General features: G+C 41.1%; 7 protein-coding genes across 11 annotated transcripts; 4 read left to right on the top strand and 3 right to left on the bottom strand.

The window, feature by feature from the left end:
• The first annotated feature begins 496 nt into the window (after positions 1–496).
• On the top strand, positions 497–10938 carry LOC119723124 (F-box/WD repeat-containing protein 9-like). Of its 3 annotated transcripts, none has more exons than XM_038193666.1 (11): positions 497–560; positions 1384–1652; positions 2683–2801; positions 5710–5852; positions 6726–6854; positions 7144–7259; positions 7407–7498; positions 8894–9039; positions 9384–9497; positions 9981–10070; positions 10569–10937. In XM_038193666.1, the coding sequence occupies exons 2-11, from the start codon at positions 1399–1401 to the stop codon at positions 10737–10739; spliced, it is 1374 nt and encodes a 457-aa protein (XP_038049594.1). In that variant the 5' UTR covers positions 497–560; positions 1384–1398; the 3' UTR covers positions 10740–10937. The 3 variants fall into 3 exon arrangements, with proteins under 3 accessions (XP_038049594.1, XP_038049596.1, XP_038049595.1); XM_038193668.1 differs by lacking the exon at positions 497–560 and adding an exon at positions 561–621 and having other exon boundaries at positions 10569–10938; XM_038193667.1 differs by lacking the exon at positions 497–560 and adding an exon at positions 617–671 and having other exon boundaries at positions 10569–10938.
• A 35169-nt stretch (positions 10939–46107) lies between these two features.
• Positions 46108–62995, bottom strand: LOC119723123 (transmembrane protein 8B-like). The gene is made up of 12 exons (XM_038193665.1): positions 62783–62995; positions 61891–62059; positions 60767–60974; positions 56886–57028; positions 54313–54605; positions 53575–54041; positions 51739–51944; positions 50792–50934; positions 49434–49612; positions 47890–48043; positions 47397–47497; positions 46108–46619 (listed from the first exon to the last, which is right to left on the bottom strand). Exons 1-12 carry the CDS (start codon positions 62856–62858, stop codon positions 46320–46322), a joined length of 2439 nt encoding a protein of 812 aa, XP_038049593.1. The 5' UTR covers positions 62859–62995; the 3' UTR covers positions 46108–46319.
• A 1440-nt stretch (positions 62996–64435) lies between these two features.
• On the top strand, positions 64436–87308 carry LOC119723122 (serine palmitoyltransferase 1-like). The gene is made up of 14 exons (XM_038193664.1): positions 64436–64641; positions 66292–66399; positions 68196–68290; positions 68944–69037; positions 69808–69880; positions 70583–70715; positions 71729–71858; positions 72872–72961; positions 73184–73291; positions 74850–74945; positions 84485–84636; positions 85671–85791; positions 86423–86496; positions 86901–87308. The coding sequence occupies exons 1-14, from the start codon at positions 64558–64560 to the stop codon at positions 87001–87003; spliced, it is 1461 nt and encodes a 486-aa protein (XP_038049592.1). The 5' UTR covers positions 64436–64557; the 3' UTR covers positions 87004–87308.
• A 1849-nt stretch (positions 87309–89157) lies between these two features.
• On the bottom strand, positions 89158–96599 carry LOC119723121 (F-box only protein 4-like). Its single transcript, XM_038193663.1, has 7 exons — positions 95934–96599; positions 95074–95285; positions 93920–94140; positions 93581–93656; positions 92077–92294; positions 91215–91384; positions 89158–90583 (listed from the first exon to the last, which is right to left on the bottom strand). The coding sequence occupies exons 1-7, from the start codon at positions 96288–96290 to the stop codon at positions 90503–90505; spliced, it is 1335 nt and encodes a 444-aa protein (XP_038049591.1). The 5' UTR covers positions 96291–96599; the 3' UTR covers positions 89158–90502.
• A 13-nt stretch (positions 96600–96612) lies between these two features.
• LOC119723120 (probable 60S ribosomal protein L37-A) lies at positions 96613–99896 on the top strand. The gene is made up of 4 exons (XM_038193662.1): positions 96613–96718; positions 97779–97914; positions 98662–98746; positions 99557–99896. The coding sequence occupies exons 1-4, from the start codon at positions 96716–96718 to the stop codon at positions 99624–99626; spliced, it is 294 nt and encodes a 97-aa protein (XP_038049590.1). The 5' UTR covers positions 96613–96715; the 3' UTR covers positions 99627–99896.
• Positions 99897–101216: 1320 nt separating this feature from the next.
• On the bottom strand, positions 101217–107522 carry LOC119723119 (armadillo repeat-containing protein 7-like). Of its 2 annotated transcripts, XM_038193659.1 has the most exons (7): positions 107187–107521; positions 106465–106563; positions 105577–105645; positions 104630–104696; positions 103525–103595; positions 101789–101880; positions 101217–101662 (listed from the first exon to the last, which is right to left on the bottom strand). In XM_038193659.1, the coding sequence occupies exons 1-7, from the start codon at positions 107293–107295 to the stop codon at positions 101546–101548; spliced, it is 624 nt and encodes a 207-aa protein (XP_038049587.1). In that variant the 5' UTR covers positions 107296–107521; the 3' UTR covers positions 101217–101545. The 2 variants fall into 2 exon arrangements, with proteins under 2 accessions (XP_038049587.1, XP_038049589.1); XM_038193661.1 differs by lacking the exon at positions 105577–105645 and having other exon boundaries at positions 107187–107522.
• Positions 107523–107700: 178 nt separating this feature from the next.
• LOC119723118 (5'-AMP-activated protein kinase catalytic subunit alpha-2-like) lies at positions 107701–128814 on the top strand. Of its 2 annotated transcripts, none has more exons than XM_038193657.1 (15): positions 107701–107884; positions 108892–109033; positions 110795–110888; positions 111640–111784; positions 112150–112237; positions 112488–112557; positions 112686–112734; positions 113825–113933; positions 114737–114839; positions 117053–117167; positions 119160–119269; positions 121488–121530; positions 123258–123427; positions 125538–125709; positions 127906–128814. In XM_038193657.1, the coding sequence occupies exons 1-15, from the start codon at positions 107707–107709 to the stop codon at positions 128151–128153; spliced, it is 1836 nt and encodes a 611-aa protein (XP_038049585.1). In that variant the 5' UTR covers positions 107701–107706; the 3' UTR covers positions 128154–128814. The 2 variants fall into 2 exon arrangements, with proteins under 2 accessions (XP_038049585.1, XP_038049586.1); XM_038193658.1 differs by having other exon boundaries at positions 107703–107884; positions 119196–119269; positions 127906–128812.
• Positions 128815–136471: the final 7657 nt, after the last annotated feature.

The following is a 136471-nucleotide window of genomic DNA, read 5'->3' as shown; positions in this document are numbered from 1 at the left end:
AATAAAATAAATGAAATGAAATGAAAACTCCTATCCTAAACGGGGCCGGGAGAAATATTAGAAAAGATTTGAAAGAAAATAACTTCCACTGGTATATAAAAATGTGTGCTCTACCAATAATATAGCAATGAAAAAGGGAGAAAAAAACACTTTACATCAGCCTTTCGGTTCCAAAACAAAAATATTTTCTTTTATAGTTTTAAATGGGTTTTTTTTAATCAAACTGGCCCAGGCTAATTTCCAAAAGTGATTTAGGGTTTGCACTTCAATTTGATGCTTTCATTTCATTTTCAATATAATTTACAGTGTTGTAAATAATCCTTGCCAATTATGCAGTAATATTCACGATTGATAATGATTAAATTAGGATCATTCGATTGAGGTCATCAGCTCAGTATGATGATTGTTGCTGGAAATACATGTACATCAGATATGAAATTAAGCGGCCGAAATATTAAGACTGAGCTCATTTTGCCGAGTGAGGGCGCTATCTCCAAAAACAAACGCACATGCCACATTCAGTAACCGCTTTGGTGCGCGCGGTATGGGTCGTGTAGATGGTGAGTCATTGCGTTTGTTTGATATATTTTTAGCTGTTTGTCATCGTGTTTGTGCCAGCGTGTAAGTAGCGGCAATTTTGCATTTATCTTATTGGCACCTGGACATCGGTGGTGGGTGGATGAGTTTATTTTGATGCGAATGGGAGATCATTCTTGAATGAAATCGTTTGTTGTTTGTGTGTGTGCAATGCCAGTGTGTGTGATTCGCTCATCCATGTTCTTCGTTTTTTTAATTATTGCAATATTGGTTTATTCATGGTTTATACATCGAATCCTTTATGCATTGTGTTTTTACTTTTACAATTACATTACAGTTCAAGGCATGGAAAAAAATGTTGCAACATGATGCCACTTCAGTGGTTGTGTACAAAGTCTTGGAGATCAAAAAAATTTTCTGAGTATTTCCTAACAAAATTGAAAATGTTTCTCGGTCCCAGATTCATGTCTTATCATCATTTTTGACTGCGCGTTATTCCATGGAGGAAGGAATTAATTCCTTCCTCCATGGTTATTCGTAGCCTTGTTGCCTAGTCTGGTTCAGTGCTAAATATCGTTGTGATGTTGTATTCAGGGGGCGGGGAATCAGACCTAATGAAACGTCGGACTTTACTTCCCTTTTAGAAAAAAATCCTACGGAGCCACGAACTACAGATGGCAACAAGGCTACGGCTATTGGGCAGTCATTTTTGCAATGACTGACCTTCATTGAGATGATGCATGAAGAAAAAAGTAGCGTCAGGTTGCAACATTTTCTCCCAAGGCATTAACAGTTAGAATGAATGTTAATCATTTATTGCTGTCACTGACTGTCATACATGTGTAGAATTGAGTTCGCAGAATGTCGCCCCCACACACTGAAACGGGCAACTCGCCCGTCCCTGTGCCAGAGGCTTCCCCAATGGCTCAGAGTGCAGCATCACCTTGCCAAGAAGGCGATCAATCTCTGGACGACAGCCAAGACCTTTCAGCATCCATGTCTCAAGATGAAGATGTTGACGGAGTCGATCTCGTTAACAGGGATGCAGGCGGATGGACCCTGCTCACCCTCCCCCCGGAGATTTTGCTTAATATTATCTCCTTCCTCGATGCAAGGTAGGGTTTAAAAGACAACTGTTTTCCCCTAGTGCATGTCATTAAGGAGTTTATTCTGGTTTCATCTAGAAGTTGTGATTTTCTTTAGGAACTGATCCCAAGTTTACCCATATAAATTTGTGGGGAAACGTCAGTAAGATCACTTATGGGCTCCGTGCACAAGTACCCCCTCAACGGCAAGAAATGGAGAGTTGGGGGAGACCACTAGGAGTGACATTCGAATGCATTGCCGACGCCGCCTGATGCTCACGCCAAGACGCTATGGCTTTGTGCTCACTCAGTCTCAGAATAAAAATAGCAGTCCTTCTGATTTGAAAAAAAAACAGGTGTGTGGAAAAACGCACACCTGAATTTTTCTAGGCGTGTGATTTTTCTAGACGTGTGATTTTTCTAGGCGTGTGATTTTTCTAGGCGTGTGATTTTTCTAGGCGTGTGATTTTTCTAGGCGTGTGATTTTTCTAGGCGTGTGATTTTTCTAGGCGTGTGATTTTTTTAGGTGTGTGATTCTGTGGTCCAAGCTGGGACTGAACAATTTGGGTTTTTTTTTTTATAATATTCATCTTGGTTTACAATAAAGCCATATTCTCTTCACCGACGTACTTTACTTTTCGCAAATTATGAAGTATAATTATGCCGTAAATGTATGCCGAGGTGTGTGGTACTGAGGGATTCAGGCGTGCTATTATTCACACTTCTCAGGAAGCATTTAGGCGTGTGATGGCGTGGGGGTGTGATTGCACGCCTCAAAACAGAAGGACTGAAATAGGGTGTGCGTACTTCACGCTATATGTATGCGCACCTGTATGCACAGGTGGTGTGTCCCATGTGCTGGGCTCTTGAAGTCTTGAAAGTGGTCAAGAATGCGCTTGTTTTGCGAGTGGAGCCTAAGAGCTGTATTGCTAAATCACTACGTCAGTGTTATTAAGAGCGGTGATCCTTCGCTTAACATTAACAAGGATCATTTACAACATAAATGCTGTTATGAAATGCCCGGAATCAATGATTTGGTATATATTTTCCTTAATGCCAGGGTGGTCGTCCATCGCCTGAGTTTGGTTTGCAAGGAGCTCCATCGGCTGATTTCCAACGACGCCACTTGGAAGATCCGCATCGGCAAACGATGGCCCAAGCAGTATCCTGTCACACCAGGTACACGTTCTTCATTATTCCCCTATTCCAAAACAATTTGGGACCTCAGTAGGGAGATTGCGTTGTTGCAGACCCAATTTTTTGAAGAGAACAAAAAAATCCACTTTTAGGTAATTGGGCTCACATAACTAGTTGTATTGTATTGTTGTATTGTTTGATTTCCATTTGTCACAAATTAATATAATGCAAATGCAACAAATTATTTACTACAACAATAACTAAAATTAATAGAATGCTAATACATGTACAACACTTTGATCAATTAAACATAAATGGTGACAGATGGGGGAACCAGGTAAAATGCCTAAGCTTATACAGAGCCTGGTCCCGTTTGTGAATAACTTATGAAATAAACAACCAATAAAGCTATAATTTAAAACAGTGGTCAATAAATTAATTAATTATTTACTTGGCATAATAGTAGAAAAACTGAAGGAAATTGAAATATACATATAGTTAACAATAGGGCAATTCCACACCAAAGTGGACATGACACCAAAAAATTAAAATACATGTGACTTAAACAAATTTGGCATCAAATGAAAGCTAAAAGTCTATATTTTCAATATTTGAAGTCGGAATTTTATTTTTGATACATTTCGGTACCAAAAAATAGGATTACGTAATAATCCTGTTTTAATCCTAAAAATGTGATTAAAAGTGATATGAAAGTATTCTACCAATACACACACAAAAATATGTACTAATGCCATCAGTTTCTGTCATGAGAAAGTATTGGCCTTGAAAAACTGACTGAAACTTGTTTTTAATGTTTTGCGTAATTTGTTTCGCTTCAGTGACTTCTAATATTTCAGCCTTCGAAAATGTCCTTCCGTTACCGAAAAATACATATTTTTAATTTATTTTAAAACTTGCAGTATGAATGCATTGAAAGTTATTGTGCAAAGCAAGTTTAGGTAGGCCTTCAATATGACATTATAACTGACACTGCTGTACTTGTCGTTTTTTAATTAAAATTAATTAAATCCCGTCCTTCCGTTACCAAATTGGTAACGGAAGGACGGTAACGGAAGGACAAATCGTATTTTTTTCAAATGTTACGACATTTGTTCTCATGTTTGAAAAATGAAAATCACTGCAAATACATGCATGTATAATGAGCATTGAAAGGACATTCATGTGACCCACCTTCACAAAAGCGGGATAAGCAGGGCAAGGTGTTTTTTACAAAGGATGGCACAGGCATGTACAACATGTACAATGTACATGTACATATATGCCGATGTACCAGTACTTGTACATGTATGGAGTTGTTGCAGAAAATCAAATCATAAAGTTGCTGCCATCAGCATTCATGGACAATAGAGAAAAATACAATTTCTGTGAAGCCATTCCAGAAGCAATTAAGTCAAAAATGAGACGGAAGAAAGTACCGGTACTTTGGGGCACTTTCATTCAATTTACATGTGTAAGACATGTGAGGTGCAATCTTTGACAAATTATGCCCAAGTTAACAACTTCAGTTTGGATGTTTATAAGTTAATTGTTACTACTCTAAATCATTGTAATTTGATTTCAAACATTGAATTTAGAGTTCAATTAAAAGCAACACCTAAAAGCATTTATTCTGAAGCCATCAGTTCTACCAGTAGATGTTTTGACCTTGTACATGTAGGCTGGTCCCCCCCCCCCCCCACCCTTTAGGTAAACCACTGACCCTACCGGTATAATTAAAAGTTGTTGGTAAACATGTAACCAATATACTCAAGTGTTCAAATACTGTGAATTTGAACTTTTAAGGATTGAGGTGATGGGTTTGAAGTTCATTTCTGTAGTTGTCTTGTGTTCGTGAATGATGTGTTTTAGGTTGTTTTCATTTTTCTTTTGTTATCATTAATTAGCAGGCTTCTATCTTTATCTCAATAGTTTTTTGGGTATAATTATTTATGCCAGGTCTGCATATTGTTGATTTCACATTCAGTTACACATTTCAGCAATTTGTTTCACTTGTATAATTAGTGTAAATTCACATTTTGTTCATGCTATAATTGAGTAAACCTTTTGTCCTTCCGTTACCGTCCTTCCGTTACCAAATTATAGTCCACTTAAAACGTTGTAATTATATTACCGAAACACTTAAAGTCAAATGAAAGGTGGTATAGTATAGATAAAGCTTCAGGGATTCCATTTCCTACCTTTAAAATATAATTGCCCCATAAAATTCACAGAGTTTACGCAAAACGCGAGTAAGTTGGAAAACCCTTGTCCGTTTTACCGTCCTTCCGTTACCGACCTCATTAATATTCATAATTCATAAACGGGAGGCATTCAGACCCCCCAAAGGTGTGGAAATTGAAGGTAGCATTATACCAATACCATTGTGTCATTTGTTTGCTGTAACTATTAACAGTGTCTGTGATACACACATTTGAAATTTTGTTTAATGAGTGAAAACGTCCTTCCGTTACCGTGGAATTGCCCAATATTTAAAACCAACAGAGGTGTCTTGGGTAGAGGGTAGGGGTTTTGATTTGTTGAGGAAAATTTTTTGGGTAAAACGACAATGAAGACGACAAAACACATCGTGAAAACAAAGATGGCAATTATTGGATGCGCGCGGAGAAGTGTCTCAATTCTCATGGCATCAACTGACAAAGGCATAGCAAAATGGCATTTCTACTACAAAAAAGGCTAACAAAATTACAAAAAAATGGGTCATTAGAATTTAAAAGATGACTGCTTCAGGTTAAAGTCATTTTGGAATGATAAAACCACTGTACGGACCAAAATGAAAGAGGGGCAGTAACTACACAATCGCCCATCAATAGGAAAATCAGTGACCTTTGTTTAGAGTTTGGAAGATGTAAAATCTGACATGAATTCTTCTCAGTTTTTGTGTCTGTCTAAAGATATTGTGCTCTAATTTTTTATTAATCTTGCTCCATAGTCGATGACAGCAAGTTCAACTGGCAGCTTGCGTGCATGGAACGCGAGGAGCAGTACAGACTGTGGTCAGATCCGGCCAAAACAGAGCACTTCGAGTTGACCTCGGGTCACTTTGGAGAAATCGACTCTGTCCATCTGATGCAGGTCAGAGGTTATAGCTCATCGTGATTGGGTCAATTTCAAATAAAGTGTAAGGCCCAAAAAAAAAAGTCTCCAGTTTCTGGTATGCGCACGCGTCGCCGTAGCCATGCGCGTCGGCAAAATGAAAAAGGTTTTTTTTCAATGAAAGATGATGTCTTAAAACCGCCAAACTCACTGGTTTGACTGGAATCCTGCTGCTGCACAATTTTAACGTGTTTTTAGATTGGGTTATGGTCGAGAATAAGCTTTATATGGCCTCTCTGGACTCCCATATATTTGCACTAAGTTTAGTCGGGCACCATTTGCAGTCATCAGCCGACATTTGAAGCAAAAAAAATCAGGTTAAAAAAAAAAAAAAAAGCCGCGTCGCCGCACCACTTTTTGGGCAGCTCCATACCAGAAACCGGAGACTTTTTGGGGGGGCCTAACCCTTCACCAAAGAATTGTTATATGCACAGTATGCTCAGTGCTGTTTGAGAGCTTGTGACAAAAATTTGTAAGAAGAAAATCAAATTTGCGATACCGGCTACTTTATCAGATATAGCCAACCAACCCTGGCAAGCTCAGTGGTCAAGTGGTTGGACGTCTGCACTAGTAAGCCAGAGGTTCTGGGTTTGAGTCCGACCCGAGTCAACTTGTGAATTTGTTTCTTACCAGGTAGAGAGTACACTGAGTACTCAGGGTTTTTAAACTTACTTCTCAGGAGGGCAAAAACCAAATTTTAAAATGTTCATCGCCCCGACATAAACTTGTATCAATTCTATTGATATTTAACTATATCTGAGTCCTTTCAAAGAAATAAAATCAAACCGTCATAGTAGATACCATTTTCTTAAATTCAGAGTATGTAAAAAGAAAGATTTTATATATTTTCAGGGTGGTGACCTGTGTATCTCGGGATCCAGAGATCGTTCCTTCCATTTGTGGGATCTTCGAAAACTGGACGCCAGTAATCGCCAAGGTTCCATTGATGCCGCCAAGCTCAAATCTGTGGGCGGCCACAAAGTGAGCTTTGTAAATCTAGTTTTAAATTTGAACAAAGAAATTGTATGGAGCAGGGTTTGAACCCGCGACCTCCAGGTTGCCGTTCCGGTGCTCTACCAACTGAGCTATCCAGCCCTATGTTAATGGTTCACAATTTTGTCAGTGTCTTTGTTCAAGGGGCACTTTATAAATCTATTCAAATTTTTTACTTTTTGGGGAAGGATGCATTAATATTGTCCTCACATTTAAAAAAAAAAGCAATGGTAAACGTCACAGCAGTCATTAATACATGAATATTCATATTTTCTAGGGATGGGTTTGGCACATTACGTCGCGAGACAACATCATGTGTACGGCGTCGTGGGACCAGTGGGTCAAATTATGGGATATCAACGCGGACTGTACTGCGCCCACACAGGGATTTCGGTAAGGGAATGATTTTTTTGGGGGGGGTGTTACTTTATTACAATTGGCAATAATGAATCTTTGGGGACTGTATTTACTTTGTCAAGAAATAAATGTTATTTTGAAGAGTTTTCATACTTTGTTTCTGGTATATGGTTGTTTTTATAGAGGGAGTTCTGCCTTCTTGTGTTCGGTGTTGCATCAGAACGAGGTGCACGCCGGTGCTTACGATAAACACATCTACATGTTTGACAGAAGAGGTGAGATATACATGTCAACATTTAAACAATTACGTTTTTTCCAACATGTCCAAAAACACTTTCATAATTGATTCTTTCAGGACCTACATTTGTACATTTCTTCAATAAAGTGATTTCCTGTTTTGCAGTCCTTCTGTTTTGAGGCGTGCAATCACACCCCCATGCCATCACACGCCTAAATGCTTCCTGAGAAGTGCGAATAATCGCACGCCTGAATCCCTCAGTACCGCACAACTCGGCATTCATTTACGGCATAATTATACTTCATAATTTGAGAAAAATAAAGTATGTTGGTGAAGAGAATATGGCTTTATTGTAAACCAAGATGAATATTTTGAAAAACAATTCCAGATTGTTCAGTCCCAGCTTGGACCACAGAATCACACGCCTAGAAAAATCACACGCCTAGAAAACTCCAGGTGTGCGTTTTTCCACACACATGTGATTTTCAAATCAGAAGAACTGGTTTTGTACGGTTACTCATTATCATGCTTGTACTTATATCCGAGTACATTTTAGTACTTGTTCTTTTAAAAGTATACTCATACTTGTACTCATACTCATGGCAAAGTACTAATGCTGAATACTAGTACTAATGGCTAGGTACTTGTACCCATACTTGTACTCTTTGCAAAGTACCAGTGCTCATACTTAAAATACTCATACTCGCACTTATACTGTTGTCAAAATACTCATAGTTGCGCGCATACTCTTGGCAGAATACTCATGCTCATACCAATACGCAATACTCACGGCAAAGTACTCATGCTCATATTAGTAATCATGGCTAGGTACTCGTACTCATACTTGTACTCATGGCAAAGTACTTGTGCTCATATTCATGGCAAAGCACTCGTATCCTGCTCATACTCTTGCCAAAATACTCATACTCACACTGATACTGTTGTCAAAATACTCATACTCACACTCATACAGTTTTCAAAATACTCATACTCGTGCTCAAACTCATGACAAAACACTTGTACTCGTACTCGTCGTAAGGTGCCCGTACTCGTACTCATTGTAAGGTACTTGTACTTGTGGCGAAGTATTCATGCTCATACTAGTACTCATGCTCATACTAGTACTCATGGCTAGGTACTTGTACTCGTACTTGTACTCATGGCAAAATACTCATACTCACACTCATACTGTTCTCAAAGTACTCATACTCGTGTTCATACTCTTGGCAAAATACTCGTTCTCATACTCATGACAAAAAACCTCGTACTCGTACTCTTAAAAAAAATACTTGTACTCATAATCATGGCAAAGTTGTCATCATAGTAAGATACTCATACTCATGGCAAGGTACTCGTACTCGTACTTATTGCAATGTACTTGACTACAACAAAGCTGTGAATCCTACTTTCTTTGTGTGTTCCTGTCTGACAGACGATAACCAGTCCAGCAAACTGCGGCTGCACAAGATGCCGGTCCTGTGTTTAGCCTCAGACAACGACTACATCATATCGGGAAGTGAGGACATGACGATAGCCGTGTTCGACCGCCGGGCGGGGAAACTGCTCAAGAAAATTGAGGTAACCTCAAGAAATGTAGGCATGGGTTCTGAAGTGAAAAGGGTGATACCCATTCTTTGCTTTCTGAGCATATATGAGATTGTCTGAGTAGTTCAGTCCAAATACCTATTGTTTCGATAAAGAGTTTTGGGGTTTTTCCCTCCTATTTTTGAAAGTGGTTGTTTGAGCACGTGCATCTCATGCGAGGTTCATTTTTTGACCATAAATTGATACTGACTGCAAGATGTGTACAGTGACATGATGATGACATCATTATCATCATCAAATACAAATAGAAAATAACAAACAAAAATAACGTAAAATCTACCATATTTCCTTTTTGGCCTGAATTGTTACATTTTCAGCTGGATAAGTTCCCCATGTGTATGTCCTACGGCTTGGGTCAGCTCTGGGTCGGACGGAAAGATGGCAAAGTGAACGTCATCGACCCCACCCAAGGAAAGTTCGACATAGTACAGGTAACGCTAGTCAGTATTTCCTGACATTAATATACAGTTATTTCTTCCATATTTGGTTAACCTTTCACCAACATAAGTATTTTTTTTTCACAGTGCTTTCAAAGAGCGTGCGAGAGTAAAAATTCACAAGCCTGCTTGGGTGGGACTCGAACCCACAACCTCCAGCTTACTATTGCAAATGTCTTAAAAACTCAACCACTCAAACAATGAGCTTGCCTTGTAGCCAGGGCAAGCTCAGTGGTTGAGTGGTTACCGTAGGCTCGCTGGTTCGAGTCAGATACAACACTAGATACCTCCATCAGCTACTTGCACTGAGAAGAAAGTTGGAGGTCATTGGTTCGAGTCCCACCCGAGAAAGCTTGCGAATTTCTTCAAGCAAGCACACGGACAGCACGTTGTGCCTGCTTCAGTCTACTTCAAGAGTTACGGATATTAAGATTTAGAGTGTATGACAAGATTTCATTTTTGCTTTGGTTCTTTCAGACATACGACGTCGGCCACGAGAGCAAAGTAACTGGTATCCTGCACAGCCTGGGATCAGTGGTAACCTGCTCCACAGATCGTACCATCAAAGTGAGTACACTGACTCTCTTAAACGAGCCTCTTGAACCATCCCTGCCCGTTACTCCCTGTACCGCCCAAAACTGCCTTATCACTCTATGGTTTATGAATTTATTAGGGAATAAATACAATTTGATAAAATGTAGTACAGGTGCTAATGGGTTACTTTAACCAGTTTGCGCCGGGATTATTTTGACAAGAACGGAATGAGGCGCGGAATTACTTATCACTCAACCTCAAGCCAGGCGGGATGAAGCCATCACCCTCGGGCAGCACACTCATATTTCCGGCCTCGCTCGCTGCGAGCGTGTCGGTGACAGATATTTCCGGCCTCGCTCCCTGCAAGTTTATCTGTCATCCATTCCGAATACAGCAAAGCTTTTGCGTGTATACGCGGCCTCCGGCGCGAACTGGTTAAGGTTGAATAGTTATCAACTTTTGCAACTTTGTAAAGTAATTACAGGACTCCTAACCAAACCTTTTCATTTCATTATATCTTTGTTTTCCCAGATCCATGAGCCGAACCATGATCCTTCCCCCATCCGTACCATCGAGCACACGACCTCTCTCTCCGCCATCCATACCAACAACGGCGTCTTGGCAGCGGGAGGCAGCGATCAGAGCGTCAACATCTGGCGGCCGACAAGAGACGAAGAACAACCGAGATTGGAGTCAGGCTAATTGAAAACCTACTCACACAGAGACCCGGTGACGAAAAGCAAAACTGAGAAGGGGTATATAATGAAGAAGTAAACATGGGCGGAAAACAAATGCGGTTTATGTTAAGGAGAATACACGAGAAAGTGTGGATTCATGATTTAAGAATTCACGAGGCACGAAGCGCCGACTGAATTCGTAAATTAAGAATCCACACTTGCGAGTGTATCCTTCGACTTAAACCATTGCGTCAACAGAAGTATTGGAAAGAATGTTGCAACCTGACGCCACTGGTTTTTTTCATATATCATCTCAATGAAGGTCATTCGTTGCAAAAATGACGATAAGACATGAATCTGGGACTGAGAAATGTTTCCAATTTTGTTTGGAAATACTTGCAATGACTCTCCTTAGACTTTGTACACAAGCGCGGAAGTGGCGTCAGGTTGCAACATTTTTTCCTGGCTTGTTTATCATGTGTATCGCCACATCCATACAACCAAGTCAATATGTGTGTATAGGCTCCTTACGTCATAATGGATAGTTCAGACGATGATTTCTTTCTGTCTTAAAGTAGATTTTGCAGTGACGGCGGAGAATCTGACAGTGAAGATAGCTTGGTAATTTTCGGAAAGCAAATTTTCACACAGACGGTCCTATTCATGCTCATTATGGAGAACAATTGTCCGACGTGTTCAAAGTGTGGATTCGTAATTCTGAATCCACACTTTACTAAAGATTTGTCGTTCCGAATCCACACTTTGTGACCAGTGTAAGAGATTTGTAGATCGGAATCCATACTTTTAACAATAGTGTGACGTCATAGCAATGGTTGAAGTTCATTTATCACCGCGTTCGATTATACTTCCCTCACGCTTACCCGTACTTTTGTCTTGGGTATAGATGCACACGCACAATCTGTAGCAATAAATGAATGATCTTGGATTACTAGAGGTCGAGCCATAGCAACCGGACTGGGTCAAGAGGTCATGTGGCGATTAAATCCCCTATGCAAATTGATTCAAGCCGTCGAATTCAGCGAGCCATGGTGAACAAGAAATGCCGGGTATGTTTTAAAATGACTTAAAGCTATAGTCCATCATTTGTAATTAGTGCATTTTGTTCGTTTGAAGCAACAAAAGTGTTCAAAATCTAATGAAGGATACTGAACAACTTACTTGATGAAGTTTCAGCTCAGCTTCAGCTTCATATTCCGAGAAAAACAGCATTCTAGGATCTCAATTTAAAATCAAAAGTTGCTAAATCCTGTTTCGAATTGTTTTGAATTGCAGCTTTACGCGATGTTGCGAATTATAGCAACCGCGCGCGCCTGTGCGTCGTTCCAATGCTTGTGCGCGCTGCGCCGAATAACAAAAACGAACAACTAATTTAAATTTTCCTACGGTGCTTCTTAAGAAGCACCATTGGAAATGCCTTCTTTCGTTGATTTCTTCAAAATGAGAGCTTGCCAGAAAGTATAATTTCACAGGGAGTTTAGTCCCCTTACTATCTTTCAACCAGTATGTTTTTCAACAATAATTACGCCGGTTACTTTTTTGGATAGCTGCAAATGATGGACTCGGGCTTTAACTTTCCTCCTGTCATCTAGTACTAGTGTGAAGTGAAGCTGAGACACTTTTGAATCCCCCCGCAGCCACAGCGTGAGACTTAGCCGCCATGTTTTTACATTGTATTGTCGGATACTTACCCAAGTAACTGACTCAGTGGGTCGGTTCCTTGGGCCAGGCTCAAGTAAGCGTGAGAAGTCACATGAGGGTTGAAACTGAACACAGCAGCGCTTGCACGAGTAAGCGAACGTAATCGAACGCGGGGTATGCAAATCAGTAAAAGGACTACAGGGCGACTGACATCATGGCCATAATCAAGCTGATTGGTTGGAACAGAGATTCATTGTATTATATTCTGACGAAAAAAAATTACTCAGTCTTCGTAATGTAAAATCAGTGTCATTCGGCAACATACGTTGACTTCAAATAGCCATGATGCGTGGCTAATAAGATAACTTAATGCTGTGACTTGGTTGGCATTTTTGTGCTGACAATTTGCATCAAGCTGTACATACAGATAGCGCAGTACTGGACTTTGCAGACCAAGTATTTGTTTTATGTGTGCTCAGTTTGAAACATTCCAGCGCTCACGTAACATATAAAACAGAATTGAAAATTTGCAATCAATTTTAATCAAATATCAATCAACAAGTGCCGGCGGAGGGCAAAATCTGTTAATGAAGACCTGGGATGATGCAACCTCGTGCCCCGTGGGTACGATCTTGCAGCGCCATGTTGTTTCCCATCATGCCTTGCGTGATCGTAACCCCTGGAATTGTGTAATTTAAATGTGCCAAAATACGGTACATTATAATCAGGGCTGCAGTTTATCCGTTTTACGTGCCGACGCCATCTTTAAAATGTTAAAAGTTGTGATTTTGAAGAATCAATCCTTTCAAACACAACGTTTGGACGTTGTGTTAATTAGCAAAGATTTGTATTAAATGTACGTACCCCTTTCGTGCCTTTACAACCACAGATACAGGGGGTTTTTTTTAGCGAAAAACGCGGCTGACATAATCCATATCGTACAGGCATCGCGACTTTTGAATCCTAATTTTTTTTTTCGTACGTGACGTTACGTGCAAAGCACGCGAGCGCATTATGGGGGCGCCCGGCGTGCAATCTTCGAAATGCGCGCGCAGTATGCTGTGAGTAGCCATTCAGCGTCATTTACATCATCATCACAGCCAGGGGTTAGTGTAAGGAACGAGCACGCGCCCCTGGAGTCGAGGCTGGGGATGATGTCTTTCAAAAAGGCGTGTGTATAAAAAAACTACTTGCAAAGTAAATTTTTGTGAGCGCTGCTGCCTTTTCTGGCAAGACAAATACATGTACATGTATGCAAATTATTGCCATGCATTTTGTATTGTGTGTGTTTTTTTGCATTTGTGTGATATCCTCAGTGTGTTCGTTTTTAGATGCCTACTTCGTATTGTGTATTTTTCTGTACACATTTGGTCCTTCATAATGTTTAAATAAAGGTATCAAACTTCATAAACAAAATGTATAGTTTATAAAAAATCATTTGATGATTAAATTTGAAACAAATATCAAATTAAATGTGATGTTACACCTTAAAATTAAATTATTATTTCTTTCTGGTAATGAAACCAAGGGTCCCTCAAAAGTGCCTTAAGCACTGTAGCCCGGAAGCCTGAAGAAACCTGTAGAGAGAAGACAATGAGAAGAAATTACAGTTTTAGAGGTGGGAGGAAAAGCCCAGAGGAATATTCTGAGGAAAACCCACGGAATCAGGTAGGGACTGAAAACCCAATCCACATATTGGCCCGGGCGGGATTCGAACCCGGGTCACAGCGGTGGAAGGCGAGGAAAGTACCGCTACGCCAATCTGACTGGATATATTCCAGTTGACGAGCGGTTGTTTCGAGGTTATCGCAGTATTAGAGTTTCTAGAAATGAAGTTGTAAGTAAGTTGTCACATGTCAATCACATGTCATCTCGTCCCAGGCCAGGTCAAAGGTTTATTCAAATGAACTAGGACAAAGACATTCCAAAGTCATCGTTCATCCCTGTTAAGGCTGCTTCATACTCGGTGCAAAAGCAAACACGATCGTGTGATATCACATCAAGAATTCGCGCTGTGAATACGCAAAAGTTGAATATATTTCAACCTCGGCGAATTTTATAGCAAATATTTCCCCTTCGCATTCGCACTGAGTCTTATGAATAAGGAGTCCCCACTCATAAAGTGACTTGTGATTTGACTTTTGATTGACTACAAAATATATGGCACATTTTTTTTTTTCAATTTAAAACAAAACAAAATTTAACCAATAAAAACAAACATCACAACTCAGCTTTCAGACGTTCGACAATTTTGGCACCATTTAGTGCATCCTAGTGTTATTTAAAGAAAACTTACTTCCTGTATTTTTAATTGATACAGCTTTATTATAAAAGTTGTGAATGTTTATTTTAAATAAATTGTGTGATTATATTTATATGTATATAGGTCATTGGTGAGAGAATAAAAAGGAAAAAAAATATGCATGAAACGGGAGAAAAAAAAGACTCAATGAAGTTTAATGGTTTTCTCGCTCTGCAAAATTACCCTGAAAGACAAACGAATGTGAAATGTACATGCATGTATTTCAACTTCACAAGAAAATTAAAATTGGGGGGCAAACTCATCACATATTCAACTGTGTGGAATCCATCAAATTAATATTAGCCACATACATTTCAGTGCGGTTGACAAATCTAAAAGTTTAATATTTTTACATACGGTATGTTCAGGAAATATTTAGAGGTAATACACAACACTTGCTTCTGCTGTATTTTTTCCAAAAAAGATGGATTTGGGGGTTAGCATTTTATAGCAAATATGTTACACTGACCTGTTTAAAGTTTTGTGTTCATAAATGCTGGAAGATTCTTGAAAACCAAGAAAAAAAGCTGTTATTATAGTCTGGTTCCCTTACCTTACCTCCGACGAAACGGAGCAATTTATGGATGTTGGGGGAATTGTCAGGTCAGGGAACCAGACTAGTTGGCTTGCAACAGCTCACACATGTGTAGCCAATTGCAAATTATTAAAATTAACTAAACTTGGTAAATTGAGGGCAGTAATTGAAAAATGTTAGGGTTTATTTCCAACAATGGTTGGCGGACCATCGTTGGAAATTGATACAAAAATTCCACTTTTCTTGAAAATTACAGCACACCAGGTGCCCTGATTTCAAAGTTTACTATTGAGACGATTATTCACTAACAGTCGAGAAAGATGTTTCATAATCATAATTTGTTAGTTTTGTTTTTTGTTGTTTGCAAAAGTTGTATATTACTTTAAACAACCAAACTTATGATCCAAGATGAGCAAATAGTACACTGATTTATCCCAAAATCAGACTTAAAGGGAATATATCATTGTTTGCTTTTGCTGTTATTTTCAGAAATGGATGGATTTGGGGGGTTGGTAATATATAGCAAATAATGTTACACTGACTTTTTTGACGTTTTGAGTTCGTAGATGCTACAAAACCTAAAAAAACAATCATTTTCCTGTAGTCTGGTTCCCTGACTCCATTTAAGATGAAATGGAGTAATTTATAGACATTGGGGAATTGTAAGGTCAGGGAACATTAGAGACACACTCTTGGAAAAAAATGGTCCGGTTAACATTGTTAACTTATTTCTTATGATGGGACTGCGGTTTGGCCGAAGTCAATTGAGCGTGATCGGCTGACTGATAAGGTTTACGTACTAAACCCCGAGCCCACGAGGTTTTTGTATACTAGCCACATTTTGCGAGAGTGTATCCGTAATGAACTCCCTTAATTTGTTATTAAAACCCATTAGTCCCTATGACACTCAAACCACCCTGCAGGCCTGCCTGTGCCCGAAACTTCCTTGCACTCTGTGGTTTGATAGATTCATCAGGAAATATATACAATGTAATACAATGGAGCACAGGTGCTCATGGGTAAAAACAAAATTGCGCATGAAACCTGTTCTAAAATCTTAAAGTCTGGTCCCCATAATTTGTCAACTTTGCCGCCCCCAAAAATGTCAATTTATGTCCATAAAGCTACAAAAAATAATGCACACACTGCTATCTGCATACCTTTAAAATTATAATGTAATGCATGTAACAAGAGTTAATTAATGGTCACAAGGTACAGCGCCCTCTGTACGTGATCTCAAGTTAGTACACACACACTGGAGTATAGAAAGGTCACACACCCACACATAAGATCGCTAAGACAAAGTAATGACTCCGCCAAACTCCTGATAAGACGCCTGATTATCAGTGTTGTAGTCGAGACCGGATAGTCCGAGACCGAGACCAAGACCGAGACCTGAAGTTGCGAGACCGAGACCGAGACCGAGACCAACCCCTTCAAGGCGGACCGAGACCGAGACCGAAATGGTCCGAGACCGAGACCGAGACCGAGACCGCGGATAATAAATAACAATAATCTAAATAAAAAAACAAGACACTAATTACAGCTGAGCAGTCTGTCCTTGAGATGATGATGTTGATGGGGATGTAAAGGAAGTGATTGAAAGCTAGGAATCACCTGTACCTGCTTAATTGGGTCATGCGAGTGCTCTTCATGTTTGCTTCATACCATAAATTACAACATGGCAACAGAATTTGTTATTGTCCAATCAATTTAAAAAAAAAAAGGGAAACAACCTAATTTAAAGAAGGGGAAAACCTAACTTGATGAACTCCACAGATTGTTGCCACTTTTTTGAAAACATATTTTTTTAAATATAATATTGTTTAACTACTATAAAGTGTCAATCTGATGAAGAAACTCTAACTTTATAGGAGTACGGCAATTTGTACTAGTTTTTTGCAATGTTGAAACTTGACAAAAGTAAAAAGTTAAAGGTGGATGTTTCATCTGTTATAGGAACTGAACTAAACTGTTACAGGACCCTAAACTCCACAGCCACCCCTTGGTTTCAGCAATGACTACTAACGGATATTTAAAAGCAGCTTTAATTTTACATTGGACCTCCTTGTAAACCTGATTCAAAAAATATTTGGAGCAAGAAAATATTGATTTATTTTTTAAAATTTCAGTCATGGAATATAGACTTGTACATGTAGACCCAAAAATTGAGAGGTGGTCGCCAGAGAGGCCTGGCTTAGGCTGAAATGTAATGCCACTTTATTTGTGTATAATGTCAATACCATTACATACACTATAGAAGATCGATGAACCATATTTGCCTGATCTATCTTCTGTTAATCTGCCCGCCGTCATCATCGCCATTAGCTTATTTGAGAATATGGCCGACGCAATAGAAGGGCGCTGTCACAAACTGAATGTGGTGGGCGAGATGTACTTTTAGGATTCATGGCTGCGTGCACACGCCTATTTGTGTTTTAGTAATTTACAAGTACAACATATTGCCAATATTTCAATCGTTTATTGTGATGGCCGTAAACAGCATTTAGCGATTAATGGAACAAAAGTCTTCTCGACTCATGCAAACGCAATTGACATTTAGAGAGGAGACAAGGCAGGCAATTACTCTATTTTTGTGTGACTATGGCAGTAGCTCAATTTGTGTTTATCACAGATGAAAAGATGAATACATGGCAAGTCAAAAATAAAGTGACAGTATGATAAAGAAAAAGAAATGGCACCCTCCATTTTGTAAAAAAAAATATAATTGGGATAAAGAACATGTTATTGAGTAGTAACTCTGAAAATTTCACGTAATTTGCATTCTCTATTCCCAAGTCGTGCCTTTTTAAATAAAAAGATCACAAAATTCAGCTGTCCACCACTAATAGCAATTTAACGGTCTACGAATTGATGAATATCCATTAATAAATATAATGAAAAAAAAAACGTTTTCCCGCCTCCACAAATAAAGTAAAAATTGAAAAGGAAAATAGAAAAAAATCACCAACATTTCTGGGGAAAAAGAGTTGAATTGTTTCCCATATTCAAAACGAAAAATCTGACGGTAAAAGTAATGTTTTAATCTTGATTCATAAGATTTTAATCTCAGTTGTATTTGGAATCAATGAGGATGGCTATAAAGTGCTTGTTTCAACAAACCATCCCACAATAAAAACAAGAAATAAGAAAAGGAGCAATGGTTGTTGGACTATGCCTCACTCACTAGAAAGTGAAGAGAGACATGTCTATCAGCATTACACTGCAGTAACATTTGCCCTCAACTGATTCTTTACTTAATCCAAAACTGGGGCCGGGGCAGAATCCGCCCCCTCACTTTTTGGCTGGTCTCGACTCGAGACCAGCCAAAATATCGAGACCAAAGGGGACCGAGACCGAGACCAAGACCGAGACCACAGCTCCCGAGACCAAGACCGAGACCGAGACCAGCAAAAAGTGGTCTCGAGACCGAGACCGAGACCGAGACCGGTCTCGAGACCTACAACACTGCCTAGTACATGTTCTATTTGTTTTGGCCAAAACTGATTGTAAGGCCAAACAAAAATAATAATCGGTCTCTGCTCAGACCGAAGTTCCGGAATTGATGCGGCGACGCGGTTCTTTTTTTTTTCTTTTTTTTTTAGCCTTTTTTCTTCAAGCTTGTATTGTACAGACGAGGTGGGTACAATTTTGCTTTTTTTGTGTTCTCATTATACATTGGTGTCCTCCATAATTTGCTTTGGTGGCCTTTATCATTTGCCTTGGTGCAATTTCCCCATTCCTTGGTGCTCCTTGGTACAAAAAATTGAGGAGGTGCGGCAATAGAGGGTGCTGTTGTAGCTTCCGTGTTAATTTGAAGAGAGAAAAAAAGGTTGACGCGCATGATTAAAATCGACGCGCGCGCTGACCAGAGACCGAGATTATTTTTTTTTGGCCGAATCGTTCTTCACTATTTCCTGTCATACTTTGATACAGGAGAGTCCTTACAATGTGGCCACGAAGTTCGTTAGCATAGAGGAAACTTTTATTATGCCCTGCAAAAAACAAAAATCCACAGCATGCATTTTTATTTTTAGAAAATAAGCATATGATGCCTATGCAGAAAATTAATGATTCGTACAGTCTTAAAAGTGCTGTAGTCTTCAATTGTGAAGTTAGCGCACAACTGGAGGAAGAGCCAGGAACTATTCTAAAGATAATACGGAACCTAATTTTATTACGTCTGAGCAACGACAAAACAGCCATTAAACGTGTATTTTTAGAGGATAAACATGTGGTGCATTAACTCCAAGGACCTTAGAGGCTCCGTCAGTCTCCAAGTTGAAGTTCGTCGTTTCTATTTTCAGGCAGCAATATTGGGCAGCACCAGAAATGCGCTTCAAAAGTTAGATTATGTCTTGCATATTACTTGCCGAGGCAGCACCCAATTTCCATGCAATAGAACATTACTATTTTTCCTTGCGGTATTAGCTGGGGAGTAACCTGCGAGGGACTAGCAGCCCATCCAGGGGGAATATTCTCTGAAACCGGAGGTGAATGCTGGCGCGGCCCAATGGGCCACATTGGCTCGTGACAGACTTTACTACTTTTACTAACCACTTTTAATCATCTAAAAAAATGGTGGGTAAATGTCTCCCTGCCCACCCTCGAAAAAGTGATAAATTGAGACTATGCTGGGAAAACTACCGGGATTTTTTTGGGAAAATAATTATGCTTTGCCCCCCTCTAGAAAAAAAACCTGGCGACGTCTATGGGGCAAAAGGTCATAAATGATATGCTCAAATTCTGACTTTTTTTCATGATTTGCCTTCGAATGCGGGAGAATTCATCGTAGATTTCGGAATTTTCTGGGGACATGCATGCCCCCCCCCCCCCCCCCCCCCCCAGCAGGGCGTGCCTTCGACACCTGCCTTCAACACCCAGGGGTTAGTGTAAGAACGCGCACGCGCCCCTGGAGTCGAGGCTGGCGCATTTCTATCGGACAGTTTTCGTTTAGCATGCGCGCACTTTCTAACTGCAACCTCGTCCCCAGTGCTTACTTTATTTCCAACGTTGTTTCCAACAGTAAACCCTGGATAGGAAACTTCCTTCCAGCATCCTGATTCGATACCGCGATTGGCTAGAAATGGATTTATATCGTGTACTTGGTGTTGTTATTCACAACGTGCAGTACGTGTTTTCGCCATCATTCGTCCACGCCTTCTCGAAAATATTCCTTTCCTTTCCAGTTTGTTAATATTAATATGAAATGTGATACTGCATGTTGTCTCGTTAAGATCGTAACAGTTTAATCAAAATTAAATCATGTTTTCGTAACTCACGCCATGCTCGCGCTGCGACGAATTGATTCTGTTTTTACCCCAGACACAGCATACAAAAACAAACGCAAATGTAACGCACAGGCAGGCACCAGACTACTCCTTATTTGCATACGTGTTCAAAAATCTTGCACATGCAAATGATCCAATACCAGGGTGAGAGAACAGCTAGTGGTGGGCGCGTACTGCTCGACACCCTGGGGACGAGGTTGATCTAACTGCGGTTTTAAACAGCTGCAGCCAGATGCTTATAGGTCATAGGCCACTTCCTTCACAGGATTCTGTGACGCTCATCAACGTATCCCAGCGTCCTGGGGGTACGAGTGAACAAAAAGCGGTACTTGCTCAGAAAAAGGGGCACCTTCCGTCGGTGTGAAAGTGGATGAAAAGAATATGGTCCCGTTCATTTCGCTATAAACCTATATGACAAGAAACAATTTATGAATACGTTGTCCATCTTGCTCTTTGTGTTTCTTTTACCTAGTCATGTAGAGAGATCTTTTTTTTATCGCGAGGGACACTGTTGCTTTTAGTGACCAGTTCAGTGACCATTTTATTCTCGTGATAGTCTGTTTAGGGGCACAATTTTAATGTTGCAAGCGGGGCACTATTTTTTCGAGGGGCAGTTTTCCATCAGTTATCGAGCACGAAGAGGAGGACCACCATTGTTTTTGATGGCCTATTTTCCATCTCGAGAGGGGCACATTATTGTCCTATTGCGAGCAGGGTATTTGTGCCTTCGAGGGGCAGTTTCAATCGCGAAAAGATGCACAATCTTGTCAATGCAAGAGGGGTATTTGTGTTTTTGAGGGGCAGTTTTGCATTACAAGAGAAGAGACAATTTTACGTGCAGCACGATCATATGCTTTTATACGTGTGCGATACTTTGAGGGGCAGTTATGTTTTCATCTCGAAGGTCACAAATTCTATAAACGCAAGAGGGGCACTTTTGTTGGCCTGTCAAAATGGGGCGTCCCCCACCCGGTTCCACCGCCCCTACCAGAAAGTGTTTTATAATATTCATATCCTTCTCCAGTTTTTTAAGTTAGTTTTGCCATAACTGACATTAGTCGAATTATACTTAACAGGTTTCCTCTCCCACAGGAGAGTGAGTATTCTGTACTGTGTAGCTACGAACCACTCTTTCGTTACCACAAAGTTAAATTTTGCCCTGGAAATACCAAAAAGCCACAAAATACACTTATTTTGTTCTAGAAAATAAGCATATGTTGCCAATGCAGAAAATTAATAATTCGTACAGTCTAGCCACGAACCATAATCCTTTACAAAGACAAAAAGCCATAAAACATGTATTTTTAGACAAACAGCATATGTTGCATAAACTCCATGCCGTTCGAGGCTCCGTCAATCTCCAAATTGGAGTTTGTCGTTTCTATTTTTGAGTCGCCATTCGTGCAGCACCAGACAGGCGCTTCAAAAGGTAAATTATGTCTTCCATTTTATTTGCCGAGGCAGCAACTAAACTTCCTATACAGGGTGACCCAAAACACATGCAACCCTAAAACATTTGCCTTAAAAAAGGGATCGGTACCATAATTGGTAATCTACAAGTAGTCATTTATTTATCCTGTACACAAACAATTACCACAGTAAGGGATTTTCACTGTACCTTTTATTTTGTGCATGTCCTAATCCTTACAAAACATAATGACAGATGAGTACAAATGAATTTGATTGAAATAACTTTTATTTTTTCACCTGAATACTGAGGTGCCTAATCCTTTTTTAGCCCCATTATTTTGAAGCCTTTTCAGCATCAGAAATATGTCAGTTACTTTTTACACAATTGGCATTTTCTCAGCAACCCAAAGTACTATTTTTATGATTTTTTTCAGAATTTGAAAAAAAAAGCTCTCAGCTTTAATTTGATACCAAAAACTGAAAAAGCCACTGGAATATGTTTTTTTTTTGGTCACCCTGTAGATTAAACAGCGATTAAACAACAGACTTTTCTACTTTTTTCTCTCTCTCTTATATTGTTTCCTTTCATAATGTGAATACATTATTTACACGTATACAGATGTCGTTGTTTATTTAAATAATCTTTACTGGATTTTTAGTAAGCTTTGGCAGGGGCCTCCACCAGTGTTGTAGGTCTCGAGACCGGTCTCGGTCTCGAGACCGGTCTCGAGACCACTTTTTGCTGGTCTCGGTCTCGGTCTCGGTCTCGGAAGCTGTGGTCTCGGTCTTGGTCTCGGTCTCGGTCCCCTTTGGTCTCGATATTTTGGCTGGTCTCGGGTCGAGACCGGCAATATGTAGCTTTTACAGCTCGATCGATTACTTTGTGTTCACTTCGTTCAGTACTGTTGTTATTTAAAACATTTGCTAGCCCGTAGATCAAGCTTGTTATATATCGCGGTCGGTTTGGACTCGACTGCACGTTGGAAAGTCCCCACAGTACATGTAAAGCTGCAGCAGTACCAGTCACTGAACGATTTGGAACAAGTTCGGCATTTATCTGTTGAATCGGCCACATAAAGCAAAGTATAAACTTGTAACAATTTATGCAATAAGGGTCAACCATTTTCGGGGATTGTGTAGTTTAGCCCACCCCTGTGGGCGTAATCACTTGCATTTTGTATTCTGATAATAAATGAGGTGCTTCAAATTAGTTATATTTTCGACCCCACACAATGTTCTCTTTAATTTGGGACAGTATTTTGAAGAAAAAGTAAATTTGTCTACCTGATTTTCCAGCTTTGAACTCACACACTCTTACCAGTTACCACTCACTGTTGCCATGAGAGTGTATGATGAGACCCCATTTTCTAGCTGCTCATTTTAAAGTACCCCATTATTCCTCAAAAATTAAAAGTCCCTTTCAGAAAAAATTTAAAAATCCATATCTGGCACATTCTGGCTACCACCTCGCAATTTGTGGGTCTACATGTACAAGTCCACATTCTATGACACAAATTTAAAAATTAATTCAACATTTTCTAGCTCCCATTTTTTAAAATCAAGTACAAAAGTCTTGTTAGAAATTAAGTCCTAAATTTATTTTAGGAAAAAAGAGGCAATGTAAAATTAAAATTGCATCTTTAAATATCCGTTTGAAGTCATACCTGAAACCAAGGGGGTGACTGTGGAGTTTAGGATCCGATTTCCTATAACAGATAAAGAAGCATCTGCCTTTAACTTTTTACTTTTGTCACGATTGGGTGTAGACAACATGTCAAAGCCCATATTTCTTAAGTGTAACTACTTTTTGCTCAAGTAAGGTGTCATGTATCAATTTGTCAACACTGCCACTGGTCAAAAGTTTGGTCTGTATTCTTTGTGAATAGCAAGGTTACATTTTTCAACTATAATAACGTGTCTTTTTTTTTCCTCTATTGTTATTTATTATCAGCGGTCTCGGTCTCGGTCTCGGACCATGTTGGTCTCGGTCTCGGTCCGCCTTGAAGGGGCTAGTCTCGGTCTCGGTCTCGGTCTCGCAACTTCAGGTCTCGGTCTTGGTCTCGGTCTCGGACTATCCGGTCTCGACTACAACACTGGCCTCCACATGTCACTTGGTGGTCGGTCGGTCTGTCTGTCTGTCTGTCTCAGCTGTCCCGAAAACTGACCAAAGGTATGGTGTTCCATATATGCCACCGCTTATTGTGCACTCGCACTTGCGCTGTACAACATGTTCTTCCTAGAACAAGGCGGACGCCATTTTGTGTAGTGGTTGTGATGTGTAGCGTAGTAAAATGGCTCACGTAAGGAAAATCCTGGTTCAAATGATTAGTCGCGAATTAGTTTTCAACTGGGACAAAAAAACAAAACAAAAAGGAATCAAGGAAACAAAAATAGACTTCTCAAAAATTTAATTTAGTCTCGCAAAAAGATATCTTTCCAACAATCAAAAACGATTTCTCTCCTCAAAATAAGAAAAACACTTTTTCTCAAATACATGTACTTTAAAGAAACTCAATCTGGGTCAAAATCCAAGACCCAAAAAATTAAAACCCAAACCCCAAAAAACCAAAATTGAAATCAAAATGAAAAATATAAATGAAATGAAACCCACACAGCACTAGTGGAAAAGATTTTAAAAGATACAGAAAAGAACTGAAAACCAATGACTAGACTAGCAGACAAACTTCAAGCAGCAAAAACACTCTCCAGGAAGGAGAAAAATGTAAGATTTGTGAACTTGTCTCTCTGCTGGTCTGCTGAACTAAAACTGAGTGTGGCATGACCATGTGGCAGCTTTTATAGGGGGGGCTCGTGGGCTAAAATAAACAAACAGGGGGATGCACTACCAGGAAAAAGGGGGGTGGACATCTAAACTTCGACTAAAATGATTTTCTTTTTCTAAGGGGAGCTACTCCTATTTAATACACTATGGAAAAACACAAGTAAAACTTGGCCCTGCCACACTTGGACGGTATCCAGAAGGAGGACATGTCCCCAAAAGGTGGGCAGGCTGCGATTTTTAAGCTTTGACAGGAGCTTCTTTTTCTACATGTCACTTGGTGGTCGGTCGGTCGGTCGTCGGTAGGTTGGATGGTCTGTCTGTCTGTCCCGAAAATTGACCAAAAGTATGGTGTTCCATTTGTGCAGGTTTTTGCTCCCCCCCCCCTCCCCCGGTGTCACATGAAATTTGGATTCCTAAGAAATCTCGTCCCCTTTTATTGGTTTCATATAGAGTCCTAAATTCACACTACGCCGGTGTAGCGTGAATATCCGACTCCATGAAATGTAGACTCATTGGTAGTATTGCGCATGCGTAAGTACGATAATATGCTATTTTTAGGATCATTATGGGAGAATGACCTGTGACGTGTGAGGGATTAACCAATAATAGGGAAAAGGGGTCCGATTTTCATAGGAGTCGGATTTTCATATGACACCGGCAACGCTCCGATATCTGCGTCACATCGCGCACTACGCGCCACTCGCGCGCCACTGATCTCCATATAATATTTGTTTTAGTACTACTCGCGCGAGGCATATACCATAAACATAACTAGAAGGGTATTTCACAAAACATGAAGTAAAAGCGTTGAACAAAATCATTGGAAAGTTTTGTTGTTTTGACTTTTTGACTTAAAGTATAGGCATATTTATGAATGAGGATGTGTGCTAAATATAGGTCTCGCAAAGAACGTTTGCTAAAACCTACGCTTGCTGAATAGGCAATTTAGCCTCGCATTTTACGTGCCTTCGTAAACCCTGTTAAAGTTCAATCTAACCAAGTAAGTTTGTTTGTACATCAAGGCACACTAATACTCAGTATACAGTTACAGTAAGCCAGTTCGGTATTCCAAAATAGAACAAGACTCGACGATTTTTTTTTCGCGATAAACCGAATCTGCATTCTGTGTATTTTTTTGGTGCAATCGAATAGACATGGAAAATTTCCTTCGCACAAAAGTGTGGACACACGAGACACCTAAAAACATTTCGCTGTCCAAACGGGTTTTTTTGCAAAATGTAGTACTTCAGAACACGATGATCTCTTCAGTTTTGCTGGTACCCCGCTATGCTTTTGCACGCATACGATGACATGGTTTATCCCGAAGGAAAAATCGTCAGATCTTGATGTGCACGTGCATATGCGCAGTTGGAATACCGAACTGGCTTGTTGTAAAGTAAAGTAACATGTTCGATGAACTTTGCCATCATTCTTGACTTGAATATGTTTATCCCGCCATTTCCTCGACACATAGTTATGGACTTGACGATTTTATCTTCTGTTCAACGCCTCTGCTGGACTGCAATAATTTGAAATGCCGAGCGATGCGCATAATGCCCATTGCCAGATGGGTGGTATTCAGCTGATCACGTGGAAAATCAGGAATCCGTAATTCATGGGCCTTATTCACGAGTCGGCCATATTGAATTGAAAGTGAGGTAAAATCTTCACTTTTGGAACTTGCGAAGAGAAATGAAAGCAAGTTAAATCCTAATTAATTCCAGTCTGCTTCAATGAATAATCTAAAATTTGTTATTCTAAACTTCCCTAATGTTTAAAGCCAGATTTCAAAACAAAAGACAGTAAAAATAAGGCTGCATTGTGCCTGCATAAAATAGTCTGGCGCCATCCCATTGAACAGTTAACACTTAATGAAATACGTTTCAGGGAACTCGACAAAAATGGCCAACTCGTGAAGGCCCATATAGTTTCCACTGTCGAGTCACTTTCAGTTTTGTGACTCGGTCTTAACGGCCGTTTAAAACGCATAGTCATGGCCGTGATGACTTGCAGGTCACAGGTCACGCAAAATCTATCCAATCAGAGCTTCAATTCCTCAGCCCTTCCCAGCGTCCTATTCGCAGGGCGGGGGGGGGGGTACGAGCGAAAGACTGAAGTGGTTGGTGGACCACATAGACTATTTCAATCTAAAATGGGAGTGATTTAAATTTCACTTCAAAATGTTCAGTCCCTATTTTCACCCTTTGGAATTTAGAGAGTTAAGTAGGCATATCAAATGTGCACTGAAATAAATCGAATGATGATGTAGCTCCTATTCAGGAAGGGGAAAATCTCCAAATGCATAGCTAAAGATACCCGAAAATCCATTTTGTTTTTGTTAATGAAGAAGGTCCCTGCAGGAGGTTTCACAGAAACACAATTAACACCAAATGTCTGCATTACATAAAGCACCAACGTGCTGTATCCCTTTATTGACCATTATTATTGCACCAAACGTTATGTATTGCATTAATGGCCATGTATGTATTGCACGCTTTATTAATGGAACATAATCATAGGTTCTAATGCCCAACGGTTCAAGTCGAAAGTCGAAAGTAATAGACTTTTTGAAGGCAAAAATAAGATTGTGAATAGGTGCTGTTGTTCACTGTATATCGATATTATTATATACTTTCATGCAAATTCGAAAGATTGGAATGAGAATCAATTAGGCCTACCCCGTTATGTTGCGAAAGCGTTAAACCAGCAAAGGGTTTGAACATATGACTGGAAGTGGAACCGTTTTTTTGTTTTGTTTACTAAAACTAAACACACGGCACAAATGTATTTTGATCGGTTTGTCGCTCAGTTAATTAATCCCAACGATATCGTCAGTAAGATATTAATGTTCGTTTCTATGAATATGAGGCAGTAGTCATGCAAAGGACGGGTCCCGTGGGTCCTCTTTGCGTATTCAAAAGTTCGTGAACGTAGGTGGGACCCACGACGCACTCTGAGTCCAAAGAGTTCGTTGAGGTATTCCGCGGAGTGACTTGGCTACAGCGGGCATCGAGGTATCTATTGGTGGGGCTTGACGAGGCGTTGATCCCCACGACTGCTCGGCTCGAGAAAGAAGGAGACTTGTGAACAAGGCGGAACATGGCAAACGTGACTAAGATATGAGCCTTTTATAGCTTCATTCAGCAAGGTGTATCTGGTGAAAGCTGGACCATGAAAAGAGGGCAACAAAGAGCTGAAGGCCTGTTGAGAGAAAATGAGAAAAAATCTCCTTGAGAATTCGGCATCGATAAAAAATACATATCCCTTCCGAGCTTTTGATATACAACTCTGTTTACCAACAAGGATTTTCGGCAGTACAACTTGGCCAACGTTTCTCCAGCATTGAGCATTTGCAACGGTTTCAGAGATTCACAGACACTGTGGAAGAAGTCTTCCATCGCTAAAAAAAATATTATCTTGAAGAAGGCTGCTCATTTTTTTATGACACTAGCGCGGAATCCTAGTGTCATAAAAAATTCCCAATTAACAGCTATGTTACCAACTTCTACTCGACAATGCCTCTTCATGTAACATTTTTTGAAATATCGATTCTATAGCTATGTACGCAAACAACTTAAAGGGGCACAAGGTCCTGAAATCCCCGAAAATGTTATGTTTTGGATTGTTTACTTAGCCTATTTCAAACATCTGGTTGAAAGGAAACCAACCTAATGTCTTACCGTTCCCGAGAAAAGACTTAAAAAAACCCGCTTGTTTACATCGGACATGACGGAGTACGAATACGTTTTTCGTGTCGTTCTCAGTGTACGCTATACACATTGTGTGTCTCGGGAACAGCGCGCGGTGATCACCAATGCAAAAAATTGTGGTTCCTTCAACGTCCGCAAAAGGCGGACACTTTACGCGTACGAATGAAATCACAACTAGCATCCAAACAGCTCGAATTTATGGGGTCGCAAAAGTGGACCCCGAAATTCGTTCTCGCATGCATGATACAGGAATAACACAAAAAACGCCCAAGTTTTTAAGGGATAGTTGTGTGGATGTTTATATCCTACTTTTAAATGTTATTTCCGATTATCATCATTTCGTTCAAAGCGCGTTTTGTAGCCCAATTGGGCTGCTCCAGGACCTAGTGTCCCTTTAAGCGCGTCATCGACGGTTCATAAAAACGTGACGGCAAAAAGCATCTGTAGCGAATATGCGCACACGTTGCGCTGTTTGCGTAGAGCAAAATGACACGCTCATTTGCTGATCATGCGTTTTGGTTTTGGGGCGTATTGGCTTCGGTAACGCACCGGTATGGAATACAAACGTAGATATGCAAATATCCGTACAAAAGCCGTACAAAATGTTTAGGTCTTCATAGGTTTGTGCTGGCATTACTTTGTTGAGAAGTTAGCGCTCTAGTAATTTAATATAGCTCTATGGTCTGTGTCTAGTGTGATAGCGCTTCGACTATATGCGTGTACGCAAGACCGTGACGCCCTCGCACACACGCGGCGGCGATTTCGAAACTCCCTCCCCAACAACGCACGGATCCGTATATAAAAAGCACAGAGTTACAACAGTTTAGGGAGCAATTTTGGATTATCAAACACGTTTTATTGATTCATTTTGCCTACATTGCTATTTTACTCATGTTAATATTTGTTCAAATATATCATTTTATTTCGTGACTTTGAAGATATTTTTACGTGGCCAAAGGGAGTGTCAAAATGGCGTCCAGTGACTTCACTCCCACGGCCCGAAGCGCTATCCAGTCAGTATATAATAGAGATCAGTGTGTGGTATCTGTACTTACCTGTTAAAATAAATGTAAACCGTTGGTCCTGTTGGGACTTTTTGTGTCTCCTACTTCTTGGCTTCGTCCATTAAACGCTCCAGTTTCTCATCCAGATTGAGGCCAGTGGACTCCCTTTTTCTGGGAATTGTGTAGCCTGTTCGGAAAAAAGCAGAGCCATTTTTTTTCTTTACCAAATCAATTCGCTGTCAATGTAGATTGAAAAAAAAACCCACATTTTTAAATGGAGGTTTGGGATTTGTGGAATCCCACGCTCATTATCTTTATAGTAAGAAATAAAGAAGATTTTCAAATCATATGTTCTATCATCCCTTTTTTTAACTAGATTTGTTCTTTGTAGATTTTTGAGGTGGACATTTAGAAGCTTTGTTAATTCTTGCAATGAATTATTATGCTTTCTAATTTGTTTTTAATGTATATGTTTTTTACCACCCTTGTTCATTTATATATTAAATTACATTACTTGTTTATTTATGTTTATTTATACATTTTGAACCATAATAATAATAATCATAGTTCTATTTTTTTTTATTTGAAGCAACGTTCAATTAAAGGAGTACTTTGAGTCTTGAAACGCTGCCACATACAAGCAGTAAGGGTGAGTAAAAAAAAACACACCAAATGTCGGGACCTTTGTTTTAGTGACGTTCTGCATGCAGCACTTTCAAAATCTAGGATATGAAAGCCCAATTCATGAGCTTTCTTTTAGTACACTTTTAGTACAACAATCATTTAAACCACTCATGTACTTTTCAAGTTACGGAATTTTAAACACAACCACCGTTTTAAAGTTCTGTCCACGGATCACAGTAAGGTAAGTGTTCTTTCAGCAAAACGATTGCCAATTCACATTGGGATGTGTGTGAATTGTTTTCGTTTTGCTGAAAGAACGCACACTTTTTGTGATCCGTGGACAGAACTTTAAAACGGTGGTTGTGTTTAAAATTCCGTAACTTGGAAAGTACATGAGTGATTTGAATGATTCGTGTACTAAAAGAAAGCTTATAGATTTTGAAAGTGTTACATGCAGAACTTCACTAAAACAATAGTCCCGACATTTGGGTTTCGCTTTTTTTTTTACTCACCCTGTACATTAATCTAAACGCTTATCAGTAACAGATCCCAGATTGCGCTGGGGCTCCAGAAAGAGACCCAAAAGATCAATTTACTGGGGAAAACTTGGGGTTCAGGCAACATACTGTGCTTGAAGTTTTTTTAGGACCTTATGTTGGAAACCATTTCTAATTTTGTTTTCACAGAAAGTGTATGGTCACTCACACGATCCCACTATCAATTAGTGTTGTGCAAACCCAACCCGAAACCGAAAACGACTTCGGGTCAGGTCGGGTCGGTTTATCCATCATTTTAGTTATATATGCCAAGTCCATGGGTGTCGCCAGGATTTTTTTTAGAGGAGGGCAAAGCAAATTTTTTCCCCAAAATCAAATTTTCAGCATTTTCCTGATTGATCATTTTTTCGGGGGTGGGAAGGGACATTTGCCCCCCAACCCATTAAATTAACAACAGTATGATTTCGCGCCTCTTTTTTTTTCTTCTTCTTTTTTTTGCTTGCCGGGGAGGGGGGAGGCGTGCCCCTGTGTCCTCCCCCCCCCCCTTGGACGCCCATGGTCAAGTCTTCATACAGCACACAGCAGTTGAGCCCTGATTTCTAATTAGGCATCGATTCTCACCTGGCCCGCTGTCCGACCGATTTTCCCGATTATCTTCAAGTCGTTCTAAAACCTGCTCTCTGGTCAGCCTCACGCCTTGCGCTTCGGTGCGTGATGGAAGGCACACGAGGATGACGAGCGTTGCCATGGAAACGAGGAGTATGACTCGAGGGAGGTCCTTCATCGTGACAGTGTGTCAAGACACTCTTTCTTCCTGGTCAGGAAGAAAAAAGGTAAAGAAAAGGCACAGTTTCGGGTATTCCTATAATATCTTGAAAAAAAAGAGGACCGTGCCTGTAGAAAACGAGAGCTTTCACATAATTAACCTATCGCGGTTGAATTGCGTTAACGCAGATTGTGAAATATTGTCCAATTACATGATACACAAATGAACGCGGAACACGCAAAATCTGAGACAACCAAAACTTATATAGGGTTGTCTAAGGGTTGTCTATATTCGTCCTTTGCAACCTCGTCCCCAGTGCTTACTTTATTTCCAACATCGTTTCCAATAGTAAGCCCTGGATAGGAAATTTCTTCCTGTATCCTGATTCGATACCGCAATTGGCCAGAAATGGATTGATATCGTGTACTTGGTGTTGTTATTCACAACGTGCAGTACGTGTTTTCGCGATCATTCGTCCATGCCTTCTAAAAAAAATTCATTTTCTTTTCAATTTGTTCACCTTTAAAATGAAATGTGACACTGCATGATGTCTCGATAAGATCGTAACAGTTTAATTAAAATAAAATCGTGTTTTGGTAACTCACGCAATGCTCACGCTACGACAAATTGATTCTGTTTTTACCCCAGACACCGCATACAAAAACAAACGCAAATGCAACGCACAGGCAGGCACCAGACTATTCCTCATTTGCATACGTGTTCAAAAATCTTGCACATGCAAATGATCCAATACCAGGGTGAGAGAGCAGCTAGTGGTGGGCGCGTACTGCTCGACACCCTGGGGACGAGGTTGTGTCCTTTGCATGCTCATCCAAAGACCAGACAGCCAAACTCATCTCAGCATTGGACACCCCTTTACCCCTAAATTTTCTTGGTGAAAGTCTAGTAATCCAGCTTGGTATCCTCACTTTTTAATCCAGGTTGGGGAATTGATGATAAGGGATTAAATAAGGCCAAGTTCGGGCAAGGACCATTAGTCGACTAGTGGTTGATTTGTGACGTACCTTACGCCTGCGCACTGATAGCAATGTGCGAACGTCTCTAGTCAAACGCTGGTCAAAATGTCATCGCAAAACTTCTGGATCCTGACTCTCTGCTAGCGTTATGAATGCGCGCGGCTATTGGTTACCAGCGAAGCAACCAACCCTAGTAGGCTGGTTCCAAATAGTCGACTAGCGTAGTCAACCACCGTCGACTAGACTGAGTTCGGGCAAATGTTAGTTAACCATTGGTCAACTATAGTCCTTGCGCGAACTTGGCCTAATATGCTTGCCCGGTTTACAACAAGTCTGGAGGCTGACTATGGCATGAAGTGGATTAAAACAGATCGCCTTCTGGCGCTATGTAAAGTTCAACCTTAGAAAGAGCCGCGTCCAAAAACACGTGGCTAAGGCATCGGCCAATACAGGGTGAGTAAAACAAAACGAAACCCAAATGTTGGGACCATTGTTTTAGAGAAATTCTGCATGTAGCACTTTCAAAATCTATAGGTTATGAAAGCCCAATTCATAAGCTTCTTTTAGTACAAGAATCATTCAAATCACTCATGTACTCTTTAAGTTACGGAATTTTAAACACAATCACCGTTTTAAGGTTCTGTCCACGGATCACCAAAAAACTTAAAAAGTTCATAAGTGATTTGAGTGATTCTTGTACTAAAAGAATTGGGCTTTCATATCCTTGATTTTGAAAATACTACATGCTGAAGTTCCCTCAAACAATGGTCCCAACATTTGGGTTTCGTTTTTTTTACTCATGCACCCATTACACACTCTTCTCTGGGAAGTGGCTGCAGCCGCTTTCATGGGTGATTCGTAATTCAGAAGAAACAAGTTAGTATGTCATTTCCGGTCCGTGGTGATTTGAAATTGAAACTGTTTAACCACCAGAGAATCTTCATAAATCTGCCCAGGTGCTCCAACATTAGCCTCAGTCAATCAACATTTTTTTACACTGTATTGCTCAGCTGCAGAATGTATCTGAAGATCCCTTAAACGAAGCTATTGGGTCGTATGTATAAAAACTAGTAAATGCTAGGAAGTTAATAAGCAAAAAGTAAAAGCATTTACTTTGGAGTACAAGCATTAAGGAAAAGCATATACTTGATTTCGTATTAATAAAAGATTTCCTTTATTGTTCAGCATTTACTAGACAACGCGTTTTGTTACTAGACAACACGTTTTGTGTCAATTTTGGGGCGAATAATATTAATAAATGCAGCCGTTTTTGCGCAGAAGAATTTGCTTTATATTTTCAAGGTTGCCCCAACCCAGCCTTGAAAAATGACCAGTAAATGCTTGAAATCTGAAGAGTTTACTCCTCTTTATTCATACGAAAAATATAAACACTTCTAGTCTAGCGAAAGCTAGCAAGTAAAAAGTAAATACTTTTAGCTTTCAGCAAATACTTTCCAGTAAAAGCATTTGCTTCATTTTTATTCATACAAATGCAAGTATGCTTAAAAATGGGTAGTAAAAGCAAATGCTAGTTTTTATACATACGACCAAATACTTTCGGCAAAACGCTATTCCGTGACACATTTGTAAATGTTTAGACAAGTTCTGCTTTTCCATGTATTGAGCAAGTCCAACAATCGTTTTTGGATATAATAACCTCGGAAATCCACACCAAACAAGAGAACGAGAAAAACATTTTTAGAAGGAAACAACGACTCACCTAGTATAAGGCCCTTGCGGTGAATGCAGCGTTGTTTCTAGAACGCGTGGTATCAACAGACAGGTTCCTTTTTTGGAAGACAAAACTTCAGCGGTGCCGGTTTCTGTCATGACGCGTCCCCTTATAAACCTTCTGTTTTATCTCTTTGATTCTCGTCTCCAGCTATACACAAATATTATGAAAGCGTTCGAGAAACTTGGAGGATTTCCAATAATATTGACAACATCGTTATCACCCGCGCGGTTCGTGGCTTGCGTAAACGCCAACTTTGCGTCAACTGCGCAAATCGGGACAGATGTCGTCATAGCGAGGGCGGGTCTTGAGTGGCCAGTCACGCCAGTGCAGTGCGCGTGATCCCGTTCGTAAACAGGCTTTACCATTAATCTATTGAGTCGGTCCATTAACAGTGCGTTACAGTGACTTCGCCTGACACGTCATGGGCGTTTCTTATTCCCACTCATTATTCGCGCGGCAAATATATACCTCTTGATGTTTATACTGCATATTGGGACCCCGTACGCGTACGAGGTACATAGTATATGTAACAGACCCTATTAATTTTGTAAGCCGATTTGCTGATTAACTATGCAAGACAACCGCCTATTGACCTGTAGATTTTGACCAATCAGCGGGAGCTTTCTAAATCGGGTCTCGTCACGGATACTATAAATAAAACCTAGACACGCTGTGAATACGCCAGTTCGGTATAAGTCCAGGTCAAAGGTCATTTCGGGATAATATCGCTGACGTAATGTTACGGGATGTCACGCGGACACCCATTTTGGGATGTAGGGGGCTCTGGATAGAGGTAGTACCCTTGGTGTCTGACAGCTGCATCCTACTGCATGGTAGGGTGGTCGGGCATCACTGGTCCTCATCCACCTCCTAAACTCTCACGTGCTGGCTCCAAGCGCCACACCCCGAGACACCGCTTCAGCTGGCGGGCTAAACCACGTGAGGGGGTGGTGTTTACACTGCACCACTTCCAGGCGGAAGAGCTGCTCTGGGCAGTCAACGGCTAGAGGGCGGAGGAGATCCTGGATGGATCCAACGGCCAAGTGTAGGGGAGTAAACCCTTCAAATCAGGAGTGGAGCCCCGAAGGCGGAGTGCGCAGTGCTCGATCACTGACTCCGGCAACTCCTGCAGCCAAACCGGTGCCAAACGTACTGCTCTGCTTTCCTTTGGACTACACCGGCGAGGCCGAGAGGGGGATCTTGACGACTGGGCAACCCAGGATCTCCACATACTTTGCCCAGGCTTGCGCCCTGGAGAGGTCACTCCAGTGTCCCAGCGACAGAAACAACACGGGAGGCAGCAGTTACGAGTTATAAGCCCAGAGCGAATCGGCGTGAGCTCGGGCGCTACGGGTTGTCTCCGACGCGTCGACGGTGGGAGGGATCATCGCGTCCCACTGGTCAGCTATCGCCCGCCTTAAGCTGGGCAGCCCCCGGCCAGTAAGGTGCTGACCCGTCACAGTTTGTCTGCTTCAATGGGTGCTTGGAGCTCAGGTAAAACACCGAAGAGCAGACTGTAAACCCCGCACCAGGCAAAGAAAGAAGAAAGAAAAGAAAGCCGCCAGCGCTGAGAGACTGATGGCAACCTGGAATGTCAGGACTATGTGTCCTGGCCTCTCCGACAATCTTCAACAGGTCGACGATGCGAGAAAGACAGCAGTCATCAGTCGCGAGCTCAAGAGACTAAATATCGACATCGCAGCACTGCAGGAAACCAGACTTCCATCAAACGACAGCCTTAAAGAAAAGGACTATACATTCTTTTGGCAAGGGAAAGCCCCAGAGGAGCATCGAGTGCACGGCGTAGGTTTTGCAGTATAAAGAAACTCTCTACTGTCTTCAATCGAACCGCCATCAGAAGGCACAGCTCGCATCCTTTCCCTTCGCCTCACAACCACCTCAGGCCCCGTGAACATCATCAGCGTCTACGCCCCCACACTATGCTCTTCAGCAGAGGCGAAGGACAAGTTTTACGAGGAGCTTGAGACCGCCATAAAGAATACCTACCACAGAACACTCGTTCCTACTTGGAGATTTTAATGCGAGAATTGGTTCCGATCACATCTCCTGGCCCCGCGATGCATCGGCCACTTTGGTGTCAGCAAACTCAACGAGAACGGGCAGAGACTCCTTGAGCTATGCTCCTTTCATGACCTCTGCATCACGAACACTTTTTTCCCCACAAAACCCAACCACAGAGTGTCCTGACGGCATCCCAGATCTCGTCACTGGCACCAGTTGGATCTCGTCATCACTCGAAGACCCTCGCTAAACTGTGTCCTCACTACACGCAGCTATCACAGTGCTGACTGCGACACTGATCACTCTATGGTCGCCAGCAATTGTGCGTCTTCAACCCAAGCAGATCCATCGATCGAAGCAGAAAGGACAACCTCGAATCAACACAGTCATGACATTAGTCCCCGAACTACGCGAATGCTTTGCTGACGCCATCCAAGAGGCCCTTAGCAACTGCCCAACCAGCAGCGCAGAGGAGAGATGGCACCACATCCGTGACGCCACATACAAGTCTGCTGTTGACACTTTTGGAAAGAGGGAGCAGAAAAACCCCGACTGGTTTGGAGCCGGAATTGAGGAGCTTGAGCCAGCCATCGCATCCAAAAGAACTGCCTTACTCAACTACAAACAAGACCCCTGTGAAAAACACTTGCCGCCCTCAGGAGGGCCAGAAGTGATTCCCAACGGATCGCTAGACAGTGCGCCAACAACTACTGGCAGAACCTTTGTCAAAGTGTAGGGGACCCAATGATACCCCTTTAATTTGTTTCATGTCCTTCCTTGTCGTCCTTAGTTTTGTTCGTAACGGGTTGTCCGGAAAAACATTGCGCAATGATCTTTAATTTAATACGTGTAGTTCATTATAAGTTTTAATCATTGGAAATGCGGGCCAAGGACCTTGAAATGTAACAACATTTGTTAATTTTTTTATCAATGTTCTCTTTGTTGTAAATTTCCGAGGTTTGGCGGCCTGATATCAACTTTAAGTTTTTCCGAAGGGTTTAGACTGTACTACACGGGCACATAAATACCGCCCCAAAACGCGGGTTTTGGCACCGCCTGTCCGACTCTTTGCAGGTAATCATGTCGTTTCTTTAACTCCCATTTTTGTAGCGTAAAATTCATTATTTTGTGGAAACTTTTGGGTCAGATGGCCTACTACCTTTTCCGCAATTTATCATAGACTGGTTTAATAAGGATGGGGATGGCTTTTGTTGGATTGAAAATGTGGAATTTAGGTGAAGTTTGAGGTAGTGTAATGTTGGAACTTTAACGTTGATTTTTGACAATGGTGACATGTTACGTGCGTTGTGATTGTGTAAAACATCACCTGGGTTAACGTGCAAGACTTACGAAATTTATTGGATTGTGGGATTTAGATTTGGATTTTATGTGACATCAGTAATTTAACTGTTACACCTTTACATGTCGCGTGCGATCGACACGCTGCTGCTCTCAGTATATACTGCATGGGGACAGATTTACCAGGGGGACACTTTCACCGTTGGGCAGGGGGGACATTTTTACCTGGAGGGGTACAAATCTACCTAGGTAAAAGTGTCCCCCTGGACACATTTACCGGGTCACGAGCCGACCAGGGGGGACAGAATTACCTGTCACACCGGCCATGAAAGTCATGGCTCTTCCCTAGCTGCACTTATCTTCTGTGTTTACTTTTAATAGAATGCATCCGCAAAATCGATTCCGTCAAACTCCAGTATGCAAAAAGTCACTCGCGTCGAGCGGCCGGAACAGCTATAGGAGACTTAACTCTCTAAATTCCAAAGAGAGAAATTAGGGACTAGACGTTTAGAGTGAAAAACACTCTCATTTTCGAATGAAATGGTCTGAAAAAAGAACCACTTCAGACCATGGAGAAATGGTGGGCTCAAAGGAATGAGACTGGAGAGCACATGGTTAAGAATAAGAATTAGACAACACAACATTGTTAGAGCTTACAATTGAGTCTTGTGTGAATCATTGTCATGACCATATAAAGATTACAACAATGCACACGCCAACTTTTAGCATAGTTTATTCAAGTAATATTCCAACTAAAATATACATAAATTCATCGATTCAAATATGATACAAATATTGACAGCTAGATTCTTATGGTGTAAAACTAGCCTCCCAAGGTGATCCATCGTCCATGGTATTTTCCTAGGTGAGGGAGGCTATGGTTTTACTGTAGTTAAGGCCAAAAAAAAGTCTCCGATTTCTGGTATGGAGCTTGCCCAAAAAGTGGTGCGGCGACGCGGCTTTTTTTTTTTTACCCTTTTTTTGCTTCAAATGTCGGCTGATGACTGCAAGTGGTGCCCGACTAAACTTAGTGCAAATATTATGGGAGTCCAGAGAGGCCACATAAAGCTTATTCTCGATCATAACCCCATCTTAAAACACGTTAAAATTGTGCAGCAGCAGGATTCCAGTCAAACCAGTGAGTTTGGCGGTTTTGAGACATCATCTTTTATTGAACAAAAAAACTTATTCATTTTGCCGACGCGCATGGCTACGGCGACGCGCGCGCATACCAGAAACCGGAGACTTTTTTTTTTTGGCCTAAGGCAGTCAATATTATACAAATATTGAGTGGTTCAGAGTGAAATGGGAAGAATATTAAATTGCAAGGTAAAATCTGGACTTTTTCATTTCACAAGGCGAAGCCGAGTGAACTGGAAAAGTCCAGATTGTACCGAGTGATAATATTGAGTCCTCCCATTGCACAATTTAAAGCCACTCAATATTTGTTTTATATAACTGACATGAACTTTTATATCACTACAAAATTGATGGGAAATGTATTTCTCTCTTCCAAACCACCCCTTCACGAAATTTTTTGAACCCAACTCTCTAGCGTTGGCTCTTTGAAAAAATACGCGCTACGCACAACACTAATAACCAAAGTCACGTGATGCCATGGCAAGGGTATAATGGACCGATCCAGTAAGCACCGCCCCATGGTATTCTGACCAATCACAGCCGTGATTTATGTCCGACATGCGTGCACAAAAGTCCGACATGCGTGCACTGCGCGTATGATGCGCGCGGTAGGAAAATGCAGTGTGGCATTGGAGAGGAGCACGTGTTAATTTGCCCACGTGCGCAGTGGGAGGGGCTTACTGGATCGGTCCATTGTTTATTATATAACTGACATACAGATCCTAGTCATTTGATTGGTGGAACTCACATCACGTGGCATTCGTTATTGCTCCCATTCATGCCACGGCTCAAAAAGTACTATCCGCCCATGGGGAATGGGAAATACTATTCAACAGTTAGGATCATGACGCGGTATTTGTGTGCAAATGCATGCTGGTGTGCGCGTTCAGCGTTGTGCGTAGCGCGTATTGTTCCAAAGAGCCAGCGCTACAGCGTTGGGTTCAAACATTTTCGTGAAGGGGTGGTTTGGAAGAGACAAATACATTTTCCTCCAGGTTTGTATTGAAATAAAAGTTCAAATATATCAAATGACAAGGATCTATATGTCAGTTATATAAAACAAATATTTAGTGGCTTTAAATTGTGAAATGGGAGGAATATTATCGCTCGGTAAAATCTGGACTTTTCCGTTGCACTTGGCTTCGCCTCGTGAAATGGAAAAGTCCAGATTTTACCTTGCGATAATATTCCTCCCATTCCACGCTGAGCCACTCAATATTTGTATACAATGCCTTACCCTCAAAGTGCTTACTGTTGAAAATAAGTTGAAAATCTGCTGGCACTTTTCCAAACTACCCCTCCATAAAATGTTTGTGCTACATAGCGCTATTAACTCGCGGTACAAAATGAGGCCTAGCTGCTGGGCGCATCCACGTTTGTGCACAATCCTATGGAAAACTTGAAATTTAGTGTGGCTGTAATATAGAGCTTGCATAATTATCTGCGTTTGTATTCTATACCCCAGTGCGTTATCGAAGCCGATACGCCCAAAACCAAAGTGCACAATCAGCAAAGAGCATTTCGTTGGACAATTTTCAGTCTTAGGTAGCAAACATATTTCCTCATGAGTTTATATAAATGACGTCATCATAAGACGATCATATTATACAAATATTGAGTGGCTCAGCGTGGAATGGGAGGAATATTATCGCGAGGTAAAATCTGGAAAAGTCCAGATTTTACCGAGCGATAATATTCCTCCCATTTCACAATTTAAAGCCACTCAATATTTGTTTTATATAACTGACATATAGATCCTTGTCATTTGATATATTTGAACCTTTTTTTTTCAATACAAAACTGAAGGAAAATCTATTTCTCTCTTCCAAACCACCCCATCACGAAAATGTTTGAACCTAACGCTGTATAGCGCTGGCTCTTTGGAACAATACGCGCTACGCGCAACGCTGAACGCGCACACCAGCATGCATTTGCACACAAATACCGCGTCATGATCCTAACTGTTGAATAGACCGCTTGCAGATGCGATCGATAATTGACGCGCTAAGGTGAGCGACGCCATGTTCTGGGACAAAATGTGCGTGGATAGATATACGCCTGTCCCACAACATGGCGTCGCGCGCCTTCGCGCGTCGATTATCGAACGCGTCTGCAAGCGGTCTATATAGTATACAAATATTGAATGCTTCAAGTGGTGTAGTAAAACTAGCCTCCCGAGGTGATCCATGGACCATTCTATTTTCCCGAGGCGAAGCCGAGGGAAAATAGAATGGTCCATGGATCACCGAGGGAGGCTAGTTTTACTTCACCACGAGATAAAGCATTCAATATTTGTTTTATAACACTTCACCCACAGATTCTGCTTGATTTTAATATTTTACATTATTTAAATCTGAACACAGTTGAAATAAACTTCAATTTCAATACAAAATTGGTGGAAAATGTATTTCTCTCTTAAAAACTAACCCTTCACGAAATGTTTGAACCCAAGTTTGCGGCGCGCTCTCTTTGGAATAATACGCGCTACGCACAACGCGCAACGCGCACACCAGCATGCATTTACACACAAATACCGCGCCGTTGAAATAGTACTTTGGTTGCTAATGGTATCCGGTTCGTTAGTAAAAACGTCATACACGCGCGCACACCACTGATTACTAGCGCCCATTGGCTGCAACCGCTCGAACTGCGTTAACTTCCGGTTCAAATCGTGCAGAAAGTGCTGGAGGTGACGTCACACTAACGAACCGGATAGTACTTTGGTTGCTATGCGCATAGTACTTTTGGCCGTGCACAGAAAGATAGCAAAATTAGAAAGTAACATGTGACTCGCTCTCGGCCAATCAAGACACAGAATCTGTGGGTGAGGTGTTATAATATTTCCCATTCCCCATGGGCGGATAGTATACAAATATAACATGGTTTGAGGGTGGACAGTCGATATTGGCTCCCCGAGGTATTGGAAGTTGACAAACTAGTTCCCGAGGCGAAGCCGAGGGAACTAGTTTGTCAACTTCCAATACCGAGGGGAGCTAATATCGACTGTCCACCCGAAATAAACCATGTTATATTTGTTTTACTATACTTCATACATATTCAGTTGTCGATTTTTTTTTATATATGCACCTAAAACAAAATTCGGGGAAACTTGTACAGCTCACCAAAAGAATATTGTTGCTCAATTTCAATTACTAGTTCGGTTCGTTTGCAATATAATACAGTTACTACAGTTGTAAATACAGTTGTTGTGTACAACTTTCTTTTGTACAGGAGACATTTACACGGTCCATACATTTTCTCCAGTATGGCATCATTGAGCTCTGGAAATTAACATTTACGCGAACCGTGCAACCGTGCATCTCTCCTGGGCGATGCTCGCGCGTGCGTACTGCAGCCGTGCGACAGTTCCTCGATTGCTCTGTAAAGCGCATGCGTAGTAGACTGTCGCACGGGTAAACCATGCGACAGTCTACTACGCATGCGTATTTACCCTTTGCGCGAATCCTCGCGCGCGCGTTTGGTAAACAGCAAGAATAACATCTTGCACGTGATGGTGAATTGACCAGTGAGAGTTCGGCTCTCGATCATGAATATGTATGAGGTATAGTAATACTTTTTGAGCCGCGGTGTGAATGGGAGCAATAACGAATGTCATGTGATGTGAGTTCCACCAATCAAATTACTAGGATCTGTATGTCAGTTATATAATCAAAATTATGACCCCTCCATCCAGTGAGTGTGGACTTTCTGCTTTTGCCGTGTTTATTTACTATGCATACAGAACTTCGTTTGCTACATTGGTTGTTTATGCCTACAGTAATTCTCTTTCCGAGCAATGTTGCATTCTTTGCTCTTGTCTTTTTGGCCATGCAGAGTCAAAAAAGTCCCCTGGGCTCCATGCTGAAGTACCCCCTCAACAGTAGGCCAGGGAGAGCTAGCTGGGGAGACCACTTGGTGTCAACATTGTTTTTACAATGGTGTACAGTTCCTTGTGAGCCCGAGTACTACATGAAATACCTACAAGTCGGCATGTTCGTCGACTTCACGTGTGTAGGTTGCACTGTTATCCACGGGCAAAATCGACTCTGCACTCTCACCTTTGACTCCTGGAAAAATTAGCAGTCAAAATCATGCCGAATAAATAGCGAGTTTTTATTTAAATTCCTATGCATATCTCTGAGAAAAAAAAGGAAACGAAAGCATGGAAAGATGTTTGGATTCATGAACAGCTGGACAGCATCCAAGTTTGAACCCTGTCATGAAGTTGTGTCCTTGAGCAAGCCAGTTTACCTCAATACTTCTCTTCACAATTGAGCAAATGGACACTTAAGAGTAAGGCCTGTTCTAGACGCCATGCTACTGCCGCGCCGATCTTAATTGACATGAGTGCGGAAATAGCTCGTCTACAGCACAGCAGTTGCTCTAAACGCCGAACTTGACAGTCGAACCTTGATGCATCTGCTGGAGTAAGGGGCCAGGTTCAAGCAGTCCAATGAACTTTCAGCGCGATTAAAATACTGGCGCCAATTTCACTCCCCTTGGTACTCCCCTAAAATGTTTGCCCCACGTCAATGGCACAGCATTGAGAACAGTGCCGCGCCACTGCCGTTCGGCGTGACGATAGCGCAGCTGCCCTGTCAAGCCAAAGGATGGTGCCGTGCCAAACTCAATTCCCCGAGCCAAATGGTTCTAAACGTCGTGCTATTGCCGTGCCGAATTAAGAGAAGTCAAATTAATTGAGTTTTGCACGGCAGAAACACAGCATCTAGAACGGGCCTTAGAGTTGATATTTATGTTTGGTCAAGAGCATGAAAATGGTTGCTTGCAAAGCTAGACGACAGTTCAGGTATGATTTCTCACACTAGTCACAGAAATTGGAGAATCTTTCTCAGTGCATTCAGATGAGCTGTTAATAATTCTAAATAAATACAAAAAAAAGTTGTTATCAACAAAAGCAAAACCATAACCAAAAACGAGTGTATCATGCAATGAAACTTGTTATGTATATCATGTCTCACTAGATAATGTGATTTAATTGGTCTAAAACAGTCATGTGACGCTGAAAGCTAGCTGGGCCTGCAGCGAGAAAATATGACTTTTCGAGGAAACTGCCCAACTTCTTTTATCTGAATGGTCAAAATGGCAGGCCGTTTGGCATATACACGTTCAAAGTAAACACAGCTTGTTTGCAGTAAATCAATTAGTTTTTCACACACATTTAATTTCTACAACATATCAAAACAATTCTTGACTGGTTGTGCGATATTGGAATTTGAAAACCTGTGAGTATGCATGGCATGCCCAGCTTTGTCTCCCTGCAATCGCCGGGACAAGTGTTCAAAACGCCACGCACGTCACACACCCCTAAGAGTTGTTAGCACATAATGGGTTAGCCCCATAAATGTGGCCTATTTACTGGACTGCCTCTGTAAACATAGGCCACACATCCACATGTACAAAAATGTGTCGACTTTGCCAAATTTTGGTTTTCACATTTAGGCTTACTTTGCAGGTTTTTTTGCTTTAGAAGCATTCTCACCCTCTATATAGGCTAATCAGAAAGTGCTGCCTTTTTCAGATATCAATTTTTCGTGAAATTTCCAGATACATTTGCACACGTTTGCGTATCAAAATTTCAACATGAAATTTCACAAAAATTAGACATCTGAAAAAGGCAGCACTTTCTGGTTAGCCTATATAGAGGGTGAGAATGCTTCTTAAGCAAAAAAAAACCTACAAAGTAAGCCTAAATGTGAAAATCTAAATTTTGCAAAGTCGACACGTTTTTGTACATGTGGATGTGTGGCCTATGTTTACGGAGGCAGTCCAGTAAATAGGCCACATTTATGGGGCTAATAATAGGCGAGATGGTTCGTAAGAAAGTTCATGAATGAAGCTAACATGCAGTGGTCTGGGCTATGGACATCAGAGATCGAGCGGGTCATCTTGACTTTGACCCCTGATCACATGACTGTAACCATGGAAATCAGGCTCTGCAACAAAAAAAATAACACAAAAAAAAGTAAAATGCAAACAAAATACAAAGAAAAAAAAACACAAAACGCGCATCAGTATCACGGCCGTAAATAATTTAAAAATACATAATTTAATCGGCTCATATTAAGTGAAAGATTTTTGTTAAAAAGAAAGACAGTTTTACAAATTCACCAACTATATAATTGTGCAAAAATATATTTGGTGCACATATATACATACAAATGGATTTTTAAAAGCTATTGAAAAAAAATTAAAAATGAAAATTTTTGCAATGTAATTTTTTTTTTAAAACGATGAATTAAAAATAATCAGAAAATGGTCTAGACCCTAAATTGATTCAATGCGCATAATGCGCACTGCCTATTGATTCGTTTCAATCATTTGCTCTCATGCAATTCTGCTGTGATGGTAAAATAATAAAAAAATTCAATGATTGCTGCGAATTGTGTTTGCATATGTGCTGGGCGGAAGAGCGATCACCGAAATTATTAGAAGCATTAACAAAAACACAACGGACTGAACGGGTGGTCATGCATGTGTAGACTAATTCGGTGAACAAAACTAGAAGCCACTTTCGAAGTGGAACCACGTTTGCGCGCATGCCACACGCTTTCTTAAAGTCGAGGCGCCCGTGCATTTGGTAACACTATTGGTCAATAAACCCAGAGTGCGTGCATACTTTCTGAGCGCCACTCGCGTGAGCCAGCGCCCGATTTCATAAAACTCATCGTAACTTACGATGCAAAGCAGTGATGCGACGCGTCGCATCCCTGCGTCCTGCGATCCATTTCACAAAACACGTCGTAAGTGCGACGCGTCGTAGGTGTATTTATAGCACAACTCGGTGACTGTTTTATGTATTTAGTCAGCGTACAGTAAATAGTCGTCTGATATTCGACAAAGAGTCATCGGATCTCGCCCAAAATTTGTTAAAACGTAAAATAAAATGGCGGCCGTGAGTTGCAATTTTTTAGGACACAAGCTCTCGGTGGACTGTATAGCTACTTTGAAATTTCAACTGCAATATTATAGGCTAATTCATAATTATTCCATGCATTTTCTACATGTATTTACAATTTTACACACATTGCCTCGGTATTGTAATCTCAATTATGTAATGTTTATGGCATAAAACTGGCTACGAAAAGGACTCTTCTTATTTTGCGATGACCACTAGACACGTCGTTGTCAAGGAACTTACGACGCGTTCAACTCATCGCATGTTTCGTGAAATGGATTGTAAGATGATGGATTGAAATGGATTGCGACGTGTTACATGTCGTAACTCGAGTTGCGACGCGTCGCATCGTTTAGTGAAATCGGGTGCTGGTTCCTCATCACAAACTGGCCGTCGCCGAATTAGCCTATAGGAGAGGGAACTTACTTTCTCCGATTTACGACCATATTAAAAAAAGCAACATATCTGGCACACTACGTTGCCCCTCCAATCCACCACCCTCAGTCCAGTGTCAAAAACAATGAAGGCATGCAAAACGGAACAGCCCACTGACTGACATAACCACACTGGAATCGGAACAGCCAGTCACGTCTACAGTAACCCGTGGTGACGGCAGCTGGAATATTGCACTCAATACTGCAAATTGCGTACATAAACAATCACACAGAGTGGCAGTTTATATAAAAAATCTGGACTTAAACTTTCAAACGAGGTAACCATTTTGTTTAAAAAAAGAAAGAAAATTAAGTACATCATTGCGTCTAAAATTAAACTGAGTAAATTGTACATCTCTACTTTTTCTTTCACAATTGCTTTACATATTTACAATGCAGGCACACATTAGTTCCCGTTTTTCCCTCTTTCAATAAGCGTCGGGTTTGTAAGGCCGTCCTGAACGAAGTCAGAGGTCAGATTCAAAGGTCAAAGTTCAGGGGGTCAGTAGCCGGGGTCATCGTGCATGACTAGCTCCGAGTTCAGTGTGTTTATGTCGACCAGTTCGGACATGTGAGTGTAGTGTTGCTTATCATTACTTTCTCGGGGCGGCAGCAGGAACAGCACGCCGATGGCCATGGCCACGTGCCAGGCGCTGTGCACGTACTGGTAGTTGTCGCTGGTCTCCAGGAAGGCGAAGAGGCAGAGACCGGTGATGATGACGGCGGCGCCGGGCAGGATGAAGAGCAGCCAGCGCCACTTGGTGGTTGGGTAGCAACGCCGACGCTTATACCAACGACGTGACTAGAATCGGGGAAAAAAAGGAAACGTGAAGTCAATCACAAGTCAATCACATGACAATCACAAGTCAATCACATGACAGTCACAAGTCAATCACATGACAATCACAAGTCAATCACATGGCAGTCACAAGTCAATCACATGACAGTCACAAGTCAATCACATGGCAGTCACAAGTCAATCACATGGCATTCACAATTCAGTCACAAGTCAATCTCAGGTAAATCACAAGTCCAATGGCGGATCCAGGGGGGGGGGGGGCAACGGGGGCCATACAGGGGCACTGGACCCTCCCCCCCCCCCAAAAAAAAAAAATCCATTTTTTTTTTAAGTGACGTTGCAATAAAGCAGGCTCTGGGTACACCACTATCTTTTCCTAAAAACAAAATTGGATAAAGTGGTCAAAAATTGCCTCAGATCGCACCACAGAGCATCTAGAATCCAAAAAAAATTTGGTGCCCTTAAATGGGCCCCGAACCCCTCCCCGTAATTTTTTTCCCCCACTTTTTGGGGGACCAAATTTTGTTTTTTGCCCCCCAAAAATGTGTTCTGCATCCACCCTTGCACAAGTCAACCATATGACAATCACAATTCAATCTCAGGTTTAGTCACAAGTCAACCACATGACAATCACAAGTCAATCACGAGTCCATCACAAGACAATTCTAATTCAATCGCAAACTTTAACTTGACGCATGGGTTGCATACACTTTTTTCATAAGGTACCGGTACTTTGTATAAGTGAAGTTAAACTCTGATTTTTTTTAACCAAAGACTCACCCATGATATAAGCAGGACGGTCAGCCCTACACCCACTGGAACGGCAGCAGCCCATAAGCTGAACCGGTTGTAGGTGGTTCCCAAGGCCATGCCAAATGCACCTGAAACAGAAACCACGGATGTCAACATTACCCATGATCCACTGGGTTAAAGCAGGAATTACACCGTCCAAAGACTTTTTACAAAATGTCTTCTCTCTGTGTTAAAGGAAATACATGTATACCACATTTGCAAACATCAAAAAACAAAATTACCAAGTTATTATGAACTACCTTACTGGACTGTAAGTGAAAAATAGTCTCAAGCGTCCTGTGAAATCATGGCACCTGGTGTGCTGTCATTTTCAAGAAATGGGTAATTTTGGTTTTAATTTCCAACGATGGTCGACCGAACAGTGTTGGAAAAAAAATGACTTTGTTTTTGCAAATACTGTACAAATAAAACTAACGTAGAAGCAAAAAAAAACAAACTAGCAAACCAACAACTGACTGACCTAGTATCTCCAGTGATTGTTTGAGCGGCGCCGGCAGTTTGGCCATGGTGATCAAGGTCAGGAAGATGGCCATGAACGCCGCGAAGAAATCGCAGAACTGCAAGGTGTTGAAGGACATGATGCACAGACTACCAGAGTCACAGGAATGGTAGAACTGAGAAAAGGAGGAGAACAAAACTGGTTGTTAATTTTAAAGCATTCTTGCCAGAAATCTTCCCAAATCCTCCAAAATTGTCTTTCAGTTTTGTCCATCACAAGTCAAATCACAAGTCAATCACAAGTCAACCACAAGTCAATCACAATTCAAACACAAGTCAAACACATGTCAACCACATTTCAATCACAAGTCAAACCACATGTCAATCACAAGTCAATCACAAGTTAATCACTAGTCAATCACAAGGCAATCACAAGCCAATCACAAGTCAATCACAAGTCAATCACAAGTCAATCACAAGCCAATCACAAGTCAATCACCAGTCAAATCACAAGTCAATCACAAGTCAATCAAAAGTCAACAACAAGTCAACCACATGTCAACGACAAGTCAATCACAAGTCAAACACAAGTCAAACACATGTCAATCACAGGTCAATCACTAGTCAAACACAAGTCAATCAAAAGTCAATCAAAAGTCACCCACAAGTCAATCACAAGTCAATCACAAGTCAATCACAAGTCAACCACAAGTCAAACACAAGTCAATCACAAGTCAACCACAAGTAAATCACAAGCCAATCACAAGTCAATCACAAGTCAATCACAAGTCAATCACAAGCCAATCACAAGTCCATCACATTTAAGGTTCAAGCAACAATGTATCACCAATTTCACGTAGTATATACAAAGTACATGTACCAGGTATTGAAATTTAAAAATGTCATATCTGAGACACAACCCATTAGCACTTGTACTTCATTGTAATGCGTTGTATTTATTCCTTGCTACAGTCACAAGTGAGGACGTCTTAAGTCACAAGAGGTACAAAGTGGACACTAGGCTGGACCACTGATCTCTATATAAAGACTGGATAGCTAATAAAGAGCCGCACAATGTACGAATTTGACGCCATATTGGTGAGACCGGCTGGTGATCTACAAAGGACAAGTTGCCGTCTTTATAGACAGCATGATTTCTTTTGTAACGTCGCGGTTCACTGGACTTATATTTTGGCCACCACCACTGACCAACTGACCAAGGTTTACTACAATTTTCTAACGTCGTGGTTACTTTTATAATGCCACAAATCACTTTTTCAGCGTTTTTGAAATAATAGTCACTACGGAAATGTGTCCTTTTTAGAACATCATAATATGTGTACGTGACCAAAATGCGCGTCAACTGTTGATACAACGCGCGCGTATTTACGCGTAGAACGTTAGTATATAAGCGGCCATCTTCGTGAGACCGGGGGCGAATTGGTCAATATGCAAAGTCTACTGTGTGAATGTTGTATGCATATCCGCTATCCAGTCTTTATATAGAGATCAGTGGGCTGGACCCTCCCAAACCAGCCAGAAAGCTCCAGCGTTCATCAAACTCACCGACGAAAAGATCAGCGTACAAAAGTACGCGATGGCCGGAACAAAATGGCGGCGCTTCAGGGCCAGCAGGCACGGAAAGATGAAGAAGGTGTTACTGAGCGTGAGCAGTAGGAGCCTGCTCAGGAAGTAGGCTTGCGACCACGCCTCGGAATCATCCGTGCAAGCCCAGCCTCGATATCCTGTAGGAAAAATGGGGAGGAGCCATTTTCAAGCATGTACTTATTTGAATATTTTGTTCACGTGTTCGAACCTCGGACCACTGGAATGCCATACTGGTGTTCTACCAACTAAGCTTTTCAGTCCTTTGTTGACTGTCTCCTGATTTGTAAATACCTGCATTTGGGGAGGAGGGGGAGGGGGAGGGGAGTACAAGTTGCAGAACTGACTAGCTCAGTTGGTTGAGCATCCGTATGGCATTTTCGGGGTCCAGGGTTCTAAACCTACTTTGGTAACTTTTTGTGTGTTTTATCTCAAATTTAAAACTCATAATGATTATCTCAAACTGCAAGATAAGGTTGAACATCGAAATTAACTGGAGCGGGGTTTGAGCCTGCGACCTCCGGATTACCGTTCCGGTGCTCTAGCAACTGAGCTATCCAGCCCTACAGAGGTCTCCCAATTTGTCAATGTCTTTGTTCATGGGGCGCTAGTCAGAAGCCCTATTCCCCAGGCCAGGGATCACACCCAAAGTTATGATGCTAGCAACATTGGCAATGCAAGATTGCTATACCGCACACATATTCATGATCCAGGTATAGTAAGACAAATATAACAGGGTTTATCGGGGTGGATAGTCGATATTAGAACACCTCACCCACACATTCTGTATCTCGATTGGCCGAGAGCCTTTTTGCTGTGCATAGCCAAAAAGACATACTTATAGCCATCACAGCAACCAGTATTGTGCGCAAATACATACGGGTGTGCGCGTTGCGTGTCTTGTTCCCAAGCGCTAGCAATACAGACTTGGGTTCAAACATTTCGTGAAGGGGTGGTTTGGAAAAGTTCAAGTAAATTTCACAAGTAAATTAAAATTCATTTTAATTGTTAATTAATCAGTTTTCTCTTAAAGCCGAATCTGTGGGAGAAGAGTTATAAAACAAATATCGACTGCTTCAACTCGTGGTATAGTAAAACTATCCTCCTTAAGTGATCCATGGAGCACGATGTTTTCCCACGGCTTTGTCTTGGGAAAATAGAATGCTTTTACTGTACCACTCAAAGTAGTCACTATTTGTATATTAGCTCCCCACGGCACTGGAAGTTGACAAACTAGTAATGTATAATATGGAATGATGTACACTAGGGTGCTAGGGAAGGGGAGGGGCGGAGACTGTGGGAGAGAGGGGGCGTATTACCTCGTTTGCATGCGCAGTAGTAGTATATAATGCCCATGTCAATGGAGCTGTGGCATTTGCCATATTCACCGCAGCCATCAATACAGCCAAACATACCGATGTCCAGACCGACATAGGTAGTGTCAATACAAGGCTCCAGTTTGCTGCAAGAGAAAAAGAATTCTACGTTGCAATTGAACCTGTCGCAAGTCTTGTCAAAAGTAAATCACAAGTCCACCACAAGTCCAGTCACAATTCCAGTCATGAGTAAATACAAGTCCATCACTGCCTTTGACAAAAGTATAGCAGGGGAAGTGGACAAGAATTTTGACTGTCTGTGACTGCTTAAAGCTACAGTCCATCATTTGCAGCTATCCAAAAAGTAACTGACGCAATTATTGTTGAAAAACATACTTGGTTGAAAGATAGTAAGGGGACTAAACTCCCTGTGAAATTATTCTTTCTGGCAAGCTGTCGTTTTGAAGCAATCAACGATAGAAGGCCTTTCCAACAGCGCGTCTTAAGATGCTCCGTTGGAAATTTCTGTTAGTAGTTCGTTTTTTTTAAATTGGCGAAGCGCGCGCAAGCTTTGGCACGACGCACACACGGGCGGGGATGCTATAATTCGTCGGATCGGTGCGCAACATCGCGTAGCTGCTCAGTGAGAACGTGTCTCGACGCTGAATTCAGGCCCAATTCTAAACATGATTCATCAACTTTTGATTTGAAATCGAGATCCTGTTTTTCTCGGAATATACAGCTGAAGCTGAGCTGAAACTTCATCGATTAGTTGTTCAGCACCCTTCTTTACATTTTGAGCACTTTTGTTGCTTCAAACGGACAAAATGCAGAAATTACAAATGATGGACTATACCTTTAAATAGCTGGAGGTTTAAAGGGAGAAAGGGGTAACAGAAGTTAAGAAACTTTCAACGAACCTAAAGCAATCCAATCAAGGTTTTATTTACCTTGCGTTGGACTTGCACTGTGACTCTAATGACAGGTACCACACCCCTGGTGCAGGGAATGGTACGATCCAGGGAAATGTAAACAAGGCAGTCTCCTTGGTAAATGTCACGCTGTAATTTGGATCGCAGGATATCTGTGTCCCGTTGAGGGGTGGTATAGCGCCCCGACGCAGACAGAGGGTGATGGAAGCTTGTTCCTCATATTCCTCCTGGGAATCCTGCAAAATAAGACGTTTCAAATGAAAGTTATCCGAGGAAATAAAAATTTTAACTATATTGTGAGCCAATTTACATCAATTAATAGAGTGTGCAAGTTGAGCTCAAAAACTGATGAGATATTACACAAAATAAAGGAATTCTCGGGCCGATTTCACTAAACGCTAAGATGCATTTTAGGTAGGGTAACTCATCTTAACTCACGACTCGTCCTAGGATCGATTTTCACCAAACTTAAGACGCATTCAACACGTCTTAACTTCCTTAGCAATGCAGCTGAACTCGTCTTAACTTAAGATCAGTAGGGTCGTCTTATCCCATTAATGTGTGTTAATCTGTATATCGCTTGGAAATCACTGCAATGTCTTCTCGTTTAAGACGAGTGTCGGCCTACAGTTATAGTTTCAAGGAAGAAAACCGCTGTAGAAACAGATTTGAAAAGATTTCTGATACGTGGGTAGTTTTAATAAAAAATAACTTATTCACAAAATCTAATAATATGCCAACACCTAATCGACTTTTAAAAAAGTGATGAAAAGGGGAGCAAGAATGACTCTATTGTATCTTGTGTAGAACTACCTTGCCTGTGAAATTGCATGCACAGCAAGGGTCTATGATTTGCGAGCAGATTCGGTGATTAATTATGCAAAACAAGACTGCATCGTGACCTCGAGATTCTGACCATTCAGCAGGCGCCTTCTATCCGGTCTTTCATAACCCGCTGTTGTGTTACAAAAACATGTCGGCCAAATTGACCACTGGACAGCTTAGCTCACATTTCTGCACGAAATGACGTCACAATTTCTAATGGAATAGTCTATGGTATATTCCCTTGCACAGCAAGGGTCTTTATGATATATGCGAACAGATTTAGTGATTAAAAATGCAAAACAAGACTGCGTCTTGACCTCAAGATTCTGACCATTCAGCGGGCGCCTTCTATCAGGTCTTTCGTAACCTGTTGTGTACCAAAAACATGTCAGCCAAATTGCCCACTCAACAGATTAGTTCACATTTCTGCATGAAATGACGTCACAATTTCTAAAGTCGACTCCGATTGCCTGGCGAAAGAGGTCCCATAAATTTGCATTGCACACATATATCAGACGTTGTTGCGGAGGTAGCATGCGGGCTCCGTTGAACAACGGATGTTAGGCCAAAAAAAATAATAAGTCGGTCTCTGGTCACCGTGCGCGTCGATTTTAATCATGCGCGTCGATCTTTTTTTTTCTCCAAAATGTTCCGCGGTAGCTCCAACAGCGCCCTCTATTTCCGCACCTCCTCAATTTTTTTTACCAAAGAGCACCAAGGAATGGGAAATTGCACCAAGGCAAATGATCAGAGCACCAAAGTAAATTATGGAGGACACCAATGTACATGAGGACACCAAAAAAGCAAAATAGTACCCCACCTTGTCTGTACAATCCAAGCTTGAAGAAAAAAAAAAAAGCAAAAAAAAAAAAAAAAAGCCGCGTGGCCGCTTCAATTCCGGAACTTTGGTCTGACCAGAGACCGAATTTTTTTTTTTTACTCAGACTACCCATAGGGTTCTCCAGACAACAACAAAAAGACACACAAATCATGAACTCTTTTTAAAAAAATTATGAAAACCAAACGAACCATGTTCTCGTTGATGTTCGCTTTGATCACCAAGTTGCCTCCGATGTCCTGCAGCAGATCCAACTCAAAGCTCGCGATGACCGGGACCTCAGGAGGAACCATCACGCCGTCGGTGGTGTTAGGCATGATAGGGGTGTTCTGGATGAACCTCTTGAAGGGATTGGCGCCCCCGTACTGAACCGAGGACAAGGGTACAATCGGGGGGCACCAGGCTGGGGATACAAAAGGATTCTGGGAAGTCATGGGCAGATAGTCCGAAGGGGGCAAGGAAGCCAACGTTTCGGGAGGGTAGTAGGGGTCCAGTTCGGGGTCGCTTTCGTCGGAGGCTGGATGAAGGGACGCTGAGGGGTTATCGGAACTGTTCCACTGGGAGTAAGTGAGGCTGGAATTCGGGCTCACTAGCAAAGTTTGGAAATTCATGTTCTCGTGGGACACGCTGTGAAATTGGACGTTTTCCTCTGAGCACTCTGAAAGGAAAAAAAAACAGAATTTGTAACATGCAAGCAATTAAAAATAAAGAAGTCGACCAACTTTTTTGTACAAAATTGTAAATATGGCAAGACTACATTAATGGCCTAAATATGTCTTTACTGAAGCAGTCAATAAACAAATACAGTCCATCTTTTAGATTTTTGGCAACTGGGCAATATTATTGGCAGTTATAAAATGCTACACTAATTTCTATGTTATTAATTATTCATTGAAAATAGGAATGTACCTTTAGGAAAACCAACTTACTCTGTTCCGCAACTCCGAAACTCAAGTTCACCATAGACGGTCCGTCCAACGACAACAAATCTATACGGACGTAGTACCAGGTGTCTGCCAGCGGTTCCCCGATTTGTAACGAACACGAAGCGTTGAAGTCGCAGAGTACCGGCGGCGAGTATCTCACATTGGGCAGACCGTTGGCCCTGGCTCTGAACTCTACAGGGCAGGTTTCGTTGACCTCAGTTCCATTGACCTCTGACCCGACCTGGCAATCTTGATAGGAGAAGGTCAGGGTTTTGGTCAAAGGTGAAACGTAGAACCTGCAATGTACAGAGATTTAAAACAAAACAAAACCCATTTAACTTAATTACAGAATAATTGCAGAAAAAAACAGCCACCATGCAGTTATGACACTGGGTTCATTATTGTTTATCAGGGTTTGTAGTAGGTCGTTTTTTTAAGGTGCGCCCAATACGTCGTAGAAGTGTGACGTCATGCAGAGTCGTCGCCAATAGCGATGTGCCCAAACATTGTCTCGTCCGCCATTCTTACCATAGGATTTGCACCAGCGACGTAGGTGAACATTTTCTTGTTGACCTAGCTCAGACATTAAAGAGGTTGTGGAATGCTCGAAAACATTTCCGTCATTTTTTGGGTATATGTAGCCTAAGGTGTGATGAAATAAAAACGACTATGGTTTCTGTCATGAAATGAGTACAAAGGGTACTTTTGAGAGCTATTTTTCAGGTCCTGTTTCGACCCGAACGTGCAATTTGTGTAAAAGTCGTCGTTGCGGGCAGCAAACAAAACACAGTATTAAAATCGTGACGTAATAAACAGGACTCGTTTATGCTACTCTGCATCGGGAGTCCTGTTTATTACGTCACGATTTACTGTGTTTTGTTTGCTGCCCGCAACGACGACTTTTGCACAAATTGCACGTTCGGGTCGAAACAGGCATGACAGGACTTGAAAAACAGCTCTCAAAAGTACCTTTTGTGACAGAAACAATAGTCGTTTTTATTTCATCACACCTTAGGCTACATATACCCGAAAAATGACGGAAATGTCTTCGAGCATTCCACAACCTCTTTAAGAATAAATACCAGTAAGCTTTGTAGCTGACTGCAGTTATCACTCAAAACGTGACAGATTCCTTTATTTTTTTTCTCTAACGGATGAAAAATCTACGCAAAACTGGGCACCGTGCTATCACAACGTAATTCCACGTTTGTGTGGAAACATCATCCCCAGCAACACGTGACCCCGGCCGGCCTATGACGTAACTGCTTCTACTGTGTATGCGACTTTCTCACTGACCCATGTGACCCGGCCTACATCAGGGTACTGGAAAGTCAGCGTCACCATTGTAGTAGGCAGGGATCATATACCCCCACGCGCAGTAGGTAGTAGGCAAGCCTCGACTACAGGGGCGCGTGCTCGTTCCTTACACTAACCCCTGGCTGTGATGATGACGTAAATGACGCTGAATGGCTATTCACAGGGTACTGCGCGGGCATTTCGAAAATTGCATGCCGGGCGCGCCTATAATGCGCTCGCGTTCGCGTGCTTAGCTTTGCACGTAACGTCACGCACAAAAAAAAAAATTATGATTCAAAAGTCGCGATGCCTGTACGCTATGGATTATGTCAGCCGGGTTTTTCGCTAAAAAAAAAACCCTGTATCTGTGGTTGTAAAGGCACGAAAGGGGTACGTACATTTAATACAAATCTTTGCTAATTAACACAACGTCCAAACGTAGTGTTTGAAAGGATTGATTCTTCAAAATCACAACTTTTAACATTTTAAAGATGGCGTCGGCACGTAAAACGGATAAACTGCAACCCTAATTATAATGTACCGTATTTTGGTATATATTTAAATTACACAATTCCAGGGGTTACGATCGCGCAAGACATGATGGGAAACAACATGGCGCTGCAAGATCGTAGCCACGGGGCACGAGGTTGGTAGTAGGCAAGCCTTGAAAGCTGTGATGGATGGCAAAAACTGCGAGAGAAACGCCGCAACTGTACATGGCAAAGGTATGCCATTTTGATAAAGAATTTGCGGTTATTTTACATGAAACTAAGCCCTACTCTCTAGTTTACAAAGCGCGACGTGGTTGCTAACCAAACGCTTGCCTACTGCAATGGCGGCCGACCAAGGGGACAATGGATGGTCATGTGGTACTCTGTCATCATATGATTGGACCCTACATCAGTTATTTATTACATTGCTAAAACTGGTTGTACAAAGACATAACAACTTGCCTAGAAAAAAAAAAAAAGCACAGAAACATGCTAAGCATAGAAACTTTTTGCTAAGCCAAAACGGGTGACCGGCCAAAATGTAACACAATGTACACTGCTTTTTGATCGGTACTCAGCTAATTTCGACTAAGCACATAAATTTGCCAAGCGTCTTTGGCCGTGTCCGAATTACTTGGCTACAGCTTGAAGTTGCACACCAGACTATGGAAAGTGGCTGCAGCCGCTACCATAGACTTGTGTGCAATTTCAAACCACAGCCACTTAATTCGGACATGGCTTTCTTGCTAAGCAGGTCCAGAAATTTAAAGTTTTGAGACTTAGAGTTACCTGTAGAAGGCCGTTGTCTCATTTGTTTCCGACGACAGCTGGACTGTCGTTCGTGAGTGTGTGCTGAGAGATTGGACATCTTGTTCCTGCCAGTAAGACACGCCCATTTGCATGTAGTAGTAGCACGGCTCACTCCCTAAACCCTGCAAGGAGCAGAAATTCCGCACATAAAGGGTGAAATTACAACGGGATATATCTCACATTTTGTGACCATTTACCATATTTGGATGATTTAAAAAAAAAAAAAAAAAAAAAAAAAATTTTATGACCTTTTCACATTAAGGCGCACCCCAATGAAAACAAGCAGAATTTCCCATGGGGATAGCTACCGGTAAGTGCTTGTTTCAACAGACCATCCCACAATAAAAAACAAGAAATAAGAAGAGGAACTATGCTTATTGGACTATGCCTCACTCACTAGAAAGTGAAGAGAGACATGTCTATTACATGTAGCATTACACTGCAGTCACATGTGCCCAAAACTGATTCTTTACTTGATGTACTTATTTACTCTACATTTGATTGGCATAGTCGTGTGTCGTCCTGCAAGCACATTTTAAGTTACATGATATGAAGTGCCTTTTTTATTAATCCCTCCCTAATACTACAAAATACTACTGAGTATGCATTACCTGTTGTATGCATTTCTTTCCATACAAGTGTGCACAACACATGTCCTATTCTGTGGTATTTGGTCCTTGACCCACAAAAAAGCCTTGAGGGGGTTAGGGTTAATGATTACTTACAACCCTTCTATGTAAACAAACATTCTGTGCCAAGTTGTCTTTTCAGTCAAAATCAATCAAGTGACTGTTCTCAACAGTTAAGAGCTCCCAGCCCTACATAAAGCAGGATTGACTGGCTTTGACTATTTATGTAATTTGACACAGCTATGCTTTGACTGTAGGTGATTGATAAGCCAGCTGTGCCTACCACTAGTCTGCTTTTGTCTGTTGACTGAATTTGACTAGCCACAGTGCTTGCTTGAAATATGATCTGACTGTTGGTGACTAGCCTGTGTAAAAGGCAAGGCGGGGGAAGAGGTTTTTTGACTGTCTGTGACTGTTCAGATAGCAGGAATGTTAAGATGCATTATAAATTTTGTATTATTATAATTATACGTGTGATGGTACCATTAAGGAGACACGTTATCGTAATATCTTCGCACGATGGGAGACATCGGTCATTAGGGAGACATTTTCATGCCTCCCTAATGTCACAGCCCCTTTAGAGGCAAAATTGTATGTCGCAATTAGATTATATTTGTTGCTCGTGGTCTAATTAGTAAACATCCCGAAATTCGTAGAAAAAGGACAAGGGAATATTGGGTTAGGGCACATCTAAGTTTGAAAATTTTTGTGCACAAGTCTATGGGGATGTCTCCCAAATCCAGGTTTAATTATTATTATGATTATAATTACCCTGGATTACTTAGGAAGAGAAAGTATTTAAATTAGTTTTAAAGGGCCCATGTAAAATATATGTTTTTCATTGCAGACTCTAATGCACCTTTAAGTCCCATTTTTATTTATATTTTCAATCTTCATATTGCCATTTTCAAGGGTGTTTTGATGCCTCTTTTGGGTATGCTGCTCATGCAAATGTCCATATTCATGAGCAAAACTGTGATGTCATTTTAGGCAGAAACTTCAGTGTTTTAGCTGCTTCAGCATCAAAAATGTCCACAATTGTGGGGGTTTTGCAAGGGGTTTTTTTTTGGGGGGGGGGTTAGTGGAGGGGGGGGGGTAGTGGAGGGGGGGGGCTTTTGGTGACGTGGCAGACATTACAAAATGTATATGTGTACCATAGGCCCTATGTGTCCACACAAAAATGGCTGTGCTCCAGCAACTTTTTGTATTGTGCACTGCCTACCCACATGACCCACAAACAAATTCTTTTTTTCTGTGAGGTCAATGGCACAATTACACATTATAACTTGCCTAGTGCAAACACACAACTCTAAACATCAGGGCATGCTTTTTAGACCATATTTTGCTGGGGGTAGTCAATAAAAGTGGAATTTGACCCCATCTTGTTTATTCTGTGATCTGTGCTCCAGCAACTTTTTGTACTGTGCACTGCCTACCCACATGACCCACAAACAAATTCTTTCTTTCTGTGAGGTCAATGGCACAATTACACATTATAACTTGCCTAGTGCAAACACACAACTCTAAACATCAGGGCATGCTTTTTAGACCATATTTTGCTGGGGGTAGTCAATAAAAGTGGAATTTGACCCCATCTTGTTTATACTGTCATCTGCGACTTTTTTTCCACTGAACCTGTTGTGTTACACGTAGGTCTGTGCAGTTCACTTGTACATTACACATACCCACGTGCATGCAATTATAATGTCCACATAATTTCAAGTGTTGCTTGAAATCGTCGTTGCTCAATCGTCTTACCGGGGTGCTAATAGTAATCTTTCATTTTATTTTTTTTCACAGAAAATATGAAATGTGATACACGGCACATTGAGCGTAACTGAAACAAATTATAAAACCAGATTTCTGAATTTAGAACATCACCAGATGCATTGACGTCATCAAAACCGAAACCAGAATTCTATGTGCGTTTGGAAACCAATACTGGAACAATGAATTCAATTAGTCTTGAAATATTTATTAGTGTGAAGTGTATCACATGTTGAAAATTGAAACAAAATAATTAAGGACAAGGAAAAATGCTTTGTTTTAAAATAAGTACAAATGTGGACATAAAATGTTTGTTGCTGTAAAAATTCAATCTAGGACAGTTACTGTGTCATTGCAATTATATCATTCATATAATCTAAATTCAGCTTCCCCCCCCCCCCAAATTATGAAGAATTTAATTTATCACTGGAATAAATCTAATGTAAACAATTGAAATAAAATTCCAAATTACCTTCAATTTGCACATGTACATTTATTTATAAAACTGCATGGAAAGATTTCAGTGGTCTTATCAGGCATGCCTTACAATGTACATGCCTTAACCCTACCCCTTTTCTGCAGGAACCATCTTCAATCCTCCAAAATCCTCAAATGTGTTGTACTTATGCTCAAATGAAGGATATATGCCTCAATCCTTCAAAATCCTCCGACCTGACCCTCAATATGCATTCAGCCTCAATCCTCCAAAATCCTCCTCTTCTTCAAACGCCATTCAGCCTCAATCCTCCAAAATCAGCCCATACTGAATGTCCATGTGCCCTCAATCCTCCACAATCCTCCAAAATTGTATGTTGCATTGAGCCTCAATCCTCCAAAATCCTCCAAAACTGCCCTGAGGACTTTGGAGGATTGAGGTTAGGGTTAAGGCCAATTTATGCATACACGACAACATCACCTGGCAGTGTCGGGCGTTTTTACAGAAACGCACAAATGAATGAGTGATAAGATGCACGACTTAGTCGCATAAATGCAAACACACTCATTGATTTGTGCGTATATTTTTTAAAAAACGCGCAACATTGTCAGCGTCAAAGTCAAGTATGTGTAAATTGGCCTTTAGCGTGGCACCCCCCACCCCAACGCTGACTTTAAAAAAATTAAGAATTCCCCATAAAAATATAATAGATTAATAATGGCTACCATTTTTGTAGAATAAGCAGAAGTGGTGGGGAAAAAAGTCTACTTTCGCCATTCACATGGAGACTTGACTTATTGTCTACATACCCAGAAGTACATCAAGCGGCGCCAGACTAGTGTGGTGAAGGTACTACATGACGTAACATCGTAAAGCTGGTCTCAGTGTAGTTAAACCACAAGCGACAGTCAGTCAGTGCATGAGTCGGGGAGTCAGTCAGTGAGATACATGTAGGTGCAATGCGGACATTAGGCAAAAACACGTACGGCAAGTAGAGGGTTGTGGGCGAACTAAATATATGTACTGACCTGCTGCTCGATCTTGTTGTCCTTGCTCTTGGGCAGGAACGACGCCATGTACCAACCCCCGGCCGACGGAGTCCCAACAGTGAATCTGACTGGCTGGTTGGACATCATGGTGATCAGGTTGAGATTGCGTCGGCTCTGGGTGTTGGTGTGCAGTGGGAAACTGGTGTTGTAAGGGTTGGGCAAGGGAAGGCTCCCAGCCTGGATGGCTCTGAAATTATGTAAACATAAACAACAACAAAGTGAACGTAAACGACATCAAGTATGGCAGAATACATTACAGTATGAATTCTGTACTCAGGCATGGAAATTTGTTTTCTTGCAAGGGCTTGTAAGGCCAAAAAAAATAGTCTCCGGTTTCTGGTATGTGCGCGCGTCGCCGTAGCCATGCGCATCGGCAAAATGAAAAAGGTTTTTTTTCAATGAAAGATGATGTCTCAAAACCGCCAAACTCACTGGTTTGACTGGAATCCTGCTGCTGCACAATTTTCACGTGTTTTTAGATTGGGTTATGATCAAGAATAAGCTTTATGTGGCCTCTCTGGACTCCCATATATTTGCACTAAGTTTAGTCGGGCACCATTTGCAGTCATCAGCCGACATTTGAAGCAAATAAATCAGGTAAAAAAAAAAAAAAGCCGCGTCGCCGCACCACTTTTTGGGCAAGCTCCATACCAGAAACCGGAGATTTTTTTTTTTGGCCTAATGGTGTAACGATACTTTTTTTCAAATTAAGAAGTTTTGGCAATACCTTTTCTGATTAAGTTCAAAGGTTGGATTTTTTTTGGTTTCAATTGAAAAATTAAAACGGATCAGAATTGGCTAAAACCACCTTATGAAACAGAATTTCACTTTTTTGAGAAACCTTATGTGTGTGTACAAAAAATATAAAACATATTAGAATTTATATTTACTTCTGTAAACTGTACAGCTATGGGCAGTTTATGTGTCACTTTGGCTGGTGCACTACAAAGAGTAGTGAACACAAAATTAAACTGAACGAAAAAAAATATACACTTTTGTTTGTAAAAGTTACGGTGAACTTCAGAAAATATCTGTCTGACAGTAAGTTCTCTCTCCTTCATATTGCGATGCCTGTTTTATCTGATCATTTGTCGACTACCTACATGTTGACTTCAGTCTTCGGGCATTCCTCTCGGATCTTCAGTACTACCACATCCCACATAGCTCGCGTACAGTGTGGAGGGATGACAACATGAAACAGCGTCACGTCGCCATACGACCCGTACTGACGCAGACGAAATGACCCAAACAGCTGTTCTCCATAACCAGTCTCTGAAATCATAAAATTTACAGGCCGAAAAGATTACAGGTTTGTTACTAAAAATCAGGAATCAAAGACGACCTCCGGCAACTACCGGCAAACTAACGTTTACTACAAGAAATATGCACGGCCTTGAAATACTGACCCTAGCCCTATATAATTGCAAAATATGATCTTATTTATTTCCTAATGAAATTTAACTAGTCTATGGAATCATGGTAGAATATGATTGATAATATTAAGCACGTAACTTAAGATCACAGACACGACAGGACAAAAAGAAATGCCCATTGGAAAGAATGTTGCAACCTGACGCCAATTTTTTTGCTTAATATCATCTTAATAAACTTAAGGTCAGTAGGCCCTAATTGCAAAAATGTTGAAAAGGCATGAATCTGGGACTGAGTAACATGATTTATTAACGTTTCAGCTTGGTTTGGTTTAGAATTAGATTGGTTTCTAAAAATAAACACAACGGCCTAAATGCTGATTTGCAAAAAAAGCTGTACAAAAGCTGGACACATTTTCAAACTTTCCATAGGTTTGTGCACAAACAGCTGAACAGGGACTGGCCCTGCAGGCGGCTCATGACTGTGTACACTGTCATGACTGTATTAAAGCTATGCATGTTATGATGTTACACAATCACACACATTGAGCGACCAACCATCAACTAACTCAGTAACTGAGGTTGGTCAGTGACAAAAAAGGCCAGTTATTCATCTTTTGCTTACCTCCGTTTATGACTTGAAACAGCGATAACAAAAATATGACAAACAGTGAAGAATATGGTCCATGTCGGGTCGACATCACAATCCTGAAATGGAACACAAAATGTGCCTAAAATGCTGGGCTTTTCCGTATGATTGATACAGATGTACATCTGCTGATGATATGCATGGAACAGATTCCGCATCATATGCCGGCGCGGCGCGCTACGGTGCGCGTGCGAGCGGTATGTACGGTACGGTGCGCGCGATGCGGACACAGGTCGTACATACGTGCATACGTCCGTACGTCCGTACGACGTGTACGTACGTGTCATTCGTGCGGCGTGTGTGATTTGTGAAAAGATGCATAGGCGGCCGGATCGGGGTGGGGGGGGGGGGGGGGGGGGGGGCGGAGGGGGCGGGGGGGGGGGGGCGGGGAGGTTCATAGGGGGTTCTGGAGAGGACCCTCCTTGTTCCACTCCCGCCATACTGTTGTATGGTGTAGAGTCTGTTGACAAATAGCACTTTGTACGTAAATATTCTATTGTTATTATTATAAATCATTTCTGGTAATGTAATGAAACTAAGGATTTTTTTTGGTTTGATCTTAAGTTATCTAGGGGGTGTTTTCCTTGCTTTTTCTTGTTATGTTAATATGGTGCAATATAATTTTTTTTTTTAATCCAGGAATTTGTGCAATTATGAAGGGTTTGTCTTTTTGCCCATGGGATTATGTGTTACAGTGTAAGACTGTCATAATGTTTGTGTTTTTGCAAAATAGGGTTTTTAGTCATGCTATGGGAGAGCATTTATTCCTCCATGGGGAGAGCTACTTGATAGTGATTTCGTCCTTATTTAACAATCCTGCAGGGGCGTGCAATTATCTTGGTGTAAGGATCTTAGTCTTTTTTTAAATTTATGGTTTAATGTGTATTTGTTTTTAACTTATTGATGCCTATACTGTCCGTAATATTATTATTATTATTATTGTACACATAGTAAATTTGACCTGCGAAATGATAAATGAAATGAAATGAAATAAATTCCTCAGAAGTGCCCTAGGCACTGTAGATCACAAGCCTGAAAATGATTTTTTAAAAAATGATTCCCTTCAGTTGCCTAGTTAAGTTGCCAGCCTCCGCCCCATCCTCCCCCCCCCCCCATTCACAACTGGTGAATGCGTAGTGCTTTTATGTTGTTTTCCAGTATCTTTTGGTACTTTTTACTTGGGGGGGGGGTTACATTATCCAAGACTATTTTGAACACATTATGATTCTTGAACCATTTTTTGTTACCAATCATATTGTTTAGGCGTTGTCATTATGAACTAAATATTGACACATGGTGGCGCTATATAACTTATGCAAGGTGCAGTTTTTTCGCATCTCGTTGCTGTCGAACATGACTCATTGGAATAAACCATTTTTACAATGGGGGAAATAAAAGGTCATTCGCCGAAAGGAGTGGGAAAAAGGTACACGTTTCTAATAATATTTTAAAATTTAATAGTTTTATTTTGAAACAAAATGCATTCAAATTTAGGATAAAATAGTTTTAAATTGTGAACACCTGTTTTATATTATTTGTTTTAATAAAATTATCCAATGAACTTTGTAGTCTCCTATTTTTAAAGAATGAATCATGCTAAAGCTGTCTGAGCAAATCGTATGTGAAATCGTATGTTCCGTGTCACACCACAACAGATCAGCGGTGGATTCAGTAGTGTAAATTAAATTCATTTATTTTCAAGTTTTATTAGACTAGAGAATTTCCCTTGATCTGTGTGTGAATCGGATGTTATGAACGACAACATGGAGAGCGTTTTGCCACTTCTAACTCCAGAACCTTGGAGTTTTGGGGAACTTTTTGAGGCGTTTCGCCAGGTATGTTTTCCGTGTTGCCATGAATTTTGATTGCTTGAGCATGTTGAGTCAACATAGTCATAGTGAATGTCAGACAAGTCGACCGTTGAGACAACTCGACTCGGGGCAAGTCGACCGTTGAGATAACTCGACCGTTGAGACAGGTCGACCGTTGAGACAACTCGACTCGGGACAACTCGACCGTTGAGACTGCTCGACTTAATGGAAATGAATACACGTGGAGCAGAAAAAGTTGCACAAATCTGTGGCAAGACCGATCACGGGTGCGGCGCGGGCATACTCGATGTACAGAGGGCGTCGCGTCGGGCCGATGCGCCCCGCCCGCCCGCGAGGACTGTGCCCGGCACGCGGGCACATCGACCGGCGCGGCAAATGGGCGCACAGGCCCGGCAAAAACGATGCCACAGTGCACGGTACGGCCGCGTTGACCGGGGATGCGCGCACGTGACCTTGAAAAAAACGAACGATGTGCACGGACAATCATGCTGCGCTATATCGGGTCTGTTATATGCAACCAAAAAAACTCATGTGTCATCACTCCCAAACGGCGATCAGCCGCCGTAAAAATCCCCGGTACTTATCCCTGAAAGTGAAACTAGGCCCAAAACATGCGAGGCGACTTGTCTCAACGGTCGACTTGTCTTTCCATTTATCGCACATACGGTCGAGTTGTCTCAACGGTCGAGTTGTCTCAACGGTCGACTTGTCCCGAGTCGAGTTGTCTCAACGGTCGACTTGTCTGACCCCCGTCATAGTCAATGTGTGCATTGCCTGCAATTGAATCTTTCGTTCACATGTTGTCGGGCGCGATCGGTGGATCTGCGCTACCCCGCCCCCGATCATCGCGCTGCGGCATCAGAAAGAATTCCATACCTGGACATCACTTGACACCCTGTGCACAAACACTTCTTCCAGAACTGTAAGGGTTTTACAAACCTAAAGATGAATTGAAGACTGAAGTTGCTGAAGCAGAAAATTCTCAATTTTTTTTCAAACCTCCAAATTAACTCTCCTGTCACGAAATGTTCGGCCTCAATATTTCACAAGTATTATCTTCTGTAAGGTCTGTAAAAACCTTACAGTTCTGGAAGTACACAAACCCTAGTATGACTATGAGACTGGTCTGAAGAATTTTAAGTGTTTTCTCAGTAGGGGCCGAATTAAACCCGTAAACGTGGCGTCAATAACAATGCCATGCCCCAGCCTCGCGTAAATACGCTCCAAATTGTCATGCAGCATGTCTTTTCGCCGGTAGTTTAAGTACTTAAATAGAAAGCGTTCTGTAAATTCATGCAAGCGTAGGATCTTGCATCTTTGCCAAGAAAGTTGAGGGGAAAAAAAGACCTCGACATTACAAACGGACGAGCAAAACTTTTGATTTTCTGTGGTCATGCTTGGTAGGCTGGTACTCCGAGTCATGCATGCGCGAAATGGTAGGAGCTGTCTGGGTACCCGTACAATCTTGTGCGTTGAGTGTTTCTACACAACTCTGGAGCGTGGCTATGTATATAGCCACGTTCACGGGTCTAGGGCCTAATTTGCTAATTGCTAAGTTCAGTGTTTTCCTGCTGATTTTTTTTTGGACATGTTATCGCTTTCTGAATATTAGTAAAAAAAAAACTTCATTGCATTGATTTGTTATCTCCCCAGGCCCCGATGTACCACCTCATCTTCGAAGGTCTCCTGATTATATTCATCATCCGGCTCCTGCTGTCCAAGAGTTACTCCATCCAATCCAAAATGGTCCTGACAGAAAAGGTACTAGCCCCAGTCCAGACTGGGACCTTCAAGTGCAGAAAAAAAACGTGTAAATCAAAATCATGCCAACTTTACTCACTCTTTAGCCAACAAAACTCTCCAAAATGTTCATGACGCAAAGACAAGGTCCTCAGTATTTCACCAGCCAAGTTTGAGGTCTCAGTTCAATTCTTAACCCTAACCGCCCTGAATCCTCCAAAATCCTTTTTGCAAATTGGAGGAATTTGCAGGATTGAGGTTACATGGCCAAAGTGCGTTGCTGATTTCGGAGTACGCACTGTGTCAAGGTCTTGGGCCGGACCTTGTGTTGTTTATGCTCAGCCGTGCATAAATTTAGTCCTTGATTATACTTGACATCCTCCGCACTGCTCCAGGATGTCACTGCCTCTGCCTCAGTCTATTGACAGTCATAGCCGGAGCATTTTGCAGGATTCAGGCAGTGGTCACCCCTCCATGGACCATATTCAAGAAACCGGTGGAATTTGCAGGATTGAAGCTATATGCTATTTTTCCATGAGGCCAATTGGAGGATTTTGCAGGATTGAGGCTACATCCTAGCAAAAAGGCCTAGGGAGTCAGGGTTAAAGGAGACTTTTCTTCAACATTTCGCTCCTGAGACTGAGAGTGAAGCCAAGTAATTTCAATTTGAAGCCTAAGACTAGACTGGTACATGTACATATCCAACTGTTTTAAAAGATTGACCCTTCAATAGTCTGGTGGCATGACTATCGAAAGTGTGTCGTTTTGGGCTAGGTACCAGATGTTTCTTTTGGCACAGTTGATTGATGCAGTTACTGAAGCGGTGTTAGACTATTTGTTTCATGTGCCAGTCTATTTTCTTGTATTGCATGTTTTTTACTATCTTAAGTTTTGGGACTCTCATACACAGTATGGAGAGTCCCAAATTTTTGGCCTAGCCCCAGTCTATGGCCAGTCACTGTGCCTCGGCCATCAGAATAATAAGCCATTTGCGAGTGACCTATACCCTTTGGGATTTAAATTTGACTTGACACTGACTTGCTCAGAATGCTTGGCACATTTTAACTGTGAATTCTCCAGACCAAAGACACTGTTGCTAATCACAATGATTCAGGGCAAGCTCTTGCAAAGTTACGTAAGAGACGCTCAGCACCAATACATCGTTCACAATGGGTGAGAATGGCACAAAGACACCTTGCTAGCATAAGGCTTGCCCCGAATCATGTGATATAGTAACAGTCTCTTTTGTCGGGAGAATGCAAAGTTAACACGTGCAAAGCATTGGGTTAAGTCAGCGTTCCAGATTTTATTCAAATTTAACTCGCAAACGGCCTATTGGGCCTGATGTTCCGCGTATGGATTCACTTACCCAAGCAATCGCTTCTTTCACAATAATCGCAACTCCTCCATTTCTCCATCTGGTGGAATTTGCCTCTTAATTTTCGTCCCAAAACTGCCCAATCATGGCTAATAAAAGCCTATAAAATACTGTGGAATAAACAATCACTCTACATAAGGCTTGATGCTCCTTGAAACTTAGAAGGTGCAAAGAACCTGCCCTTGGTTTTCTGTTCATTGGTGAATTTAGGAGCATACAGGCAGGCATGCAACTTTTCCTCGGATCAGCTGATTTCCTCTTTTTTTACTTCTCAAGTTTGCCATTGAAAATAGAAAAACACTGTACAAAGTCTTGGAAAGATGTGAATTTCCTCTCTTTTTTGTGACTTCCCAGTTGCATGCCTGTACAGGATAGTTCTTAGCAAAAAGTTTAGAGTTCATTCTTTCTCCTGCCTTGTGTTCAAACTTTTTTACCTCAGGAAAAGGATCAACTGATTGAGGAGTGGACCCCAGAACCTTTAGTCCCCAAACTGCCCGATGACTATGAGCCCATCAAATACAGGACAGTCACACAGTAAGTACAACATTTAGGGGTTCCATTTTTTTCTTTTGGTCAAGACCGTATGGGCCTTATGCACAAGTCAGCCATATTGAATTGAAAGTGAGGTAAAATTTTTATTTTTTTTAAATTGCGAAGAGAAATGAAAGCAGGTAAATTACTAATTAATTCAAGTCTGCTTCAATGAATAATTTAAAATTTGTAATTAAACATTCCCTAATGTTTTAAGCCAGATTTAAAAAAGAAACGGCCGTAAACTAAGGCTGTACTAATAGTCGGGCGCCTTCACATTCAACAGTTAACAATTTATTAAATGCATTCAGGGAACTCGACAAAAATGGCCAACTCGTGCATGGGGCCCGTTCTATGGATGTTCCGCTGAGCGTGGTTTGGGTTCGTGACTCATGATCAGATGGTCAGGGTTTGAATCAAACCACTGACCAAATGTTATGTCCTTTGGCACGCCACTTCACCCCTACCTGCCCCTCTCTACTCATGAGTATAAATGGGTACTGACATTAGCTAGGTAGTAACGTGCGATGGACTGAAATCTCAACCAGTCCGCCTAGAAATATTAGTTTAGTAGTTTCATGCAGCCATATAGATTTGACACAAACATTTTCCCCTGTAGAACACTATTTACAAAGGCAACATTTTCATTTGAACAGGCAAGGTGGAAGCATGCTGACTGTGGACGGCAAACAGGGAATAAACCTCGGCACGTTCAATTTTCTTGGAATGCTGGGAAGGAAAGAGACAGCGGTAGGTTGCGACGAAAGAAAATAGTAGAAAGTACTCCTACAGAATCTACCAATGATTCATATTGCAATCCCTCCAATTCCCACCCAGTTGGGCCCAACCCCTCTCCACCCCACCCAGTTAGGCCAGACCCCAACCCTCCCTGTACCACCCAGTAAGACCCAACCCCTCCCCACCTCAACCCCACCTAGTAAGACCCAACCCCTCCCCAACTCACCCCACCTAGTAAGACCCAATCCTTTCCCACCTCACCCCCACCTAGTAAGGCCCAACCCCTCCCCACCCCACCCCACCCCCACCTAGTAAGACCCAATCCTTTCCCACCTCACCCCCACCTAGTAAGGCCCAACCCCTCCCCACCCCACCCCACCCCCACCTAGTAAGACCCAATCCCTTCCCACCCCACCCCACCTAGTAAGGCCCAACCCTTCCCTACCCAACCCCACCCAATTAGGCCAGATCCCTCCCCACCCCACCCAGTAAGACCCAACCCCCTCCCTATCCCACCCTGTAAGACTGGACCCCTCCCCACCCCCACCCAGTTACTCCCAACCAATCCAATCCTACCCAGCTAGGCTCAACCCCTCCCTACCCACCCACTTACAGGAAGGTAAGGCCAATTCCTGCCCACCCTTCCCAGTATAGGCCAAACCCCTCCCCACCCCACAGAGAGAGTTATGCTTTACTCCCTCCACAAACCACCCCAATCTGTTAGGTCTGATTTTCAGGAGCTTTTGACATTTGAATTTTCGCCCCAATTTATTCAATGATAGGATGCTGCAGTGAAGAGTCTTAAGAAGTATGGCGTTGGGACTTGTGGTCCTCGTGGATTCTATGGAACAATGGGTAAGAATCCTCCATTTTGTAAGCTGAGAGAAATGAATGATTTCGAAGCATTGACCAGAATTGTTTGATTGGCTTGTGACTGGCTTGCAGTTGACTTGTAATTGACTTGAGATTGGCTTGGGATTGGCTTGTGATTGGCTTGTGATTGATTTGAGATTGGCTTGTGATTGACTTAAGATTGGCTTGTGATTGACTTGTGATTGGCTTGTGATTGATTTGAGATGGGCTTGTGATTGACTTGCGATTGACTTGAGATTGACGTGTGATTGACTTGTGATTGGCTTGTGATTGACTTGTGATTGACTTGTGATTGACTTGTGATTGACTTGTGATTGAATTGAAATTGGCTTGAGATTGACTTGAGATTGGCTTGTGATTGACTTGTGATTGGCTTGTGATTGATTTGAGACGGACTTGAGATTGTTTGTGATTGACTTGAAATTGGCTTGTGATTAACTTCAGATTGGCTTTTTATTCAGATTGGCTTTTTATTGATTTGAGAGGGCTTGTGATTGGCTTATGATTGACTTCAGATTGGCTGATAATTAACTTCAGATTTACTCAATTCCTGCTAGTTAAGAAACTTACAAGCTCAAACAATTTTAGTTGACCCTTGATTGCTGAACTGATTGTAGCGTTTTTCTTATTTTCTGCAAACCATTAATTCGGGGTTCCATTCATGCCTTTTTCTTTCCTATTTAGATGTTCACTTGGATTTTGAAGAGCGAATCGCCAAGTTCTTCGGCATGGAGATGGGCATCCTATACTCCTATGGCTTCTCAACCGTAGCCAGCTGCATCCCAGCCTACTCAAAGAGGGGAGACATTATCTTCTGGTAAGAAAATAATTTTACTTGAAACGTTTTTTGTACTTAGATCATCCAATAGCGGTTTATACTGGGAATTCCCATGTCGTTCATGAGCTATCCTGTGGGCCAAATAATGCCAATCTTGTGGTTTTTTTATTTAATTTTTTATTAATGTTTGCAAAAACTCCTCAGTCCGTAGAGTTCAATTCTCAAGACCAAACACACCTTTTAGACCAAAACACACCAAATGGAAGCTATCTTGTTGTGTTTTTCAACTTTAAAAATGTTGGGGTATTAAACTGGCTGGTTTAAAATCGGTTTAAAATGTCATATGCACAAGACCACATACAAAGTCTTGACAAGTGCGGCAAATTTAGAATCTCAGTCTTGGAGAAACACTAACAATGCCTGACCTTGCAGAAAGCAACCGTTACTTGGATTTTTTCTAGGTTGGGCCCCCCAAAAAATAGTCGGTCTCTGGTCAGACCGAACTTCCGGAATTGATGCGGCGACGCGTTTTTTTGGGGGGTTTTTTGGTGGCTTTTTTTTTTTTCAAGCTTGTATTGTACAGACAAGGTGGGTACTATTTTGCTTTTTTGTGTCCTCATTATACATTGGTGTCCTCCATAATTTGCCTTGGTGCCCTTTATCATTTGCCTTGGTGCAATTTCCCCATTCCTTGGTGCTCCTTGGTACAAAAATTTGAGGAGGCGCGGCAATAGAGGGCGCTGTTGTAGCTTCCATGTTAATTTGAAAAAAAAAGAAAAAAGGTAGACCGCGCATGATTAAAATCGACGCGCGCGCTGACCAGAGACCGGTTTTTTTGGGCCTTAATTGGTTTTTGCCTTTATGTTCAGTGCTGTCCTAAATCTTATGACAAAAGAAATCACCAGCTTTTTGGCTGGGACTCGAGCCTATGACCTCCTGCCTACTGGTACAGACGCCTGACCAATTTGGGTGAGATTGCTGAATCTACTCGGATGAACGAAATTCCGTTGTTTGGCACAAAGTGTTACGTTTTACTATATTCTTTTTTTCAGTGACGAAGGAGTCTGCTTTGCTGTGCAGATGGGCTTGCTAGCGTCGCGTAGCCAGATCAAGTTCTTCAAACACAACGACATGGAGGATCTTGAACGACTCCTGGAAGAGCAAGTTATTGAAGATAAGAAGGTTAGACCAGTCTGTCACGAGTGAGCCCACATAACAGTGGCAAGTCACTCACAGTCAGGCAATAAAGCAGTCGCAAGTCAGTCACAAGTCAGGTCTTAACCACTTCGCGCCGGGATTATTTTTGCAGAAACTTCGATTTTCGCAAAAGGCAAAATTTCCCAGCCAACTTCTGATACACAACCAAACGCCACAAATACCGATTCGCAAGAGTCATTTCAACAGTATTTGTACATTATTTCTTGCCGAGACCTCATATGTTTTAATACTCCGGGGTGTGCACTGGAGCATAAGCTGTTCAACAATAGGCCATGCACAACGGCCAATTCAAGATCAACACACGGTCCGCCTCCACAGACTTCACGGACTTTGTGTGTATGAACAAAAGGCACGAGGGATAAGCGTGTTTAGACGTCACCTGGAGGCCAGTCCAGATAATCTTGACATCTTAACCCGTCAGCCTTGCTTGTGTATAAAAACAGCCAGTGCATGTTATAATGCCCACTGTCGCCAACTGGTTAAAACAAACACAAGTCAATCACAAGTCAATCACAAGTCAGTCACAAGTCAATCACAAGTCTGTCACAAGTCAATCACAAGTCAATCACAAGTCAGTCACAAGTCAATCACAAGTCAATCACAAGTCAATCACAAGTCAGTCACATGTCAATCACAAGTCAATCACAAGTCAATCACAAGTCAGTCACAAGTCAGTCACAAGTCAATCACAAGTCAGTCACAAGTCAGTCACAAGTCAGTCACAAGTCAATCACAAGTCAGTCACAAGTCAATCACAAGTCAATCACAAGTCAATCACAAGTCAATCTCAAGTCCAGTCACATGCCAAATGTGTAAGTTCATCACAAGTTCATTGCAACTCAGGGTCAAAGGCCCATCACAAGTCCCGTCACAAGCCAAAGCATGTGTCCAGTCACAAGCTAATCATAAGTCAAATCACAAGTCGATCACAACTCTAGTGACTTAAGTTTTCCCTATTTTCATTTTGCCTTGATCAGAACCCCAAGAAAGCAAAGAAGACACGCAAGTTCATGGTTGTAGAGGGCCTGTACACCAACACTGGACAAATCACTCCCATCAACAAACTGGTAAGATATATCTCAACATTTACTATTTATTTACTTATTTATTTTCATTAGTTACTCTCTATATTTGTAATTGTCATTAGTTTTTTATATGGGGACGCATAACTTCTCCACCCCATTCTGAATAACTTAAAGAATCCTATACTTTAATTTGGTAAAACTAAACAGAATTCTACTTCATTTTTTTCCCCAATTTTTCTTTTCTTATTTACATTTCATTTTCAGGTGGAATTCAAATACAAGTACAAAGTGCGCATCTTTCTGGATGAGAGCATGTCGTTCGGCGTGCTCGGGAAAACTGGGCACGGCGTCACGGAACACTTTGGAATCGATGTAAGTTTGGTCAAAAGAGCAGTCACATCAGTACTAAGGTTTGCGGTAACAACACGTGAATTTTATCTCTCTTGAGTTGTGTGGTTCTGAGAAGAACCAGTTGTAACTGGACGTTTCGAACAGTATGCTCTGTTCCTCATCAGGAGACTCGATTAGAGCACACTGTTTGAAACGATGAGTTAAAACAACTGGTGCTTCTCAGAACCACACAACTAGAGGGAGAATGCAAATGTGATGCAATCAAGCTAAATGATTCGCTTGTCGACCCTGGTCATTTTGTTTTTCTTCTACAGATTTGAAAAGAGCACAATCTCAGCATAACTGCTGTGAAAACCGCATGCTGGTACCATCTTTAGTTCAAAAATTATGGAAGTCGGAACACCAAGAGATGTGATGAAGTGATGTGATGAAGTGGCCCTTGTTTGGCCTGAATCTCCAAATAAAAGTTCCCGACGATTCATTTAGCTTGATTGCATCACAAATGGTGTTACCGTAAACCTTTCATGCTTGGTTCACGTCCACCATGCAAACCTACAAGTCTCATACACATCAGTACTCATACATGTTTCTACGACGTCATTCTGCATTGCACAAAATGTCCCCTCAAAACTTACAAAGAGAGAGGTCTGGCGGACTTTTGAACACATTTTCCTCCAAGTAGAGTACCCTGTGCCCATAGATTGTTTCGTTGGTAATTTTTTTGGCGGGAATTTTATTGAAAACAATGTCTCATCATGCTGAGGGTACGATTGTCCGATGGGGCATATTTTCAATGAAACGCCTACAAAGATTTAGCCCGAGTATCACCCGTTGTCCAATGGAGCCCTCTCTCTCTACTGGTTTTTTTTTTTGTAACACGTTTGAGACAAAACTTGCTAACTGCTAACGAGCGTGAGCGGAACACGAAATAATGTAGTGCGTCTGTGTCCCACATACCACGAGGCCGAGTGGTATGTGAGACACAGACACACTACATTTTCCGCGTTCCACAAGCGTGAGCGTGATAACGAATTTATCTTCAAGCAAACTTGACACACAATAAAGATGAAATGCACGCTGTACACAAACGTCAGCGCTTATCCTATACACGTGCGTGTTTGTACGGAATGGCGCACGCATCTTGGAGTAGCACAACACGTGGAGTGTGGCATAGACGGTGGCCCTGCTACATGGTTATATGTAGCACGGCTTGTTGCCATGGATCGACCAATCAGGATCGAGGATTAAAGTTTACTTGAAGATTAATATCTGTATCACTTCTTTAGATCTTGCGATAACTAAGCATATTTATATTAAGTACAGTATATACAAAGCAAATGTGGTACATTCCCTGTTAACTTTTAAATTTTCTTTATTATTGGGGTCTTCGGAAATAAACTATTGCTAAAAAAAGACACAAATTGTGATATCAGTTATAGTACTCAGACTTTTTTGATTCCCTGAAAACCATTGAAGTTAAATTATTGTGGCTACAACAGAAAATGTAAATATTTAATTGAATGCAAATTTTTTTAAAATATGAATATTCAATTATTCAAATGGATTTGCTTTGTTACAGGTGACAGATATTGACCTGATCTCAGCATGCATGGAGAATTCTCTGGGCACACTGGGAGGATTTTGTGTGGGCTCAAAATACGTTGTTGATCACCAGGTGGGTAAACCTTTATCATAAAGTCAGGTATTTCACGCTGAGATTTTACAGAGGCTGCACCATTTCAGCTCTGGCATTTATTTTTGTGAGTCAAATTAACTTTGTTATTACTTTGGCCGGGGTGTTCAGTTCCCCGTCGTGTAAATGAAGACTAGCCTCGAGGAGTACGTACGCTGCGCCACAAAAACCTCACCAATATTTATCCTCTAAAACAGACAACCATTTGCAATCAAACGTTGTCGAATTTCACACCGTTGGACTGAGGTGTCCTAAACTCCACAATCGCTATTATTCAGGGCTATTCCATGAAGTAGCTATAATTCTGTTCACAATTGACTCACAATTTCTCTTGTAAAATAAAAGTTTTTTTATACAATACCGTAAGTACAGTCCACTAAAACTGTACATCAAGGAACATAATTCCTGTAACTACACTTCAGGCTTGTTTAACCATTGTAGACATAGTATTGACACCATACACATGTAGATGTGTACATGTGCTTCTATATACCCTAACTTTTCTGCAAACATGGTAGAGGCCACTTACGTCTCTATTAATTGCTGTCTTCAACCTGAGCTCGGCCCAATTTCATAGAGCTGCTTAAGCAGAAAATTTGCTTAAGCACGAAAAAACATTGCTTAGTAAAATTAGGTTACCGGCCAAAACTCCATGTGATGTACATTGCTTGTGACTGGTATTTAGCTGTTGTTTACTTAGCATAACAATCGCATGGAGTTTTGGCCGGTAACCTGATTTTATTAAGCAAGACGTTTTTGTGCTTAAGCAAATTTTGTGCTTAAGCAGCTCTATGAAATTGGCCCCATTGTTGACAAGCTTAAACATGTAGAATATGACACATGTGCAGTGCTATATACTGTTGTGCAGGGTGACAATTTACACAAAGTTTCTCTCTTCATGAAATTTTGCCATTCACGTTGATAAAAAAAAATATCTACAATCCTGTTTTATCAACTGCTTACGTGATTGGTCGAATTTTCATGCTGCATTTTTTCAAGGAATAATTAGCCCCTTTCCACGCCCTCCATTGTATGCCGTCTTTAACGCCAGCGCCCGCTCCGTATGGGAAGTATTTCCCGTTGAGGTTCGCCTTCTGGCATTTGTCGTACCACCAGCCTCCGCCGCTGGCATCCGCGCAATTGTCTCTGTGGTTGTCGTTATCGGCATCAGTTGTCGTAAACGGCATCCCGTCTTGGTGTTTCAAGGAATCCCGCGCTGTACCGGTGTAGGAACCCACATGCAGGGTGTACAGCGCGCCTGTCACGCTAAACGCTGCGTACTCGGCCCACACTGTCGCGCCATCCCAGTCCTCCAAATCAACGCGCAGCTGCCACGTCTGTGACGATGTCAACGCGCGAAGCACGTCGTTCCCCAGCCAAAATTCGCCAGTAAGATCGCCAAAGAAGGTTTCGAATTCAGCCCAGTTGCGGTTGAAACTGACGTTGCCGTCTTGTCGCCTCTGAACGGTGATCCATCCCCCGCCGTCAGTTTCCGTGTCGCAGTAGACCTGTAATCCATTGGCGAAACCCGGAGGAAATACAGTGAAGATGCCACTGCCTTGACCGGCATCCTGCGCAGCGGTACAGCTGTCATATTCGGCTACAGTCTCCACAGTAGTCAGAGACGAAGTCGAAGGCACAGTCGGGAGAATTGTGGAGAAAATCGCAGGATCTTGTGGCGTTGAGGTAACTGAAAAGTCAGGTGAAGTCGAAGGCCTAGAATCGCGAGATGTAGAAGGCCAAGTTGGCAGAGCTGTTGAAGGTATCGCAGGATCTTGTGGCATAGAAGTAACCGAAAAGTCAGGTGTAGTTGAAGGCTTAGAATTGCGAGATGTAGAAGGCCAAGTTGGCAGAGCTGTTGAAGGAGCTGTTTGTGGCGTAGAAACATCTGAATAGTCGGACGTAGTTGGTGGCTTTGTGTAGCGAGTTGTTGCAGGAACAGAGGTGAGAGTTGTAGGAGACATCGCCGAATGTTGTGGCATAGAAGTAACCGAGAAGTCAGGTGTAGTGGAAGGTTTAGAATCGAGAGATGTAGAAGGCCAAGTTGGCAGAGCTGTTGAAGGTATCGCAGGATCTTGTGGCATAGAAGTAACCGAAAAGTCAGGTGTAGTCGAAGGCTTAGAATCACGAGATGTAGAAGGCTCAGTTGGGAGAGGGATAGAAGAAATCGTAGAAGCTTGTGGCAGAGAAACATCTGAAGAGTCTGACGTAGTTGGTGGCTTTGTGTAGCGAGTTGTTGCAGGAACAGAGGGGAGAGTTGCAGGAGACATCGTCGAAGGTTGTAGCGTAGAAGGAACCGAATAATCAGACGTGGTCGGTTCAGAGTTGTGAGATATAGAAGATACAGAGTGAGGCAGACTTGAGGTTTGTGGCGATGTAGGATGCTCCGGGGATGTAGGACTTGGAGATTCTGAAACCTGAATCCTGTCTCCATCAAAGTACACGCTGCCATCCACAACAACAAAGTCATCAAGATACTGAAACCTTGTAGCATTGTTTAGCTCACAACTGTAATTCAGTCTGTAATAATTAACAGATTGACAGACTTTGTCGGAGTGACAGTAGCTGACACAGATCACGTGAGAGCGCGCTGTCATCTCCCGATAGGTGCAGCATCGCAGAGCGCGGTTTTCCACAGCGAAGAATTCAATTTGCAGCTTTCCGCATTGTGTTCCGCGGACTGTTTCAGACCTGACTAGTACAATAATCCAGAAGATCTGAACAAATGTTAGGATACATTTGACATTGAACGCCATCTTGTGTCCAAGCCTGAGTTTCAGAATAATCCGGTTCGTAAACAAAGTTTTCAATGGAGTACTGCACTACAATCCCATTTTCTGAAGATGAAGCGTTTGTGTAGACCTACATGTATGAAGTCACTTTACGGAGTACCTCAAAGCGTTTTACTGTTGAAACGCATCAACCTTTAGACTGGAGGCCTGATTTTATGAGGACCGGCCACGCCCTCAAACCTTCTAAAATCCTATTGGTTGCTATGTGTGTTGACGATACATGTACTACTTTCCTGTAGTCTGACTGGCAAATATACGTGCAGCCTGAATGCAGTACCTCATCAGGTGCACGCAGAAATGTAAATGAGTTGACCCTGTATCAAAGGTCATAAAGACAACAATGTGACTGCCCGTTCTCAGACTCTTTATCCAAATGAGTCTGTGTTTGAACTAATCAACCTGTTGCAGCTGCTCAAAATCCTCGGTAGCATGTTTCCATATTTGCAAGTACAGTCTGTTCCCGAAGACAGACAGAGCATACTCTTCGAAACTTCTTGTTAACTGCTCCGTTCTCAGGACCACACGAGCTGACCGCAGATTCTCCTACATGGTGTACACTGAAAGTCATGTAGCGCAAACTACATGACTTTGATTCCAATGAGCCAGCTACGGCTTTGTCTGCATCCAAAGAGTTCCAACTCCTAAAACGTGCGATGCATTTAACCGGCCGATGTTGCCCACCTGTTGGTACAGCCAACAACTGATGCAACAGGCTCCGCTGTACCTACAGAACACCACTGACCAGTCACGGTCATGAAATCACTGCTGAATGCCAGCCAAATATAGGATAGAATCAATATTACCATGAAGACTAATTAATTGTTGCCTGCCTTAGGCCACCTACCTTGTGTTTGCATTGATTTTTGAAGGAGCGTTGGGATATACAAATTTTGCACGCAGAATGAGGCCGAGCCTTGTATTGATTTCGGGGAGGGTTTCCGAGGGGAATATGAGGTTATTTGACAAAATTAAGGCTAAAATGATTAGAGTGTTGTATAACTGCCTCCGAGTAGGAATTGATTTTCACAAAGTTGGATCGTTTGTTGCGGAGACAGGTACGTCCATGGCCATATCTGGGCATTGATTGCGGTTTATTTTTGCATCTGAGGTCGACCTACCGAGGATGCTTAATAAAAAGGTCATCCTATTTTTAAGATACTACATTTGGTGACTGTGTTGAGAAAGTTCAGGCGAGGAGTACGGTTGACCATAGTTGGACCATTAACTTCACTCGAATGAAGGACGGTGCCTACTGTGCCTATTGGGTAATCCGGGCCTGCAGGGAGCCAGGATCCAGAGGTTTTGTGATGACGTGTTTACCATCGTTTGACTAGAGGTGCTTGCTATTACATGTACCAGTACAACCTTGTTCCCATGGGTACCAGATCTTGCTGCGCCATATTGTTTCCCATCATGCCTTGCGCGATCTCATCCCCTGGAATTGTGTTATTTAAATGTGTCAAAATATGGCACATTATAATTTGGCTGCAGTGTATCCGTTTTACGCGCCGACGCCATCTTTAAAATGTTGAAAGTTGTGTTTTTGAAAAATCAATGCTTTCAAACATAAGGTTTGGACGTTGCGTTATTTAGCAAAGATTTGTTTTAAAGGTACGTACCCCTTTCATCCCTTTACAACCTGACAACCGCAGATACAGGGGTTTTTTTTAGCGAAAAACGAGGCTGCCATAGTGCATATCGTACGGGCATCGCGCAGTTTTGAATATCATTTGAATATCAGCATCGTTTACATGTACATTACGGCCAGGGGTTAGTGAAGGAACACACATGCGACCAGGGAGTCGAGGCTGGTACCGGGAGTACACAGGTGTAAGTTACGTCACAATTCAACCAATAGTCAACCGATGATCCTTGCCCGAACTTGATTGATCAGTTGAACATTTTTATATGGCAAGGGATGTGTGTCACCATACCCAACTCAAACCTAAGCCAGCTTTGCATCTACATACATGTACTCGTACTTTCTTTTTGTTAATTATTTAACTACTTCATTTACTCTAAAAGTGTCTGTTGCATCGAATGATCTGATTTTTCAATCAACAACATTGAAATACAGAGTCAAAAAAAGCGAAACCCAATTGTTGGGACTGTTATTTCAGTGAAGTTCTGCATGTAGCACTTTCAAAATCTAGGATATGAAAGCCCAATTCATAATCTTTCTTTTAGTGCAAGAATCATTCAAATCACTCATGTACTTTTCAAGTTACGGAATTTTAAACACAACCACCGTTTTAAAGTTCTGTCCACGGATCACAAGACGGCAAGTGTTCTTTCAGCAAAACGAAAACAAATCACATAGGGATGCGTGTGAATTGTTTTCGTTTTGCTGAAAGAACGCATGTGCACCTTTTTTGTAATCCGTGGACAGAACTTTAAAACGGTGGTTTTGTTTAAAATTCCGTAACTTGAAAAGTATAAGTGATTTGGTGCTTAAAATTTAAATTACTAGAGTGCTAACTCCTCATTCTTGTGCGCGGAGACGCTTTGAAGCTGTTCTGGGCACAGACATTTTGAATTCATGTGCGTGTTTGTAGAACACAATGAAATTAGATGAATTGAATTTAAAAAGTGTACTCTAAATGCAACTCTCAAGTACATGTAGAACATACACAAACAACTTAAGCGCGTCATGACGGTTCAAAAAATGTCACGGCAAAAAGCATCTGCACTGGATACGCACACGCGTTGTGCTCTTTGCATAGATCAAAATGAAACGCTCATTTGCTGATTGTGCATTTCGGTTTTGTGCGTATCGGCTTCGGTAACGCACCTGTATAGAATACAAACGCAGATATGCAAATAGCCATACAAAAGCCGTACAAAATGTTGGGTTTTCCATAGGTTTATGCACAAACATGGATGCGCCCAGCAGGCATCACTTTGTACATGAGTCAGCGCTCTAGTAATTTAATATAGCTCTATGGTTTGAACCGACTTTCATCCCAGGTGAATACTTGTGGTAAACCTGATTTATTGACCAGCTACATGTAAAACTCTCATGAGTACCCCACGTGTGTAGTCATCGAATATTCTGCACGGAGTCTGTGACAGTTATTGGGGTTTTTTTGTAATTTTTTCTCTTCACATTGAAGAAATCTGCACAATCCCATCTTATCAACAGCTTACATGATTGCTCGAATCTTCATGCTGCATTTTTTCAAGGAGTAGTTATTCCCTTTCCACGCCTTCCATTGTATGCCGTCTTTAACGCCGGCGCCCTTTCCGTATGGGAAGAATTTCCCGTTGAGGTTCGCCTTCTGGCATTTGTCGTACCACCAGCCTCCGCCGCTGGCGTCTGCGCAGTTCTCTGTGTGGTTGTCGTTATCGGCATCGATGGTCGTGAACGGGATCCCGTCGTGGTGTTGCAGTGAATCCCCCGCCGTACCGTTGCAGGAACCCACGTGGAGGGTGTACAGCTCGCCCGTCACGCTGAACTCGGCGTACTCGGCCCACGCTGTCGCGCCGTCCCAGTCCTCCAAATCAACGTGCAGCTGCCAGGTCTGTGACGACGTCAATGCGCGAAGCACGTCATTCCCCAGCCAAAACTCACCATTCAGATCGCCAAAGAAGGTTTCGAATTCCACCCAGTTGCGGTTAAAACTGACGCTTCCGTCCTGGCGCCGCTGCATAACGATCCATCCCCCGCCGTCAGTTTCCGTGTCGCAGTAGACCTGTAGTCCATTGTTGAAACTTGGAGGGTATATTGTAGAGATGCCACTGCCTTGACCGACATCCTGCGCAGTGGCGCAACTGCTGTTTTTGACAGAAGTTGGGGTTGTAGTTGAAGGCACAGTTGGGATAGTTACTGAAGAAATTGCAGGCTCTTGTGGCACAGAAGGAACTGAAGAATCGGACGTGGTTGGTTCCCAGGCCTGGGATGTAGAAGATCCAGAGCTAGGATGCACCGAGGATTGGTATGCAGAACTAGGACGTTCTGACAGCTGATTCCTGTCTCCATCAAAGTACACGCTGCCATTCACAACAACAAACTCATCGGGATACTGAAACCGTGTAGCATTGTTCAGCTCACAACTGTAATTCAGTCTGTAATAATTGACAGATTGACAGTACTTGTCCGAATGACAGTAGCTGACACAGATCACAGGCGAGCGTACCGTCATCTCCCGATAGGTGCAGCATCCCAGAGCACGGTTTTCCAAAGCGAAGAAGTCAATTTGCAGCCTTCCGCATTGTGTTCCGCAGACTGTTTCAGACCTGACTAGTGCAACAATCCAGAAGATCTGAACAAATCTTTGGATACATTTGACATTGAACGCCATCTTGTGTCCAAGCCTGAGTTTCAGAATAACCCGGTTCGTAAACAAAGTTTTCAATAGAGTACTGCACTCCAATCCCATTTTCTGATGATGTATCGTTTGTGTCTATTAAGTCTTTTCTCTGAGTACCTCAAAACGTTGTACCGTTGAAGCTCCTCAACCTTTAGACTAGAGACTTGATCTCATGAGGACAGGCCACGCCCTCAAACCTTCTAAAACCCTATTGGTTGCTATGTGTCTCGACAATAATACTTTCCTGTAGTCTCATTGGCCAATCAACCGGCATACATGCAGCTTGAATGCAGTGCCTAATTATCAGGTGCACGTGGGAAATGTAAATGAGTTGACCCGTGTCAAAGGTCATAAGGACAACAATGTGACTGCCCGTTCTCAGACTCTTTATCCAAATGAGTTTGTGTTTGAACTAATCAACCCGGTTGCACGTTTCCATATTAGCAAGCACAGTCCGTTTTCCCAAAGACAGACAGACAGAGCATACTCTCCGAAACTTCTTGCTAACCGATCCTTTTTCAGGACAGGACCACACCAGCTCACAACAGATTCTCCGACACGGTGTAATCGTAAGCTTGTGTTGTACTCATTATGTGACATACACTGTAGTCTGTTGAGCCAGCTACTGCTTTGACTACGTCCAAAGAGTGCCAACTCCCCAACGTGCAATGCATTTTACCAGCCGATGTTGCCCACCCGTTGGTACAGCCAACAACTGATGGAACATGCTCCACTGTTCCTCCAAGAGCCGGCCAATGTCACTGACTGACAGTCCTTTAGCACGTACTTAAAAATAGAACACCACTGACCAGTCACGGTCATGAAATCACTGGTGAATGCCAGCAAAAACAATAGGATAGAATCAATATTACCATGAAGACTAATTGAGTGTTGTCAGTCACCTTGTGTGTGCATTGATTTTTTTGAAGGCGAGCGTTGGGATTGGGATATATCAACTTTGGCACGCAAAACGAGAACTAGCCTTGTATTGATTTCGGGGAGGGTTTCCGAGGGTAATATGAGGTCATTTGACAGAAGAAGGATAAAATTAAATGCTGATACGGTAACTGCCTCCAAGTAGGAATTGATTTTCACAAAGTTGGATCATTTGTTGTGGAGACTGGTACGTCCATGGCCATTATATGTTTTTTCAATGGCAGGTTTTTTTTGCATCTGAGGTCGACGAAGGATGCTTAAAACAGGATCATACTTTTTTTAAATACATGTACATGTATGACTTTTTTCCACTTTTTTCGGAGAGGGAGGGGTTGGTCATTTATTAATGTACGACACCCAAGGCCAAAAACAAACTGCTAATTGTCTACGTGTACTTTCGTATTGTTCCCCAGTGCCAGCGCTACGGAGCTGGGTTAAAACATTTTGTGCAGGGGTAGTTTGGAAAAGTGCAAGTAAATTTTGTAACTAATTTCGTATTCAAATAGCAGTACTTTTTAATTGTGTTTAGATGAAATTAATCAGTTAGGCCCTATCGCTTAAAATCAAGCAGAATCTGAGGTAGAGGTGTTATAAAACAAATATTGACTGCTTTTTTGTGGTGTAATAAAGTTAGCCTCCCTGGTGATCCATGGAGCATTCTATTTTTCCTCGGCTTCTCCTTGGGAAAAATAGGATTGCTAGTCTAACTACACCACTCGAAGCAGTCAATATTTGTATAATATGCTGATATACAAATAAACAAAGTTGACAAATGTCCCCTTGTTTTTCCTTAAAAGGACTTTTGCTCCTCCTGTAGTCAGCAGGTTATAAATGTTTTTAAATTCACAAACAGATTTGTACAAGAACATTTTTTTGAACAACTGTACGTGCAGTAGTTTTCTTTGTATTAACCTTATCAAAGTTTTTAGCAGGGGTGAAATTTGTCAGGATTTTTTTCCTGATTTAAAAAAAAAAGTTGTCAAGATTTTTCCTGCTTTCAGGATTTTTGAAATCAGGAATTCAGGAGGTTTTGCAATAAAGGCATTTTTACCTATAAAGGTTTACATGTATATAGATTTTCCCAATCTCACGCCTATTTTGAGATTTTGTATTATGAATAGGGTTTGTGACTCATGATCAGAGGGCCAGTTGTTGACCATGTCCTTGGGCAAGCCACTCAATCCCCACTTGCCTCTCACCACCCAAGAGTATAAATTAGTACCGGCATTAGCTGGGCAGTAACCTGCGATGGACTAGCATCCAGTCCAGGGGGAAATATAAATATTCTCTGTCATTTCATGCTATTGAAACTTGAGATAAACGCTGGCCTGACTGGCCACATTGGCTTGTGACAGACTTACTTATTATGAATAATTAGTATGTTACACAGGCAGGCAATTTGAAACTGTTGAGGTATACCCCTAGTTAAAAAAAAATGCAATGAGTAAATAGAAGACTTTTGTTCCCATTGTTTGCATCCCAGCGTTTGTCCGGTCTGGGCTACTGCTTCTCGGCCTCACTGCCTCCCATGCTCGCATCAGCCGCCATGGCGGCGTTGGATATCATGGAGGATGACCCAACGATGGCCTCTAGGCTCCAGGCACGGTCCGAGCACGTCCACGAAGAACTGGCCAAGTAAGTACAATGGATTAAACAACTTTGTATAACACATGCCCCGGTACCAAGTTAGAGGGAAGATACAACATTTGCAAACATCAAAAAACAAAATGATCAAATTATCACGACTGAACTAGTCTGTTAGGGAATGACAGTTTAAAGCATCCTGCAAAATCTTGGCTCCTGGTGTGCTGACATTTTCAAGAAAAATTGTATTTTTCCAACGCTGGTCGGCCGACCAGCGTTGGAGAAAACTGGCAATTTTTAAAAAAACTGCTCCTGATATTTCTAATTTAGTTATTCTGCATTTTCTTTGCAATTGATTACACACCTGCGAAGGGGTACAAGCCTGCTAAACTGATTCTTTGACCTAACGATTCCCCAAAGTCTATTCATTGCTCCATTTCATCTTAAGTGGAGTCAGGGAACCAGACTTCAAGAACATGATTGGTTTTCTTGGTTTTTCCAGAATCTACAAGCCCAAAACGCGAAACATGTCAGTTTAAAATGTTTGCTATATAACATACTTTAATCTCCAAATCCATTTATTTCTGAAAATTGCAGCAAAAGCAAATGTTGTACATTCCCTTTAATAGGCCGATCCATTCAGCCCTGCCCCATAAACCATGGCACGGATACCACCACCTTTGTAGCCATGCGGTAATCTTCGGGGTGAATTTCAATAGAAGTATGTTTACTTATGAGCAAATTCTGCTTATTTCCGCCCTGAAATTGACAAAAATATATTTATTTATTTTCAATTTCGAAATTTTTTTTTAACATTGAAACACTTGAATTTTCTTTAACCCCATGCGCACGGGAAGCGGTCATGGCCGCGGCCGCTAATCCTCATTGGAATGCAGTTGCCAGCTGTGGTATGCCGTGGTACAAGGCTAGTGGGTAGTTCCACAGCTGCTGCTTTTGTGCAGTCCCGCTACCACACAAAGGCTGTGCAGTCATGCGGGCCACTTGCTCTATGTGTGGAGGAATGTCCCCATTATAACCCGTGCTTAAGGGGTTTAAGCATGACAACGAATCTTTGTCAATTACAGGATTGCTGAGATGAAGGTGGCCGGTGACCCTGTGGCCCCTATCAAGCATCTGTATGTACGAGAGACGGGAGACAAGACTAGACAAGAGATCATGAAACTCCTTGAACTTATTGTGAACATGGTATGTCCACTCAGAGTTGCAGACTATCAATAACCTGTTCTCGTTATGAGAGTTAGCTGCGTGGCTGTCATTTGGCATTTGAAAATTGACTAATGAGAGAACTGCATTTTTGTGGGGTGCTGTGGTCCAATGGTTACGGTGTTCGACTCGTGTGCCGTGGTACATGGGTTCGAATCCTGACGGGGAATATGTTGCTTGTGCTCTTGGGCACGGCGCTTTACCATTATTGCTTTGTCCTTCAGATGGGACGTAAAGCCGTAGGTCCTGTGTGTTGTGTAATGCACGTTAAAGAACCCAGTAACACATCGCTACGAGAAGGGGTTTGCCCCGGTGTTTCTGGCAGTGGCTGCAATATGCGCCGCAGCACCTTGTATACCCTTATAAAGGTGCTACATAATGGGTCTCATATTTTTCATAAACTTCATTAATACCTGTCTTTAAAAAAAAAAAACCATAATTCCCAGCGCCTTGATTGTTGGTAGATATGTGCGCTATGTAAGACTCCGGTGTTATTCTTATTTATTATTATTATTTGCTCAGGAATATGTGTAATGTCATTTCCAATGTCTTGTGTTTGAATTGTGTCGGATTGAAGTCAATTCCTATGCTTGATATTTCATGATTTTTTTAGGCTATGGATGAAGGGGTAGTACTGACCACAGCATGTTACTTGGAAGAAGAAGAAGCATTCCTGCCACCACCAAGGTAAGTCAGAAACAAAAGCTTTTTGGGTGCTATCAGTTTTTAAAAAATGGCAGCCAAAACGTGCTTGTTACAACATAATTAATACGGTTCAAGCATATCGGGGGCCATTTTGGAAAAAAAAAAGTGATAGCACCCCAAAAAAAAGGCCACCGCTCACACTACAAAGCTATCACGCATTTCACAATTCTAGATGTGTATACCTTGCAAAAAATCGCTATGAACATTGCTCTTTTAGATCATTTGATACCAATGGCCCAATTTCAGGACCGAAGCTGATAGCCTAGTAATTCTACAGGCGTTAGAGGGCAGCATGCACTGATAACATGTGACAAATGTTCATCTAAAAGTGCACAAGAACATATCATCTTACACTTCTTATTTATTTATTGATTTATTTTTGGCAGCATTCGTGTCGCTGTCAACATCGCCCCTACCGAAGACCAACTCGCCATGTCCCTGCAAGTTATACAGAAAGTGGCCTCAGAGGTTCTGCAAAACGAGGTGTAAACAATATTTTGTAAAAATTTGGTTTTGGATGGGCATCGCAGGTAGGTCTTGAGAGATTTTGTCAAGAAGGCAGGACATGAATTGCAGTGAGCATCATTTGTGGCACGTCTATCAGAGACCAAATTGCATTGCTCTGCTACGCCACAAAGAAATTCTGTGCTAACTACCAGGTACGTAAAATGCAGAATCCTTAGTTAAGAGATGTATGCATGTGAACAAGCCAGCAGGGCCCAATTTCATAGCGCTGCTTAACAGCCGACTTTGTGCTTACCGAGCCTCCATCTATTTCATAGAGACTGTTAAGCAGTAAGCACAGCAAAAGCACACTTAACCCCAGAAGAAAATTTTGCTTAAAAATCAGTGACGTAACAATAGAATCTCCATGCGCGCGCAACCGTTAGCATGAAATAGTGCTTAAGCAGCAGCATGATTTTCTGTTGTAGTTAGCACAACTTTTCTGCTTACTGTTAAGCAGTGCTATGGAATTGGGCCCAGTCCTTGCTTATCCGTGAAATACGCTTACTGGAAGCGGGAAATCTTTTGCTACGGTTGGCGGGGATTTTTTTTTTCTCCAACGGTAAGCAGAGCCATGAAATTTGGCCATGAAATTTGGCCATGAAATTTGGCCTTGAAATTTGGCCTTGAAATTTGGCCACAAAATTTGGCCCTGTGTTTGTGGCCTGCAAAACCAGAATTTCTAACTCTCATTCAGTAAGCCAGTTCGGTATCTCGATGAAGTAGCCCAGGTCAAAGGTCATTCGGGATAAAATTGCCAACGCGATGTTACGCGAATGCCCCTGCTGCTCGTAATTAACACGCGAGCGTCGTGCGACCATGCGAGCGTCATGCGCCTTCGATGAGCGTTCGATAATCCTGAATGACCGTTATCATGCGTAGTTGAAATGCCGAGCTGGCTTGTCGATGAGAATTTAAACGGACCTTCCCAAGTGACTAATAATAGTTTTAGCTTTAGTAATAGTAAAATCATTAAGTAAATTTTTTGTTGTGTCAGATAGGTCAGAGCCTGTGGTAATGATTTGCATAAATGCATATTAATTGCGGAAATGCGATGATGTCACAGAATGGTAACATAGTGACTAATAAACAAATCAAGACATGACTTGTGAGTACATGTACATACATATACATGTCTATTAGTTTTTTATATCGTGATTTTCAGACCCAATGTATTGGTACATTAGTAATATTTATGTTGTTGTGGGGTGCTGTGTTTGGTTAATATTGTAAATTCTCTGGTTATTTGAAGTTACACATTAAGATTATGGCTGTGTGTATAGTCATCAATTATGTCATTTTCTCATGGTATTTTGTAAAGTATTTGAATCAGTGCAAACCTATGGACTCCATATTTGAATTCAGTAACATTTTACTTTATCATCTTTTTGGAGATTTATTTGCGTAGTTGGTCACAAACTTTTCAATTTTGAACGTATCACTTTTTTGATACAAAAATTGTCTTACTGCATTGGTGTGTGATTGTGATAATAACCAGAGCTGTGCTCAACCCATTACTAAATGTATTACATTGTATATTAGGGAGGTTTCACAAGCGAACGGATACGCTTACACTTACGTTTAGCTATCCGTATCCGTTTTTTACTTACGTGTAGCGAGCGAGATATGCGTGTCGTCTGCACGTATGACGTCATACGCCACTCACTATCCGCTAAACGTGCAGACGACACGCATATCTCGCTTGCTAGATAGTACAGGGAGTAACAGGCAGGGCAGTTTGGGGTTGTTCAGGAAGTAACAGGCAGGGCAGTTTGGGGCTGTACAGGAAGTAACAGGCAGGGCAGTTTGGGGCGGTACAGGGAGTAACAGGCAGGGCAGTTTGGGGCGGTACAGGGAGTAACAGGCAGGGCAGTTTGGGGCAGTACAGGGACTGATATGGGTTAATTTGAGACCGATAAATAATCTCAGTCATGTTTATGGCGGCTACAAAGAACCAACATAATGGCAGTGAAGGGCAAAACCTAATTTGATCAGGCCACATAATGGCAGTGTTTGTTGAACAATTTAAGGCTGAACTTCTGTAAAGTTTTCATGAATTCACAATTTTTTCTTTCAAACAGAGGTATGGTATTAAACTCATTGTAAACATGAAGCATTCACTTGAGGTAATATACAACATTTTGCTTTTGCTGTAATGCTCAGAAATGGATGGGTTGGGGGTTAATATTATATAGCAAATATTGTTACACTGACCCATTTATTAAGAAATTGTGTTCACAGATGCTGAAAAAAACAAGAAAAAAATGCTGTTCTTGTAGTCTGGTTCCGTGACAAAATACAGCAATTTATAGATGTCGGGGAATTGTTAAATCAGGGGAACCAGACTAGCTGGCTTGCACCCATTCACGAATGTGGAAACAATTGCAGACAAAATGGGGACTAAATTTGGTAAATTGGGGGTAGTATTTGGGGAAGCAAAAAAAATGGTCGGCTGACCATCATTAGAATATTGATTCAAAATTCCACTTTTCTTGAAAACGACATGACACCAGGTGCCATGATTTCACAGGATGTTTGAGACAATTATTCACTTGAAGTCAAGTAAGGTATTTCATAATAATGGGGTAATTTTGTTTTTATGACGTTTGCAAATGTTGTATTATCTTTAAGGTTGGGTCATACCGGTACTTCACATAAATGCGAATGCAAAGCAAATGTGATGTCAGGACACATTCTCTGCAAAATTCACCAGAATTGGAACGTGTTCAACTTTTGCGAAATTTGCAGCGCGCATACTTGCTGTGGTGGCGCACATTCGCATTCACCTTGGCGCAGAGTATGATCTAGCCTTTATTGGATGCCTCTTTTGGTCTTTTTAAATACTTTATTTTAAATTAACAACGTTAACATTAAGATATACACATTTTGTAAAAGCAATTGTACATTTCACCGAAGTGCATGTTTATCCAAGTATTTATTACACTTAAAAAAATACTCAAACATGAAACCTGAATTCTGATCATTAATTTAAAATAGCTTACAAACTTCCCCTAAAACTTGCTGGAAAAACATCTCGGGAATACATTTTATTCTATTAGCTGAATGATAAATTTATATCCAAATACACAAACTTGACTGAACATTAAATAATAAACTTTATATTATTTACAGTTGAACTTTTTCCCTTAGAAAAATAAGGCATATTCTTTGTGAAAGCTGTGCTGTGATTGGTTTAGAGCTACCTCCCTTGTACACTTTCCACCAACCAGGTGACAGCTTCTTGTATAAAAGAAATACCGGGTGTTCCTTATGAAAGCTGTGCTGTGGTTGGCTGAGAGCTACCTCCCGTGTGCACTTTCCACCAACCAGGTGATAGCTTCTTTATACAGGGTGTTCCCTGTGAAAGTTGTGCTGCGATTGGCTGAGAGCTACCTCCCTTGTGCACTTTCCACCACCCAGGGGACAGCTTCTTGTAGAGAAATAATGTGTTCCTTATGAAAGCTGTGCCGCGATTGGCTGAGAGCTACCTCCCTTGTGCACTTTCCACCAACCAGGTGACAGCCTCGACCACTCCTGACAAGTCAGACACATCAACATCAAACATCTGCAGGGGAAAAAAGGATTAAACCATAAAGAGATTTACTTTCCAAATAAAATTTTGTAAGTTGAATGAAACAGGCGGAAGAAGTAAACAAAGACTGTGTTGTTTGAAAATAATTGTACAAACAGGGTTTCCAGCCATTCTGGAAATCCTTGAAAGTGAGTTTCCATTTTTCCAGTCGGGAAAAACTCAGGGAATTTGGGAAAACAACAAAAATCAGGGAAAACTTAGGGAATTTGACAGCGGCCCAGAAGAGAAAGGCTTTTGCCAGTTCGGCATGTATGTGCATCTCTGCTGCATATGTTGAGGAAAGGATGGTTGTAAGGGGCAAAGGGAGGCCATCACTTGTCAACGAGTTGCTCGTGTGTTATCAGTACGTTAGTTGCTTTGCTGCAACCACCTCTTAACTTCCCAGCAACCTCATTTATATGTGAACATATTTCTCCTGGAGTTTTGGAAAGTTCTCAGGGAAATATCAAGAAGAACTCAGGCAACTTTGTTTTCATAACATGCTGGGAAAAAATACAAAGTCTACAGCATTTTGTGGTCAAGAAGAAAAAAAACAAACACAAAATGTATACAGTTTTGGCAAATGCCAGAAAAATGAATTATAGAAAATGGATCGGCCGCTTACCTTCCACGCTCTGTTGAGTTTGTGGAGGGCTAGTTCCTTGGCCATCGTCACACACGGCACTCTGGCTGTCTCTGTGTTGGGCACGCAGGACAGAATGACAAGGGGGCACTTCTGAGAGGTCCATCGGTCGTTCATCAAGGCAAAGAGTTCCGGTTGAGAATCAATTGCTACTGTCAAATAATGTAGAAACAAAAAAACAAGGTAAGAGTAGTAAAGCAGATCCTAGAATGCACAAAATTCAGTTCAGTTCAGAACGGCTTTTCACTGGAAGTCTTTTCAAGCATCTGGTCTGCACAGTGGGCCAGATTTAGCCTGTACATTAGCGTTACAGGGTAATCCTATATGATAGCACTGCCCGGTGCCAAGTAGTGGCACATTAACGACTGCAGTTGATGTATTCAACGCTCGATGCAGTGCTGACAATTTTGAAAGATACAGGGTGTTTTTTTGTGTGTGAAAAACAAGGCTTTCAGAATCCATATCGTACTGGCATCGTGCAGACTTGAAAAAAATTGTGTACGTGACGTGACGTGCAGAGCGCATATAGGGTGTACAGTCTTTGAAATACGCGTGCAGTGCACTCTGAATAGCCGGTCGGTGTCATTTACGTATTCCTTACGATCAGGGGTTACTGAATGAAAGCGCACGTGCCCATGGAGTCGAGGCTGGTACTGGCTATAGCGCGAACTACACATGACTTATTTTATTCTAAATGTTCACAAAGCCATCGCATCTTCGCTTGAACGTCAGGCATCGTCGCCAATTCCTTTAGAATGTCACTCCCCAACTTGCGCTGAGGGTACTTGTGCACTGAGCCTACAGCTACTTATAATCTGCTATAATCTGATAATTATGATCTTACATGTTTCCGATCCCACCATGGCGTCCACCACAAAGATGAAAGCATCCACGTTCCGGCACAGCTCCTTGATTGTCGACGTGGGTTCGTACGCGGCGTCGTCGTCATCTCCCCTCCCACCTGCCTCCCCACCCTGGGGGCTACCCCCGGGGGATGCCTGTTGCAGGAGTTTGTTACGCTGGGCTCTGGTCGCTCCAAGTTCAGGGTTTTCCCGGTCTCTCCTAGATGAACAGTTGATTAAAAATATAAGAAGTCAACCCAAGTCCATTCCCAACTTGGATAAATAAAATTAATGTGCATTTCTTTTTAAAGGGAATATACAACATTTGCTTTTGCTGCAATTTTCAAAAATGAATGGATTTAGGGGGGTTAGTATTTTATAGCAAATATTGTTACACTGACCTGTTGTGTTCACAGATGCTGGAAAAATTAACCCAGAAAACATGCTGTTCAGGTAGTCTGGTTCCCTGACTCTACTTTAGAGGAAACGGAGCAATTCATAAAGGTCCAAGAATTGTCAGGTCAGGGAACCAGATTAGCTGGCTTGCACCCTTTCACGGATGTGTAACCGATTGCAAACAAAATGTGGACTAAATTTGGTCAATTGCGGCAGCTAGTATTTAAAAACAGTCAAAATGACAGCACACCAGGTGCCATGATTTCACAAGATGTTTGAGACTATTATTCACTTAAGTTACAGTCAAGTAATGTATTTCATAATAATTTGGTAGTTTTGTGTGTGTGTGTGTGTGTTTGCAAATGTTGTATATTACCTTTGAGGAATGAAATTCTCATTATTTCCAATTTCATGTTAATGTATAGATTCTTTTCCAGTGAATTAACTGTTACATGGAATGTAACTGTGAGTGACCCCACCCAAAAAAATCATTTGCATAATAAATTCAGGGTTATCTAAAGTTAATTTCTGTTGTTTCTAACTTAAAGGCAGTATACATTTCTGACTACTTTTCTTTGGAATTCTCAGGCATGAGATTGTTCAGAAATGCATCTTTCAGACATTTGTCCACTTTTCAGACTTTTTTTTAATTTGACAGTATCATCTCCAATTCTCCAATGATATCCTATGATGTGGGACACTGGTAAACCAAACTGTGTCATGTCTATTTCTGTAATGACATACTTCAAAGTGACGACATGTTAAGAAAGATAATACAGGATGTTGGTGTCGCGTAGCCTTCACTAATCACTGCAGCGATCAGTGCATTTCCAGTTAAACGTTCAATTTATCTTACAGGATTTGATAATTGTCTAGGACGTCATACCAAAGGAAGTGACAGGATGTCATTTTTCACAATCAGAAACTGTCGCATCACATCATGCGCCACAGTAACCACAGAACGCTTCGATGTGTAAAAATTTCCATGTACATGCAAAAGTACATGATCCAATGCACAGTCATTCTTTTAGATTGCAATTTTGAAAAGTTACTGTCTTTCTTAAAGTTTTTGTGTGTACAGCTAGGAAATTGTGTAGACACTGTACTTACTTTGTACCGGAGTACAGCGTTATCAGCCTCATATCCAGCTTGTTGTTTACTGACACTCTGAAGCCTGTCCCAACACCTAGGAAAATCAATATTCATAAGGAAATCTGTTGAATATTCAAATTTTTATTACCTCTTTAAAATATAATGGTCCCAGCATATGTTAAACTTGGAAATAAAAAAAAATATTGGAATTTTTTTTTCAATTGGGATCTTTGTTTCTTTTGAATATCTGTGACTATCAATTTTTTAGCAACCACCCAAAATGTTTGTGTGGCTGAATTAAAAATTAACGATAATTTTTAGACAAAATGAGGAAAAAGTACAGGAGAAAAGTACAACTACCGGGTAAGAGTGCCGGAAACACTCCTAGCACCTTGAAGATATCGGTGCCGCTGCCAAGGAACTTGCGGACCAGGGTGGTGGAGTTGGATTCGAGCCCCGGACCGAACATGACGACTTTGGGAGGCTTGTGGGGGATGAATGACCAGAGAAGTTGGGGCAGTCGCATGAGGTTGAAACCTGACGACTCACGCTGGAATTCGGGACTGCATCTCATGTAACTGTCAAATAAATGATTTTAGGGAAACAAAATAATTTTAAAAAAATTGTAAAATAGTTGTCCATCATAGTGTCAAAACCATAGTTAATACATTGTAGTTGGAAAATTGCAATAATACATGATATACTCAGTTAAATTTCAATAGATTAGTATACACTTGTAAACTTACAATCATGATTTGGTACACATCTTTCGATTTGGGATTTGTTATATTGTTAGGAATAAAGGTTTGTTCTCAAAAAGCTAATTTAAAAAAAGGCTTGTTTCGTAAAGATTTGACAAATGATAAATGCCTTCTGAAAGTTTACATGATTTTATTACAAAAAATTCTTGTGCTTACTTAACATCTACTCCATCCTTTACTTTTTAGTAATTTCCTGTAAGAAAAACACTGTTCTTTCACATGACTATCGGTGTACATTTGTTTCATTTTTTAACTTGTGATTTTACTTGTGATGGTCTAGTAATTTGACTAGTGATGGACTTGTGATTTGACTAGTGATTTGAATTATGATTTGACTTGTGATGTGACTAGTGATTTGACTTGTGATTTGACTTGTGATTTGACTTGTGATGGACTTGTGATTTGACTTGTGATTTGACTAGTGATTTGACTTGTGATTTGACTAGTGATTTGACTAGTGATGGACTTGTGATTTGACTTGTGATTTGACTTGTGATTTGACTTGTGATTTGACTAGTGATTTGACTTGTGATGGACTTGTGATTTGACTAGTGATTTGACTTGTGATGGACTTGTGATTTGACTTGTGATTTGACTTGTGATATGACTTGTTAGTGAAGTTGTTACTTGACTTGTGATGGACTTGTGATTTGACTTTTGTGATGGACTTAAATACAAATTCTGTACATGTTCCTAACACTACTAGTAACTTCTTCATTTATATGTGTCCCCACAATTCAATTGACTCACATTTCCTTGTATGTGAGGTCAGAGTTCACTGCCTCATACAGTGCGGGGTTGGACCGATGGCCGACCTGCCTCCATCTTAGCTTGTCCTTCTCCAGCGCGTCTCTCCACAGAATCTGATCCGCACAGAGGCTGTAACACTGACGACAAGTGCCGCCAACACTGGCAACATCAGGAGCGTCGAGGAAAGAGAAAATGTGCAGAAGAACTTGGACCTGTGAATAAAAAGTGTAAATTCTGAGCAATTTGGCACAGGCCTCGATGGGGGGGGGGGAGTCATGCCCAAAATGAGATGACAAAATATTACCCAAAGTGAAATTTATCTTGTAAAGACTTATCAGGAGAAAAAAAGTATTAAGACCACATTTTTGGGGGGGGTGTGACAGATTATTTAGGGAAACAATAAATACATTATACCCGTAGACCCAGTAACTGGGGCGTTGAACTCCTTTTTTCCCCGAATTTTGGCTTGTCGGTAACATTGTACTAGCCAAAGTCAAAATTCGAAGAAAGGAGTTCTAGCGCCCCAGTTACTGGGTCAACAGTATACTGCTAAATGTTGCATTTAAAAATGACAAAAGCAACATTATATTAACAACAAATCTTGTTCAAATTCTGAACTTCCTTAGTGAAGTTGCCCTCAGAACTATAAGCGAGCGTCTTGCAAGACTTCTTATTCAGTAGAGGAGTACATCAGAAAAGTTAATCACTTTTAATTGTAAAACAATTGATCCCAAATGTCAAAAAAAGGAGATCTAGCGACCCAGTTAGTGGGACTACCTTGGCCTTATCCTCAAGAATTTCTCAAAAATGAAGCAAAAAGTAAGGGGCAAATAAATGGATAGATTAAAACTTTAACTTACTGGCAATTCCATTAGATTCAACTCCGTTTCTTCCTGTTCGCCACTACGACAATCCCCTGAATGACCTTCTATTTCACACACATGCTCCTCCTCACGATTCAAACACTCCCGATCCCTCTCTCCATCTCCCCGCCCCTCCGGCGTCACAAGCCCCGCCTCCACGTCTTCGTGGCCTCTCTCATCAGCCGGCGTCGAATCGCGGCTCATGTTCACCAGATACCTCAAGGAATTCAGCAAAGTCGTTTCCAAATGTTCCAGTCCCAGCACCGACAGAGACGCCTCGTTGCTTTCGGCCGCGGCAGCCTGTTTGGCCAGGATCTGACGAACGTCAGCAAGTGTCGTGGAATCGCCAAACATCTTTAACAAATTGTTTTATAAACTCTTCCTGTGATGACTAATTAGAAAAGAGTTCTGATGTATGGCAACAAGACTAGAGTTGCATGTAATAGTAAACCTGTCGTTTTTCGAACCGAAAATATATCTCCAGAACTATAAAAAGAACCGGTACAAAATCTGTGACTTTTTGAAGATATAATGTCCTGCTCAGAAATCGCTGATAAAAATGAAGTGGAAATATACAGCCCTTCTTTTTATAGGCCCGTCCTTTTTAGCACTTTGCGGGTTATGACACAATATCCACGTACGTGTCCACTTCCACGTGGATTGGTTTTGTTGTTCATCTATTTTTAGCATTGTGCATATTCATGATGTGACGCGCTGGAGTTGAGAAAGTTCAACCAACAGAGGGCGCACGTCCTCTTCATTGGAAAGCCGTGTCCAAAATGGTGAGGATCGTGATAGTTGCCTTTAAAATCCACCGCATCTTACAGTTTTAAGAAAAACTACTCATGTAGAATCTCTTTTAAATTGAATAGGAAAGCTTTGTCAATTTGTTACAGATGATATTGTTTTAATACAATTTTGGTATGATGAAATCTGGGTCAGAAAACATTATAGCATCAACGTAACGTACATACACTGTACTCTGTAGGCCAATGTGCCCATTTTCGTGCAAAACAGGATATGACTTTAGTCTTTACATACAAACTTACGAGACTTTCATCTTGTTGGAGGTATTGTGTAGCCTTTCCTCTGTCGTCTGTAATTTGGAAGTGATTTGGGAAAGAACTGAAGAATGTAGTATCCAGACACAACTTCTAGATTTTATTCATGTCTGACAAAATTGGAAATGTTTCTCAATCTCATTCTCAGTCCCAGATTCATATCTTCAGTGACAGTGGTCTTTTCAACAATGTTGCAATGACTGACCTTCATTGAGATGATATATGATGAAAAAAAAGTGGCGTCAGAATGCAACGTTCTTTTCGTACTTTGCATTTTCATTGACATTTTTCATTGATTGACCAAACCGAAGCCTGAACTTAAGTGTTTACTTAAGCCAGGCAATGTAATTTCCATTTCAATTCAACAGACGGACGAAAAGATTGTCAATATTAAAAATTGTCACCAAATTGCTCGGAAAGAATGTTTTAGTACCCAGACGCCACATCTTTGGTTGTGTACAAAGTGTATGGAGAGTAGACTGCATTTTCAAAGTATTTTCTAACAAAACTGGAAATTTTTCTCGGCCCCAGATTCATTTCTTTTCGACATTTTGCAATGACTGACCTTCATTGAGATAATAATTTACAATGAAAAAAAAGTGGCGTCAGGATGCAACATTCTTTCCATTTGCTCATATAAACGAGTTTATATAACATGACCTGCAGACCTAAGCAAAAGTTGATTGATATGAAGATAAAATTGTCTTGTATGTCATTTTTTCATATCATTGAATATCCTCACAAGTCACTGTTACATCTTGTGTTATCGTCCCCTTTCTAGACCAAGGGTACATCCAGTTTTGGTAAACGGCACAACAAGACCCACACGTTCTGCCGGCGGTGTGGGCGCCGTAGCTACCACATCCAGAAGAAACGATGTGCCAGCTGTGGCTATCCAGCCAAAAAGATCCGTAGTTGTAAGTGATAACATCTTTTCCCAAATTTTTTTGGAGGGGAGTCTGAATTTAATAATACTTGGCCAAGTTTTAATGCGCATCAGCTGCAACATTTCGAACACAATTTGAGCAACAAGCGCACATGTTTGGAACAATTTTCAACACTGCACAATGCGTGCTTGATTACGTAAAATATGCAGTTGCAGTTCTCCTACAGAGATGTCCGTCTTTGAGAGAGACCTATAGTTGAATGAGGCTTCACAAGGAGCCAGTGACATCCTGGAGCAGTGTGGAGGATTTCAAGTATAATCTAGGCCTCAATTTATGCTTGGCTGAGCATAAACAAAACAAGGTCTGGCCCAAGACCTTGACACAGTGCATCCTCCAAAAAAGCCACACATTCTTGCCGTGTAGCCTCAATCCTGCAAAATCCTCCATTTTGCAATTAGGAATTTGGAGAATTTTGGAAGGTTAGATTTTAATAAGCCACCGAGTCAATGATGACAACGTGCACCATTCATACATTCTTGTGATGACTGCATGACAAACCCACAAATAGTCTGGCTGAGACTCACCTGGCTTAATTCTATATACATTTTCTTTTTTTTTACATAAAAATCTTCAAAGTGTACCACTCAGTTGATTAGTTTTCCCAAGAGGTTTTGGGAGTTTGGTGACTGCAGGTTTTTTTTACAATTCTTATATGCGGAAAGTATGCCAGAAAGTCTGACTTGTCAAAATCAAATTTTTGTTTTCATCTCGTAACAGATAACTGGAGCATGAAGGCAAAGAGACGAAAGACCACAGGGACTGGCCGCATGCGCTACATGAAGGTTGTGCACAGGAGATTCAAGTAAGTAGTCTCTGTCAAAATGAATCTCGAAGTACCAGAAGTCCAAAAAATCCCCAACATCCTTCTCTTGTGGTGTTTTGAATCCTCGGGTTTGTCACTAGCTTTGCTTCCATGTTTCAGATTATAAACTGGGGGACTGTAACTTAAAAGGTTCGTGTCCTGCTTCAGGAACGCCAATTTATATAATCTGAGGCAAACGTTTGAGAATATTGCCTTGTGCCACCCCAGTACCACCGCGGAAAATGGCCGTCGCTGAATTGGCCGTACAGAAATAGGAGTTAAGTCTTCAAATATTCCCCCCCCCCCCCTTGGAGTTGTAGCCAGAATACAAGCTGGACCAAAACTTTGATTTCTTCTTTTACTTGATTTTTGAGTCGATGATGAGAAACCATGCACCACTCTTACAGTGTTGTGATGACTGCCTGACCGATCCCACAATGGTCTAGCTGAGACTCATTCCATTTAACCTCTATTAGGTTGTTTTTTTTTAAATCAAGAGAAACGTTGAACAAATAGCACTGGATTCGAAGCTGCGATTGCTGGAACACCCTACTGGCACTCTACAAACTAAATCTATCCAGCCCTAATGTAGGCGCTCTCCCAGTTGTCTGTGTAACAAGACAGTACATGTAGTCATAACAGACATTGACAAAATTGGGAGATCTTTTGCAACATGGGATTGGACAGCTTAGTTGGTTGAGCTTCAGTAAGGCATTATGGAGATTGCAGGTTCGAACCCCGTTGCATGTTCAGTGACATTTTTGATGTTTGTAAATGTGACACGTATCATATTTTGTCTTGTTCTTCCAGGAATGGTTTCCGCGAGGGAACTAAGCCGAAACCCAAGCAGCGCGGTGCAGCAGGAGGGGCGAAGTCCTAAACCGGTTACAGGCACGCTTTCCACATAAGCATAACACATCATGATCAACGGTTCCCGGCAGGAGCGTCCAGTCTACGTATACATCGGCACATTGATATACAATACCCAACTTGACGGCTTTCGTATGCCGGTAAATGCAGGATCAACCCAACAATCTCTGTGACTTCAACATTTGTAAAGTTCTATTTGTTACATCCGCATTGAATTGGATCTGATCTGATTCCGACAACGGCAGATAGTGAATAAAATAGTTGGTGATGTACAAGTATATAACTGGTTGTTATAGTTTTTCATTGTTGTCATTTGTCATTTCACAAATTCACCCCAACATGCCAGAAAGTGAGCAGCAAACATTTTGGGAAAGAATGTTACATCCTCGCCAACCTTTTTTCATCATAATTTATAGGCCCTATCATCAATGAAGGTCAGTCATTGTAAAAAAAATTTCAAAGGACACAAATGGGTGACTGAGAAATAGTGAAGTGCTGTGGTCCAGTTGTCTAATGGTTACGATGCTGAACATGCACGCCATGGTATGGGGGTGCTTGTGGTCTTGGGCAAGACACTTTACTACAATTGCCTCTCGCCACTCGGGAGTATAAATGGGTACCTGTGAAGGTAGAGACCAGAATGCGCTGATCTCGAGCTGCTGCAAAAAACTGGTCTCCTGGCCGAATGAGCAGGGGTAATAATTGTGAAGAGCTTCGAGACCTTTGGTATAAAGCGCTATATAAGCACTACATTATTTCCAATTTTGTTAGGAAATCCATGTATTTGAAAATGTTCTTGACTCTCCATAGACTTTGCACACAACTGCTGAAGTGGCATCTGGATACTACATTCTTTCCATGTTTTGAACTATAACATGGTAGGATCCATTTATGTATACAAAATCTTAAACTGTGTCCCTCAAATCCATCTGGCAGGGATTCTTGCTGTCCTTCAACATCTAGAAATGGGAGTACATACATATCACACTAGTTTTGCTACACATTATGTTTGCATTTCCAATCGGACAATTTTATTTTAAAATACAACAGCTTTGAAAGATACATGTACTTCACAATTATATAAATATTTTAATAAGAAATATACATTTCTCTCAAGGTGTTCAGTATTTTTTTAAACAAAAACACAAATAAACCAGCCCAACACATTTTAGTACTGCATGTCTAAAGAATGTCAAAAGAAACATGGTACCTAGTCTCTAGTTCTATACATTTCTCCCCATTTGTGCCACCAGACTAAAGTAAAAGATCCATCTTTAGGAAAAGTTGGACATGTATCATGTCAAGTCTTTCTCCTTCAAATTAACATCACTTGGCTTCGTATTGTCTGCTGTGAAACTGTTTGAGATTACTCTGAAGAAACTTGAATCAAGACATGAAAGTTGGCTGGTGAAATACTGCAGAGTTCATCTTCACCTCGTGGGAAGTTTTGGAAAAGTTTTGTTGGCTTGGGTGGCATGGGTGGCTAGTGCGTAAGGCGCTTGCCTCTCGCCACTGTGGCCCTGGTTCGAGTCCCGGCTGCTGACCACATGTGAGTAGAGTTGTGCGTTGGTTATCCCCTGTGCCACGAGGGTTTTTCCTCCGGGCTCTCCAGTTTACCTCCCTCTGGAAAAATCGAAGACTTTCGATCTCTGGCTGTGCTCTGTGGTCATATATGGGTCGATGTGGCTGGCTGCCCAGGCGCCTTTACGTGCCAGCGGCTCGACCACGTTGTAGCCGCGTCCTTCGCAATTCAGCTTCTCAGCTGCCAGTAAGGATGATTACCCTCCCAACTTATCATTATTAAAGAGTAAGTAAATATGTCCTAATTATTTTCTCTGCTCGAGGGGTTTCAATCTGCCCTGGACTCATAATGCCAAAAATTCTTGTACGTCACAGATGATCGATCGACTCCAAATTCCGCGCATCCTGTCATGCATCAGCTGATGAGGGATTATCAGAACTTGGAAGTGGGATACCAACAATGTGGGAATCTCCACACCCGCTAGATTCCGCTGCTTGCTGCCTCTGTGCATCAGTACAGTAATCCTACATGAACAAAATAACAAGCAATCCACGAGTTGAAATACAATCGGGAAAAGTCTTATTGGGGGAGGGGGGGGGCACAACGGGGGATGATATGGTCTATTTTCAAAGCCGACACATTGAACTGACCTGCAGAAAGACGCTGGCAAGGTTGCTCAATCTCCGACTGGTGGACTGGGCGAATCGGTGCATGCACTCGACAACAGAGGGCGCTGTGATCTCTTAAAGAAAAAGACGACAACACAAGTGAGTTCCAGACCATGTTGGGTTCAGAGTTGAAATGGAATAAATCACAGGGCGAAGTTCACTCATTTTCCTCTCTTTTGACTAACAAGCCCCCAGATAGCAATTTCATGTCATCAAAGTCAATTTGAGCAGTGAGAAAATAAAAGCATTTTCTTAGAAAACACTTAGAATTTTTCAGTCCACTCTCATAGGGTTTGTACACAGAGTGTTGAGTGAACTTCGTATATGGAAATCTTTCCAATCACAGGTGAAACACAAGCACAATGACACAAGTATTAGGGCCTACAGGAGATGTCACAAGAGTTGAGACTGGGTGACTTATGATTGACTTATGATTGATTTATGATTGATTTATGATTGATTTATGATTGACTTATGACCGACTTAAGACTGAGTTATGATTGACTTATGTCTGACTTATGCTTGACTGCCTTATGATTGCCTTATGATCGACTTATTTCTGACTTATGATTGCCTTTTGATTGACTTATGATTGCCTTATGATTGCCTTATGATTGACTTACAATTGACTTATGATTGACTATTAATAAATACCTTGGAGAGTTGATGGTTTCTGATTGGTCGAGACTCGATCACGTGGCCGGTCATTAACGGTGATAATGGACCGGCTTCAAAGATCAAGCGAATAAATGGCCCCTGAACCAGCATTGATCCAGCCCCGTTCAGCCCATGATTGGTCAAAATATAGTAACAGTCCTGCGGTAGCTTTTAACAATTGAGCACTGCACATGCGCTCAACCCCCATCGCGTGAGACTGACGCGCGCGCACGCAACGCAGTTGCTAGGGATGTGTGCGTGCGCGCGCGTAAGGAAGTTTTGAAACGACATCGTACAGCAGTGCAGTATATACTGAGGATGTTTACGACCGAAGCGTAGATCTACGATTTATTTTCTTTGAACACTTCACCCACCGACATATTTACCTTTTCTAAACCAAGCATCTTTGTAATTCCGGACACAAGGAATGTGTAAACGAGATTTCAGCTTCCTCCATCAGGTAAAGATATGAAAACATTGTTGTAATTTGTTTCGCTACGGCAGCAGTTTCTGTTGAGTATACGTCGTTATAGCTGTTAAGCTTAAATATGGCCCATGAACATGAACACAAAAAAGTCTGGAAATATCGCCGGAAAAAAGTCACAAAATTTGAGCATTTTAACTGTTTATTTCGTTATAAAGGTATTTATTAATTCGTCTCGGTCCATTAACAGCGGTCACCCCCACACCCGGTCATTATCACGCAGTGAAGACCGGCTCCTCACACTGTTATTCCCTTAGTGATGATTTTTGCATACAACTCTGATCACTGATTGAACATCACATGTACATGTATATAAACCTTGCATGATGACGCTCCTCTTTACTGCATCTGATGAAACAGTTGTTGCTACGGAAGTTCATGCAGACTTTTATTCTAGTTGGTCATTTTAAGTGCTACCTTACTTTTCTATGTGATTCAGCCCGACTCACATGGCTGCCCACCACTTACAACTCTGCTTTATGTACAAGACTTCACAATTCTGATGATATTGTCTTGACAGAATTTTAATTTGGGAATAAGATTTCATGAAAGTTGTCAACAAACTTGATTGTATCACCTGTCTTGGATTGGGGTGTCGTGAGGAACATCAACGCAGTGATTGCTGACAAGACGGTTTCCTCCTCTGGCCTACACAAAAACCGGAAGATATATAAACAAAAAGTCAATAAAGACATGTCAGTCCCAAACCAGTCAGTCTTAAGTTTAATGACAAGCTATTAAAACGAAGCGGTACTATGGCCTTCCTTGGTCATTGTTAATCCAGCTGTTCGTGTAACCTTAATAAAGTTACTTAGCTCCAATTGTGTAACTTGCAGTGTCATACAATCTTCAAGAAGTTTAAGGAGTGGGGAAAGTCTGCAGATGTTTGTGTGTGGCTGCGGGTGTACATATACAGTTGAGTCTCGTTAATACAAACTCGTTCGGACCAAGCCAAATTGTTTGTTATATCAGAATTTTGTATTAAGAGGAACATCAGTCCCATTCACTGTGCATATAAATGCACAGTCGGGACTAAGGCTTTATGTTTGTTATAACCAGAATTTTGTATAAACAGAGTTTGTACTAACGAGATTCGACTGTACATGGGGCAGTAAACACAATAGACCCTCCCCACCAGGAAGTCTTTAAAAATCTATCTGCCCCATATTAAAGGGAAACATTATGTACATGTAGTTTGAGATTTCAATAAGAACAATGGAGAACAAAATAATGAAAAAAAAAGGTCTTCCCCATAAGTACATGTATATGTGTATGTGAGTGAGTGTTTACGGTGTAAATCGAGGACAAACATGTGCAACATCATCGATGAATTGAGGACAGGAACCAAATCAAGGACGACCTGGATTAGAAAACGTGTACCAAACCAATAAGAGCTGATGCGAAAAAGTTACAGTATAAACAAAGAAAAGAGGAAGAGAAACAATAGAAAATCCTCCATTTACACAATAAACAAACCCGACAGGCTGTGTAAATGTATTACATACACGCCAAGGACAGACAGACAGACAAAGGGAGAACAACAGATTCTTTGTTGTCCTTGAGAGTTCATCTTGTGTTGAAAACGATCCTCAATCGTGAGTTCTCAAGTATAGGATAATACGAAAGTGTGTGTGCGTATGTTCGGGAAGGGGGGGGGGGAGGGAGGGGGTATCCTGTGTTACCTTGACAGTACATCGATGATGAGCTTCACTCCACCACAGCTGATAATATAGTCCTTATTGCTTCTATCTGTCAATCCAAAAATACAAATGTTTTGTTATTATTGATCCCTGGTTATACACAACAGGTTTATGATTTCTGACTAACAATCCCTGAAGCTGAACAAAAATATAGACAATTTAGGGCATCGTGGCAGTTGGTAGAGCACTGTTACAGTGTTCTGAGGGTTGTAGGTTCAGATCTAGTCCGAAAATTTGGGACTCTCAATACTGTGTATGAGAGTCCCAAAACTTAAGGTACTGAAAGCATGCAATACAAGAAAATAGACTGGCACATGAAACAACCAGTAGGTCCTCAGTATTCAAAAGAAACATCTGGTATCGGTCTATTTCTACACATCTCTCCATAGTCTGCCACCAAACCAATGAAGGGTCAATCTTTTCAAACCGTTGGACGCGTACCAGTCTAGTCTCAGGCTTCAAATTAAAAATCACTTGGCTTCACTCTCAGGTGCAAAATAATAAAGAAAAGTCTCCTTTACAAATTGATCTGAAAACCTCAAACTTGGCTGGTGAAATACTGAGGGGACCTTGTCTTTGCCTCATGAAAAAACTTTGAGAATTTTGTCAACTAGAACTTAGAAGGCGAGTAAAGTTTTGGCCTGAATTAGTGTTGCATTATTGAGAATCACCTGAGCCCAATTTCACAGCACTGCTAAGCACAAAAAATTGCTTAGCACAAAACAAGCCTGGCTTATAAAAGCAATTTACCAGCCAAAACTCCATGTGATTTTCATGCTATAGCAAACAACAGCTGAATACTAATCACGAGCAATAAACATCACACGGAGTTTAATTTTGGCTGGTAACCTGCTTTTTTAAGCCAGACTTTTTTGTGTTAAGCAAATTTTTGTGCTTAGCAGCGCCGTGAAATTGGCCCCTGAACTTACCAAGAGCGAGATTGCAGATGCCACCAATACCAAATTCCACAAGTTTTTCACTCGACTCTGTCAACATATCTATGCCAAGAAATTGTTTGCAACATTTTTTCGACTTCATTAGATATTCCCAATACAAAATTCACATGAGTAACTTTGATGAATAAAAGTATACCAACAAAAAAGAAAAATTCACAAATACATTTAGTTCACCTTTTGTGCTTTCATTGTTGCTGAATCAAAATAACAAAAGATGCTCTCTAACTCTACCTAAGATCATGGCCGCTACGCATCCGGTCTATTTGATGAACAATACACAATTCAAAAATACTAGTCACCTGACCAATCACAGGGCACTTTGATTGGTCACCAATCCAGGTGAAGTGCCCTGTGATTGGTCTGTCTGATGCTTGCCAGGAAACAGTCTAGCCAGAGCCATGCACAAGTCTACTTTTCCTGAATTCAAAATGGCAGCCTCAAACAAGGCGTGTTTGTGACAAGGATGTTTCCCGAATTGAAGGTGAAATTCTTCTTTTCTTCCCAAAGGTATGTAAACCTAACCACCACCATTTGTATTTCCAATTCCCACTGAAGCCTTCAGGGGCGCATAAGGCAGTTTGAAGACTGTTTTGGGGGTGAAATCTGAAGATTTTGATTGGGGGTACGAGTGAAAATTGTCAAAAAACGTCATTAGTAACGCAATACGGCTATGTACCCATGTTAAGGCGATTCGTAGAGTCCTAGTTACTCGGACTACAAAAATACACCGTCACTGGCCTCAGACATTGGATAAATATCTTCAGACAGTAGAATAAAATAAAGACCCAAAAAACCCAACATTTTGATAAACTAGGACTTTATGAATTTGATAATTTATGACTGAAGTGATGAAATACTTGCCTAGAAACAAATCAATAACATTTAGTTCTCGAAGATAGTTGTAGTTGATGGGATCATATGCAAAGTTGGCTAAGTTAGCTAGCACTTGTTCCTTAGCTCCTGCAAAAACAACATAAATAAAAAAGAGAACAATATTGATCATTAATAATTTACGCACACATTTTTTTTCAGAACATCAATCATCTTCCAATTTGATTTGATTTGATTTATTCGCAATTTCCTCATAATGATAATACAGATTTAGTATAAGTTAAGATTTAACAAAACACAACAAATTTATCAAAAATCTTATAAAAAATTAAAAATTATTCATAGAAAATCCCCATAGGCCTACAGTGGAAAAAGCAGGGATAACGCAAAAAAGTTTAAGAAACTTATTTTCATTGCGGGGTTTTTCAATGGATACAGGAATGAGACAGCCAAATTTCAAATAAATAAAAATTTAAAAAACGAGGAAATAATGTTGAACTCAGACATCACTTTTTTTTTAAGTGGAAAGTCGAAACCTGCTCGAGTTGAAAAGTTTCTTAACCCCAAATTCTCTAAGTTATTGTTTACATGACAATCGTTGAGTTTATATAAATACACTTAGGATATCAAATTCTTTCCAAAAGCAATTCAGAGAACTGCTCAGTGATCTTACTACATTTCCCGTTTTTTATATAATTATTCAATTAGACATGATAAATGAAGTTAACTTTGTTCTAGCGGATGTATTGTACCGTCATCAGTCGAAGTTTGGAATTCCGTCACAAGCTGTTGCAAAAATGCCAATCGTCCCACCCCGTCGGCGGGAGTTCTGGCGTCTAAATGCCTCTGCGAGGAAAACATCTCTCTTCACAATGCGTCAGTCTCGTTGTTCTACTTTCTGAGAAACAATTTGCATACTTGACATGGTTTTTGGACCGACCTCTTTTTCTTGGTAATTGAAAACATGTAGCGCACGTAGTCACTGTCTATCAAAATATGTGGTCCAACTGTCCATTCAACTGCACGTAAATATAGCGCGCCAGATGTACATGTGCGCGCGCCTACCATCCTCGTGCGATAAGAAAGTTGTAAACAGAACGTGTGGGGGCGTTTTCATCAGTCAGCCTCGAACAAAGTTCGGTCTATTCTTTCAAAATACTTATACTATTTTTTCATAATCTACAGTATAAAAAAATTGAGCAGTTTTATATATATATATGCCTTCAGTTTGTATGATTTTAAGTAGCTTTTAAACAGATTTTAAACAGATTGATGTGGCAAAAGAAAACAGCGTTCACCTTGACCTATTTTAAGGTCAAAATAATTTCCCAGGCAAAGCGAAGTCAACATCGGAGATTTTGGGCAGCCATGTCGTCCAATCCGCAGGTGAAAATAGGCCACTACACCCTAGGGGAGACCCTAGGGATGGGCACGTTCGGCAAAGTGAAGAGTAAGCTTGATGTTGGTGTGTCGTTTGGGGTGTTTTATAATTGGAAATTGTGTGAATTTGGGGCCGTTTCGCAAGGGTTCGATGTGGGTTTGGCTTGACCTCTCTGGAAAATATGACCTTTTATATTCTCTGTGCACTAATGTATGTACTGTGCATTATGTAGGCCTACATGTATACATTTGCCACTGGCACAGTGCCAGTGCCATGCCACACTGTTGATTTACACAGATTTTCTCGTCTAAAGTTTGAAGGCACAGTGTTAATGATTAATTTATTCTGATATAATTTTCTTAATTGGGCCAACTTTTGAATATTTTTGTAATTAATTAACAATAACATTAGTCATTACCCTGCCTATTTTATATTTATGGTGAACCTTATGATTTTTTATTAATTTATTATTTATTTAATTCACATATTTTTATGATTCTAATAATTTCTATTCCGTTCACAATTATTAATAAATTAAACTGACTTTTTTACTTTTTAGTCTTACTTTATTTTATAACCTGAATTTCAAGTCAGAGACATCTCCCGAATTGTTTCTTGTGTACTTCAAAATTGTCAAAGTAGGCCAAGTCCTGGCCCGATAACCTGATTACCAATAAATGTGTTTATCATCAAGATTTGATAATATAATAATGGTTTTTGACCATGCCCTTCAATATGTTCAATTTCTTGGCAATTGTGCAGTTTAGGACCCCGTTCCCCTAGGGAACGAAGAGACACTTTTCTGTTTTGGGACTTAATACCTAAACATTTGGTGATGATACAACAAATGTCAACAATACATTCAACTGTAATTCTCGCGACAAATTCAGAGTAAAGATTCCTCTGCGGCTTTTCATTCTTATTGTCACTTTTACCAAAATTCTGAAGTAGGAAAGAAAAAAATGAGACATTCCAATTCTGACTTGCCTTTACTGACCTTCCCACACTCAAATTTATTCAAAATTTCCTCTTTTATTTCACAGAAATTAATACATTTGATCATTGTTTTACCACAGTGGGAGAGCATCTTCTAACGAAGCACAAAGTGGCGGTCAAGATTCTCAATCGACAGAAGATCAAAAGCTTGGATGTAGTCAGCAAGATTCGGCGGGAAATCCAGAACCTTAAACTCTTTAGACATCCACACATCATCAAATTGTAGGTTGACTCGTGTCACTGGTTGCTTTTCTTTAAATCTTAAATCCTCCAATTTCTTTGAAGGGTCCATTAGATAAATCTTTCTCATGAACACATTTTGTGCAACTTTCTAGTCTTCTTCAATGTATGAAAACTATTTGATATCCCTTTTTAGTTAATTTTTTTGAAAAGTGCACTTCTTTAATAGACCGCTTGCAGATGCGTTCGATAATCGACGCGCGAAGGCGCGCGACACCATGTTGTGGGACAAGCGTATATCTATCCATGCACATTTTGTCCCACAACATGGCGTCGCGCACCTTCGCGCGTCAATTATCGAACGCGTCTGCAAGCGGTAAAGTGCAAAGATTTACAAAACATTTACAAATTTTCCATGCTTTTCCAGACAACTGAGGGCGCTGTTGCTGTGATTTCATTTCAGGAAGACACTGTTCAGTTTGGGGGTTTTCTGGTCAAATGAATCCCAAAATATTTACTCATTAACCCTAACCCCCTAGGCCCTTGTTGCTTACAACCATCCTCAATCCTCCAAAATCCTCCAAAATTTTCCAAAATTTTGCAACTCCGCCTAAATTTGTCAAAATTGTCAGACAGTCCTGCCTCAAAATGCATTCATCCTCAATCCTCCAAAATCCTCCTCATCCCAAAACTTTGCACTCGTGTTTAAATGAAGGATAACCAACGCCAAATCCTTCAAAATCATCAGACAGTCCTGCCACAAAATGCATTCATCCTCAATCCTCCAAAATCCTCTTGTGCTTCAATCACCATTCATCCTCAATCCTCCAAAATCCTCATGTGCTTCAATCACCATTCATCCTCAATCCTCCAGAATCCTCATTTGATTCAATCACCATTCATCCTCAATCCTCTAGAATCCTCCAAAACCGCCAGGAGGATTTTGGAGGAGTGAGGTGGGTTAGGGTTAAGATCATTTGTGAGAAAAGTTTGCTCATTGGCTGACCGCCTTGTACTGACACAACAATGAATCTCCAAAGAAGAAAAAAAATCATGACAGCAAAATATCCCAAATTCTGGCAACTTGTGGTGCTGAAATAGCTGTAACATTGAGGTTTCTGCCTGAAATGACATCAAACTTCTGCTCATGAATATGGAAATTTGCATTAGCATAAAAACCATAAGGCACCAAAATACCCTTGAAAATGGTAAAATGGAAATTGAAAATAAGGTTAAATGGGACACAAATGTGCATTTTGGTGAATTGCATTAAAACAATTACATTACATGGGCTCTTTGATCATCATTATCAAATGTTTTGATAATTGTATTGATTTTGCAAAAGAGAACATTTCAAAATATAAGATGGAAATAACTAAAACTTTAAGCATCAGTTCCAACAGTAATTACCTATCGTCTCAGAATTATATTCTTGAAATGATGGCCGTTATTTTGCATCGGGACTTCCATTCCATTTTATTCCAAACTGCTGGAAGAATACATTTTAGTCCAAGGGCACCAAAATAAAAAAGGAGGTGGGGCAACAGAGCCCATGCCCTTTAGTAGCCACCGTACAATTCTTGGCCTGCACAGAACAATGCCCTTTTAATAAACACTGCTGTACAAACAAAAATCTGGTTTTAAGTTATAATAACATTTAAACCTCAAAATGTAACTCTCAATTTGTTGTGCACATTACAAGCCATTGTTTGCTACCAAAAACTAAATCAGAAGCCTGTTTATTTTGACTAAACTGACACATGATATTATGTATTTGTTAATATTTACCAATTGTGTCCTCAGATATCAAGTTATCAGTACTCCTACCGACATCTTTATGGTTATGGAATACGTATCAGGCGGTGAATTGTTTGACTACATCGTCAAACATGGCAAGGTGAATATACAATTTCTCAAAGACATTCTTTAATGTCGTTTCGCTGGGGAGGGGGTCATCATTTTCTGTAAGGGCCCACTCGGTGATTTTATTCATAGTTTCAAATAAAATGGAACTGACTGGGTTTAACCCTACGACTATTTAAACAGTCGGAGACAGTAAACAAATTCATCCTCTTCCCTGCCATGCCTTTTACACAGGCTAGTCACAAACAGTCAGATCATATGTTAAGCAAGCACCGCGACTGGTCAAATTCAGTCAACATGCTAAAGCAGGAAACTGTCTTATCAATCACCTACAGTCGAATCACTGCTGCATCAAGTTACATGAACAGTCCCAGCCAGTCAATCCTGCTTTATGTAGGCTGGGAGCTCTTAACTGTTGAAAACAGTCACTGGATTGATTCTGATTGAAAGGACAAATTAGCACAGAATATATGTATGCATAGAATGGTTAATTATGGTAACAGTACTGCACCTTCTTAGAAATTTTCCTTTTGCCAGTTCAAAGAAACCCATGGATGTATAGGAAATTTCCAACAATCTTTTGGACAGTACATTTTGGACATACATGTATTTTGACAAATATGTAATGACACATTTGATAATATTCTGTGTATTCATTGCAACCAACGTGTGTGAGTGAATGTGCGTCGTTTAATAACATGTACTGCAAGCTTGTAATATTTTTTCCATTAAATTTTATTAAATTATCTTTGTTCAATTTCTCTGCTCACATTTCATTTTCTTAGCTAAAAGATTTTGAAGCGCGTCGGTTCTTCCAGCAGATCATCTCAGGCGTAGATTACTGTCATCGGCATATGATCGTCCATCGAGACCTGAAACCTGAAAACCTCTTGCTCGACACCAACATGCACGTCAAGATCGCTGATTTTGGTAAGTTGGGCGTCTTTAGCCCTAACTCCCTAGCGTCTTTTACTGGGAACTGGACCAAGTCCATCAAAATCCATCAATCACTGTGCTTCCAATACAAATTTGTACATGATATAATGGAACCCTGCCAGACAGATGGTGTTTGTGCCCTTGGGCAAGACACTTCACTCCAATTGACTCTGTCTACCCAGGAGTATAAATGGGTACCTGTGAGGGTAGAGGACCGAATGTGGCCTGATATCGGCTACCATGTGGTCTCGCGGCCAGATGAACAGGGAATAATTGTAAAGCGCTTTGAGATTGTTGGTATGATGGAAAACGCTATATGAGCATTACAATTTAGTTCTATTTTATTTATCCGCCGGTAGGTCTTTCTAACATGATGACGGACGGAGAGTTTCTGAGGACGAGTTGTGGCTCACCTAACTACGCAGCGCCAGAGGTCATCTCTGGGAAGTGAGTCCAACAAATTACGAAAAAAATGTGAAATGGTTTATTGCCACGAATGTTGTTCTTGTTCAGGCAAGACCATTTATGAAATTCAGATCCACTGGTTTGAAATATTTGAAGGAGGCACCAATTTCATCGGGAACTGTGCATTTGAAACACATTGTGCGAATGGATTTTCAGTTTTGGATATTTGTTTTTGTTAAAAATGCTACATATATATTTTTAGTAAAGTTTGTTATGTGCCAATTATTTGTAGGTTATACGCCGGCCCTGAAGTGGACATATGGAGTTGCGGTGTTATCCTGTATGCTCTTCTATGTGGAACAGTAAGTACAAGACTTTAGTCCCCACCCCTTACCCGGACCCCACGCCCAACCCAGACACCACACCGGCCCAAAATTTGCCAAATTTCCAGTCATTTTACCTTTAATTTTTTGTTGATTCCCCCCTCCAGCTTCCATTTGACGATGAGCATGTACCTACGCTCTTCCGGAAAATCAAAGGTAGGCATAATTATTGCACAGTAGAACATGAGAGTTGAAACTGCACCTGTTTAGTAGGACTTTGATAAGACTATAGGTCTCTCTCAAATGACGTCATTTCCGACAGACCAACCATGTTCATTGGCATTTTGAGCGTCAACTTGCATGATGCGCATCGGCTGCATCGTATTTCGAACTCATTTCGAGCAAGAAGTGCACATGTCTGGAACATGTTTAACACTACGCACTTGATTGCATAAAATACGCAGTTGCAGTTCTCCTACAGCAATGGACGTGTTTGAGAGAGCCCTATTGACGAATTGTCGTTCACACAGGACCCGTCATTTCCCAGAATAAAGAGGAACCGGAGCCCCGTACGAACGAGTGAAAAAAATAAGTTCTCTTTGTAAGTTTCACAAAGAAAGTTCGGTTGCGCACAGTACCCCGACTCGTTTCCGTGCAAAAGGTGCAAGCCGTACCAGACAATCATTGACGCCCGTCTGCTCAACAAATAAACAGATATCTGGATGGGCTCATGCCATTTTGCATGTAACCGAGTCGGGGTGCAGTGCGCTACCATTGGGAAATCACGTTCCCGCATCGGGCTCCAATTTTCCTCTTATTTCTGGAAAATGTCAGGTGCTTTTTGCGGGTAGCCACCTAATGTAAGTAGCTACTAAACAGGTGCAATTTCATCTCAGAAAAGTCCACGAATGGAGAAGTGAAAATATAAAGTCTTGACAATTTTCTGACCGAAGTACTTCTACATGTAAACTTACACAGAAACTTCAGTTCGGCCACTGGTTTTGGACGTTATATTTATAAGATCCTTCTCCAAAATGTTGGGAGTGTGGCCTAGTGGTTAGGGTATGTGACTCATGATCAGAGTGTCAATGGTTCGACTCCAGTTGCTGTTCATATGTTGTGTCCTTGGGCAAGCCACTTCACCCTAGCTTGCCTCTCTCCACCAAAGGGTATAAATGGGTACTGACATTAGCTGGGGAGTAACCTGCGATGGACTAGCATCCCATCCAGGGGGAGTAGAAATGTTCTCAGTCATTTCATGCACTGAAACCGAAAATAAACGTCTTTTTTTTTTTTTTTTTTGAAGGGGGAGTGTTTGCGATACCAGAACACATCAGCAAATCAACGGTCAAAGGACTTATCATGCACATGTTACAAGTGGATCCCCTGAAACGAGCGGACATCAAAGACATACGGTAAGGGAAAAAATAAACAAAGAGAAGACAGTTTATTGTAAATGCTTAAGTTAAACGGTCTATGAGATGAATGTTTCTGAGGAACACATTTTGTGCAACTTTCTACTCCTCTTAAATGTATGAAAACTATTTGACATCCCTTTTTGGTTAATTCTATTGAAAAAAGCACTTCTTTAAACATTTTAAATTATCTGTGCTTTTCCGGACAACTGAGGGCGCTGTTGCTGTGATGTCATTTCATCACAGCAACACCGTTCCGTTTAGGGGTTTTCTTTTCAAATTGTGAACCCAAAAATTTGCTCATTGAAAACATTTGTGAGAAAAATTTGCTCATTGGCATTAAAACTGCCATGTACTGACACAACAACGAATCACCAAAGAAAAGCAAATTTACGACAGCAAAATGTCAAAAATCTGGCAACTTTTGATGCTAAAATAGCTGTAGCACTGAGTTTCCATCCTCAAAATATCACACTTTTGCTCATGAATATGGAAACTTGCATTAGCATAAAAGCCAAAAGAGGCACCCGAAAGTGCCCGTGACAATGGCAAAAACGATAATTGAAAATTAGGTTAAATAGGACACAAATGAGCATTTTCAACTATTGCATTAAAAAAATTACATTGCATCGGCCCTTTCATGTTTTTATTTAGTGCATAATTATCATTTTTATTCATCATTTAAACATTTTTTTGTAAATGGCACGTGTGGACCAGGTTGTTTGTACATTAAAGTTATATGTTTTGCGATATACGTTCGTGGAGGAAAAATAACATTCCGATGTGTGTGTTCGCATGTCCAGAGATCACGAATGGTTCAAGGTGGATCTGCCGGATTACCTATTCCCGAGGAACGACTTTGACGGGTCTATCATTGACACCGAGGCAGTACGGGAAGTTTGTGAGGTACAATTCCATCTTTGTCTCACCTGTGCAAGACTAGATTAGTCCAGTAACCCTTTCCTTACCATGGGCTACATTTGTTGGCAAGGATCTACCACCCCCCTCCCTCCCCCTCCCCCTCCCCCTCCCCCTGCTGCTTACCATAGGCGACTTCAGTCGGCCAGGAAACCACACACAGAACACCCTCAACACAGATTTATTCATGTTGATATGTTTGGCCGCCCATACATCAAACATATACCAGCTGAAAGAGTGTTATCAGATCGTTCTAATGGTGCAGTTTAGTCATAGTGTTACCAACCTCATCCCCAGTGCTTACTTTATTTCCAACCTCGTTTCCAATAGTAAGCCCTGGATAGGAAACTTTCTTCCTGTATCCTGATTCGATGCCGCAATTGGCTCGAAATATCGTATACTTGGTGGTGTTATTCACAACCTGCAGTACATGTTTTCGCAATCATTCGTCCACACCTTCTCGAAAATATTCATTTCCTTTCCAATTTGTTCTTATAAATGTGAAATGTGATACTGCATGTTGTCTCGTTAAGATCGTAACAGTTTAAAATAAAATCGTCTTTTCGTAACTCATGCCATGCTCGCACTGCGACAAATTGACAGACTATTCCTCATTTGCATACGTGTTCAAAAATCTTGCACATGCAAATGATCCAATACCAGGGTGAGAGAGCAGGTATTGGTGGGCGCGTACTGCTCGATACCCTGGGGACGAGGTTGTAGTGTTACCATTACAAAACTTTTAAGAAAAGTGCTTCAGAAGTATCCACACACAATTTGAGGTATGGAGTGCCATTTGGCCAAGTGGTGAAATAACTTGCAGTTTGATAACTTGGACCCGTCAACAAACAGGCATAATTTCTTATTTTTGCACATGTGGCCTTGAATTTTACATCACATAAAAGAGTAACGTTCAAGGAACAAACTTTACATACAACCGGCACCAACTGATTTGCATATTGTAGTCTAGCCGCGTGAAGTCACTGTTCGCGCTGCGTACAGTACGTGTGAGTGCGTAGCTCGCAGCTACTGCTTATGCTAGCGGCCGACCATTGATCATCGCACACTATCATTGAATGCCTTAAAGGGAATGTACAACCATTTGTTTTTGCTGCAATTTTCAGGAATAAATGGATTTGGAGGATTAGTATGTTATTGCAGATATTGTTAAAATGACTTGTTTCAAGTTTTGGACTTGTAGATGCTGGAAAAACAAAGAAAACCAATCGTGTTCTTGTAGTCTGGTTCCCTGACCCCACTTAAGATGAAACGGAGCAATTTATAGACTTTGGGAAATTGTAAGGTCAGAGAATCAGTCTAGTAGGCTTGTACCCCTTCACAGATCAATTGCAAAGAAAATGCAGAATAATGTATTATGAAAAATTTGGAGCAGTTTTTTAAAAAAAGCCATTTTTTTCAAACGCTGGTAGGCCGACCAGTTTTGAAAATAATACAAGTGGCCACGATTTTACAGGATGCATTAGACTGTCATTCCCTAACAATCCACTAAGGTATTTCGTGATAATTTGATCATTTCGTTTTGTCATGTTTGCAAATGTTGTATCTTCCCTTTAACCAAGGCTATAATAAGCAAGGTACCAGTCACAGGCATGTAAAGTCCATGTACTTTTTGGCTGGTAACCTCCCTGCTGATTAGCAACCGATGGGGCTACGTTGGTGTTACTAAATATACATACAATTATTGAAAAAAAAATTTAAAGTTATTATTTAACCCTAACTGCCCTGAATCCTTCAAAATCCTCTTTGCCAAAGTGGAGGAATTTGGAGGATTGAGGTTACATGGCAAAAGTGCGTTACTGATTTCGTAGGATGCCCTTTTTCAAGGTCTTGTTGTTTTTGCTCAGCCATGCATAAGTATAGGCCTGGATTATGCTTGAAATCCTCCGTACTGCTCCAGGATGTCACTGGCCAAGCCTCAACATACTGACAGTCACTGCCGCAGGATTTTGCAGGATTCAGGCAGTGGTCACCCCTCCACGGATCATATTCAAGATATAACGGAGGAATTTGCAGGATTGAGGCTATTTTTCCATGAGGCCAATTGGAGGATTTTGCAGGATTGAGGCTACATCCCAGCAAAAAAGGCCTAGGGAGTTAGGGTTAATTGATTCATTGATATATTTAATTATAAATTAGTTTACTAATTTTTTTTCTTAAATAGATTTATTTATTTGCCGCAGAAATTCAGCGTGAAAGAGCAAGAGGTGCACAGTTCATTGTTGGCTGGGGACCCGCACGATCAACTACGCATAGCCTACTTCCTTATCATCGACAACAAACGTATCATGGACGAAGGTAAGCCCCGTCTTTTTGTAGGCCCTGGGATGCTTTTTGCTATGGGGACAGTGGGAAGTCCCCATAACTCGGTCCTAATTTGCCTAACTATAAAAAACTTCCCTTTAACGCGGCGTACATTGTAGGCCTGCTCACAGGTTTGTTTATGGTGTATTAAAATTGAGGATTTTCTATTGTTCCTCATCGTCGATCTTTTGTTTATACTCTAACTTTTTTGCAACAGCTGCCATTGGTTTTGTACCCGTTTTCTAATCGAGGTCGTCTTCGATGTGACTCCTGTCTTCAATTACCTGACGATGCTTCACATGTGTGTCCTCGATTTACACCATAAACATGATCTGGTACACGGTACCCTGTGGAGACATGTGCACAATAGGGAACAGAAGATTGTATACGTCTCCACAAGGTTATCACGAAATATGGATTTTACTCAAAAACTAGGAATTTCCAAGGTGTGTTGATCCCTCGCAAATGGAAGAATTTTATGTAAGGGATATTAAGTCCAAATTTCAGCCCAGGAAATTAATTCTGGTTAAAATAAGAGCATTTTGAAAGTACACTTCCAAAACTTGAAAACTTTAGTACACGAGAACAAAGAAATGACTCCACATGGATACAAATTCCAGTACATGTGCACACACTTAGCGTCCATACCCACCGTGGACATTCGTCTGTATTCGCGAAGTTAAGAAAAGCTGGAGGAAAAAAACTGATTTTTCTCGCATTGTGAATAATCTTTCAACCCGAATTTTCAATCATGATTTCCTTGACTGTTCCCCTTCAGTTTGTGATGGATAAGCGTAGCCCAAAAATGCCTCTAAACCTGTTTTTCAGAGCGGGGGAAATCTTGTGTGGACGTGGGCAAGTCCACAAAACGTTCACACTTCCTGCACCCTGCGGACGTCTTTTGTTCACAGGTCAAAAAAAAAAGAGTATGCAATGTTGGAACACACATACTTGTTCCGTAGTTGTGGGGACTACACACGAGTTGTCCCATGGTATTATGGGGACCGAAGACGCTGTGGGGACAGCAGAAAGTCCTCATAACTCCGTCGTAATTTTCCTATAGCAATAACAAAGTTCCCCATAACACGGCCGCCCACCCAAACTATTATCCCTAACCCCCTAGGCCTTTTTGCTAGGAACCATCCTCTCAATCCTCCTCAATCCTCCAAAAATTTTACAACAGCGCCTAAATTCTTCAAAATTTTCAGACAGTCCTGCCTCAAAATGCATCCATTTTCAATCCTCCAAAATCCTCCTCATCCAAAAATGTTGCACTTAGGTTCAAATGAAGGGAACCCAGCCCCTCAATCCTTCAAAATCACCAGACAGTCCTGCCTCAAAATACCATTCAGCCTCAATCCTCCAAAATCCTTCTCTGAAACAATACCATTCAGCCTCAATCCTCCAAAATCCTTTTCTGAAAAATACCATTCAGCCTCAATCCTCCAAAATCCTTTTCTGAAAAAATACCATTCAGCCTCAATCCTCCAAAATCCTTTTTTGAAAAATACCATTCAGCCTCAATCCTCCAAAATCCTTATCTGAAAAAATACCATTCAGCCTCAATCCTCCAAAATCCTTTTCTGCAAAATACCATTCAGCCTCAATCCTTCAAAATCCTTATCTAAAAAAATACCATTCAGCCTCAATCCTCCAAAATCCTTTTCTGAAAAAAATATCATTCAGCCTCAATCCTCCAAAATCCTTTTCTGAAAAAATACCATTCAGCCTCAATCCTCCAAAATCCTGTTCTGAAAAATACCATTCAGCCTCAATCCTCCAAAATCCTTTTCGGCTAAAATACCATTCAGCCTCAATCCTCCAAAATCCTTATCTAAAAAAATACCATTCAGCCTCAATCCTCCAAAATCCTCCAAAACCACAAGGAGGATTTTGGAGGATTGAGGAGGGTTAGGGTTAAAGATCACACACAACCATTAAATCCTGCATCCATTCTTTTCTCCTTCGAAAATCTGTGCTTTATAGGTTATATAAATTGTATGCCATTGTCACCCACTGTAGCTTCGAAATCGCAAATGAAAGATTTTTACCTGGCTTCGAGTCCACCACCAAGAGAATCATTTCTTCAAGTTGGGGTGAGTCACTGCATGAATTGTGTTCGTTTCATTATGTTCATTTTGTTCGTTTCCAATAATAACACCACTCAAAATCCAAAGCAGAACATTCAAAACCTAACCTAGGGAGGTTTCAGCTCGGTGGATAGTACACCTTTCCAGAAAACAGTGAAAATTGTTCAGAACCTTTTGATTAGAAATATGATTTTGTCAATAGCACTCTTTATTTTCAAAAATCAGTCAATTGGCTGATCGTCGGAAATCACCGACGTTTCTTGATTTCCTTTAAATGACAGCAAGCCAGACGGAATAATTTCACCCGATGTTTAGTACCAGTAGGGTCTTTAATCTAAGTATTAGCTTTTTGATGATAACTCGGTAGGTTACTTTTGGGATAAATGCATATGGGCAATTCCATGGTTACTCACGTTACATTTTTGTAAAATCGGTTACTCACATTAAGAAAATGTAACGTGAGTAACCGATTTTGTGCGTCTTGTTTATCATACATCACACATTTTTCTGGATGTCATCTTTGGTGCTTAGGCAGGTCTAGGTCTACTCTATCTACCATGGGGATAACAGTTTTTAATAGTAAACCTTTTCAGTCAGGTAATTACAGCCCAAGGAAACTCAAAAGTACATCAAAAATGTAACGTGAGTAACCGTGGAATTGCCCATATGATCCTATATGCATTTAAGTTGACCCTAGTCCCAACTCCATCAAAAATTATCAACCCCCCCCCCCCCCCCCATTTTGGGACTTGGTCCTGCAGGCCCGGTTTGACTAAATATTGATGGACTTGGGCCTGGAGGCCTAAAGCAAAGCATGTTTTGGAAGCAGTGTGGTTGATGGATTTTGGCGGATTTGGTCCAGTACTTAGTAAAAAGACAGTAGGGAGTAAGGGTTAAACTATTCCGTGTATACATTTTAATAATGTGATGTCAGATGGTAATTCTTTCAAATTACCCAATTACGTGACTAGAGCAGCTTCTTAAAGCTATAGTCCATCATTTGCAGCCATCCGAAAAAGTAACTAGCGTATTATTGTTGAAAAACATACTTGGTTGAAAGATAGTAAGTAGACTAAACTCCCTGTGAAATTAATCTTTCTGGCAAGCTATCATTTTGAAGAAATCAACGAAGGAAGGCCTTTCCAACGGTGCGTCTTAAGACGCACCGTAGGAAAATTTAAATTAGTAGTTTGTTTTGCTATTCGGCGCAGCGCGCGCAAGCATTGGCACGACGCACAGGCGCGCGCGGTTGCTATAATTCGTCGGATCAGTGCGCGACATCGCATATAGCTGCAATTCAAAACAATTCAAAACACGATTCAGCAACTTTTGATTTGAAATTGAGATCCTAGAATGCTGTTTTTCTCGGAATATACAGCTGAAGCTGAGCTGAAACTTCATCAGGTTAGTTGTTCAGTATCCTTCATTAGATTTTGAACACTTTTGTTGCTTCAAACGAACAAAATGCACAAATTACAAATGATGGACTATATCTTTAAAAATCGACGGCAACAGTCAGTTGTTTGATGTCTTTCATGTGTAGTCACTCCTAACTGTTTAATATGTTAAAATTAAAGGTAGAATGGACCATTTCTCATTAGTGCATTTTTTTCGTTTGAAGCAACAAAAGTTCTCAAAATCCAAAGACGGTTGCTTTACAACTAGCCTGATGAAGTTTTAGCTCTGTGAATGCTGTATATTTTGACAAAACACAATTTTCTGGGTCTCGATTTCAATTCAAAAGTTGCCGAGTCATATTTTGAATTGCGCCCTCTCGAGACTCGACCCCAAATCAGCATTCGGGATTGTAGTTAGGTGATGTCACACACTGAACCAACAAGTAATTGTAACCACGTGCGCATGTGCGTCGTGTCAACGTTTGCACCTATTCACGGATTCACCCAACTACAGACGGACATTTCGTAAATATGTGTCACCTAACACGTCTCTGTGTAAGCGACCTTTTATTGTTTTCTTTAAAATGACAGCATGCCAGAAGGAATAATTTCACAGGGAGTTTAGTGCCTGAACTATCTTTAAACCAAGTAAGCTTTTTAACAATAATTTGGTCCATTACTTTTTGGAGTAGCTGCAACTGACCTTTGATCCAAATCTTTTTGATAATTTTTTCAATAAAAACTGTAGAATGCAAGGCTGAATCGAGAGCAACAATTTTTTTCTTCTGTTGTTGAGCTTTTCAGTGATTTTTTTTCCTTCTTCACAGGAAGGGCCGCCAGCTATCAAAGCACACCCGGAGAAAATGCCCCGTAAGTATCTGACCAGTTAATTAAGGTCATGCACATCTCTTCTTGTTTAAACAATGCAAATTAACCCTAACCTCCCCCGACCCATCAAACCCCAACGGCATGTTTTGTTGGAATCTGTTAGGATGGGTACAGTACCCCTAAACTGACAGTCTTTTACATTGGGTTGGCACACCTCCAGAATCAAAAGTCAAAAATATGTGTGTGCAGTTTCCCATATGATGTTGGAATTTGCCAGGATGGGTATGGTTCTTAGTAAATTATGCTAGGGAGATAGGGTTAAGCCACGTTAGTACTACAGTCCTTCATTTTTAAGGAGCGCGATCGCGCAGGCGCTCCTACTGCGCTCCTCGACTGTCTCGAAGGAGCGCAAAAAAATAGCGCTCCTCAGAAATCCAGAAGAGGGCTCATCAAACACGGGAAGTTTAAAAATAAGAAGTGATAAAAACGCCAAGGATTTTAAGTCTGATGCTACACGTAGGCCACATTCGTTGGTATAATGCCCAAACTCACGTTAATATTCCGCCGGATATTGCTAAAATCTGAAAGCAAATATTCAGTTGCTTTATGTGCCGTTTATTAACTCCATTTTCCAAGTATGATTAAGTGATGAACCAACTGACAACTGTATTAAAAAAATGAAAGCGTAAGCAGTAAAACCTTTTATTAATCTCCATTTAGTTAGTTTTTAAAAATAAATTCTACCTTGTCTTACAGTTACAAAAACCAAAGAAGTAACGCCACTTGAGCATGTTATTATGCAAAAACTATAATGTAGCCCCTTGAATAAATCCTGATATTCAAAATAAAACAAAAACAATGTTGACCCGTCGTTTCACCGCTGTTTATCCGTGGATTTTAAGGAGAGCGATTTGCTCTCCTCAAAGATTTGAGGAGAGCAATTTATAGCTCTCCTGGATTTTCTTTAAATGAAGGACTGGTACTAGACTTAATTTTGTAAAAAGTTTACTGCAAGTGATCGTTTACATTCCATTGTGGTTATTCTACCGTGCGTCCGCACTCGGATTAATATCAGCCCGCAGGAAAGTCATTTGTGCCATAAAACTAACAGTGTAAATTCTTCTGCGAACCAGTTGGCCCTGTACTGTAAAACTTACTTTTTATCCCCCTGGCTTTAGCCAAGAAAGGGGGATTTTGCGATAGTGTATTCCTTCTGTCCGCCAGTATGTGTGTTCCATTTTGGTTAGGTTGACTGTTCAGTGCTGTCATATGAAAAGTCAGACTTCAATCTCAACCAAACTTGGTGACAATCATCTTTGGGTAGGGGGGTTTCATGTGACTTGAGACCTTTGAGGTCAAAGGTCATCTAGGGGTCAAATGAGGTCAATGTTTTTGGTTAGTTAAACTGAAAAGTGCTGTCATATGAAAATTCAGACTTCAATCTCAATCAACTTGGTGACAATAATCTTTGGGTAGGGGGACTTCAGATGACTTGAGCCATTGAGGTCAAAGGTCATCTAGGGGTCAAATGAGGTCATTGTTGTTTTTGGTAAGGTCAACTGAAAAGTGCGCTTACTAACTGACTGTATAAATTCCAGCATGCCAGGGGGATTGTGCAAGTTTAACTATTTTTACATTTTAAACAAACCGCTATAAACATAGGGCGGGATAGCTCAGTTGGTAGAGCACCGGAACAGCAATCCGGAGGTCCGTAGGTTCAAACCCCGCTGAAGACAATTTCTTTTGTTGAACTTTAAAAAAAAATAAAGCGGAAGCAGTGACGAACATCAACGACCACCTGGACGTGAAGAGCTCCTTGGAGTTGTCGCGGCGGATCACGCCGGTCAAGCGATCCAAGTGGCACCTTGGGATCAGATCACAGAGCCGACCCCTCGATATCATGGGAGAGGTCTACAGGGCCATGAAAACGCTCAATTATGTAAGTACTGTACCTCTGTCTTTGGGAGGTTCGAATCCAATTCAAGCACTGATTTATCCAAGTGGCACCTTGGGATCAGGTCACAGAGCCGACCCCTCGATATCATGGGAGAGGTCTACAGGGCCATGAAAACCCTCAATTATGTAAGTACTGTACTTCTGTCTTTGGGAGGTTCGAATCCAATTCAAGCACTGATTTATCCAAGTGGCACCTGGGGATCAGGTCACAGAGCCGACCCCTCGATATCATGGGAGAGGTCTACAGGGCCATGAAAACCCTCAATTATGTAAGTACTGTACTTCTGTCTTTGGGAGGTTCGAATCCAATTCAAGCACTGATTTATCCAAGTGGCACCTTGGGATCAGGTCGCAGAGCCGACCCCTGGATATCATGGGAGAGGTCTACAGGGCCATGAAAACCCTCAATTATGTAAGTACTGTACTTCTGTCTTTGGGAGGTTCGAATCCAATTCAAGCACTGATTTATCCAAGTGGCACCTTGGGATCAGGTCACAGAGCCGACCCTTGGATATCATGGGAGAGGTCTACAGGGCCATAAAAACGCTCAATTATGTAAGTACTGTACTCCTGTCTTTGGGAGGTTCGAATCCAATTCAAGCACTGATTTATCCAAGTGGCACCTGGGGATCAGATCACAGAGCTGACCCCTGGACATCATGGGAGAGGTCTACAGGGCCATGAAAACGCTCAACTATGTAAGTACTGTACTCCTGTCTTTGGGAGGTTCGAATCCAATTCAAGCACTTATTTATCCAAGTGGCACCTTGGGATCAGGTCACAGAACCGACCCCTCGATATCATGGGAGAGGTCTACAGGGCCATGAAAACGCTCAACTATGTAAGTACTGTACTCCTGTCTTTGGGAGGTTCGAATCCAATTCAAGCACTTATTTATCCAAGTGGCACCTTGGGATCAGGTCACAGAACCGACCCCTCGATATCATGGGAGAGGTCTACAGGGCCATGAAAACGCTCAACTATGTAAGTACTGTACTCCTGTCTTTGGGAGGTTCGAATCCAATTCAAGCACTTATTTATCCAAGTGGCACCTTGGGATCAGGTCACAGAACCGACCCCTCGATATCATGGGAGAGGTCTACAGGGCCATGAAAACGCTCAACTATGTAAGTACTGTACTCCTGTCTTTGGGAGGTTCGAATCCAATTCAAGCACTGATTTATCCAAGTGGCACCTTGGGATCAGATCACAGAGCCGACCCCTGGACATCATGGGAGAGGTCTACAGGGCCATGAAAACGCTCAACTATGTAAGTACTGTACTCCTGTCTTTGGGAGGTTCGAATCCAATTCAAGCACTGATTAAATTTCAAACCCTCCCTCTGTGGCTGGCAAATTCAACAAAGCCACCCTGGCAGTCGGAAGTAATGGAGTGACCGTTTTTAAACAGTTCGTCGTCGTCTTGGTTTCCCGCGTGCGCGTTTTACAAGCTTGGGGAGCCAGGGCCATACTTTTGTCATAGCCAATTGTTGAAATCTTCACGGTTGAACATAATCTTGCGCAGCTACATTTGTTCGATTTGGGCATTTTTGCTTAGGCGTGCCCAGTGCGCCGAAGTCGGTTTCGGGTCAGGTCAGTTTCGGTTTCGGGTTGGGTTTGCTCATCATTATTCTGCGTTAGAAAAATGGTGTAGAGCGGATTCTGATTAAATTAGAAGTAAACTATTGTGGCGCTGGCAGATTAATATTCTGGGTAAACAATGATTTTTTTTGTAAATAATGAAAAATTTTGGCAGCACCTTTCGGCACATGCGGGCGGTGGAAGGTATTCTATGACTTTCATTCCCTCTGCCTAAGTAAAGAACGTACTGGTCTTTGGTTGATTCAGGAAAACGGCCAGCGGTTGAACTTTTTAAGTTAAAAAGAAATGTGAAATTGGTTTCCTGAAGAGTGGAGGATTTAGTAGAATTCAAAGCTGTCCCTAGTCAAAATACTATTGGAGTAGTGGTTAAATCCTAGCCACAGAAAGAACGCTGCTGACTGTTCGTTCCCACCCTTGCGTCTCGCCCTGTTCGTCCACCATTCTCGCCCCCTCTCTGTTACCCTGTCTCGTCCTCTTTCCCCTCCCCTGCAGGATTGGAAGGTCGTCAACCCTTACCACGTCTACGTCCGGCGGACCAACGTGGTGTCGGGCAGCATCTTCAAGATGAGTCTGCAGCTGTACCAAGTGGACAACAAGAGTTATCTTCTGGACTTCAAGAGTCTGAGCAATACTAGGAATAGCTTGGGGCAATACGGTTCAATGGGTATGGAGAAAGAGTCCTCGTTTTCTCTGTGAAATTAGGGCTGTGACGAATATAACAAATATTTGATCTTCATCCGAATATCTAAGGCCCAAAAAAAAGTTTCCGGTTTCTGGTATGGAGCTTGCCCCAAAAGTGGTGCAGCGACGCAGCTTTTTTTTCTTTTTTTTACTTTTTTTGTCTTCAAATATCGGCTGATGACTGCAAATGGTGCCCGACTAAATTTAGTGCAAAATATATGGGAGTCCAGAGAGGCCACATAAAGCTGATACTCGATCATAACCCCATTTAAAAACACATTAAAATTGTGCAGCAGCAGGATTCCAGTCAAACCAGTGAGTTTGGCAGTTTTGAGACATCATCTTACATTGAATTGTTTTTTTTCATTTTGCCGACGCGCATGGCTACAGCGACGCGCGCGTTTACCAGAAACCGGAGACCTTTTGGGGGGGGGGGCTAAGAAGCTTCTTTTTTTTTCCGATTTATATATTGGAAAAAAAAGGTGAGCAGTGTCAGGAAGACCATCACGTCCATGAGAAAAATTAGCTCAAATTTCTTCTGTAAAATCGGTCAGATATCAGCCGTTCCGTGACTTCTATTTTTGTAGTATTTTAACCCAAACCCTAACCCTGCCAGACGCGACACAGTGCATCAGGTGGAAAAAGTCTGGTGCACTTTGATGCATTCAGCTACCAACACCATTGCATAACACCGCTTCTGAGACAATGACAGCTAGTCCCATTGAACAATGCTACAGTTGTATCCTGCTGCAGTTGGTGACCAGAGACTCTGAGGCAGTTTGGCCTTGAAAGTTTGACCTGATGGATCTTGCTACACTGGGCAGGCTTGTCACTTAGACAAACGTTGCATGTGGCTGCGTTTGGAAGGGTTTCTAGCCGAAATACCCGGGAGGGTTAGAGTTAATAAGCTCTGTCAATTTTTAAAAAGCGCAGGCACACGCTAATCCCGATTGGCGGCCAGTTTAGGGCCCCTTCTCCATTCATATCCTGGACGAGTTCCGGACAAGTTGCCGACATTAGTATCGGATAAAAGTTGCAGGATTCTGAACAACTTCCCCGCAATCTTCCCTGCAATGATGTTATTGAGTATTTGTGAGTCGAGCAGTTGCTATATAATGAACATTTTCCTGGAACATGCCCGGTACAAATGCAGAGCTTGTTCTGGACAAAGTGAATGATTCAACCTGCGACTTGTCCAGAACTCGTCCTGGATATGAATTGAGACAGTCCCTTTAGCCCGGTTCATACTCGAAACGAAAAGCGAATTTGTGACGTCATGGCTGCGAACAAATGTTGAACGCATTTAAACTCTGGCGTATTTCGTAGCGAATGTTTCATGACGCCAAATTCGCATTCGCCTTCGCATGAAGTATGAACCGGGCTTTAGGCTGGCGTCTGTTAAACTTGATCAGCACATTTTGAATATTTGAATATTCAAGTCCAATTTAGAATAATTGAAATGCTCAATTATTTGAAAAATGCACAGTCCAATTTGGAATCCGTCCCTTTTGGTACTTTGTATTACTTTCTTGAGGCTGCCTTAGGAGAAAAAAAAATTGTGAAGCAAATTTGTGGTCTCTGCAAAAGACAACTGAGCACCGGTCACACACAGTGTAAACACACACATTCTTGTTCCGTAATTGTGGGGTATCTGTGCAAGGTATTTGTGGGGACCGAAAATGCTATGGGGACAGTAGAAAGTCCCCATAACTCGGTCCTAATTTGCCTAACAATAAAAAACTTCCCCATAACGCGGTGTATGCCTACCCACCCATGTTTACGTTACATACCAAGTGTGGACATTCCCTTGGTTTCGTGTAGTTAAGAAAAACCAGTGAAAAAAAAAAAATCATTTTTCTCAAACTGTGAAAACTCTTTCAACCCAATTTTTTGTCTATGATCCCCTTTAGTGTTTCTCTTCATTTTGCCACAGATAAACCTAACCCAGAAATGCCTCCAAACCTGTTTTCCAGAAATGGGGAAACACTGTGTGGACTTGCCCAAGTCCACACAACGTCGCCTCTACCTGGTTTATGTGGACCTCTTTTGTTCCGAAGTCCACACAGTGAATGTAATGCCTACCCATCCGGGAACCACTTATAAGCATTATTACACCACGTGCTTTGGCTGGTACCTTGTTTTCGTTAAACAAAAGGTTTTTTTTTTCTCTCACCTTCAGATGAGAAGATGGAGACGGATGATTCCAAGCCCTCCACCCCTTCCTCGTCAACGACGCCCCGCCCCGCCTCCTCAACAACACCCCGCCCCGCCTCCTCAACAAAACCCCGCCCCTCCTCCATCCCCAACACCCCCAGGTCCCCCAGCACGCCCACCGCGGCCTCCGGCTCCGCCCAGCACATCATGAACCACGACACCATGGAGTTCTTTGAGATCTGCGCCAGCCTGATTGCGACGTTAGCACGGTAAGGCGACCAGCGGGGGAACACAACAAAAAAAACACTGGCCATAAACTGTCGGCTCGTGGGTGGCATTTGGCGTTTCGCGTAAACGTCCCCGATTGTTTGCTCTGCAAATGAGGTATAGTCCGATTTTAAGACAGACGTTATCCTGAGTGTTGCATGCGGTGACTGCTGTACTTTTTGAGTGCGGATAACTGTTTTTAAGATTGATCCCCCCAAAAAAGCAGCGTTTCCCGCGTAACGACCTCAGAATGCCTAGTTTAGTACCTAAGGTCAGCAAGCCAATGGCCCATATTTAGTAGAGCTGGTTTTTTGATGATTGTATTCAAAGGGATGCTTTGTCATGATGTCGGAATGATGAAATGGTTCACACCTAATGAAAGTATTTTCTTGGGTAGGAATTTAGGTCCAGTGTATATCTTTGTGATCATCACAAATCATTGAAATGGAACAGGTAGTCCTAGACGTTTGAATGAAATTTTTATAGAGCAAAAAAAAAGAAAATAGGCAAAAAATGTTTATCTTTACCAGTAATGTAGTCCCCGTGTGGATTTTGTTTCTCAACCAAGTAATTAAAGTAAACCATGTTTAGCAACAGCCCAATTTCATGGTTCTGCTAACCATAGAATTCCGCGCTTACGATCACCAATTTGTGCTAACCGCGCTAGCAGAAAGATTCTGCGCTAAGCCTGTAAGCACAGAATCCTTACTTGCGGGATGTACGCATGCGCAGAAGCCAAAACTCCTTGTTAAGCCGTGAAATAACGCTTACCGTAAGCACAGAATTTTCTGCTACAGTAAGCAAGGATCTTTCACTAACAGTAAGCAGGGCCATATGAAATTGGGCCCAGGTTTCGTGTACCTGGAAATATTCTGTGCTGGTTTTGTGTCGGCATGGTTGAAATAAATGTCCGCAGACTTTCTTATTTCGTCGGGTGCTACCAGAAACTTGCTTTTGAAATAGAATGCCAGTACTACAATCTTCAGGAAATTTTTGGCTTAAAAAAACCCCAGATTTTATCCTGTTAGCACCTGTACTAGATTGTATTACATTGTATTACGTTGTATTACATTGTATTACATTGTATTTCATTGTATTACATTGTAATACATTGTATTTATTCCCTGATGAGTCCATAAAACCGTAGTGTGCTGGGGTGGTTTGGGGCAGTACAGGGAGTAACAGGCAGGGCAGATTTGGGGCAGTACAGGGAGTAACAGGCAGGGCAGTTTGTGGCGGTACAGGGAGTAACAGGCAGGGCAGATTTGGGGCAGTACAGGGAGTAACAGGCAAGGCAGATTTGGGGCAGTACAGGGAGTAACAGGCAGGACAGTTTGGGGCAGTGCAGGGAGTAACAGGAAGTACAGGGAGTAACAGGCAGGGCAGTTTGGGGCAGTACAAGGAGTAACAGGCAGGGCAGGTCTGGGGCAGGTACAGGGAGTAACGGGCAGGGTGGTTTGGGGCGGTTCATGGAGAAATGGTTTTTAAGTACGAGGGCAAAATTTTGAGTTAGACGAAAGGCTGGCATAGTGGCAAATTGTTTCAGGGCATTACATTTATTTGTTTGTTGTGGGTGAACGAATGCGTTTTTATCGGATCATGTTTAGTGACTAGGGCTAGGCTAATATCAAAAATGACTTAAAGTCGCTTAATGTCATCAGGTTTGTGAAAAAACAAATATTGTGACACTTTCTAGAGTTTTTGGTGACATTTGAGGTGTTGTTTTATTCCTGAATGGTATTCATATTGCATTGAATACCAAGATATGTTTCACAATGATATGAAAAGTGGTCAAACCAAAACAAAAATATATGAGAAATACGAGTGATGTTTTATTATATAAATATGAACATTCATTGCCACTTGCTAACTGCAGTGCTAGTGGAATATGCACGTTGGCAAAAAAAATATTTAAAAAAAGAAATTAGCCGTAAACAAATACCTTTTTCTGATGTGGAAAAGCCAAATTTAAAGATATCACTATTGAAATTTATTTTGTAATGAAATGCTTAGCACAATAACTCGAAAACTGCTTATAAATAACAACTCTGTAAATAAGTAACCAAAAAAATAGGTTGTTTCAACTTGTTAATTAATATTTGTTCTTGTTTTTTTTTTTTTTTTAAGGTGTAGATATTTTTCCATAAAACTCCAAGCCACATAAGGCTTTAAATCTTTGTATAAAAACCAAATTATTAGTGAAGTGTTTACCTTAATAAAAAGATAAGGACAAAAATGCAAATGCACAAATATGAATATATATTTTTTTCGGGTGTTCATCAGTAAACATTTACTGATTCAAGTATTTTGGCAAAAAAAAGATCGATATTATCAGTGCATATTTGAATGTAGTCGAATACTTTAAATAATTTGTTTGTTTGTTTTATATGGACGTAAGTTTTGACAAAAATCTTGAAAGTTAGTTGAATACATTTTGTGGAATGTATCCAACACCCGATCCATGCTAAAAAAAAAACATTCTTTATTTAGAATTATGCATAAGAATAGATTTTTTTAAAGAAAAAGAAAATGTGCCAGTTGGAGTTCTTTAAAAGAACGAACAAGTGGTTCCATTTTTTTTGGTCGGAACGGTGCTTCCAGGGAAAAGGTTTTTAAAAACAAGGGATAGGTTTGGTTTTTCCTATATCTTAGGACGTGCTTCAAATTCTCTTCTGTGTTTTATTTGTCTGTCCTGCGGGTAATGTCTTCACAGTCATTAACAAAAAAAGGAAAAATTTGACCCTGTGTTTCATGCCAAGTTTAGGAAATGGTTTTTTGATAGCAATTTGGGAATTTTTATTGAAAGTCTTAGAACTTTTCTGTACAGAAGACTTTGCAAACGTTGTCTGAAAGTGGCTTCTGACATTGTTCCTTTATACCTTAAAACTTGGTAGATACTGTTACCTCAATGTGTGGGAAAAGAGCTTTTTGGGGAGTGGACGAGTTTGCTTGCTTGGGCAACTATGTTCTTTTAAATCTTGTAGGGCTGTCCAGACTATACAGAATAGTCCAGTATTTGATCACCGACCGAATATTTGAATTCGTCGAGTGCCTGGAAGAAGGTCGTATGGGCGAAAAATGGGTCAAAATGTCAAATTCAGATTTTTCGGGTAATCGATAAAGCTTGGAAATATCTTTCATTTGATATACATATTGTCTCAAGGGGCTACGTCATTCTGACGTAATTAACAGAAAACAAAAGACGGAAGGAGATTTTTCATTATTTGTGCCCGGCAAAAGGTCGTAAGCGTGTAATTCTAATGTAACAAAAAATGTTCGAAGCGCGCTAACGTCCCACTCAGGTGGGTACGCAAAGCCAATTTTGTTCCCTGCAAAAGGACGTAAGGATTTAACATGTCGCTTAAGCGTACGTTTAAGGCTGAGGAAGTTCCCGGTGCGAGGTTGTTAGCATAAAAATTGAAATAATTAAGTAATCATTTGACATAAAAATGCACACTTTTATTTTAGTTATAAATGAATTTCGTCAGTCAAAATTTCAACCTTATGCGATAAACCTTTTGACTCGATTATCTCCAAAAGGGCTTTTTGCGCACCTGGGCTGCTTACGACCTTTTCCGTGTCACATGACGAATTGCTTTTTACCAGTTCGAAAATTCGGGGGGAAAAATACAATGAACATACACACACGACTGTGATGTTATTTTATCGTAAGGTTGTGGCGCTTTATTGTCAGCTGCCACTTTTTTGTCGACTGTAACTTTTTGGTCGGCGCTGGTTCATTGTTTACATCCATTTAGCAGGGTAAGACCCTTTTACTGTTATGAAATCTCACTGAAAAACACTGCAGCGCCCCATATCGATCGCCGCACGCAAATGTTAATCGGCACACTCTTCGCGCAACTTTTTACCGGTACATCACGCAGTTGCAGCTGTCAGTTTCGAATATTCGGTCCAGTGCAGTGTCGAGTAATCGAATACCAAATTATTCTGAAATGGACAGCCCTAAAATCTTGGTTTGAAGTGGTTTGGGTTTACTGTTGGCGTTAAGCTCCGTGCATAAATGCACACTCGAAAGTGAAAACAAATTAAGCCTATGTTACTGGTAATACATTTGAATTCCATGTTACATATGCATTCAAAAGTGTTAAGCTTATTATGCAAAGACGCTACGGGTTTGTTTGCCTTCACTTGAAATTTTGATACGTGCACTGCATGTCACACTCACACAGCGCGTCCCAAAATACCCGCAACTATTTTTTTTTGCGAGGCTCTAGCGTCGGCGCGGAAACACGTACCGCCATTATTATTATACCATTTTAAAGCTTGGAATCTGAACTTTATCCCTGGTAAGTATTGGTTTGATATTTAAAAGAGTTTTAAAATTATTCGTGTTCAAATTAAAGCATGTTGAAAACAACCGATTTCAAGGAAAATTGAAGATGCGGTACATCAGATGCAAACTCGAGCCAACAAGCTGTTGAAGTAACGAAAAAGACCAGTTGATTGATGTTAAAAACACATGGAACTTGAAACGAAGAACAATGTTGTGAATTTATTTAAGTTGTAGTCTACGTGGATCGAACAGAAAAGGAAACATAAAAGAAGTAAAGGCCACGAGATTGTCACATCATGAACATTAAGCATTTCCACATCAGAAAAATGTGCATGATTGATTTTCCTTGAAATCGGTTGAGTTTTTTACATGCCTTTATTTGAACACGAATAAGTTCAAACCCCTTTTGAAAATCAAACCGACACTTACCAGGGATAAAGTTAAGATTCCAAGCTTTAAAATGATATAAAAATAATGGCGGTACAGGTTTCTGCGGCGACACTAGAGCCTCGTAAAAAAATGTTGCAGGTATTTTGGGACGCGCTGTAGTGTATTTCATTGGCCCTTTCTGGGAAGGCTAAATAGCGCCATTTGTTGGTCGTGCACAGACTCTATTGCAATGTTTAATGTCCATTACTCCATTCCCAAATCACTCATTAAACCAGCTTCCAACCTACTTTTAGGCCAAGAAAAAAAAATGTTGCGTTTCCTATTACATTGAAAACAAATATAGGCTGGGTGGGTGAAATATTCTTTCTTTGCATGCATTCGTAATGGTAAACATGTCAATCAACTGTTCATTCTCAGCATTTGCTGCACTGTGTTATGGAGTACCGAAGTGAATACATCACGCGCACAAAATGTGTGTCAAAAGCATTAGCGCATGTTTCGGACTGTGAACCAACATGCGCGCGTACTCCATTCGTTTGAACTACAGTACACTTCGGTACTCCATAGGCTTCGCTCACAGCGTGGCAAAACTGCACTGCAGACCAACTTATAAAAAATATGAAAAAAAAAATTCAAAAATGAAGGACAATGTCTAGGGTTGGGGTAGCACAGCATTTTTATTTCCCAATACAAATTTTTGTTTTCGGTCCTACAGGCTTTTCTAGGTTGGTTGGGCTAACAGGAAACGTGTATTTTTTCTTGGACCACACTTTCTCTGACTTCAAACAATTATGTATATTATATATTTTTTAGTGGGCAAATATTACGTGAAAGATTTCTTTATAGTGAACAATTGTGAAGGCACCTTTTTTTTTTTAATATATAAATATATAAATATCCATGCCTACTTCCGAATAAACAACGGTTGAAAAAAATTACTTTAAAAAAAATATTGAAAAAGATGTGTTTTATACATAGGCCATTCCTTAAAATGGAGTGTTTCCCGAAAAGGCATTCGTGCAAAATGCATTATTCAAAAACCAACCCAGGTATGTGTTGTATTATAAATATAAAATAAAAAAATGCTGTGTAATTAAGAATGTAAAATAAAACAAAAATAAACATATATTGTTATTTTTTTGACTAGTAAACTAAAATGTGACATTTACCTTTTGTGACATTTACCTTTTTTTGGTGTAAATGTTTTTTGTTTTTTTTCATTCGGTCTTTTTTTAGAAAGGACCCCAAATGGTGCGGATTGTTCGTTATATAAAAATAGGTTGTAACCATGGCAACATGGCCTACTTTAATGAATACTTCTGAGAAATACTGCGGTTAATCTGAAATATAATTGGACGGAAAAAAAATGCGGGCAAATCCTGAATGACGCTCGATGACATTCGTGGGGAGAAAAATTCTCTCGCTTAGTAACAGAATTAAATGTTACGTGGGATATTTGCACCTTGATGCTTCAGACAAAAAGTATGTCCATAAAACGCCCACATTTTTCTTGAATGTCAAGACTGTTTTCCAGTGTTCGAATGGATTTGGCCGTAATTTTGAAATTTTTGTGACGAGTACAAAAAGTATATCAACCCATCCCATTTGTTAAATATTTTTTTTGTAAATTGAAAGTGGATAACTACGTCCAATGATTATTCTTTGTATTAATAGTCCCCGTGGTGTTTCCATGACAACCATACCGTACATGTAGATATGTATCTGTGTTCATGCATGGCGTGTGACCCATCATAGCATCCGATGTAAAAAAAAAAAAAAATTACTAAAAAAAAAAAGAAGAAATCCGGATTAAAAGAGACAACCAATTAAAACTTAAATTAGTGTTTCGTGGCTTTATTTACTGCTGTCTTTGTTTTTAAAAAAGGTAATTTTGGCTGTTTTTCCCAGCCCAGTGTACATGTAATAACACCCCTCTTTTTATTTATAAAAATTGTTCACCAATGACAAAGAGTACCGTATTTTGCATAACTTGAGAAAAGACTGCTCAAATTGAAATCAAATTTGAGTTGAAGATTGGTCTCAGCATCTCAAATTAATGTATTAGAGGGTGAAAGGTCAAAGGTTATGGCCAAGTGTCACATGACCTGTTACATTTGGTGATATGTTATGATATTAACACCCATTAAAGTCATACGTTGTGTGCTTGTTAACTTTTGAAATACTTGATATATTTCAATTTTAAATTTAATTCATAATGTTCTCAATCACCTAAAGACGCCTATAAAATTTGATTTTAAAAGGTTAGTAGTTAAGGTCGCAAACAAGACGTCGGTATATAATATGGAATTAAGGATTATATGACAATCTTTCTTTTTTTGGCACCTAAAACTTGGCTCACATATATAAAGAACTTTTGCCATATTTGGAATGAAAATTATTGGAGGTATAGAAAATACACACAAGAATAATTATAAACTTAGACAAAGGCTCTCAGACGGACATTTATGAATTGTTTTAATATAAAAATCCAGCTTATGATACAAATCTACTGCCACAAAGTAAGGTTGTTTTGAGCTCTAGTAGTTGAACCGTGACTCACGACATTTGGAAATTTTTAAATTATATCAACTGAAAATATTTTCATATTTCAAATAAATATTCCCCACTATTGCAGCAATCACAATGTGTCAAAATTGCATTCCTGAGACTCATATCCATTCATTGATAAAATTATTATAATATCTATTTAATATACATAGTTTACACAGATTTATCCTGTAGCCAATTCTGGACAAATTTTAACTGATATAGGGGTTAAATTTTATGCAGCCACTAAGAGAAGGCATGTTACATAATAGTTGTGTTCAAAGGATAATGGCTGGACACCAATCAAAAACAATAATTAATACACCATGCAATTTAGCTGGTAACCATTTTAGGCTGGTGCCAATGATGATAGGTCATGAATTATCTACCCTATGAATTCAATGTGATGATTTTTGTAAAGGGAACCAGACCAAAAAAATACAAAATCTGGGAACCAAAACCTTCTGAGTGTTTTCTCCACACTTTCATGGGTTTTTTTTGTGGAACTGGGGACTTTTCAAGAACAACAAAATTCAGCACTGGGACAGCGGACTTGGCCGGAATGCAGGTGAACATTGGAAAAGGCAAGTTACCTTTCTTTATAAATGTAAATGATAAACTTAATTCACCCCTTTGACTTACATTGTGTTTATGCTCCTTATTTACATAACAAGCGCACATTTGTCATGTTTGTAGAAAAGTGTATTGAACAATTTACAGTGGAGGGATCCTGCGTTATTCGATATATTAAAATGAAAATCTTTTTAAAAAATTCAAAAACGCAATATCCAACAAAGACCCATTGACACAAGAACCACCTAAGGCGAACTTAAATTAACCAACTTCACTACGAGCTCGACGCCCAAAATATTGGAGCCTGGTAAAATAATGTACGCTGTGGCTATCATTACGGCAGCCGTAACGCGCGACTTTCAACTGCTATCATTACGGAGCCGTCTGGTTCCCTGTCTTTGACTTTTGGAACCAGACTATCAACCAAATGGTTCTCGGACTTTGCTTCTTTTTTAAAATAAATCCTACAAAACCACTGATTTCAAAGAAGAAAATGAAATCTACTTAAATAAAAAGAACA

The sequence above is a fragment of the Patiria miniata genome, unplaced genomic scaffold (genome assembly GCF_015706575.1).
Source record: "Patiria miniata isolate m_02_andy unplaced genomic scaffold, ASM1570657v1 HiC_scaffold_16, whole genome shotgun sequence".
NCBI lineage: Eukaryota > Metazoa > Echinodermata > Asteroidea > Valvatida > Asterinidae > Patiria > Patiria miniata.
The sequence above is the reverse complement of the archived record's forward strand: the minus strand, read 5'-3'. Positions and strand labels throughout refer to the sequence as shown.

What these genes read in the sequence shown, in the direction of transcription:
- LOC119723119 (XM_038193659.1), bottom strand. Translation starts at nt 107,295, where the DNA reads ATGTTTTCCTCGCAGAGGCATTTAGACGCCAGAACTCCCGCCGACGGG. An exon ending in TGTTATTGATTTGTTTCTAG is followed by an intron (nt 105,646 to 106,464) that starts GCAAGTATTTCA and finishes TTCTTGGCATAG; the next exon opens with ATATGTTGACAGAGTCGAGT. An exon ending in TTGCCAGCGTCTTTCTGCAG is followed by an intron (nt 101,663 to 101,788) that starts GTCAGTTCAATG and finishes TTGTTCATGTAG; the next exon opens with GATTACTGTACTGATGCACA.
- LOC119723123 (XM_038193665.1), bottom strand. Translation starts at nt 62,858, where the DNA reads ATGTCGACCCGACATGGACCATATTCTTCACTGTTTGTCATATTTTTG. An exon ending in CAGTGCAAGTCCAACGCAAG is followed by an intron (nt 50,935 to 51,738) that starts GTAAATAAAACC and finishes TTTCTCTTGCAG; the next exon opens with CAAACTGGAGCCTTGTATTG. An exon ending in CTACTGCGCATGCAAACGAG is followed by an intron (nt 49,613 to 50,791) that starts GTAATACGCCCC and finishes TTTTTCCTACAG; the next exon opens with GATATCGAGGCTGGGCTTGC.
- LOC119723122 (XM_038193664.1), top strand. Translation starts at nt 64,558, where the DNA reads ATGAACGACAACATGGAGAGCGTTTTGCCACTTCTAACTCCAGAACCT. An exon ending in AAATGGTCCTGACAGAAAAG is followed by an intron (nt 66,400 to 68,195) that starts GTACTAGCCCCA and finishes TTTTTACCTCAG; the next exon opens with GAAAAGGATCAACTGATTGA. An exon ending in CGGAACACTTTGGAATCGAT is followed by an intron (nt 73,292 to 74,849) that starts GTAAGTTTGGTC and finishes GCTTTGTTACAG; the next exon opens with GTGACAGATATTGACCTGAT.
- LOC119723124 (XM_038193668.1), top strand. Translation starts at nt 1,399, where the DNA reads ATGTCGCCCCCACACACTGAAACGGGCAACTCGCCCGTCCCTGTGCCA. An exon ending in ACTCTGTCCATCTGATGCAG is followed by an intron (nt 5,853 to 6,725) that starts GTCAGAGGTTAT and finishes ATATATTTTCAG; the next exon opens with GGTGGTGACCTGTGTATCTC. An exon ending in AATCTGTGGGCGGCCACAAA is followed by an intron (nt 6,855 to 7,143) that starts GTGAGCTTTGTA and finishes CATATTTTCTAG; the next exon opens with GGATGGGTTTGGCACATTAC.
- LOC119723118 (XM_038193657.1), top strand. Translation starts at nt 107,707, where the DNA reads ATGTGGCAAAAGAAAACAGCGTTCACCTTGACCTATTTTAAGGTCAAA. An exon ending in CACGTTCGGCAAAGTGAAGA is followed by an intron (nt 107,885 to 108,891) that starts GTAAGCTTGATG and finishes GTTTTACCACAG; the next exon opens with TGGGAGAGCATCTTCTAACG. An exon ending in CAAACGTATCATGGACGAAG is followed by an intron (nt 117,168 to 119,159) that starts GTAAGCCCCGTC and finishes TGTGCTTTATAG; the next exon opens with GTTATATAAATTGTATGCCA.
- LOC119723121 (XM_038193663.1), bottom strand. Translation starts at nt 96,290, where the DNA reads ATGTTTGGCGATTCCACGACACTTGCTGACGTTCGTCAGATCCTGGCC. An exon ending in TGAATCTAATGGAATTGCCA is followed by an intron (nt 95,286 to 95,933) that starts GTAAGTTAAAGT and finishes TTTTATTCACAG; the next exon opens with GTCCAAGTTCTTCTGCACAT. An exon ending in AACTCAACAGAGCGTGGAAG is followed by an intron (nt 90,584 to 91,214) that starts GTAAGCGGCCGA and finishes TTTCCCCTGCAG; the next exon opens with ATGTTTGATGTTGATGTGTC.
- LOC119723120 (XM_038193662.1), top strand. An exon ending in AGCCAAAAAGATCCGTAGTT is followed by an intron (nt 97,915 to 98,661) that starts GTAAGTGATAAC and finishes ATCTCGTAACAG; the next exon opens with ATAACTGGAGCATGAAGGCA. An exon ending in GTTGTGCACAGGAGATTCAA is followed by an intron (nt 98,747 to 99,556) that starts GTAAGTAGTCTC and finishes TTGTTCTTCCAG; the next exon opens with GAATGGTTTCCGCGAGGGAA.